The 144,179-nt window shown below is 45.5% G+C and overlaps 1 protein-coding gene and 1 non-coding gene across 3 annotated transcripts; one reads left to right on the top strand and one right to left on the bottom strand.

The window, feature by feature from the left end:
• Nucleotides 1–29,011: 29,011 nt before the first annotated feature.
• LOC118621718 (prolyl endopeptidase) lies at nt 29,012–136,438 on the bottom strand. Of its 2 annotated transcripts, XM_036249077.1 has the most exons (15): nt 136,203–136,438; nt 130,881–130,955; nt 113,946–114,079; nt 112,727–112,857; nt 109,887–110,096; nt 105,778–105,899; nt 89,767–89,872; nt 79,992–80,183; nt 75,968–76,165; nt 70,309–70,412; nt 39,436–39,572; nt 38,232–38,326; nt 34,936–35,067; nt 33,018–33,174; nt 29,012–29,746 (listed from the first exon to the last, which is right to left on the bottom strand). In XM_036249077.1, exons 1-15 carry the CDS (start codon nt 136,245–136,247, stop codon nt 29,452–29,454), a joined length of 2,133 nt encoding a protein of 710 aa, XP_036104970.1. In that variant the 5' UTR covers nt 136,248–136,438; the 3' UTR covers nt 29,012–29,451. The 2 variants fall into 2 exon arrangements, with proteins under 2 accessions (XP_036104970.1, XP_036104971.1); XM_036249078.1 differs by lacking the exons at nt 130,881–130,955; nt 136,203–136,438 and adding an exon at nt 129,413–129,473.
• A 4,806-nt stretch (nt 136,439–141,244) lies between these two features.
• LOC118622156 lies at nt 141,245–141,408 on the top strand. Its single transcript, XR_004957970.1, has one exon. It is a non-coding gene; the product is annotated as a U1 spliceosomal RNA (small nuclear RNA).
• Nucleotides 141,409–144,179: the final 2,771 nt, after the last annotated feature.

The raw sequence follows: 144,179 nt of genomic DNA, 5'->3' as shown, positions 1-144,179 counted from the left end.
TGAGGGGCCGGGGTCGTGTGTGAGGGGCCGGGGTATGTGTGAGGGGCCGGGGTCATGTGTGAGGGGCCGGGGTCGTGTGTGAGGGGCCGGGGTATGTGTGAGGGGCCGGGGTATGTGTGAGGGGCCGGGGTATGTGTGAGGGGCCGGGGTCGTGTGTGAGGGGCCGGGGTCGTGTGTGAGGGGCCGGGGTCGTGTGTGAGGGGCCGGGGTATGTGTGAGGGGCCGGGGTCATGTGTGAGGGGCCGGGGTCGTGTGTGAGGGGCCGGGGTATGTGTGAGGGGCCGGGGTATGTGTGAGGGGCCGGGGTCGTGTGTGAGGGGCCGGGGTCATGTGTGAGGGGCCGGGGTATGTGTGAGGGGCCGGGGTCATGTGTGAGGGGCCGGGGTCGTGTGTGAGGGGCCGGGGTATGTGTGAGGGGCCGGGGTATGTGTGAGGGGCCGGGGTCATGTGTGAGGGGCCGGGGGTGATGCGTGAGGGGCCGGGGGTATGTGTGAGCGGCCGGGGATGTATGAGGGGCCGGGGTACCTCTCCCTGGCCTTTTAGAGTTGATGCTGAGAAATATGAATCCTTTTGCCCAGTCTCGCGACAGGAATTGGGATGCCTAAATCAAATACATCTCAGTCAGGTACGCCTTAGTGGTTATTATCTGTGGTTGCTAGTGATCCGGAACGAATCTTAATGCCTCTGTTGCCAGCGGTTGTTTCTGTTGGAAATCTCTGTTCTCAGTCCTAAATTGTTGTTGCAAGTTGTCTGTGGATGCTGAAACAAGGGATAGACTGGAACTGTCCTGTGGAGATTGTGTGTGGGAGAAAGGTTGAGCAGTAGTGAACTGTTCGTGAGTAACAGAGAGATGATACTGAAGAGAAATTGCTGCCTGGTATTAGTAAGTAAATGTCTTTGGTCAGAATGTTCTTTTTAAAAATTTTACTATTTTTTTGTAGCAGGACAATCTATTGATGTACTATTTTCTGCTTCATTCATACTGTTCTAGAAGGTGCAAAGAATAGTTAAGACCTCTGATACTGTAATATAATAAAAAATATATATTTGGTCTTTGCCCTCAATTTTCACATAGAGCTCTTTTTTTACTTTTTTTCTTTATTGATTTTCAAGAAAGAGGAAGTGAGAGGGAAAGAGAGAGAGAAACATCAATGAGAGAGAACATCGATTGGCCACCTCCTGCATGCCCCCCACTAGGGATCGGGCCCACAACTTGGGCATGTGCCCTGACTGGGAATCAAACTGGGGACCTCTTGGTGCATGGGTCCACGCTCAACCACTGAGCCACAGGGTCAGGCTCACACAAAGCTCTTAAAAACCTTGGAATTTCATGACAGGGATGACAGGAGCATCTTTTGTTATTTAAAATTAACTCCTTTCAACCATTTATGCTAATGGTGACTTCTGGAGGGTGGAGGCTGGTTGTCAGAGAAGCCCACCATTTAATCAGAGGAGGGGAATGGTCAGCTGACCTCTGGGGCGGGTGGAGGGGGCAGCAGGGATCACTTAATCACCAATTCCAAAGATTTCACCAGCCATGCCTAGGTAACAAAGCCTGCACGAACACCCAAAATGATGGAGTTTGGAGACCTTCCAGGTCAGTGAGTGTATTTGTGTGCCAAGGAGCCAACACACCCCAACTCCAGAGGGACAGAGCTCCTGCACCCAGGACCCTCCAGATAGTAAGCAAAGTGTTTCCCTGAATCCTGTGAGCCATTATAGCAAATTACCAGACCTAAGGATGAGGGAGTGGGGACCCCTAGTCTTTTAAAAATATTTTTATTGATATTTTAGGGAGAGGGCGAGAGAGACAGAAACATTGGTGGGAGAAGCATCAATATTGATTGTCTGCCTCCCACATGCCCCCCACTAGGGATCCAGCCTGAAACCCAGACATGTGCCCTGACTGGGAATCGAACCAGTGACCTCTTGGTGCATGGGTGGACGCTCAACCACTGAGCCACACCAACTGGTCAAGGGAACCCCTAATTTGTAGGCAGGTTGGTCAGAAGCACATGAGCCTCGAGACAGGCATCTGAAGTGGAGGTAGTCTTGTGAGACTGAGCCCTTAGCCTGTGGAGTCTGATGCTGACTCCAGGTAGTTGGTGTCAGTTTTGAATTACACTTTAGGACACCCAGTTGGTGTTTAGAGTGTTGAAGAACTGATTGATGTAGGTACGAAAATCCCTAAACATTTGCTGTCAGAAGTGTTGTGTGTAGAGAAAGTTTTTTCTTTTATTCCCCTTTCTTCTTCCTCTGCTTTCTTTTTTTTAAATTAAAAAAATATGTTTTCATTGATTTTAGAGAGAGCTAGAAAGGGAACAGGAGAGAGAGAGAGAAACATCCATGAGAGAGAAACATTGATTGGTGACCTTCTGCACACCCCCTGACCAGGAATTGAACCGGCGACTTCTTGGTGCATGGGACCACATTCCACCAACTGAGACACACTGGCTGGGCTCCCTCTGCTTTCTTAACACACACACACCCTCAAACTCCACACATCAGGTATTAGATCTTGGCTCTTGCACTCTGAGATCCATAGCTTCTAGAAGGAAGTAACAGTTGTCAGAGACTGGGTACCAAACTCTAAGGAGCAAAGATTTCAGCTAATTGTTTGACAGGGAGAGGGAGGGGCTGAGATGGACTCTCTAGAGCAGTGGTTCTCAACCTTCCTAGTGCCGCCGCCCTTTAATCCAGCTCCTCATGTTGTATGTGGGCGCATCTTCATGTGGGCGGACTCGCCTGGAGATGGCAGAGGAGCAATGTCTGGGTTCCTACAACCATCAGAAATATGTGTTTCCGATGGTCTTAGGTGACCCCTGTGAAAGGGTCGTTTGACCCCCAAAGGGGTTGCGACCCACAGGTGGAGAACCGCTGCTCTAGAACCTGCGTTATCCTGGAGTTGTCTGGACCTCGGTACCCAGGAGGGGGAGTGTCTACATGTCAGCTTGGGGACACAGGCAGGACATGGAGAGGGACACCACTGGAGAGAGCTTGGGCCTCAGGAGAGAATCAGAGGTAAAATAGCAGCAGCCACAGACTGAGAACTTTGTGCAGGGCTCTTCCACAATTTTTTGAGAGCAACGAACCTCAAAAATGACAACAGCATATATCAGCCTCCGTGAATGAGGGCTGTGGAGCAGACTGGGTCTGATGAGAAGAGTAGGGGAAAGTTACGGCGTCTGCATGGGGAGAATGGCGACCATGACTCACAGGGCTCAGCTCATAGTGTACTCGTGGTGATGATTTACTACAGCCAAAGGATACCAAGCACAAACAGCAGAGAGAAGAAAATGCAGGGGGCAGATCCAGGGAGACCAGGTGGAGCCCCACGGGGCGTCCTCCCAGTGGTGAGAGGTGACAGCACGCATGGCATGTGCAGCCTGAGAAGCTCATTAGGGACCCCGTGCCCAGGGTGCGTATCGGGGTCACCCTCTGCCTAGCAGATGCCCAAATTCCATACTCCCAGAAGGAAAGTGTGTGTTCATCATAACCAACATAGCTTGTACGAATGGTTTGGGGACAGTGAACCACGCTTAGTCGTTAAGGGTGATAAGAACCCTTCCAAAATCTAAGTTCCCAGACACCCCCCAAGGGCCAACGTTGTAAGCAGGCCTTTCGAAAGAGCATCAGATCTGCTAATGTTAGCTCTTTGCTGCATGGCCTGGTTTGGGATTCTGTTTAGGTTGGGCCAGTTGCTGGAAGAACCTTGGCGCTATTTTCACTCCCCTTCCGAATGTTTGGGTAGCATTAGTGGTTTTGACTGGCCCTCTGTCTCTCAGTTGTACCCTGGGGATTTTTAATTTATGGAGGTGACTGAGTGGCAACACAAGAGGCAACGGCCATTAAAAGAGGAATTTATTACTGACAGAAGGGGTGGGATGGGGGAAGGAGGCCACTCGGGGCCACGCGGGGAAGTGCGGGGTTTGTTCGGGAGGCAGAAGGATCCGAAAGAAAGCACCGCCCAGAGCCTTTGCTGTTTCCTGCGGGAAAGGCCGGGCAGGAAGGATGAGCTGGTATGACTAATGTCAGTGGGCTCCGGGCTCCCGGCGTGGGCTCCGGTTTTCTGGTACTTGGCCCTGGGTAGATTTAGGGCAGGGGAAACATTTAGGGCTTGGTGAGTGGGAGGTAGATAAAGGAGGTGGTTGGGGATATGGACTTGGAATTGGTTGGCATGTGTATGAAAATACTTGTAGGTGAGTGTTTGTTATCTCTAGGACTTAGCTAGCCCTAACAGGGACTTCTTTCTCCGGCAGCAAGGCCCCCACATGTCAAAACATTATACAATTAAAAACATGATTACTACAAGTAGGGACTTGTACAACTTGCACAACTTGCACAACTCTCTGGCCGTTTACAGTTAGCGCCATCCCTCTCCATCGATCAGGGTTCCACACATAGGTAGATCTACTCTCAGACACCAAGAACATTATTGGTACGGTTAGTGACAACTGGGACTTCTCATAGACTATTAAGGGAAATGAGTTATGAGCATTCAAGGAAATGTTCATTGAACATTTGCAACATTTAAGGAAATGTTCATTTGAGAAAATGAATGGAAAGAGGGATTCCAACTAGGTGGAAAGATCTGTTTTAGGAGAGTGGATAGATCATATGTAAATATTGGTTTACATGAACCAGAGTAGAGTCTGAAATAAATCCAGTTGAATTCGGGCTTTTTAAATTATGAGGCTTTTTAAAAAATGTATATTCCACGTTCAATCGATCAATCACAAAATGGCTCTTGGTTCCATTTCTGCTGCTACCGTCCTCATCCAGGCCACCGTCAGCCCTCACCCACATTATTGCAACAGATTTCACATCAGTTAAAGATGGACTCTGGCTATGAGGGTATTGTTCACAAACGTACTCTTTTCTTGGACTAGGACTGTTCAGACACAAAGGGTACTTAAGACCACAAATAAATTATGCAATCAACTGGATGTAAAATCTCTTTCGCAGCATAATCACAACAAGGATTTTCTATTGCATCTCTTTCCTAACACTACTGATCTCCCCACCTTTGTGATTAAGGTGATTAATTGTGAATAAATGCTAGCCTACTCCTCATTTCCCCCGAAAGATTGCTCCTAGTTCTAATGTGGCTTCACCAGGACAGGCATGGGTCCTCCCTTTTTTCTTTCCACGTTTGCAATGCTACAAGGGGTGCTGCTGAAGACGGGCTTGGTGTGACCTTGCCATCTCCCACCTTTAATAAACCCGAGGGAATCTGAGATTGCAGGGAGCAGCAGGCAGCCATAACCTGACCCTTGCCTGGCCCCTCACAAAGCTGAATACTGTGGCAAGCATTAAATATTCAGCAATCTATTGCCAGTTTAAAACAAACAGAGGTGCTCTTTTCAGACCGTCTAGTGGGTCTGCATTACAACTGAAGAATGCCTTTCCTGCCTCATTAAACATTTAGTCTGCTGCTTGGCGTGGTGCAGCTGCCCGGCATCGGGACAGCGGGTAGACTGCAGCAGTGCAGAGCCGGTGATGCAGGAAAACTTATCAGATCTCACTGCGGACCTGAGCGAAGATGACGGGGGAGGGGTGCGAGGTCAGGAAGACAGCGGCGTGCTCTGTTCCCAGGACCTGGGCACGTGTGTTATGGAATGAGTGTCAGAGCTATCCAATATCTATGATGTTTGACAAAAGCATGATTGCCATTTATTTCAGTCTTGAAAGGCATTCTCTCCTGCTGTGTAGTCTTGGTGAAATCATGAGAGATTTCCCAGAGCTTAGCGAAAACCTTTCATACATTTACGCTAATATTCATACTAATAGAGATTTAAGAGACACCGAAAGTGTAAGCGCTCTGGTACCTTCATCTTGTTTCTTTGCATTTGGAGCTGTTGGGGCCTCGTGAATTTTACCATCATTTCCCCATTGTTATTTTGTCACGTTAGTTGTTTCAAGAGACCGTCTATGATTGTGGTTGTCAAATGCTGCTTTCGTAGCATTCAATGTCCCCAAGGCAGTGCCGGGCGCGTTAGGAAGTCAAAGAGTCTGTGTTCCCATTGAACTAATGTAAAGAAAACAAGAGTGGTAACTGCTGTATATTTGTCAAATGCTTTAAAATTGTGCTCGCAAATTTTTTTTTTAATTCAGACAACTGCATTTCTTCTCCCACCCTTAAAACCAATGAAAAGTTGAGATTAAGTTTGAATTCATTTTAAATATAAGGTCTCAAATTATTATTGTTTTTCTTTCACATTCTCTCCTTTCTATCAACCTTTTCCTGCATTGTAGCTTCTTCCTCATGAGCCCATAGAACCCACTTGTAAAAATCTTTGTGCATAAATCACACGCTGCTCCATTTGCTGCTCCAACTCTGGCGTAGAGGCTTTTTTATTGCTTTTAATGTAGCTTGTCATAGAAGATATTTCTCTGCTGTGGCCTAATTCTTCTGCTTCCTGCGGATTCTTAGATACCACTTAGTAAAGAAATTTTCAAGCTGAGTCTGATCTCGGAGATTGTCTGAACTAACTTTCTTATTTTATAAATGTGAATCTGAGGCCTAGACAGGTGACATGCGCTTCCTGAGGATTGTTTCACGTCCTCCTCAATTTTCTATCCCCTGAGATAAGCTTGTCCTGTTTGCCCTGGCCAGTGTGGCTCAGTTGGCTGGGCATCACCCCATACACTGAAATGTTGCTGTTTGGATTCTCGGTCAGGGTTCATGCCCAGGTTGTGGGCTTGATCCATGGTAGTGGGTGTTCACACCAATGTTTCTCTTTCTCTCTCCCTCTCTCTCTAAAATCTTAAAAAAAAAAAGATTTTCCTATTTGTTCTCAGACCCTTGGCCTTTATGATGCTTCACTTATCATGACTCTTCCGTATGCCTGTCTGGGTTGAACATATCTTTCTCCTCCTCCATGGTATCTCTCCAGCTCCATCACTCTGTGTAGGGGTAGAGGTATTGACTCTTGACAGCCATATCTTGTCATCTTCTGCCTTAGACAAATTTATTAAATCGAGAACACATTATACGTAAACAGTATCCCACTTGCTCTGATTGTAGCAGCAAGTAACACTTTCTGAGTCTTTGTCCTCATATCAGGCTGGCCACAAAGCTTTCTGTCCATCAGATCTCCATACGTGCTCCTGTGAGCCACATATAACACACAGAACACTGACACCAAGAGGTGCTTAGTTTAAGTTTATTGCTTCCTTCGGTTAATGTCTAAAGATGTCATTTAGATTTTATTCTCTCTATTTAATTTTTTTTTTGTCACTGATTAAAAAAAAAGTATTCTATCTATATTGAAAGTATGTGGCAAAAATTTTCACTGGCCAAGTCCCTGTGCACTGAAGCTGTACACACAGGTACTGGGCCAGTGAAAATTTTTGCTTTCTAGACTCTTCAGATTCTCTAGGTTGTCAGAGCCAAGGGAAAACCAGAACACCAGCTTATCTATTTGCACAGAGACATAAAATAACTGGAATCAGCCCTGGCCAGTGTTACTCAGTGGTTAGAGTGTCGGCCCTTGGACAGAAGGGTCATGGGTTCGATTCCCAGTTAAGAGCACTTACCTGGGTGGTAGGTTCCGTCTCTGGCCCCAGTCAGGGCTCATGCAGGGGAGGCAACCAATTGATGTGTCTCTCTCATGTCGATGTTTCTCTCTCTGCCCCCCCCCCTTCTGCTCTCTCTAAAAAAAAAATAAAAAAAAATCAGTGGAAAAAATATCCTTGGGTTAGGATTAATAAAAATTAAAAATTAAAAAATAACTGGAATCAGCGTCCCTTTCCCTGGACAGGGCTGGATAACCCTTATATACCTGGGCCCTTGACTCATTCATCTCTTTCCAGACTTTGGGCTGGACGACAGTCTCCTCAGCAGATTGCTCCCTGCTGTCAGATCACGGTACAATGGCGTGACGTGCACTGGCCACATTCCGGGCCGAGCTGTACCCTGGTCACCGTGAGAGAGCTCTGCCAGCTCCCAGGCACATGACGTGAAATAAGAGACCCTGAGGCGTTTATTTTAGTGGATCTATTTTAAATATTTCCATGTTCCTATCAACATTTTCCCAATGAGTATCTGGGTTGCTTAGTCTAAATTTTGCTTGATTTCTCCCATTGGATTTATTAGCTTCTCTCCAAAGGTGACTGTCTGATTCTTTTTTCTCATCTGCTTTCTTAAAGGGTTTATCAAATACCCAAGAACTTCTGGACGCAATATAACGTCAGTGGTCCCGGTTCTGAGCAGTCTCCCTGTTTGCTTTCACAGCGAACGCTGGCCAGCTCTCCCTGCTCATCATGCTGCCTTTGCTCTCTGCAGACCCCTCTCTGCCTTCCGTCTGGATGAAATTTCTGGGAGTCAAGAGCGTGGGTCTCACATTTCACAGCATGATAGCAACCTTAGCCTCCACTTATCTGGTTTCCAAAGCACATGTCCACGCTCAATCAGCAGCTTAGCGCACCGTGGAGAACGGCAGCAGACCTGTGCCAGCCCATAGGCTATTCCTGGCTCCTGTCTACCACTCGGCTTCGAACAAAGCGTGGCATGGAGGCGTGCCGTTCCGATGGAGGCCTTGCGACCCCTCTGACCTCCTCTGCGCGGTCAGAGACCAACAGACTTGAACCAGGATGGCTTGGTTCAAGGTGGTCATTAGGAGAATTCAGTCTCATGAGGCCACTCTGCCCTGGCTGTAGAACGACTATTGGGCATTTTCTAGCACATGACTCAGTGTCGCCTGTGTGGGACCACATGGGAGATGAGCCTTTGCTTCCATAGCATTTCATTTCCCATTGTTCCACAGCTATTGACGGAGTTGCTCATCTCCCCTGTCTGCTCTCTCACTAGATTGTCAATTCCCGGCTTGCAGACCCTGACTTACTCATCTCTACCTTACCTCCAGCTGTGTGCCCTAGACGGAGCCGCATAAAGTGTCTGTGTAAGGAATTTCACAAAGATTTCACAGAACTGTGCTTGAGAGTGCGGGGAATCTGTTATGGGTGGTGATGACCATTGGGTAGCAAGTGACCGCTGAGCAGCGGTGCAAGGTTTGAGTCCCTGCAGTGCCTGCAGCTCTCATGCATTGTCTTTTGAGAGTATTTAAGGAAAGGAGACTGCGAGCTGGATCTGGTCATCGTAGGGTTAAAAGGCAGAGTCAATGTGGTACAGAAAAAAGCCACCTGGCTGGCTCCATCTCCTACTATCCCCTTTCTCTCCGTGTTTTCTCCAGGTTCCCAGTGTAAGCTCATCTTTTTAGGGGAATGTTCAGCCCCGTTCAGTCAGGACAGAGGAAATGTGTAGCAGAGAAACTGTTACAGGAAGAGGTTTTCTTTGGAATATATGAAAGTACGGGTGGATCTGCATTTCCTGACCAGAAAGATCTGGCTTGCCTTGAGGGAGGATTAGGAGTACCATCGCAGGAATGCAAAAAAAAAGGACTCAATATCTGGCCTCTGACATCTAGAGTAGGACTTCTGGGTCTTCAGAAAAGCGTTGGTTTTGAAGGCAAGCTTTGTAGAGAGAATTTCTTTAGCACCTATCAGAGCCATTCGGTGAACCACAGTAAAAAGCAGGGACAGAGAGCCCAGCAGGTGTGGCTCAGGGGTTGAGCTGTCCCATGCACCAAGAGGTCTCCAGTTCAATTCCTGATCAGGGCACATGCCCAGGCTGGGGGCCAAATCCCCAGTGGGGGGCATGCAGGAGGTCACCAATCGATGTTCTCTCTCATCAATGTTTTTCTCTCTCTCCCTCTCTAAAAATAATTAATAAAGAAAAAAATAATAATAAAAATAAAAGGCAGGGACAGAGAGAAATCAGCGTGTGACAGGGCAGGTGGCATTTGTGAAAGGGGAGGGCAAATGGGGGAGCTGAGTGAGCCACATGTGTCCTAACCACCCCTCTTTGGGACGATGTCCCACAGTCAAGGTAAACAGGTGGAGACAAAGCAAAGGACTTTGCCTGCACCATCCAGGGTCGGCACATCTAGCATGGTGCTTCCTGGAAGGAGAAGTTGGCTTGACAGGTGGGCCGGAGGCAGTTCCCGGCTCTCCACAGCCTGCAGGAGGGGTGCAGGAAGCCAGAGGTCCTCTGTTCACCCAGAATCTCTGACTTTCTTCCATGGGCCACTTAAGGACCTCTGGCTTCCTGCACCCCTCCTGCAGCCTCCTGAGGTCAGGAGGAGAAGCAACAGAGTGAGGGAAAGGGGCCAGCATGCTGGAGGCAGGTAGTGGATAACAGAATGCAGTGGGCAGTGCACGGGCCTAATGAGCATCCACAGTCACCAGGGTAAGTCACAGAGCAGACCTCTACTGAGTGGAGAGGCCTGGACCCTAGAGAGAAGGTGGAAAGAGAGACCAGCTAGAGGAGAAACTGTCCTTAATCAGGGAAGACATTTGGTTATTGAACCCATGAGTTATGTAAGAGCTCTTTGAGTTAAATAGTATTTTTATTTTGTCCCTAAGGAAGCCGCAGCTCCCAAGTTGAGGTAATTTACCCAAGTCCATCCGGGGTCTAGCAGACTCAGGGCTAAATTCAGCATCCAGCCCAGCAGTTCGTCCAGGTGCTTAACATCACTTTTCTGCTCCTTTGAAGCTTTTTATGTTTTCTGGTTTCTACTTTTAGATATCTTGTTTAATTTTGAAAGATGCTCATAATTCTTCCAAGATCCATACTCCAAACAAATAAAATGCTGTGTGGTTTGGCACTGTGGTGATGACTCAGTCAATCACCTTTTAATAAAAATGCGGTAGCAATCTCAAATGAAAAGCTCCGCACAGATTAAAAGTAGTGATTGAAGAAACCCCTGCCTGGTTCTCCCGGTTGGTTTTATGATTCACTCATTTGGAGCTTCTTGGATTTACATTTTGGACTCCAAAGTGAACAGGAAGTAGTTGAACACAACAGAATATCAAAATTCCAAATGCATCACACTTTCCGTATTGCTTTGTTTTGCGTATGGTTGGAGAATGTGACAAAGATCATTCTGGGTGAGTATATTTTCCTCATTAGTTACCCAAAACAGAAAGTACTACCCAAAGAAACTTCATGCCTTAATCAAGATTTTGTCATAAGTTACATCCCCAAGTTTTTCTTGGGGGTTAAAAAATACATACATTTGTTATGAGAAAAAAACTACCAAGGAAGAGGTGGCGCCGGCGTCAGTGCTCGGCCTGAGAAGGGGCATCCGCGCCCCATGCGGTTGACTCTGAGCAGAGGAGCCTGGGACCAGGTGGCCAGCCTGTGACAGGCCAGTGCACACTGACTTGGGGTCCCCCCTCCTCGCTCTGCCAGCATTGCTCAGGTAAGTTCAACTGCAAACCCAGAGTGGAGGGGGGTGCATGTAGAACAAAATCTAATTAAATGCCACTTCTCTCATTTTGTTGGGAGACAAACTGTGTTCACATTAGATACTCAAATCTCATTGGTGTAATATGTATGTTGTTTATAAATCCCAGGCGAAGCATTACTGTGGGAATTGGGCTGAGACTTAAGTAAGTCTGATGTAGGGGTTTTAGAATGTCTCGACCCCCCCACCCCAAAGTATAGTAAACTTGACATAAATAATTGCTTGCTTGAGTCTTTGAAATTGCTTAATTTTTTAATTTAAATTAGAAACTATTGGCAATGACTGAAAAGCATATTTAGTACTGGGACTGACTGTCTTTCAAACCGTGGGCGCCAGTGCGGTGTGCAGGGTTTGTGGGGTTTCCTGTGCTCCACAGCCAGGCACTGTCCCACCCGGGTTTTAAAATATGGGGACCAGAGCTTGGTAAACAGCTTTGCTGGACACTGCAGGGGTTGGGATCTTTAAAATAGGATAATAAGACTGCACATCTTGATTCCAAAAGGATTATGTCCACACCACTAGGGAGATAAATTTAATGCATCTTAGGAAATAAAAGGATCACCTTTCTTAAGAAAAATTATAACAATCTTATAATATGAGCAAATTCAACAGAAGTTAGAATATGCCAGGGTTTCTTATTTAGCTGATTTTTTTTTTTTATTTAATGCAATTTTCAATACATTTAGGTACATTTAATAATTCTGACAGGATTGCAACATCATTACAGAAATTTGAAAACTAGAGAAAATTTTTCTCATCGCTCCCCCTAAGAACTAATATTTTGGCGTGTCTAATCAGTGATTCCTCGGCTGACCCTCAAGACTGAGTCACCTAGGAAGCTTGCTAGAGTACAATTCCCAGGTTCCTCCTCTGAGTCAGAATCTGGGTAGGAGCCTGTGGATTTATATTTTTTAACAAGCTTCCCAGTTGATTTTGACTTGCAGCTGGGAGATTAAGTTGCTCAGCTACGCAGGGGATTGTTTTATCACCAGTTGGTCTGGAGGGCCCATTCCAGGCTGTGCTGCATAGATCACCTGCCCAAGGGCAGTGGGAAGCCACTCAAGGCTCACGTTGGGAGGTGACCTCATTTTATTTGCTTTTTGAAGCTCACTCTGGGGTTAGTGAGGAGATAGAATTGGAGAAGAGCAAGACTTGGAGTCAGTGAGACAAATTACGAAACATAGTGAGGCTGGAGAGAAGTGGGCACAGCCGGGGCATATTTAGAAGATGGAATTGGTAAAATCTGGTGATGACTATATTTTAGAGGGAAATAGCACCACTCCTTCTAGGCTTAGGGAACAGGTAAGGACTCTCTGTTGAGAGAGGATGCACAAGAACCTTACTTGTACATATCTTTTATTGTAATTTGCTTCCAATATGTCTTCAACAGATGGCATTTAAAGATGTATTTTGATTTTGGCAAAATATAACTATCATTAAATTACAAGGTGATCTCCAAGAAGGAGAAGTAGTAACTTTACAGTAGTAGAAAAATCAGGCAGATACCACCTTAAGCAAATGATCCAAATTAATGTCAGCAGAAATAAGGCATACCCATACCACGGACCCCTGATATCATGTACCGAGAAGGGCACAACATTGCAGTGGGGATATTCTTGCCAAAAATAAAAAATAAAAATAAAAAATGCATAAGCTCATTCTAGTTATGAGGAAACAGCAAACAAACCAAAAAACTGAGGGACATTCTGCAAAATGACTTGGCCACTCCTCTTCCAAGGTGTCAAGGTCATGGAAAGGCAAGGAAAAGCAGAGGCTCTGTGACGGACTGAAGGAACTAAGGAGACATCACTGACGACTAAATACAATGCGGGACCTGGGGTAGAAAAATACATTTAGTGAGAAAACTGACTCCATGTAAATGAGCTGTGTAGGTTAGTTAATAGTGCTACATCGGTGCAAGTTTCCAGGTTTTGATAATTGTACTATGACTGTGGAAAATGTTAACATTAGGGAAATCAATGTAAAGGGCATATGGATTCTCTCTGTACTATTTTAGCAACTTTTATGTACATCTAAACTACAGAGTTAAAAAATTACAGGCAACATTTATTTTTGCAACAATTTTTTAAAACATCAGTGAAAGACACTTTTTCTAAAGGATATACAAGCTTCTGGGATTTAAAAAAAAAAAAAAAAAGCAGAAGTGCTTGAAACAATGTGGCCAATATCTGTGTGAATTCCTTCTGGTTCCAGTGTGTCTTCCTTCTTCACTGGTTTGGACTGATTCAGGAGTCAACCTGTGTTTCCACCACCTTGATCATTGCTCTCAGCTGAAGCTCTTGACATTGTGGGATTGCTGGGGGTAAACTGCGTGCCACGTGAGGCCACGTAACACATGAGGCCACGTAACAGCATTCCTGGGTGGAGACGCAGAGGAGTGAGAGGCAGGCAAACTCTGTCTGCAGTACCTGTTCCTAATTTCCCTTCTGGAACCATCCCTCCCCTGAACCTGCCTCCTTCCTCTGACCATTCTCTCCCTCACCACGTAAACCTGAAACCCACTTCACCCACGGGTTACTCTGCACAGCCTTGCTATTCACTCGGAAATAGCAAGATCCACTCAGAAGTTCAGGTTTAACAAACGACAAAGCCCCTTCCGGTCATCCCCCCTCTCAAAACCTGTTCACACTTGACAACCACCCCGGGTGAATTAGAGGGAACTGTCCGCTGAGGCAAGACCACAGCGGTGGCAGAGCTGGGGTGTTCCCGTTGTTCCTGGACTCAGGTACGCGCAGCTTCTGGGGGCTGAGCCTGCAGAGAACAGGCGCTCGGGAAAGGCCAGCTGCGGAGCCACCGTCTGAGTGTCCTGGGGAGTCATGCGGCCGTATCCACGTTAATGTCACCGTTTCCCCCAGATTTCAGGGGTGTGGCATTCGATGCTGACCTTGTTTTCAGGTTAACCTCAGTTTGATTCCCTCTTTAGAATGGCTGGCAGCACTTGCCTCTGATACTCACCAAAACCTTTAATGTACTTCGGAAATAGAGAACGGCGTAATATTTTCATTGCCAACTAAATGTACATAATTTTCAAAACCATATGACCAGTAAGGTCATCTGTGTACCATTCCTAAGGTTATTTGGCATTAATGGCTCTCATACATGGCCACCAAGACATTTTCTCTGGAACAGTAGAGAAAGTAGCTTTCATAGTCGGTTCCGGTGTTAAGGGGACCTGCCTGCCCCTCAGCCTGCCTTCCGCCGCTTCCATAGGTGGCTCTGGAGACCCTGAGCTCCTGAGCAGGGAGAGGCCCATGAGGTGGGTTCAGGACATTATTCGCAGGATATGGTATCAACAGTCTGGTGTATAGGAGCAGACTCAGCAGAGGGACAGCTGTGCTCCCAGAGGTGAACTGTGACAAGAATCGCTGCTCAAAATAGTCCTCTACCTCTTTGACTGAACCTGGTTTAAAAAAAAAAAAAAAAAAAGCTTAATCTCAATTGCTTTCTGTCACCTGGCTTGTCTGCTTGACATGGCATCTCTCCAGGTGGCGTTTCCTGGATGGTGCACATCAGAGATTTATTTGCTCCCTTTCCTTTTTCTTTTACTACCAGAGTTTATTTGGACAACTTTATTGAAGTATAATTTACATACCATAAAACTCACCCATATCAAGTGTGCATTTCCTTGTAAATTTCCTGGGTTGTGCAACCATTACTGTAATCCAGTTTTAGAACATTTCCTCACCCTCGTCAGACCTCTAATTAGTTCAGCCTCGTGTCTCCTCCCCACTCCAGGCTACCCCTTATCTACGTTCTCTCTTTATGGATTTGCCTTTTCCGGACATTTAATACCAGTGCAATCAAGCAGTATGTGGTCGTCTGTTTCTGGTTTCTTTCACTTAGAGTGATGTTTCTGAGGTCCATCCATAGGTTGCAAGGTAGTTTGAGGTTGTAGGCCAGAGTTATTTTTGTGATGGTGGGTTTCTGCTGCCCCAACCCCAAATTCCTTAAAGGTGTTAAGACCACCTGCTCTTTAAATGGTCCCCCTGCTTCTGTCCATGTCCCCCTACAGTTTTCCACATGGCTATTGAATTCAGTGTTCCCCATGGTTATCGGGTCGGACCCTGTTCTTTGCCTGCTCAGCACCTCGAGTAGCCTCAGCGGTGCTGCCCTGCCCTCTCCAGTGTGTCTCACATGTTCAGGTCTTTATTCAAATGCTCTTTCCTTAAAGAGGCCCTCTCTCACCTCCTTGACTAGAGTAGCACCTCTTGTCATGGACCGGTCACTAGCCCTGCTCCATGTTTCTGCAGTTTATTAATTCCCAAAATTATATTTTCTGTTTATTATCTTTAAAGGTATTTTTTTGGAGGTAGATAACATTTTCAATATTTTTTGCTAATGAATACACAGTGGCAAATGAAAGGAAAAGAAAACATGCTTTTTTTTTGCCTATTCCCATTTTGCACACATAAGGTTAGCCCCCCCCCCTCCATTCCCACCCTTTTGGCACCCATCCGCTTGTTCTCTGTACCTGTGTGTCTGTTTCTGTTTTGTTTTTTCATTTGTTTTGTTTTTTAGATTCCACATATAAGTGAAATTATATAGGACTTGTTTTTCTATGTCTGCCTTATTTCACTTAGCATAATACCTTCTAGGTCCATCCATGTTGTCACAATGGCAAGATTTCACTGTTTTTTATTGCTGAGTAATATTCCATTGTGTCTGTCAAGCATAAGTGACATCTTCTTGATCCATTCACCTACTGATGAACATCTAGGCTTACATGTCTTGGCTATTACCAGTAGTGCTACAATGAACATAGAGTGCATCTATCTTTTTGAATTTATGTTTTTGTTTTCTTTGGATAAATACCCAGAAGTGGAATTGCTAAATTTTATGGCAGTTCTATTTTTAATATTTTGAGGAACCGCCATACTGTTTTCCACAGTGGCTGAACTAATTCACAATCCCACCAACAATGTATGAAGGTTCCCTTTTTCTCCACATCCTCACCAGCATATGTTATGTTGATTTATTTATGATAGCCATTCTGACAGGTGTGAGATAGCCTCTAATGGTTTATTTTGCATTTCCCTGATGATTAGTGACGGTTGAGCACGTTTTTTTTTTTTTTATCCTCACCTGAGGACATTTTTGCATTTATCTTCAGATAGAGCGGGAAGGAGAGAGGGAGGAAGAGAGAGAGAAAGAAACATCCACATGAGAGAGACACATTGAGTGGTTGCCACCCTCATAACCCCAACCAGGGCAGGGACAAACTGCAACCAAGGCACATGCCCTTAGCAGGAACCGAACCTGGGACTCTCGGTCCGCAGGCCGACACTCTAACCACTGAGCAAAATCCGCCAGGGCTTGAGCACTTTTTTATACGTCTGTTGGCCACCTGTATGTCCTCTTTGAAGAAATATCTATTCAGATCATTTGCCCAATTTTAAATTGGATTGTTTATTTTTTGAGTGTTAAGCTACATGAGTTCCTTATGTATTTTGGATATTAACCACTTATTGGAAGTATCCTTTGCTAATATCTCCTCTCATTCAGTATGTTGTCTCTTTGTTTTGATGATAGTTTTCTTTGCTGCACAAAACATTTTTTTATTTGATATAGTCCTATTTGTTATTTTTTCTTTTGTTTCCCTGTCTGAGGAGAAATGTCAAAAACAGATGTTGCTAAGAGCAGTGTCAAAGAACTTACTGCTATATTCCAGGAGCTCCATGGTTTCCGGTCTTACATTTAAGTCTTTAATCCATTTTGAGTTTATTTTTGTATGTAGTGTAAGAAAATGGTTCAGTGTCAGTTTTTTTTGCATGTACCTGTCCAGTTTTCACAACACTTACTGAAGAAACTATCTTTACCCCATTGTGTATATCCTTGCGTCTTTTGTTATAGATTAGTTAACTGTTTAAGTGTGGGCTTGTTTCTGGGCTCTCTATTCATTGATCTGTTCCTATGCCAGTAACATACTGTTTGATTATCGTGTCTTTGTAGTATAGTATAATTTGATATGGGGGAGTATGAGACCTCCCACTTTGTTCTTTCTCAAAATATCTTGGGCTATGTGGGTCTTTTGTGGTTCCATACGTATTGTAGGATTAGTTCTATTTCTGAGAATGCTCCTGGTATGTTAATAGAGATTACATTGAATATGTATATTGCTTTGGGTAGTATGAATATTTTAACAATATTAATCCTTCCAACCCATGAGCAAGGTATATCCTTCCACTTGTAAATTCTTTTTTATTTATTTATTTATTTATTTATTTATTTATTTATTTATTTATTTATTTTTTATCCTCACCCGAGGACATTTTTCCATTTTTTATTCAGGTAGAGTGGGAGGGAGAGAGAGGAACAGAGAGAGAGAGAGAAACATCGATGTGAAAGGAACACATCGAGTGGCTACCACCCGCACAACCGACCAGGGCCGGGGACAAACTGCAACCGAGGTACATGCCCTTAGCGGGAACCGAACCCGGGTCTCTCAGGACCGCAGGCCGACGCTCTAACCGCTGAGCCAAACCGGCCAGGGCTCCACTTGTAAATTCTTAAATTTCTTTCTTCAATGTTCTCTAGTTTTCAGAGTACATACAGGTCTTTCACTTCTTCAGCTAAATTTATTTCTAGATATTTTACTTTATGATGCAATTAAAAATGGAATTCTTGCCTGGCTAGTGTGGCTCAGTGGACTGAGTGTTGTCCCATGGACTGAGAGGTCCTGGTTCGATTCACTGTCAAGGCACATGCCCAGGTTTTGAGTTCGATCCCCAGTGGGGGACATGCAAGAGACAGCCAATGAATGTTTCTCTCTCACATTGATGTTTCTATCTCTCCCTTTCTCTCTCTCTCTAAAACAAAACAAAACAAAACAAAATCATTAAAAACATATTTTTTTTTTTAAAAAAGGATTCTTTTCTTAATTTCTCCTATTAATTGTCCATTATTGGTGTAGCAGGGGTGGGGAAACTTTTTCTGCCAAGGGCCATTTGGATATTTATAACATTATTCTTGGGCTATATAAAATCATCAATTTAAAAATTAGACTGCTATATTTGGTCAGGCTAATTTGATGAGGCATGTGATCTTAGCTGGTATTGATTTCTCGGGCATAATATAGCCCATGGTCCGATGTTCCCCACCCCTGGCAGAAACACGGCCAATTTCTGTATATTGATTCTGTATCCTGAAACTTGACTGAATTCCTTTATTTGTTCTAATAGATTTTTAGTGGAATCTTTAGGATTTTTTTTCCCCTCACCCGAGGACATTTTTGCATTTATCTTCAGATAGAGTGGGAGGGAGAGAGAGAGAAAGCGAGAGAGAGAAACATCAATGTGAGAGAGACACATCAAGTGGTCACCACCCACATGACCCCAACTGGGGCCGGGGACAAACTACAACAAAGGCATGTGCCCTTAGCAGGAACCGAACCCAGGACTCTGGTCCGCAGGCCGACGCTCTAACTGCTGAGCCAAACCAGCCAGTGCTGAATTTTTTATATAAATAGTATCATGTCATCTGCAAATAAAGATTTTATTTTTTCCTTTCCAATTTGGATGTCTTTTTCTTTTTCTTCTTTTTTTTTTAAATCCTTACCCAAGGATACATTTTTCCATTTTTATCTTCAGATAGAGTCAGGGGGAGAGACAGACAGAGAGAGAGAAACATCGACGTGAGAGAGACACATTGATTGGTTGCCTCCCAAATGACCCCAACCAGGGCCAGGGACAAAGCAGAACTAACATACATGCCCTTGACCAGGTATCGAACCTGCAACTCTGATCCGCATGCTGACGTTCATCACTGAGCCAAACCAGCCAGGGCGGATGTCTTTTTCTTCTTCTGTTTACTATGGCTAGGACTTCCAATACTATGTTGAATAGATGTGATGATAATGGACATCCTTGTCTTGCTCCTGATCTTAGAGAAAAACCTTTCAGCTTTTCACAATTGAGTATGATGTTAGCTGTGGCCTGCCATATATGACCTTTATTATGTTGAAGTATGTTCCTTCTATACCCACTTTAATGAGACGTTTTATCATAAGAGGGTGCTGAATTTTGTCAATTTCTTTTTCTACATCTATTGAGATAATCGTATGATTTTTATGCTTTTGTTGATGTACTGTATCATGTTGCTTAATCTACAAATATTGAACCATTATTGCATCCTTGGAATAAATCTCACTTGATTATCAAGTATAATTCATTTAATCTGTTGTTGAATTCAATTTGCTAATATTTTGTTCAGGATTTTTGCATCTATGTTCATCAGGCATATTCACCTGTAATTTCCTCTTCTTGTAGTGTCTTTGTCTGGTTTTGGTATCAAAGTAATGCTGGCCTTTTTTTTTTTGTCCTCACTCGAGGACATTTTTCCATTTTTTGTTCACATAGAGTGGGAGGGGGAGAGAGAGAGAGAAACATCGATGTGAAAAGGACACATCGAGTGGCTGCCACCCACACGAACCAACTAGGGCCGGGGACAAACTGCAACCGAGGTACATGCCCTTAGCGGGAACCGAACCCGGGTCTCTCTAGACCTCAGGCCGACACTCTAACCACTGAGCCAAACCGGCCAGGGCAGTGCTGGCCTAATAGAATGAATTTGGACACGTTCCCTCCTCTTCTATTTTTTTGGAGTACTTTGAGAAGTTCAGTGTTAAATTGTCCCTGAATGTTTGGTAGAATTCACCTAGAAGCTGTCTGGTCCTAGACTTGACTTTATTGGGAGTTTTTGATTACTGATTCAAATGTATTACTAGTTATCTTCTGTTGATGTTTTGTCTTTTCCTGAATTAGTCTTCGATATTGTTTTCCAGAAATTTATCCATTTCTTTTAAGGTTGTCCAATTTGTTGGCATATAATTTTAGCATTCTAACATGATGCTCTGTATTTCTGTGGAGTTTGTTGTAACTTTTCTTTCACTTCTGATTTTATTTGAGATTTTTCTCCTTTTATACTTGGAGTGGCTATAGATTTAACAATATTTTTATCTTTTCTCCAAGAACCAGCTCAGTTTTATTGTTTCTTTCTCCCACTGTTTGTTTTGGTTTCTATTTCACCTTGGGCATTGTTTGTTCTTTTTTTTTTAGTTCCTTTAAGTGCAAGGTTAGATTGCTTATTTGAGATTTTTCTTGTTTCTTGAGGTAGGCCTGTATCGCTATGAAGTCTCTTACAACTGCTTTAGCTGTGTTTCATAGATTTTGGAACATTGTGTTTCCATTTTCATTTGTTTCAAGATACATTTTATTTCCTCTTTGAATTCTTCAGTAACCTATTCACTGTTCAGTAGCATGTTGTTTAGCCCCCACGTGTTTGTGTTTTTTTCCAGTATTTTTTTTAACAATACGTTTTTATGGATTTTTTAGAGACAGAGGGAGTGAGAGAGAGAGAAGCATCAGCGTGAGAGAGAGAAACATTGATTGGCTGCCCCCACCCCACCCCTGCACGCCGCCTGGGATCAAACCCGAAGCCCAGGCATGTGCCCTGACTGGGAATTGAACTGGGACCTCTCAGTCCATGGGATGACGCTCAATCCACTGAGCCACACGGGCTGGGCTCCAGTTTTCTTTTTGTAGTGGATTTCTGGTTTCATATCTTTGTGGTCAGAAAAGATGCTTGATATGATTTCAATCTCATTAAATTTATTGTGACTTGTTTTGTGGCCTAACGTTATCAATTCTGAAGCATGTTCTATGTGCACTTGGGAAGAATGTGTATTCTGCCGTTTGTGGATGGAACGTACTGTAAATATCCATTAAATGACACATTAGAACAGATGGCCTTAAGGCCTATTTTTCCTTATTGACATTTTGTCTGGGTGATCTATACCTTAATGTAAGTGGGGTGTTAAGGTCGCTAACTGTTTATGTGTAACTGTCAATCTCTCCCTTCATGTCTCTTCATATTTGCTTTATGTATTTAGGTGCTCTATGTTGGGTGTTATGTCCTCCCGTTAGAGTGACCTCTATCATTATGTAATGCCCTTCTTTTTCTCTTGTCACAGTCTTTGTTTTCAATCTGTTTTGTCTAATATAAGTATTGCTGTCCCACCTTTCTTTTTGTTTCCTGTTGTACGAAATATTTTTTTGTATATCTTTAGTTTTAGTCTCCATGTTTCTTTAGCTCTGTAGTGAGTTTCTGGTGGGCAGCAGTATAGATGGAGCTTGTTTTTCTAAAGCATTCAGCCACCTGTGTCTTTCGAGTGGATTATTTCATTCATTTATATTTAAAGTAATTATTGATAGGTATATGCTTATTGCCACTCTGTTCATTGTTTTCTGGTTGTTTTTGTAGAACTTCTCTGTTTCTTTCATTTTCTCTTGTTCTCTGTCCTTGGGATTTGGTTACTTTTTTTAGTGTTATGTTTGAATTCCTTTCTCTTTATTTTTTGTGTGTATCTACTATAGGTTTTTGGTTTGTGGTTACCCTGAGATTCTTATATAATTTTCCACGTAAATGGCAGTTTATTTTAAGTTGGTGGTCAATTAAGTTTAAGTGCATTCTAAAAGTATTACATTTTTACTCCACCCCTTCCATGTTTTATATTTTTGATGTTATACTTTACATCTTTTTTTGTGTGTGTATACCTTATTATTATAGATATAGGTGATTTTACTACGTTATCTTTTAACCTTCATACTAGTTTTATAAGTGGTTAATCCACTACTTTTACTAGATGCTTGCCTTTACCAGTGAGGTTTTTCTTGCACATATATATATATATATATATATATATATATATAATTTCTAGTTTTGTCCTTTTCTTTTCCACTTACAGAAGTCATTTTAGTCTGGCCAGTGTGGCTCAGTGGTTGAGCATTGACCCATGTACCAAGAGGTCACCGGTTTAATTCCCGGTCAGGACACACGCCCAGGTTGTGGGCCCGATCCCTAGTGGGGAGCATGCAGGAGGCGGCCAGTTAGTGTTCTCTCTCATCAATGTCTCTATCTCTCTCCCTCTCATTTCCTCTCTCTCTAAAAATCAGTAAAGGGAAAAAAAAAGTCATTTTAGCCCTGGCCAGTTTGGCTCAGTGGTTACAGCATTGGCCTGCAGACTGAGGGGTTGTGGGTGTGATTCCTGGTCAGGGGCACATACATGGGTTGCAGGTTTGGCCCCAGCCCCTACTGGGGCCATGCAGAAGGCAACCAATCAATGTGTCTCTCTTGCATCGATGTGATGTTTCTCTCTCTCTCTCCTTCCCTTCCACTCTATCTAAAGAAATCAATGGAAAAATATCCTTGGGTGAGGATTAATTAAAAATAAAGGAAGTCACTTTAGCACTTGTTAGTGGTGATGAACTCCTTTAGCTTTTGCTTGTCTGGGAAACTCTCTCTCTTTCAATTCTGAATGATAACCTTGTGGGTCAGAGGACTCCTGGTGGCAGGTTTTTTCCTTTCATTACTTTGAATATATCAAGCTACTCCCTTCTGGCCTGCAAAGTTCTGCTGAAAAGTCAGCTAATAATCTTGTAGGAGTTCTTAGTGCATGGCTAGTTGTTTTTTCTTGCAACTTTAAAGATTCTCTCTGTTTTTAACTTTTGATGTTCTAATTATGATGTGTATTGGTGTGGGTCTCTTTGAGTTAATCTTCTTTGGGAATTTCTGTGCTTCCTGGTCTTAGATGTCTGTTTCCTTTGCCAGGTTAGGGAAGTTTTCAGTCATTATTTCTTCAAATAGGTTTCTGTCCCTTTCTCTCCCTCTTCTCCTTCTGGGATCCCTATAATGTGAATGTTAGTATGTTTGAAGTTGTCCCAGAGGTCCTTTAAACTCTCATTTAAAGAAAGGTTTTTGTTTTTATTTCTTCTCTTTGCTGTCCTGATTGGATGATTTCTACTACCTTGTCATCCACATTGCTGATCTGTTTTTTTGCACCATTTAATCTGCTCTTGATTTCCGTGTGTGTGTGTGTGTGTGTGTGTAATTTCAATTATTGTATTCTTTAGTTCTGATTGGGTTTAAAAAATATTGCCTAATTCTTTGTTGAAGTTCTCACTGTGTTCATCTATACTTCTCCTGAATTTGATGAGCATCCTATGACCATTACTTTAAATTTTTTATGTGGTAGACTGCTGAACTATGTTTTTTTTTTTTCTGGGTTTTTGTCTTGTCCTTTCATTTAGAACATATTCCTAATTTTGAGTAAGACTCTGTTTGTTTTTATGTATTAGGCAGATCAGCTACATATCATAGTATTAAAGAGTGGCCCATAGAAGGTGTCCTATGGGGCCGATCTTGTCTGTGCTGTGACCCTCTGATAACCAGGGCTAGGCATTTTAGGGGTGTCTTCTGTGTGGGCTGAATGCACCTTCCAGTTATGGTTGGGCCATGGCAGTTACGGGTGCCCTGTAGGATGGGGCTGGCCTCTGGCCCAACTGTGAGGCCCAGCCCCAACTGCTGGTGGGCCTGGCTGCTCCCTGGCTGTGAGGCCCATCTGTGGTGGCTACAAGCATGTTGGTGTGTGGGGCAGAGCCCCGCCGCGGCACAGCTGGCTGAAGGGATTTGGCTGTGACTGCTCCTAGCATGCTGGTATGCAGGGCAGGTCTCCTGGCCTCTACTGTTGTGAGTGTGTTCATGTGCAGGAGGTAGTCCTTCAGTCACTTTGGGGTTGCTTTATGTTTATTTAAAAAAAAACCTTTTTTTCTTTATTGATTTTTAGAGAGAGAGGAAGGGAGAGGGGGAGAGAGAAACATCGATGAGAGAGAACATCGACTGGCTGCCTCCTACATGCCCCTCACTGGGGATCGGGGCCACAACCTGGGCATGTGCCCTGACTGGGAATTGAACTGGTGATCTCTTGGTGCACGGGTCAATGCTCAAACACTGAGCCATACTGACCGGGCACTTTCGGGGTGCTTTAATGTCATCTGCCAGGTGCAGGGGTACACGGTGCTGCTGTGGAGGCTTGTTGGTGCTGCTTGCGGGGTGCTGGAAGTGTGTGTGGGGGCAGGTGTACTGCTTTGAAGGGTGGTTGGGCTGAGTAGTCCTCAGGGAAAAGAGCAGGTTAATGGTGATCGTCAGACCTGGTGCCCAGCAGATGCCAGTGGAAGGAGAGCAAACACAGCAAAGAAAGAACGGTGCCTGCCACTGTCTGTGTCCCCAGAGAGAGCCCCAGCAAATCTCTCTGGCACATATTTAAAATCAGTCAGCATATCTCCTTCATGTATGCATGGGCGCCTTCCACACTGCCGTCTGCGCTGTGACTCAGTGAGTGAGTTTGTGCACGGAGCCCTTAAGGATTCTTGGTTTTCCACAGCACCTCCACTCTCCAGGATGTAAGCCTTGCTGGTTCTCCCAACCGGATATTATGGGGGCTCCTCTTCCTTGTGCAGGTGTCCTGGGCAGGAGAGTCCATGGGTCTCAGACGTCTTGCTCTTTGTGGCGGTGGTGGGGTGGGCGGTGGTGCTGAGGTGGTGATTTCCCTCCTGGTTACTAGACGCTGTACTGCTGCCGCTATACCCTCAGTGTGGCTTTTCCTCTGTATCCTCCACTGCAGAGAAGCTGTTCTGTGAGTGTTCGGGTTGTTCGGAGAGAGAGTTGGTTTCCCTCTCTATATACTTATAGTCTTAGTGTGCATGAGAGAAGGTGAGCTCAGGGTCAGCCTACTGCACCCCCTTGATTACCCTCCCCCACCAGCCCCCCTCTTTGTTGAAGTTCTTTCTTTGTTCATCCATCTGTCTCCCCAGCTTGGTGAGTTTCTTTATGACTATTATTTTGAACTCCTTATTAGGTAAATCACTTATTTCCATTTTATTAAGAGATTTTTCTGGGGTTTTATCTTGTTGTTGGTTTTTTTTTTTTTTTCCATTTGGAAAATAATCCTGTTTCTTTCCTCCTCCTCCTCCTTCTGACTCTGTGTTGGATTCTATGCATTTGGTAAAACAGCCACCTCTCTTGGCCTTGACGTGTGGCCTCCTATGGGAAATGCACCTTATTGTTCTACCCTGCCTATGTCTTGGTTGTCTCCCAAACCTTTGTGATGGCCCAGGCAGCCGACTTTATTCTTAGTGGCTCGCAGTCCTTAAGGGTGTACCCAGACCTGTCCCGAAGGGAGGATCTCAGCCAGCGCCTAAATACAAGCTGATCGAAAACCACACCTGCAGGCAGCAGCTTTTAAGTGTGTGAATAGTCCTCTTTCAGGGGAAGACTGGGAGACGGCATTTCTGCCTGCTCCCTCTGTGCTTGCCCTGGGGTAACCGCCAGCTGAGGACTGTTTCTCTGTGAGCACAAGCCCTGCTAGCTCCTAGAGCCGGGCTCCCTCCCAATGCTGGGGCGCCTGGCACATACAAGGTTCTGTCCCGGGAGACCCTCAGCCTGGAGCGGGGCGGAGGGAGCGCAAAGGAGGCTCCCGCTGGCCTCTGGTCTTGGGCGAGGTTTTCAGCAGGCCTCCAGAGGGGTGTTAGAGTAGAAGCCTGCCCCTCACTCCGAAGCTTTGACAAGACAGTAGGCATCTGTCACAGCAAGACTGGAAGCTGCCTCTCTGCTGAGCCCGGATGGGTAGCCAGGCGAGTCTGTGGGCCCTTTAAGAACTATTTCTTGGGTGACTCAAATGGGTGAAGGTGATCAAATGCACTATTTCCAGTTATAAATAAGTTCTGAGGATGTAATGTGCAGCATGGTGACTATGGAGTTAATAATACTGTATTGTGCATTTGAAAGTTGCTAAGAGAACACTTTAAAAAACTATTAATTTTCTATATTGTTACAGTTTTTTATCTTTCAAATTAAATATGTGGTCAGACTGCAAAAAACAAAGCGAAACTGTTTCTCAGTTCGCCGTATAGCCTTGTGGGTCTCAGGGATGCAAGCCCCACTGACCTAAAGCTTGGAGGCGGGAGCTTCCTGCCGACTGTGGGTGACTGTGCCGGGTGGGGTCATGGGAGCCGTGTCCCAGCCTCTCCTTTTGCGACGTGGTTTCATTTGTCCAGTGGGGAGTCGTTCATCTAGTTTTTGGGTTTCTTTCGGAGGCCGTTCCGTATGCAGCGGTAGGTTTGGTGTGTCCTTAGGAGAGGGGAGTTCAGGATCCTCCTCTGTCACCACCTGGAACCAGAGCCCTGTTTGTCTTGCTCTCCCACTAGTGGGCAAAAACTGAGCCAAAGGTCTTCAGGGTCCGGCCAGGCTTCCTGCCCTGCCTCCCACTCCCTGGCTGGGAACTCGGTCCTTCACCAGACGGGCACAGGGTAGCAATGGTTCCTAAGGATGCTGGAGGACAAACACACCCGTACACAGTGCTCAGAGCAGGGTGGGACGGGGCCTCAGCAACGTGACTTCCCGTGTCTCCCCGCCCTGCAGTGTCAGCGCCAGGAAGGCAGGCGTTTGCTCTCTGCACCCCAGCCCCGAGCCTACGAACGGATGTGGCATATGTCGAAATGCTCCTTCGCTGGCCTCGGTCCTCGGCCCGCTGGCCTGACCACCCCCTTCTAGTCCGACATGTGCTTTCTACAGCCCCGTCTCAGCTTTCCCACCGTCCTCAGCTCATCCCGAGTCTTTGTAACCCTGCCGGGTACTGGCTATGTGGTCTGCCTGGGGAACGCCCCAAGCCTGGCAAAATGGTCTGGTAAATAGGAGAAATTGGTGACAGGCTTTCTTAGCTGACATTTAAACTTTTAAACTGGCAGCACCATTTGTGTGTAACTGCCTAAGATTTTGTGGGACTAGCTGCAACGTGTCACGGCGTTCCAGGGGTGTCCACGTGGTCAGCAGTGCCTTGACCGTGCTGAGGTGCCGAATGCTCAGCAGCATGTTCGGCGAGGCCCACGCCGAGGCAGTCAGACCCCCGCGTAACCGGTGCAGCTCTTTCCCCAACACCACGGGGCACTGTAAGGCAGAGCAGAGGGCAGAGCGCGGGCGCAGACGAAGGGCACATCGAATAGGAGAGACCTGAGATCTGGGAAGGAGTCCATCCTCAAGTCTTCATTCCAATCATTAAAGCTTTAAAAAGCTACCCTGTTTTTGGGTTCAGTTGTCCTGCTAAAATCTAGGAATGAAAAGTAGCTTAGGAAAGAGAACTCACAATTGGCAGCTAACTAACTACATGCTAGGCACTTCTAAGTGTATTACTGTGTTTATTCCTCATAACCACCAGTTACTGAGTGCTGGATTTGGGTTGGAAGCTGGGCCTCTGCACAGTTTCTGCTGTCCAGGAGACTTCAGTGGGAAGTATGGCTCCACTCCGTGCAAGCTCGAAAATGCTCTGGACTCTTGGGGTGGTGAACACACAATATACAGATGATGTATTACAGAATTGTAGACCTGAAACCTATATAATTTTATGAACCAATGTCACCCCAATAAATTTTAAAAAAAGGTACAAAAAAGAAAAATGCTCTGGAGTGCATATAACTCAGTTGCCTGCACCTGAAATGACTCAGCTGGTTTAGGCTGCTTTTCATTTACCTAAGCAAATGCATTTCATTTTTCTGCCGTGCTGGTCACAGGCACAGGGCACTGAGCGGGTGTCAGCGTCTCTCCAGGCAGACGTGTCAGCCTCTGCTCGCTTGGCTGGCTGTAGGCACAGCTTCCCTCCAGGGGTTCTGGCGAATTGTACGCTCCATGACAGCTGCATTATCTACAGTGCTTATTTATACAAACAGCACTAGAAAACATGATTCTAGAAGAAAAACCATACCAGGTGGCTACCTTTCAGCTGTGCTTGGGACAGTGGTATGCTTGGCAGAGGTGTCTGATTTTAGACCACAATTCAAGAGGCAGAGAGAACTCTGAAGAAAAGCACAAAGAAAATAGAATTTACTGGAAAAGTACAAGTTATTGGAATATTGGAATGATGAAGCAATCTTCTAAGTTAAAAAAAATGATTTTAGAGAAACATCGATTTTGTTGTTCCACTTATGTATGCATTCATTGGTTGATACCTGTATGTGCCCTGATCAGGGACTGAACCTGCAACCTTGGCGTATTGGGATGACGCCCTAACTAACTGTGCTACCCGGCCAGGGCCTCTGAAGGTTTTTTTTAAGAGATTAAGATACTTCATACAAAATAATTATTTTCATTATGTCTGATGAAACGAGACAAAGAAGAAACTGTTTTCTCTCATAAGTTAGATCGGTGTTTCCCAAACTGATGCCCAAAGGAACAATGTTTCATGAGATGGTAAAACAAATGCCTTAAATTTTTTTATAGACAATAGTTTGAAAAACGGTGGATCCTCCTCTTAAGGATTCAAGGTGGTGGTGGGGGATCCAAACCCATTAAAAAAATATACATATATATGACTACTTTTATTTCCAGAAAGTGATCTATGGGGGAGAACAGCTTGGGAAATGCTGAAATTTCTGACTAAGACAAGGTTGGATAACTGTATCTGTTTGGATAGTTCACTCATGTGGTCTCTTAGTTGTCTATCCTAGCACTCTGATTTCATTATACTTTGTAACCAAATTGGTAGACAAATAGGTGCGTGATCTTTTGTTTCTGGTCCACTGGTTTTCCAAGGGAGGCATCCAAACCAAAAGAGCACCAGATTCTAGCCGACGGAGTAATTTGTAAGAAGCCACCTGTTAGCTTCAGCACCCATAAACACGGAGCCGGAATGGATGCACTCAACTTACTTCCAGTGCTCACGTTCTAGGCCTTCATTGTTTGGGAATTACTTGGTGTGGAAAAGTGACTGCTCATTCCCGTAGAAAAGCGACAGGACCTAGAATGTATTCCTGGAGCTGCCCCGCAACACAAAGGAACCAGAAACCAAGCCTCCCATTCTTAAATAACATTTATTGTTGTTGCAAAGAAGTCTTTCATGAGGACAGTTCCCACATTTATTTAGAGATATACTGGTTATGATTATAGAAGCAAATCTCACTGAGGTGTTATATACGAAGTATGCCTGACTACGACTCTGGATTCAGATGTCTAATAGTAACAATGTGTTGGCTGCCATTTAGTTATTTATCCAAACATGCCTTTTTATTTAAACATGTGCCTGCACAGTGTGGAGGGGGAAAAACAAAAACCGCCAAGGGCTTGCTAAAAAGAAGCAGCCTAAAAAAGATAAAATTATTCCCGCAGCAGCTCTGTTCAACTGCAGTCTGTGAGCGCAGGAAGAGTCCACGTGGGGAGTACTGCGCCCGGTGGTTTCTCGGTGGTAACGGTGTGAAAGCCCTTGAGGTTTTCTGCGGCTGTCGGGGGGAAGGAAATCCCACTATGGAATCCAGTCGATGTTCAGGCACCGTGCTATGAATGCAAACATGTCTGAGACTTCTTCTATCACCTTGGCTGTGGGCTTCCCGGCTCCGTGGCCCGCCTTAGTGTCCACGTGGATAAGCAGCGGGTTGCTTTGCTTTCGGCTGCGGCCCACGATGTACTGGAGGGTGGCAATGAACTTCAGGGAGTGGAGCGGGACCACGCGGTCATCGTGGTCGGCGGTGAGGAGAAGCATGGACGGGTACTGGATCTCGTCTGCCTCCGGTAACTTCACGTTATGTAATGGAGAGTACCTGAAAGGCAAAGGCACTTTCATGACGCTAAATGTCAAAGGCAGAGTTGTTTGATTTTTTTAGAGAAAGGAGGGGGAGAGAGATAGAAACATCAACTGGCCCCCTCCTGCACGCCCCCTACTGGGGATCGAGCCCACAACCCGGGCACGTGCCTGACCGGAATCAAACTGGGACCTCTCGGTCCATGGGATGTTGCTCAGTCCACTGAGCCACCCTGGGCAGGGCTTCCCCGCCCCCGATTCTTATTTTTTCACTGCTACCAAGTGGACTGATTGTCCTTTTACTTTTTTTCTTTTTCATTTAATCCTCACCAGAGGTTATGTTTTTATTGACTTTTAGAGAGAGAAACATCAATCAGTTGCCTCCCATAGATGCCCCGACTGCGGATTAAACCTGCAACCTGCATATGACCTGACCAGGAATTGAACCCGAAGCCTTTTGGTGTGTGGGATGATGCTCCAACCAACTGAGCCATCTGGCCAGGCCCGACTGTCTTTTTAAATCACACTGTGGATGTAAGAGGCGCAAGCTTTTGTTTTGTTGAAGAACTTAAAATCAGCTTTCTGCCCATTTAATATCTCTAAGACCTTTATTCCAGGTTCAGCTCGCAGTCTCAGGAAGATCGCAAGTCTTCTCTGGGTCTACTTTGCTGTCTGCGTGCCTGGGGCAGGCTGCTGGCGACCTGCTGCTCCAGCAGAAAGACACTGGCGTTGGCCAGTGTGAGAGCCCACGGAGGAGAAGGCAGCTTCTGAAGCACAAGGTAAGTTGCCAGTTACGTTAACAAAAAGCGTTTAGAATAAAAGCACAGTTGAATTAAACAGTGACTGATAATAGTTAAGTGAGGGAAATCTCTGGATCGTTTTTCTTTATATTTTATTCAACATGAGTGTCATGTTTTCAAAGGGTTCAGCATTAATGAATATAATCAACTATTTTAGTCGAGTTTTGGATGGTAGTTGAAAATGGTAAAATTTCTACTCAGTTAACCAAGTCAAGGCTAAATGTTCTGGGGTTTAGTCTCCCAATCGATGAGATGGGGTGGGTGGCAATGGACCAGTTTTCTGCTCTCATTTCAGAGTATTTTTGAATTTGCCCCAGTCCTCCAGATGATAGTCAGCTCCATGGGGAAACAGGTTTGGAAAACTCTGCCTATTAATGTTACACCCTCCCCCAACCAAGATCCACATGCCACATTCATACATTAAAGGTTCTAAGAAGTTCTGTAGAAAAAAACCGATTGGGTTTTATTTATCCAGCTTGTCTTCGGGGGCCCGTGTTGACATCCCAGATGGTACTTCAAGGGACCCGAGGTCTGCAGGGCTTGAGCAGTTCCTTATAAGGCCCCTCTGGCTCCCGTGTGTGGGGCTGAGCTCTGCTCATTTGGGAGCAGCCGGTAAGAGGAACTGCAGGCCTGTGAGTGCTGATTGAACAGTAATAAACAGTAATACAAGAGTAAACTGTTTTTCACACTCACAACTGTTCACCTACTTTTGCCTACCCCGCATATCACAGACATTGTAAGAGAAAAAATATTCAGAACTTTTTTGCTTTCAAATGAATTTTGGAAGTATCAGGTTCTATCACAGATTTTGTTGTCTTCGATATCCAATTAACTCAGTTGAGTTTAAATGGTACTTATCCCCGCAAAATGTGTATTTTATCTTGGTTAATCGAAACTGTGGCTTCTTCCAATATCCAGCTTTTACCAGTGTGTGTCAATGAGGCTATTTGTGCAATTAAAAATCACAGCTTTGCAAAGGCAGTCCCCTGCCCCTATCAAAGAACTGGATTTAATAGTTTAAAAGTGTCCAAGTTTAGCTGAATTTCTAGCTGGAGAGAGCTAGCCATAAAAAGCATATAAAATGAACAAAAAAACTTGATAAATTTATAACTGACTGAGAAGACTGAGAAGCAGGCTTCTTCTTATTCCAAGGGCAATTCCTAAATAATGCGGATAATCCCTGAACCCCTACATGTGGGAAGTAGAGACAGTGAAGAGCCAACAGTCTTGAGAATCGAAGTATCTGCCACGTGGCTGAGGGACAGGCAGAGGGGAGCCGGTCAGCATCCCCACAGCACGACCGGGAGCTTCAAACTCGTGCACGTACGTGAGCGCAGAGCAAGTGCAACTGCGTGTGCACACACTCCTCTCTATTGCCTCATTTCTTAATTTAAAAGAGGAAATCCCACCTATATTGATGTCAGGTATAATGACGCCTTGTGAAATAGTGGTTCTGACTGAGGTACCACAAATGCAGTGGCTTTTTAAAATAACACTGATTTCTTATCTCACAGGTCTGGAAGTGAGAATTCTGCTGGCTCAGCGGGGTTCTCTGCTCTGAATCTCTCCAGACTAAAATCAAGGGGTCAGCTGGCTGGGCTCTCATCGGGGAATTTTGGAAAACACTCTTTCCAGACCCATGTAGGTTGTTGGCAGAACCCAGCTGCGTTAGCCACAGGCCTGAGGTCCCATGTCCTCGATGGCGTTGTTCTCAGGTGCTCAGGCCCCTCCTTTCACCTTCAACCAGCGACAGTGGGTCAAGTCCTTCTGATGCTTCCTCTCTGGGCCCCCCTTCCCGCCGCATCCCTGACTCTAGCCGGAGAAAGCGTTCTGCCTTTAAGGGCCATGTCTTTACGGACTGGGCCCACTTGGATAATCCAGAATAACCTCCTTATTTTAATGTCAGATGGTCAGTAACCTTAATTTAATCTGCAAAGTCCCTTCACAGTAGTACCTAGATTAGTCTGTAGAAGGAGATGGGAATCTTCGGCGCGGGGGTGGGGGGTGGTCTGCACATTTAGAACTCTGCCTTTCACCTCTGACTGTTTGTTTTTGTTAAAGATCAAAACAAGGCAGACAGACAGGTATTTCCATCACTTCCCTTTTTATTTTTTTTAATCCTCACCAGAGGACATTTTTTTCCATTTTTTGTTCAGACAGAGTGGGAGGGAGAGAGAGAGAAACATGGACGTGAAAGGGACACATCGAGTGGCTGCCACCCGCACGACCAACCAGGGCCGGGGACAAACTACAACTGAGGTACGTGCCCTTAGCGGGAACTGAACCCGGGTCTCTCCGGACCGCAGGCCAACGCTCTAACTGCTAAGCCAAACCGGCCAGGGCCACTTCCCTTACTTTTTGCAATAAATTTTATGCAAATATGAGACATGGAGGAGAGCAAGGAGTCAAACACCGTAATTCTGAACAGTCTTGACATCAAAAGGATCAAATCATTAGCAACATACATGTGAATATGAATTAAAACCTTACTTGATAAGCCATTCAAAATGGTGTTCGCTGTCTGAGCACCCGTAATCAGTGGTCCAGGCATGACCAATGGTGTATTTATGGAACTTCAGCATGTCCATTACTCCAACTTGGGCAATAACACAACCAAAGAGGTCAGGGCGCTGATTGGCACAAGCAGCTAAAAACCAAGATAGAAAGAAAGGGAAGGCAGTCTATCATTAAACACTGAAATAACCAAAGCAAAACAACACTTAAGATGCTTTCAGAACCTTGGTTGCCTTTTTTCTTAGAACACAGGAAGAAAGCATCATAAATCACTTACCTAATGGTCCTCAAGATTTCCCATCCTTTTAATATATCCGAGGGTGGAATATTCTCATCAGTAATAGAGATTTACTCCCCAAAGTGAATCTCAATGGGGGAGGGTTATTTGAAAAACTCAAGGGCTTTCTGAAAAACCTGTGTCCCCTCCTCCCATCCCTACTCGCTTTCACAGGTGATGAGGGAGGTTAAGAAACTGGTTTGGAATCTCAAATCAAGCCTGTGATACTGCGATATACTGTTTTAGTCTTTGTCCCTGGCACAGAACTCCTGAGTGCCTTTTGTAATTCACAACTAGCCCCTTTCAACCATACCTGAGTTTATGCTAGAGAGAGGACTCTTGGCGGACACTTAGATAGCTTTAGAATGAGGGCCTCCTCGAAGTGGCTAGACCCCTCCGAGCCCAGGCTGACTCAGGTGCACCAGGTGCACCGACCCCTCCGAGCCCCGGGTGGCTCAGGTGCACCAGGTGCACCGACCCCTCCGAGCCCACACTGGTCTCAAACTAGAACGACAGCTCCAGGAAGGCAGAGGTGTTCTCTGTGTTGTTCATAAGAATCTTATCAATATACTTTTGAAATTTAAAACCAATTATTTTGGACGTATAGATTTTACCTCCAAAGGAAATTTTTCTTTAAGACTGTATTCTCCTGGGGTAAAGAGTAAGGACAGGAATTCAGGTTCTGACAATGACTCAGTATATTTACAAGACAGGGAAACTGAATGCTGCTACCTGACCGCCCTCCTCCCAAACCGTTCAGGATTGAAAACCCTAAACTGTCACGTGTGTACAATGGCCCCTCATATCCTAATGACACTGGATGGAAGACCCAGCAAGCAAAGTACAGGTCCACCAAAAATGTTCATTACAATGTTTGTGCTACTGAGAGAGAAAATGCAACTAAAATTTCATTAGACTACCAAAAATTAGGTACTTGAGGGCAGTGCCACAGAGGCTGAGAGAACAGAAGCTAAACCCACAGTGCGGCCCCAGCCCTTTTAACGTATTGCACTGGGCAGGCCCCTCAGCCTCTCGGTGCCCCCGTCTGTCCTCCTCCATAGGGGGGACAGTACCAGTGCCCATCCCCCAGGCAGCGTGCATATCAAGGGCTCAGCCTGGCACACTGGGTAAGCATTACTTAGGGAACTATTTTATTACTGTTATGCTATGGCTCCATTTTTGTATGAACCTCATTCTCTTCATGACTTTTCTCTCCATACCCACAGCATTTAACATCATGGGGTGTAGTTATTCAACACATGTTTAGTGATGAGCACATATTGCAAGTACTGAGGAACACAATCGGAGGGGTTATCAGGCTCAGAACTGTGCTGTCTGAACCCTAGAAACCTGTGTGTGGGGAAAGGGTCCCGTCCGGTTGGAGAGTGAACTGCAGCCCGGCCCAGAAGAGCTCAGCAGGGAGGCCAAAGAGCTTTTTCAGGCTGTCACGAGTCACGTCTGTGGAAAGTGGGTTCAGCTGGGCCTTTGGGCCCAGGTGGGTTTTGCTTTCTTGGTACCACTGCTTCCATCCTTGAGCCAAAGTAAATCAAGAGACAATGTATCTGAAAACCCCAAGAGTGTTAATTAGTAAGCACAGGGAATGAATTCAGTTCTCACCTACTAAGAGGCCTCCATTTGAACCTCCATTGATAGTCAGCCTCTTGGGAGACGTGTACCCTTCCTTGATGAGATACTCAGCAGCACACTGGAAGTCATCGAAGCAGTTCTGCTTGTTGGCCAAGATACCACCTACAATGGGCCAAAGACAGAGTTCGTTAACAGCACAAAACATTAGAAAACACAACAGTTTAACCTAAAGGGAATGCAAATGACAAGAGGGCACAGTTTCAACTACTGCTCAAGTTAATTTAAACACAATGGGCTAACACTGCATTGAGAAAAGTGCCTCAGTTTAAACTTTGTTGTGTGTTGTGAAATCCATCATCAGTTCCTCAGCTGCTAATCCATCTGGTGGATTTGTGTTTTTTCTATGAACTCCTAGAACTTCAGAGGCAAATGCCCCACAGGGAAGAGACAGAGGGTCTGTTAGGTCAGTGAGCCACGAGAATGAAGGAGCCTGTACTCTGCGGAAGCTGCACGGAGAGCTGACAAAGACGGGGCAGAGTTCAGTCCCGAGTTCCAGCCAGCACACCGCAGGCCCGTGCAGACTCCGTCCCTGGGAAGACGGGGCGCGTGCAGAGGCACCCGCCTCACCCCTCTGCAGGAGTTTAAAACGGGTAAGTATTGCAAATAAGCATTCAGTGCAGAGGCTCCTCAAGTCTTGAATGAAGAGGGTCCCAAACACCTCCCCAGGGAAGCTGGGCTTTCTCATCTAGAAGTCATTCTGATGTATAAAACCACACAAAGCAATTCCTTCAAGAGAGGAACATCTGTAAGGTCTTGGAATATGGAAAAGGAAAAGCCAGACGGCCAAGGAATGCCCTCGGAAGGACAGACGTCTAAAATAACTGCCTGTGAAGTGAGTGAAGCAAGGCAGGAGGATCTAATTAGATATCTGAGATTAACCACATCTGCAGGAATTCGATTAAAGATGCAGCAGTGTTACTAAAGAGACTTTTTCATATCAAAGCAAATGTTATTAAGATTTTAATAAGAAATTATCAATGAATTAGAATAGCTAGGATGACAGTTTCCAGGAATAATATCATTTTGAGTATATCACTGTATTTTTTGAAGAGCATTAAATGAACAGAATGGAACTGAGCTTTATCAATGTTCGGCATGCTCGGGTCTAATTGGAAGGGGTCCGCTTCTGGTCCTGTCGCCGCCTAAATTTGGAGAAAGTTTATGAATCAGTCTAAACATGGTCAACTGTTAGCCTCACTCAAGCTCCCCAAGGCTTCTGGATAATAAATGCATTCTAATGAACAGAGATGAGAAAGAAAGTGGGGACCAGACCCAGGGCACTCTGCCCTGCCAGAGCATGGTGGCCCTGATGACCGGAGGGTCTTACGAGAAGAGTCTGGGTTCTTGTGGAGAGCACAGGAGTCTGTGCAGGTGTGTGTGTGTTTGGGTACATACCACAAAATTTCAATGAGGAAATCAGGAGACTTAAGGCTTCCAGACATAGCGTATGGATTTGGGATGTAAATCAAACCTATGGTATATAGATTCTATTCTTATTTATTCTCCTTTTATCAGTCATCTCTTTCACAATTTCACAATATGGTTTTAGCGTCACTTCTAATGTCAGGTCAAAGTTAAAATTACAAAATGAATTCTATGCTGTTTCAAATACAATTATGACTGATAGTCTTTGGAGGTGATGTGGCAGAAGTGGACCTGAGAGGGCCGGCCTGAGCCCGTGTGTCCATCGGGAACTCTTGCTAAGAGGCCCAAATAGTGTGTTGTCTGCTGTCAGCCCTTGGGATGCATGCTGGATGCGCAGGGGTCGGGCCTGGGCCTTTCCTACATCTTGACACCTAACAGATGCTTATAAAAATCTTTTTAAAGATCTACCATCATCTCTGCCGTTTTTTTTTATCCTCACTCAAGGACATTTTTTGTTCAGAGAGAGAGAGAGAGAAACATCGACGTGAAAGGGACACATCGAGTGGCTGCCACCCGCACGACCAACCAGGGCCGGGGACAAACTGCAACCAAGATATGTGCTCTTAGTGGGAACTGAACCCGGGTCTCTCTGGACCGCAGGCTGATGCTCTAACCGCTGAGCCAAACTGGCCAGGGCTGCCGGTTTGACTTTATACAGAAAACCAGAGCCACCGGCCTCAGGTTCAGGAAGGTGGAGAAGAACACTGGAGGAAGGGTGGCCTCTGACACCCTGCTGTGGGCGACGAGCCCTCCTGCCTGAGCTGCGGACCAGCCCGAGCACGAGTGGCTGCCTCTGCCCCAGTGGGCCGGCCTCTCACAAATGATGGCTGATGAGAGAGCGGGCAACACGGAGCTGGTGGAGTGAAGGTGCACAACCCCCTCCACAGGACACAGGGATACGGCAAGTGAAAAACATCATCTTCAGGCTACTGGTTCGTCTATGAATTCCAGATACACAAAAGCTTGGGAGAGGGCGTGTGCTCCATATATAAAGAAAAGGAAGAGGCAGGGCTCTAAAAATAAAAATTATTCTTTAAAAAGGTTGTGACCATCTGGGATAAAAGTGAGCACAAAGGCAATACCCTCAACCGATGAGACGCTTCGGGAGGCCAGAGAATGGAGACGGACTCGTCCGTACCAGACAGGGACGATGGCCTAGCTCCTGTGCCGTGTCTGAAGCCTGAGTGGCAGTCACAGTGGCAGAGCTAGCAGGATGCTGTTTCTCAGTGATGTCGGGAAAATTGCAGAAAACAAGCAAAAGGATGCCCACACTGGGAACAGGAAAGCTCTACTTTAGGTGGCTCTTCTAAGGGAAAATGACTCGCTTTGAAGTCTGTTTTGAGACAGTCAAATGATGCTGAACAGTAAAAGCCAGGCTAACAGGAGACAGAACAAATACAAAACAGCGCCCCAGACTCACTCCTGCCAGTGACAGACACAAATCTACCCAGTGCACTGCCAACAAGGCAAACAATTCTGAGTATGTCCAGAGCGAATGCTTCGGAAAAATAGGTGCTTCATTAAACAGAGCACAAAAGAAAAGAAAATGTGGAAGGACCAAGTGTCAGGGAGGTGGAGGGAAAGGGGTAAGTGGGGGAAGGAGACTGCACTCGGGCAGCGAGCACAATACAACCCACAGATGCTGAGCCGCAGACTGTCCACATCAAACCGCTCATTTCCCCGACCAATTAAACAGCTTTAAGATAACTTCACTTTTTAAAGGGGGAGTGATGCCTGCAACGTGTCTGAAAATATCCATAGTTTTCATTTGTTTAGTCAAATGCTTTTCCTGCTCCTACGCCCCTCACAGCTCTGTGCCGTGTCTGTGTCTGAGACCTCACCTTTGTGCCACATCTCTCCGTATTCACCGCCTCCTCTGATGTTGGCCACGGCGAGGACGCCACCCATGTGTCTCACAAAGATGAGCCTGGACACACTGAGAAACAGTGAAATGGTTAACCTTCCGGTACCTGCCTGGCAAGGACCATGTTATTTCCCTCCATCTCAAATACTACTACTACTAATGATAATAATAATAATGTATCCCCGAACACACTCCATGTGTAATATCATCTAAATTGGAGCCCATTATTTTTAAATCACTGGATTAAAGTAAAAATAAAAATAACTTCTGATTAATGTTTAACAGCAAAGCTCACACGTCACGAGCATTCAATATATCTCACCTGACTATACTGGTAAATAGTTTCACTGTACAAAGGGAACAGAAAGTTCTTAATGCACACAGAGAACAAATGAGGCCCTCATGTATACGGAATCTCTTTTTTAACAACGACCGTGGCAAACAGAACCCTGCCAGCCAGGTGACACAGGCCTGGGAATGGTCCGGGCCTTAGCAGCACCCAATCATGCCCCTGCTACGTTTCCCCAGGATCTCTCCCCATACTGCTCAGATGGGAAAAGACGAGAAAGGTGGATCAGATTGCACGGGGGGCATTATTTAGAAGTCGGCTTTAAACTGATCTTGCTGGCAGGAGTCTCCTTGCTTTTATTAAAAATGCTCAAAGTAAATTCCATTTTATACTAGGATTGGGATGTTAAAATTAAGTTTGCAAATAACTGACAGAAGACATTTATCTAAACAATAGCAAAAGTATACATTTAGATTTTTCTCCCTGAACCTAAGTCATTGGGAAATAATCACAGAAACAGTGTAGGACAGTTTAAAATGGATGAAGTAATGGAACAGAAAACACATTTGTGGCGGAATGTTAAGACAGTGTTTTAAGACTTCCGCTGCTGCAAAGTCACTCCTCCCGAAGAGAACACCGAGGGCGCAGGGTGGTGGCAAGGGCCAAACGGCCCATTCTACTGAAGACACGAGATCAGCCTGCAACAACCCTGAAATTCCTGGCCGAAAATGCACGTGAACACACAATCCTGCCCCTCCGTGAAAACGACGAGCAAGAAATATACGGCTAAATATGTTAGAAAAACATGATTTAACAGACTAGGCTGTGGTTTCTTTCCATGGGAGAGAGGAGAGCAAACATAAGCCGCAGTGCCAGAGTGCTCAGCGCTTACCTGTAGTTGGGTGTGATCGATATGTTGAAGCCACCATAGCCATATAAGAAGGCAGGATGAGAGCCATCCAATTTTATGCCCTTTTTATGCACGATGAACATTGGGATCTTTGTGCCATCCTTGCTAGGGTAGAAAATCTAGAACACAAGAGAGCAGAACAGTCAGACTTAGCCCTACTGAGTCAGCACTTACATGCTTTTCCACGGGGAACACGCACAGGTATAATTTTCTCTTCAAGGTGCAGAGCAGCAGAGCGGAAACCCAGCAGCAGAAAGGGTATCTGACGACGGAGCACTTTCGGTTTCCGCGGAGACAGCGTGGAGCAGCGAAAGCACACGGGTCTGAACACAGGGAGAATGTGAATTCCTGCTCCACCGCTGTCCGGCCAGGTGGCCTGGGCATAGCGCTCATCCTCCCTCGGCCTCAGCCCTTCGCCCTCGATGCGGCCTTCACGAGGCACACAGAAAACACTTGTCTTCCGTTCCCAGCACCGAAACGGTCAGATCTGGCCATCCTGCCAAACAATTCAATCTAGGGAGATTTCTTTTCTGGAAAACAAATTTCACATTCAACTTCCTCTCTAAATGTTAAGATACTCGACTTGCCCTCATTTTTCTATGTACAACTATTTTTGATGTTAGCAACAACAAAACATATATTAGCTTAGAAAGTAGATGAGGAACAACACAAATCCTATTATTTCAGGCGAAAGACATTTATCAATTTAGGTTCATAAAACCTTCTCAAATCTGAGCAACCTCAGGCAAGTTCAGTCAACATTTCTATCTTCATTACTTTTTGGATAAAAGGATAAGAAAGAGAATATTAAATGCTATTCAAAAGATAAGCCACAGGATAAGAGATAAGCCACCAAAAGCTGATAATGGCTTTTTTGGACAGAAAATGTGTAGATGGCTTTCTCTTTGGGCAAACATGGTTTCTTGACCCCAAATGACATTTGGAAAGTACTCAGCTTAAAATGTCTTGCTGACCTTCCATGTTACAAACAAGGCCGTAAGCCTTTACACATAGTGTGACTTGCAGCCATATATTAGCCAAAGCTTTGAGGTAGCAGTTCTATTGTAGAAAGATGCTACAAAGTGCTTGGAAAGAAACAGTGGGGGAGGAGATGCAGATTTGGGCCACAACATGTGCCTGCAAGTCTGGCAAGAAACCTGCCAAGAACAGTAGTAGAAAAAGCATTCTTTTGTGACTTGGAGAGAAATACTGAGAAAAAGATACATCTGACAGTTTAGGAGTCATGGCGAATACTCTGCAGAGTTCAACATTATCAAAGGAGCAGTTGTATTTAGAGTTAATTTAGTGGCAGTTAGCAGCCTCTAATCAAGTATAACTATGTGGGTGGTACAAGTAAATGCAGAGTAAGAAGAACACGTGTCAAGTGACTGGCTGGGGCTAACGAGCTAAAATCGAGGGCCTTTGGGAGAATCTGGAGCACCCAAGTCACATCATGATCTTCAGTGACTTTAATCAATGAAACTGATGACCTGCCGGTCCTGACCTTCCACAGGTGTACATGCCTCAATGTCAAGACCTTTGCTTCTACCCCCCCATCCACTTGCTCACTCACATATTTGCTCTAAATCCCTGGCACTGCACTAAGCTCTGAAGACAACGGTGGACGGGACCTGGAGAACTGGCTCTCACAAGTCTACCTTAACTGAGTCAGCTGTTCAAAACCCAGTGTCCCCTCCGGCCACCCCCGACCTCCCACCTATCCTGAGAGCCTGCCCTGGCACCAACCCCTCTCCATCCAGCTCACTCCCCACAGGCAGCACCCTCCTCTGTCCCCAGTCAGCAGCCCCGATGCACCGATCGTCCCCCTAAGCTAACTCTCAGACCTCCTGTTCCGAGTGCTCCGTCTTGCCGCTTTGTGACAATGGGGCTTCCTTCTCTGGCACCACTTTTCCTGCTACCACCTGCGGGATCTGCAACGCCCGCAAGTGGGTCTGCACTGTCCCATCTGGCTGAACAGCAAGGGCATCCTTCCAGAACCCCAACCAAAGCACCACGTCCCCGTTGTGCCCGAGGCTGTAAAGCTACGTCCAAGCTTTGAGTTGGCGGAGTTCTCATGTTAAAGTAACATTGTGGCCCTGGCCAGTTTGGCTCAGTGGTTAGAGTGTCGGCCTGAGGACCAGAGAGTTCTGGGTTCGGTTCCCGCTAAGGGCACGTACCTCGGTTGTAGTTTGTCCCCGGCCCCGGTTGGGGTCATGTAGGTGGCAACCACTTGATGTGTCCCTCTCGCGTTGATGTTTCTCTCTCCCTCTCTCTTCCTCCCTCCCTCACTCACTCCTGCTCTATCTGGAGATAAATGCAAAAATGTCCTCGGGTGAGGGTTAAATAAATAAATAAATACACTGTGAACACGGTCCATAAGTGAAAGGGCCCTGTGAAGGTGGTTACGATGAAATCATCTTCAATACTCCTTACAAGAAGGCTATTTCAGTCCTGAAATAAATATATACACCTCACATATGCCTGCATATATATTTTATCAACTCTTCCTGTGCAGGCGCACACACACGCAGCAGCATCCTTTGCCATCCCCATTCGTGGAATTTTCAGATCTTCGGAAACAGACACTGGGAACAGCCCCCGCCATTTTCCGGCACGCACTTTCTACTTCCTTCACTGAAACTGGCTTCCTCCTGACGCCACTGCCTGAACGCTTTCTTTAAGAGGCTTTGGGTCATTTTCTTCCCCACGGCCCTGGATCTGCTCAGTTAGGAGGACACGCTCGTCAGCGCCTCGTCTCCGTGTGGTGCCACACCGGAGAGCTGCAAGCGGAACCCAGGCCCGGTTCCGGAACCCCACGGGCTGGTCCTCCTCTGTGGCGAACGTGTTCAACACGCAGCTCCCCAGCCTGCCTTCCAGAGATTCTGACTCCACAGGTCGGGGTGGGCTCCAAACTGCAGATTTAGTATGCCCCCTAGCTACTCTGACGTGGGTGAATCTCGGCGCAAACAACTAGGCAGGCCGTTTGCTTTTATCACTCCCTCTGTTCTCGTCAATTAACATAAACTAAAACCCAGTTATTTTCCCACAGTCCTCGACAACTTCAATACGAGACTCGATAATTCTCTTTCTCCAGCTCTCCTGTGATTTTCTTCAGTGACTTTATCAATTAAATTGATGACCTGTCCAGCATCCTGACCTTCTGCAGGATTAAATGCCTCAATGTCAAGCCCTTTGCTTCCGTCCCACCATTCAAATATTTGCTGAGTCCATGATGTGCCAGGCACTGCATTGATCACTGGAGACATAAACATGAACAAGCCCTGGATGGCTCCTTCCTTCACAGGACTTAACGTCTACACAAATAGACCAACAGGCCCTACCAACACCTATCGCCTTAGCTTTACCTCGGCCCTTGGAACTTCAAACTCCTGCCAGGAACTCTGACATCCCCCTGTGACTACAATTTGTTCTCTCACCACCTCCTTCCCCTCCTTATTTCTGGAGTATCTGATATATATATATATATATTTTTTTTAAATCCTCACCCTAGGACATTTTTTACATTTATCTTCAGATAGAGCAAGAGGGAGAGAAGGGGGGAGAGAGAAAGAAACATCAATGTGAAAGAGACACAATGACTGGTTGCCACCCACACAACCCCAACCAGGGCCGGGGACAAACTGCAACCAAGGTACATGCCCCTAGCAGGAACCAAACCTGGGACTCTCCAGTCCCCGGGCCGACGCTCTACCCGCTGAGCTACGCTGGCCAGGACTGCTTTTTTTTTAAAACTCTTACTATGACATTCAGTCCCTTTTACTGTCTGGCTGTTGGCTTCCCTTGGGCTTCCTTGCACAGCCTGGGACCCTTGGCCGGCCCTTTAAGTGTTAGTAATGCCTAAATACCTCTAATTCTCACCTAACCCACTGGATTCCTTCTCTCTGGGCTACTGGGCACTCAGGAAATGCCAACTCACTTGATGACAAATTGATAATACTTGAACTCATGGGCTTTGAACTTATGCCTTATATTGCCCCTCCCCCAAATGAATTCCGTATGCTTTTTCCTTGTTTTTATTTGCTTCTTGTGCGTTTTCAAAATATCTTATATCTTTTTTTGTTCCTATATCAATTCCAGAGTAGTTGTTTCCAATGTTTTCCATTTTCTTCCATTCCCAACACCACCCATTTACATCCGCTACTCTTTGTATCTGGTCACCTGCTACGAGCTCTTAAAAAAAAAAAACTCCTGCCAATTTCATTCACCATCTACAACCTCAGAGAAAGAAGGTCACCGCCTTGATTCCATGCCTCCCAACTCCACCACCACCTCACTCTTCAATGACAACTTCCTTTCTGTATTCTCTTCCTATCCTTGGCATGCAAACTGGCTCACATTTCTCCTATCCTACATAACCAAACAAAAAACCAAACCCCTTTGTATTGCCCTGCCTGCCCCTCAAGCTAAATTTCCATCTTTCCCTTCCTTGCTGGTCCAACATCGCCACAGTAACCGACGCCCACAACTCACACTTTGTTACCCTGTTCACTCGTCCCCACGCTCTTCCGAAGGGCGTCAATGAACATGTGTCTTTCTTCTAGTCCCTCCGTCCCAACATCCACCCAGTGGTGGTGTACACCATTCCCAGCCTTTTCCTAAGTTTACAGAGACACATCTATGTGTAATTATTCACATACAATTATATGTGATTATTATATATGGTTATTATATGGCAACACACAGAATCAGGCTAATATTGGGCTACAACTTAACACTTAGCAAGACATCATGGAAGTCTTTCCAGGTTAAAGCACTCAGATTTATCCCATTAAAAAAACGGCTGCCCTGGCCAGAGAGTCCTGGGTTCGGCTCCCGCCTGCGGACCAGAGTTCTGGGTTCGGCTCCCGCTAGGGGCACGTATCAAAAAAAAAAAAAAAAAAAAAAAAATTGCTGCCTAGTATTTCATTGTAGAGATGTATACACATTTATTTAACCATTTGTTCACTGACAGATATTCAGACTATTCTTTTTTGGTTATCAATGATGGAATACATCCTTTTAAGATAAATACTGTATACGCATGCTTTCTGTAGAATATATTCTTAGACATAAGATTGCTAGATCAAAGTGTATGTGCATTTAAAAATTCACTAGATTTTGAAAAATATGTCTCTAAAAATGGTATATCAACTTAAGCTCCTAGTGACAATGATTAACTAAGCATCCATGTCTTATCAGCAGTGGATATTAAAATGGATTTTAATTTTTGCTAGTCTAGTAGGCAAACAGTACCATCTCATTATTGCTTTAAGATTCAGCTTTTTAATTAGTAAACATTTTCATCTATTTATTAGTCATTTCATAGCTCCTCCTCAGAGAATAAACTATGCCTATCCTTTTATTGTGTTACTGTTTATTGAAACTCTTTTTACATGAAGGATATTAACCGTTTTTTTCTGTCATGTTTTATTTATATTTCTTTCCAGTCTATAACCTATTTTTTAACTTTCTTTGTGGTATCTTGAATAAAGATACCACATATATATAGGAATCCCTCACCCCAAGTTATAAAAATATTTGTCTATATTTTCATTTTGAATTTTTACATTTATATTTTTAACCCAAATGGCCAACTTTACACACCATTTACTGAAGAATTCTTCTCACCCCACTGTTCAGAAATGCCATTTCTGAACTGATTTCTTCCCATCTGGCAATGGCTTCTTTGGCTTCCTGGGTAGAGTATTTCTCTGGTTCTCTCTTAATTCCTCTCATTCTTTTTCAACCTTCCTAATCGATCCATTACTGGCTCTTCTTCCTCTTGCCAAATGCTACTGTTCTGCAGTTTTCTCTAGTTGGTCTTCTCTTTTCTCTCTGCAAATCCCCCTTGTCACCTCACAGAGTGCCAACAAACTCCTGTGCTAAGGACTTCCATGTCCGCCTCTGCCGGCCCGTGACCTCTCCCTGGCATGTGCTCCTCTTTCGCACCCGCTTAGTTCACTCTCTCCTCGGCCACCCAGTTGCCAGCTGAGTCATATTTGTGCCAGGGACCCCCTGCCAGGCAGGCCCTCATTCAGTCATCTCAGTTCTCACGATCAGGACCCACTCCCACATTTGGCAAATCTGCTCAGAACGCTCTACTCCATTAGCCTCAAACCAACTGGTCTCCGACTCCTCTGATTTGCTCGAGTGGAGTTGTGGTAGGAAAAGCAGAACCTTAAACTACCATCAGTAGCATACAAGAGTTATAATGAAATTTTTGTATATACACGGTCCCTGACTTACAGTAGTTTTATAGTTTTCTGACTGTATGATGGTGTGAAAGTGACATGTTCAGTAGAAACTGTATTTTGAATGCTGCTCTTTTCCCGGGCTAGATATATGTGGCGCTGTGCTCTCGTGACGCTGGGCAGCGGCAGTGAGCCAGCTCCGTCTGCCACACACCCAGACGGTAAACAACGCTACAGTGTCGTATTGAATGCACCTTCAACTTATTGGGATGTACGCCCATTGTAAGTCAAGGAGCATCTGTGTATGTAATACAACAGCCATCACTGCTGGGTGAGTAGACAAGGGTAGACAATTGCCAGAGCTTAAATCCATGTGTTATTTTTCCATTTGCAATAGCTTATTTCTACCACAATACTCAGGTTCAAGTTAAAAAAGCAAAAGCACTGTTTTCCCCCCCTTTTTTCCTCTTACTTGTTACCAAATAAGACAGCTGGCAATATACATCGATTCTTTTTGAGTGCCCACTGTAGGCCCACCCTTGAACTGGATGACAAAGCTCTCATGGGATCCTTAGCAGACGGGAGCAAAGAGCTCACATGGGATCTAACAGGCGCCCACTAGAGTAACAGAAAGTAGGTCCGCCATGCAGGCTCCTGACACGAAGCTGGCGGGCCCTGCCTCCCCCTCCTTGCTGTCAGCCGCAGAGCAAACGGGGGTGCGATAGATCCAGGTCAACAAGGAGCCGTGATACCAGTGTCAGCCACAGGGTCTGCCCCTGGCACGCCTTGCACCCCGACAGACAGCAACCACCAGAGTCCGACAGACCCCTTGCAAGGACCTGTGTGATCTCGTAAGAGGAACTGCTTTAGCATGTTTCAATATGAAACCTTCATCAGGGACACTACAGATAAAAAATAACATCACAACAGTGATTCAAAGCCACAGTTAATTCTAAACATGAGTGAGCCAGCCAAAGGTTGATTAAACATTGAAAAGAAAGCTTCTTTCCTTAAATTTTGTTTCCTTCCCCTTTAAAAAAAATTCTTCACTGTGGAGACTCTCACAGCAGCACAACACTACTCCACATGAAACATCAAGAACATGAAGCACGAGGCTCGGGGACCGCAGCCGCTGAGAAGCCCTCCTGGCTCTCGGTCGAGGACAGCAGCAGGTATCTCCCGAGCAGTAAAGGGGAGCTGGCGTCAGGTCGTTCTCAGCCCTGGCGAGTCAAGATGACGATTCCAAATTCTGGGGATTTAAAATGCTTCAGATGTGGAGATGGTCACTATAGGGCCTCATCTAGCCGGTCACCTCTCTTATTTTTACAAACGACAAACCTAAAATCCACAGGAGTTAAGAAACTTGCCAACGTAACCCTTATGTAATATTACCACTCAGGTCTCCCAAGTCCCTGGTCCAGAATTTTTTCTATTGTACCACAAAGTAATTCACTTCAAGTATAACTTCCTTGTAAATATCTTTATTGGGAGTAATTATGCAAATTTTTGAAAACGTTAGACCCTTTGGCATAGATTTAATATATTCTAAACACCCCCTCCCCGCACCACCATGATTAATGATCTCTGTGGAATCCAGGAGGCAAATATTCTGCCGGAAATACTACGCTTTCTTTGCCTGTTTTTGTTACCCTCTTGAAAAGAAGGTTCACTCAAGCACGTCAAAAGCCATTTTCCAGATAAAGGGGTTATTATTTATTTATTTTTAAGCCAAATGGGCTTGCTTGGAAAGATGATCCTTCTCCACACAATATCAGTCAATGTTACCATTTTTTTTTTTATCCTCACTCGAGGACACTTTTCCATTTTTTGTTCAGATAGAGCGGGAGGGAGAGAGAGGAAGAGAGAGAAAGAGAAACATCGATGTGAAGGGACACATCGAGTGGCTGCCACCCGCACGACCAACCAGGGCCGGGGACAAACTGCAACCGAGGTACATGCCCTTAGCGGGAACTGAACCCGGGTCTCTCTGTACCGCAGGCCGACGCTCCAACTGCTGAGCCAAACCGGCCAGGGCAATGTTACCATTTTGAAGACAGATTATTAAAATAAGAATCCTACCATAGCCCATCATGCTGCTCTACTAAAAAAACTGTTTCAATAGTATTTTTTTGGCTTAATGGACAGAATTCATTTCACAAATAAAACAAAAAATACTTGTGAGAACCATAAAGAAAGCATCCCCAAATTTCTAAGCCATTAAAGTTAAAGCAGCTTCTACTTTTGTACATTAAAAACCATATTCTAAAGAAGGATTCCTTAGCAGATAAGAGCTCACAGATCTTTGGACTGAAACGCTTTAAATGAAAAAAACTACTGAGGGAAAGAGAAAAGGTTTGTGTTTATACGAAGTGCACAGCCTACGATGTCAGCAGTGACCCACCCTTATTCGCAAGCGTGCCTTTCCTGAGACATCACCGAACAGAAGGTGGTCGTGGTCTGAAGAGTGCTCCGGCCCAGGCGGCCAGTCACGAACACTGTCCAGTCCCCACATCTGAACACGGCTTCAAACGGAAATAAAAAATCTGCCTTTAAAGGACAAGGAGGAGCAAGTAAACCCAGCAAATCAAGGGAACATTACTGTTCTTCAAAAAATGGCATCCCTGATGAAAGGATCGGCTCTCTCGACTGGAATGATTACTTTTTTTGAGAGGAAGACGTTTAGTAACAAAATCAATCTTGTTAAGACACTCAACGATGTGTCCTAAGCTCCTGAGGGCAGTCTACACTCTGGAGTCAGATCTGGTTCAGACCTGGTGCTCTCTGAGGCCAACGCCAGGCCCGCGTTCTCTCCAGAACCGGACGTGATCCTCCACCAGGGCGGACGGCAAGGAGCAGGCCCTGGGGAGAGAAGGTCTGGCGATAGCAACTCCTGCCTAATTTTAGAGCCTGACAGGTATAAAGGAGAATGTTCATACAAGGGCGTTGAGCTTCCCTTTTTATCAGCACTGACAGAGGCCACTTATGTGGCCTGTGCTAAGTGAGGCAAATACATCTGACAAGAAGCAGAGCTGCTGAGAAATCCCGGGTCAGCGCAAGCGGGGAACAAGGGGGCCCCTGCTCCCCCCACCTTGCACAGGTCCTGCGTGAAGCTCTTCCCGGGGCTGGGCAGGCACGGCAGAGCTCTGCCCTGGCTTGGGTTAAAAATACTAGGCTGGCATTAGGAAGTCGTAACCCTATCAATTTTCCAGGCATTTCAGTCTAGAGGAGTGGGGAGGAGCTTAAGAGTCACCTTTAGGTGGAAAATTTCCGTTCCGTTTTGGTTTACTTTTTAAAGGATGGCTGGAGATTTCCATAAAACTGGGGATTTATTAATCCCCATAGGGCACCTCAATAACAGCAAAGTCAGTCTATTAAAAATCTAATGTCTGGTACATTTCTTCAGTACTCACAACGTGCTGAGTCTGCAGGAATGCATCAGCTCTCTAAGGCTTGGCCACCTGTCCTTTTGAATGACACACCCATTCCCAGTGCCAGAGCGAGAGTGGAAGGTCCCTGACACGAGAAAGGAGGAGAGGCAGAGGCACAGCTGGGGCTGGGCTTGGCATTTTGATGGGTTTACCTTAGAGGTGTTCAGGTGTTTTAAGGGAGAAGGGCATTCGGGGCTATGATGAATAAAGGCATTTAGGACTTTCTTTTTTTAATCCTCACCCGAGGACATTTTTGCATTTATCTTCATATAGAGCAGGAGGGAGAGAGAGAGAAACATTGATGTGAGAGAGACACATCGACTGGCTGCCTCCCACACGACCCCAACCGGGGCTGGGGACAAACTGCAACCGAGGTACCTGCCCTTAGCGGGAACCAAACCCGGGTCTCTCTGGTCCGTGGGCCACGCTCTAACTGCTGAGCCAAACCGGCCAGGGCAAATTTAGGACTTAACTGCAGAATACAGAAGCTGTCCTCAGTTCCACTGCTCGGATTTCTCTGTGGTCAATGCAAACGCTTCATCAGACATTTCACTGCAGAGTCCCCAGAAAGCAGCACTGTTTTTGTGACAGGCACGTGTCTCAGGAGCGCTTGCGGGTGCATCATTGCCCTGTAATAAGGCTCACTACAATGGGATTTAAATCGCATGTGGTATGCACATTTGTTTGTTTTGCTCTTAATGAAAACAGCAGGATAAATCAATCATTGGGAGTTATGAGCTCTGCACTGTTTGCATTCAATAAACATTTACTGAATGAATAAATGAGATACAATCTCACACACCCTCTTCTCCTCACCTGGCAATGGGGCAGCCCTGCCATCCAACAGGCCTCCTGTTTCCAATCTGGGCACCTATTACCAGATTACTCTCCCAGGGAGCTTCCTTTTAATCTAGGCCACTCCTTGATTGAAAATATGCGGCCCTGGCTGGTATGGCTCAGTGGTTAGAAGGATTTCGGGTTTGATTCCCCATTGAGAGCACACACCTGGGTTGCAGGTTCGATCCTCTGCTCTGGTCGGGGGTCATACGGGAGGCAACCAATCAACATGTCTCTCTTACATCAATGTTTCTTCCCACCTTTCCCTTCTACTCTCCCTAAAAGCAATGGAAAAGATATCGTTGGGTGAGGATTAACAACAACAACAACAACAACAACAACAACAACATGCAACACCTCCCCATTCTGTAGAAAACGGACTCCACATTTAGACCAGCAATGGAAACTCTCCACTCTCTGCCTTCAACCTTTGTAAATCCCTCTCAACCTCAACTGTCCTCTCCACGGAGATGCCCCTTTCCACCTCCAGACGGACAGCCCACTCCCCACGTTGCGTGCCTTCAGACGAAAGCATGACCACAACAATCCCCTGGCTTCCAGGCATTCGCTTGCTTGGCCCCCTGCTGGTTCCCAATGCTGTTGTCCCCAGAGCTCCATCTCAGGCAGCTTCTGGCTTTGTGCGGCGGACCCTAGTAAGGAGCAGGGCTTGACAACAGCACGACTGGCAGCTCTTTGCATGTGGGAGCCCCTCTGTCAGGAAGTCCTTCCTTCCCTGAAAACGTCAACATAACTAAAAATACAGAAAACAAAAGTTAGCCAAGGCTCTGGAGACAGAGCCCAATGAACCTGAATTCCTGTATAAGCTAGCTATCAACTGAAATGTTCACACATTTTTTTTTTGTTATCCTCACCTGAGGACATTTTTACATTTATCTTCAGATAGAGGGGGAGGGACAGTGGGAGGAAGAGAGAGAAACATCATGTGAGAGAGACACATCGACTGGTCGCCACCCACAGACCGGTGGGGGCTGGGAACAAACTGCAACTGAGGTGCACGCCCTTAGCGGGAACCGAAGCCGGTCTCTCCGGTCCACGGGCTGACGCTCTAACCACTAAGCCAAACCGGCCAGGGCAAATGTCCACACATTTAAAAACAAATATTAAAATACCTGCCAGTTAGTTTCTACATCTTTCACAAGAGAGTTTTCCTCCATCCTTTATTTAGGTCAAAATACATGTTATTTATTTTACTTGATTAATTTAAAAACAGTTACATAATTCTTACCATGTGCAAAGCACTATTCTAAGGGCTTTATAAATATTCCCTCATTTTAATCCACATATGAGGTCTTTCCACGAATACCCCATTTTTTCAGAGGAGGAGGTCAATCTGACCCAGAGAAGTTACTAGTCCACATCATATATCTCCTAAGTGATGGACTCAGGATGTGAACCTGGGCTGTCTGACTCTGGACTCCAGGTTCTTAGCCACCATAAATGAGGGATCTGAAAATCCCCTGTCCTCTCCTCCAGGGGCACCTCCTGGACCCTCCATGGCAGGTTGTGCCCTCACGTGTCCCCTGCTGGGGCTGTGCGTCTATTTACCCCTGTACCTTGAACGGTACCCGGAAGACAGCACGCACTTGAAAACAAAAGCTAGATCTGTGCGTGAATGATGCTCAAACTGGACCCTGTGCTCCAAATCATGCAGCAAAAGGGTGTTTCAAAGGGCAGTTCATTTAAAAACAAAATTCCATACTAGTAGCAGCTGAGAGGTTGGCGTCAAAATGATGATAAGCTGAAAAGTAATAAAATACAAATTAATTCTGGTTGAGGGACTTGAGAGGCTACATAGCAGGGATAAGGTTACAACTTTCCAATTTATTATTAATGAAAAATATTTACTATCTGACGCCTGCCTTACACGCAGCTGTTCATCTGTTTCAGCAACGCCACCGCGGAGGAGCTCTGTGCTCCTGAGCCGTTCAGCTGTGCTCATTCACTGCATGAGGCTGTACCTGCATCGTAAACCGGCCGAGGACGCGCGCGATGCATTTCAAATCCTCATTAACTCAAAACTACAGCAGACCGCTTATTTATTTTATTGCTTTCAAAAAATAACATCAATCACCAAAACGCCGAAAAGACGAACTCCGGGCAGAGTGTTCAATAACAGGACAGAAAAGAAGCGCGGAGCTTTACAGATCTGTGGCTGGCAGTTGCGCATCCTTAAGCGGGGGGCTCGAGAGAGACAGATGTCGGAGCGAAGGGAGAGCAGCGTGCCAGCGAGCAGTGAGGCGGCGGGGGGGACGCACACGCCGATCATGCAGACATGGTCCTGCACCGAGGGCAGCCTGACCGCAGCCCGGGAAGCAGGACGCGGCCCTACTGTTCAGTTCCCATTGGAAACAGGGGCTGCGAAACCCTGCGAGAAGCTCACGCATACAGTTTTATCACAGAAAAACGGATGGTCGGAATACTGATAAGGTGAATTTGGAAGTAAAATCTGAGGCACAAAGACTCTGACGCCAGTCTCTGTTGGACACATCCAATGCTGCTAATACACTCTGATCCACTTCAGACACCACAAACGCAAATCATCCAAACACAGCCCTCAGGTGAGTCAGAGGCAAGAAAGAAACCCATCAAAAAAGACTGAGTTGCTTAATCATCAAGAAGACAGCTCACAGGCACCACAGTGCCTTTTACGACCCCCACTGGGACACGCGGGGCCAGGAGAGGACGCAGGCCGGCGAAGGCAGCGCCAAGAAGCGGTCAATTAGAGGAGGCAGAACCAGAGGCTCAGAGGAGCATCGCGAGCAGCCTGCAGGAGGCAACTCACCAGGGAAGAAAAGAGGAAGGGGAAACATGAAGGAAATCACGAAGTTCAGAAACCTAGCTTCAAAGGTACAAGCAGAAATTCTTCTGCGATTTACAGTCCCAACTTGGCTGTATGAAGTGCTTTCTATCTGTGCAGCAGAATAACAGCAGCAAAAATGTCATCGGCGAAACCGCAGGTTTTTTCTTTTGGTGGCTATGAAGAGCCCCCTCCACCCCTCATTTCCCCAAGCACTATCATGATGGAAAGATCTCGTCTATTCACTTTAAAATGTGAATAATATATGTTTAATCACACACACCTTTTTATTATCACCAGTAATCAAAGTGGCATTAAGACAGTAAGAAAACCAGTATCTAAGAAACAGGAAAGTTTCAGGTGAAGAACCAAGTCACGGTCAGGGAAGATCTGGAGGAGAACGCCACGCTGCCCTGACGACAGATGGCGTCCTGGGTGGGGGGCGGGGAACAGGGACGACTAGGAGGCGTCAGGATCTGCCTGCAGAGAAGCTGGCTGCAAAGCCCACATACCCAGCACAAACACTTTCACTTGGTGAATTTCGCCTACTATCTCTTACCTAGTAATTGTCGCACAGCCCCAGCCTGGGGAGAAGACCCCTCACTCCTAGAGGCAGAAGGGCCTCCTGCTCTCCCACCTCTGCTCCAGTCCATGGCTACTGGACTTCCACGGGCTGCGCTCAGAAGCTCCCGGCCCACGGCCCACGGCCCACGGCCCACGGCCCACCCCGACACTGCCAGCCGCACGCATGACTTCTCTGAAACACCATATGCCGACCTCCTGGAAACCTCTCCCCTGGCTCCCAGGATGCAAGCTGCCCCCCCTCCCCCCCCTCATACTACCTGTTAGTGCTTCCCTGAGATACACACTCCTTTTGGATTTTCAAGCCAAGCCCACTGATTCATCAACCGGCACCCTTCCAGCCCTCACAATTCTCCCTGACTCCTGACCCTGATTCTCTGAGCCCCTGGGTAGATACCAGTATATTTGGCAAAGGCCCTTTCAGGGGCTCCCCCTTGTAGAGGGGATAAAACCCCACCCCATTTGAGTGCATTTCAGACCCTCAGGGTTTGGACCTGGCTCCTTTTCCTGCCTCTGGGTTCTAGCCATGGTGCCAATTCCTCTGCTTCTGCACCAGCTCCCCTCCCCCAAGTCCTCCTCCCGACTGCCCAGAGCGCCCGCCCAGGCAGCCAGGTTCCCAGGAGCAGTCTTGGATGCTCCTCTGGGTTCCCAAAGAACCGCCGGTCAACTTCCCAACAGTTTTTCCTGCCATCAAACTGCTAAAAACGTTCGATTACATCCCATTTCCCCTAGGAAATGTGACCTTCCGTACACTCCCAGGACTGCCAGATCCCAGGGCGGTAGCTTAATAACTGTCTGTGAAATATGACACAGACGTATTTACTTACGCTATCTCCTCACTTGAAAACTGCACTGTATTTGAGTTGGGATTCGTCAGTGTAACTACCATTGTCTGAAGCGCCCATGGAGGCCCAGGGCTCCAGAGCCGGACTGACTGGCAGCATGGAAGACAGTACATGAGACACAAATAGTGAAGAAGACAAGCACCGTGCACACAAATCAATACAAATACTGAGAAGTGAAGAAGGAAAATTAAATCCGTGAAATAAGCTGCTCTGGAAAAGTGTTAGAAAAGCTAAAAGCCAAAGGGAGAAAATGAAAACGTCCCAAGTCTTGAAAAAAAAAAAAAATCCAAAGTAATGATCACAAACTTTCATAAAACATGAGGGATGGGTTAATTGAATTTACATGTTAGCAGAATTACTTGTTTTATAGGTCAACTTGTCCAAAAGGTTCTCAAACATCTGTAAGCAGGCAGCAATGCAAATAAATGTGTGCTAGGAAAATATAAATTTTTTTTTTATTTTGATGCTCTAAGAGGGAAGAGCAGTATTATTTCCTGCTTTGGTCATTGACTATGACCCAACATTCTCCTGAGGACTAGATCACACAAAACATTCCACCGAAGTACAGATGAAAGTCAACACCCGTTTTCTGATAATACTGTTTGTTGTGAACGGACAGGACCAACTACCATGAGAGAGGAGAGGCGGATGGCCCGACACCAACTTTACAGACAGGAAATGGATCCTATGTATAGGTTTCTGGCCACCACAACTAGACAGTTTCAGAATGTATCATCTATCACGGCCTCTCACTCAAGTACTTACACATACCTACTCTGTGCTCTGGGGACACAAGCATGCGCAAAACCACTTTCTAAAGAGCATAAACAAATGAAAAGGCAAGGTCAGCTGGTGATGGGGAAACCATGAAGCTGGGTGTGGTGGGAGGGGCAGACCGCTGTCTTACACAGCATGGAGAGGGAGGGGATTCTGATGGCGCGTGAGAGGAAGTGAAGGGCGGGGTGAACACTACAGGCTGGGGTGGGGGGCGCGGGGGCTGTGGGGAGTGCATGCTCACTTGCAAGCAAAGCAAGGAAGCCCGTCTGCCTGTAGGTGAGTGGACGAGGGGAGGGGGGCAGGGGCCGACTGTGGGGCGCATGGGCATTACTCAAAGCTGGTCAAACCAGCAGACGAACATAATCATAAGGGACATGCTATTTATTAAGAAGCCAGTTTATCCTATGAAATAATAGCAAACAGTCACTTCCTTTTGACAACTGATCTCAGAACTGGCTGCCCTGTCTGCTAACACTGACCCCAGCTGGGAAGCCTGCCCGCTAAGGTATCACGAAGAACACAAATCATTCACCCAAACTGACACCAGCACCAACCCTCAGTGCTGTGGGGGTCGCATGTTTACAGGAGACTAGCTCGGCGACGTCACCCAGGTGAGTTCTCTGGATCACACGCACATGTTCCCACTGACGAAACAGCAGCCCTGACAGGCCCTGTGGCGGGGGGCCAGTTTCATCTCTGCCACACGCCGGCCCCGCGCCGGCCCCGCGCCGGCCGCGGAAATGGAGAATGAAGACAGGGCCAGCGCCTGCGGTACCGTGACGCAGCCCAGGGGCCCGGTGGCCGGCAAGCCCAAGCCCTGCCTGGCGCTGCCTCCCTACTTCCAGCACCACCCTGCCTTTCTTTCAGGCCCTCGGCATCTGAGAACCTGTGGGCCCCAAGCCAAGTTCCTGGGTCACGTGTCCCGGGGGACTCACGGAGGCCCCAAAGCTATGGGCAGAATTCCAAAGAGCCCAGTGGGAGGCAGGCCTGTGAGGTCAGCCTGCAGTTATCAGCTGCTGGGCAGAAGCCTGACTGGCAAGGTCTATGTTCAGTAAAGAAGGAAAACAAACATTAGTTTAAAAAAGTGTGTTGACAAACTCTTCTATAACACTGAGTCTGCCAGAGGAAATAATAAGGTCCTTGGAGGAGAAAGGAGACTGACTATTCAAAGGTTTTATAGAGCTGCTTGTATTTTTAAAGAAAATGCCAGAAAAACAGAAAGCTTGACAGTAATGAACTGGATTTCTATTGGCAGAATTTTGTGCGCTGTGGTGGAAGGATTGGGCCAGGTACAAGGCCACCCCTCCGGCGCCTCCCCTGCCTGCTCCAGGGGGCCCGGGCGGCAGCAGGGTGAGTGCCCCCGCGCTGTGCTCCATGCACGGGGAGGATGGCCATCCCCGGTCCACTCAGGAGCTGCTCTGTCCTCCAGGCATGGTGTTGACGACAGTATGTGACTGGGATGGGACGTGATGCTTCAGACAAAAGGTCTGCGGGCGCCACGGACATAAAATGCTCTCTGTGCCACAGGACAGGCGAAGCCCGGGTGGGGAGGCGCCTCAGGCAAGGCCTAGAGGGAGCCCCATCTGTGGTCCAGCCAACAGCACCCGGGAATCGAGTGTGCGGTCTCTGACTTTAAGCCCCCGGGATGCGGCGGTGCGTGTTAAGTGTGAGGGCCTCGCCTGTCCTGAGTGACACAGCAACCAGGAAGAAACAGAAAATTCGAATGCTCAACATTCGAGTGTCTTCCCACGCCTGAACTGAGTGCGCAACAAAAACGTACATATTTCAGAATTTTAAAACTACTTTTGGATTTATACTTGAACTCAAAAATTGTTAGGAAAAATAATCGGTAAGAAGACAGAGAATCCAGGGCCTGAGAGATCCCACGGAGAAGACGCAAGGAGCTCGTACTTGGAGTCGCAGCTCCGGGGCCCTAGGCACTCGCACCCGTGTCCTCTTCCCTGGAAGGGAGGCCAGTGCCTCCACCAGGGCCGGGACCCCGCACCTTCTCAAGGAACTCAGCTTCGAGGGTGGATCCCTTCCTACTAGAACCAACCCATCAACACACCAAAATAACCTGTTTTCTCCCACTAATAAGACACGCCGCTGGCCTCACGCACCCCTCGGCCCTGTGCCGTCCCGCTTCTGCGAAGACCGTCTGTGCACCAGGTTCTCCACTTCCCGCTCCCCAGACCTCCTCCCTGAGCCGGAACCCGCTGCCACGAAAGCCGTGGAAGGCTCGTTTGTAAAATGTTTTATGAAATTAAAGACTGATTCTTTGGGTTGATCCGTCTTAGCACAGCTGTACACGTTATCCTTCGGAGAGAAAACAACACATCTCACGTCCTCTGGAGGGGGCAAGGTGTCAACCACAGCCGTCGAGGGTCAGAGCTGTGCAGTTAACCTACCGGAGATTACTTTCTGACTTACAAATATTTTTAAAGTTTTAAAATATAAGGCTTTCAGAGTGTAGCATGAATAAAAGATGGTTGTAACTAGACAAACAATGCGATACGGTAACGTCTGAAAGCTAGCTCATCCCACAGCCCTCGGTCCCTCGCCCACAGGAAGCCTGTACCGAGCACCTGCCCGCCTCCCCCTTCTCCACATGCCCTGTTCAGCTGCCACCTGCCTTTACTGCCCACTGACAGTGCTCTGGTCAAGGTCACCAACAACTCCACTTGGTCAAATCCCAACTCCTTTCCCTCCGTCTCTGTCCCACCACCCGGGTGCCGCCTGCCACCCCCTCCTTGACTACCTTGGCTCCCGGTCCACCCGGCCCTCCGTCTGGTTTCCCTCACACCTCTCAGCTGCTTCTCGGGCTCCTGTGCTGGTTCGTCCTCCTCCCACTGACCCCTGGACGTGGGCTCCTCAGGGCTCACTCCTGAGCCCCCGGCACGCTACATGCTCCTCCTCGTGATCCTGTCTCTGGCCCTGGATTCAACAACACGCTCACGCTGAAGAGCCCACGTGTATGCACCGGAGCTCTCCTACGACTGTAAGACTCAGATACCCAACTCCACATGTGACGTGGCCAACTGGACGACGATTCGGCAGGCACCACAAACCGGACGTGTCCAAAACTCTCTTCCTCCCAGACCTACTGCCAACAACCTGACACGGTGCAGGCTGCTCAGATCTGAAATCTCAGTCACCCTTGGTGCAGCCCTGTCCTTCTCCATCCACATCAATCCCTCAGCATGTCCTGTGCACCCTCCTTTCCAGGCATAATCCAAACACACACCAGCCCACGTCCACAGTCTCCACGTCAGTCCAGGCTAACTTACTTCTCACTGTCTACTGCTAAAGATGTCTATCACTCTGTGTCCTACCTGCCCTTCCATCTATTCGCCGCACAATGGAAGATGGCTTTCTTAATTTTTAAAAATATTTTTAAACTATTTTTTTTTTTTAGAGAAAGAGGAAGGGAAAGAGAAATAGAGAGAAACATCGATTGGCTGCCTCCTGTATGCCCCCCACTGGGGATCGAGCCAGCAGCCTGGGCATGTGCCCTGACCAGGAATTGAACCGGGACCTCTCAGTCCATGGGAGACGATGCTCGATCCGCTGAGCCACACTGGCTGGGCAGAAGGATGGTTTTCTTAAATCAGAGCATGTAACTTCCTAGTAACACCCTGCAGGGACTCTGCACCTGGGCTCCCTAACAAGACCACGAAGGCCACGAGGCCACAGGCTCTGCCCTGCCTGACGCCTGTGCCCATCCTGTCCTCGCTCACCATGACCCAGACTTCGCTCAGGTCCTCTCTGAGCCAAGTGCTTTGTTCTAACTTTCTGGGCTCCTTTCCCCTCATTTTCACGCGGTTAGTTCCCTCTTTGCTTTACATTTCCACTTCCATGAACATTCAAGGAAACTTTCATGGACCACTCAGTCCTTTATTTCATTTACAGCCTTTCAGGCAACTTAATTTCTATTTATTTTCTGTTCACTTGTCTTTGCCTGCATATCCCCTAGGGACACAGACCACGTCTCTCTAGGTCACTGCTACATTCCAGTGTTTAGCACAATGCTTGGCACAGAGTACATTCTTAACAGAGACACAGAGCAGACGAAGCAAGTCGTTTTCCCCATCCCACCTCCGTCCGCCACGCTGAGAGAAACCTCAGAAGGCAGGAGAGACCTGCTGGCACGGTAGGGGGCCTGGCGGTGCAGCCTTCGGGACCTCAGCCGGGCGGCTCCAGCAATGCCCCGCGCTTTGTCCTTCCTCCCTGCGCATTCTGAGCAACGGTCCAAAGTTGGCACCGCCGGCACAGTCCCATCTGCAGTTCTGAAACCAACACACCAGGCAAAGTTCAGCGTATTCGTATGTTCTCTAATCTCTTCCAAATGTTTAACATGTGTGCACATTAGTTATATGCACAGGAAACGACGGCTGAACGAGACAGACATTGTGCAAAACATGGAAAACGTCAGGGTCCAGATGCAGGCAGCACATACACAATGACTTTTACTTGCACCCCTAATGGATCTGCTAGAGACTCAATTTCAGAGTTACCCACTACCCTAATCAGAGTCAAAGAGCAGATTCTCTGCTGATGCCTGTTAATATCCGCAACTCCTCACACACACACGCATGTCCACACACGCAGCTGGGGGCAGGAGGACAGAAGGCAGTATCTACAACCCAGCTCAGCAGAACTGACCGGCAGCTGGTTCTCATCTCGTAAGAATTAACATGAGCTGCATTTATCGATGCAGCTGGAGAAGATTCCCACTTCCTTCTTTAGGACATTAACCAAGGTCAACGACAAGGCTTTCTCTACAGCCTCCATAAAGCCGCAGTGTTTACATCAATTTCCCCATGAAGACCCAGAACTTCCCACACTTCAGCGACTTGACTGCTGAATGTGACCACCTGATCGCAGAGGCGGGCACAAGCTCCTGGGGCAGGTGGCAGTGGGCTCAGGAGCATCACATAACCACGGACAGGGGCTGGAGAGACCGCTCTGCCGCCCTGTGACCGGGCAACTCACCTACCCTCCCTGCACGGTGGGCTCTCCGCCTGGAAAATGAAGACCCTGAGAGTCTTATCTCAAAGGGTGGCTCTTCTCTGAAGAAACGAGGTGATGCACAGGCTGGCATACTCTGTACACACCCACGCTACATTTCCAAGTAACAGCTAGACAGCCCCCTTCCCTGTCTTCTGCTCCAGACTGAGTTCCCAAGGGCGGGAATGAGAAGAAGAAAGAAGGAAGGAAGGAGGAAGAGGAGGAGGAAGGAGGAAGAAGGAAGCAGCAGCAGCAGCAGAAGCAGAGAGGCTTGTACACAGGAGATGGGACCTGGCTGAGAGTGGAGCACAGGAAACAAGCAGAGCGAGATGGAACAGGAGGGAGGGCCAGGCAGAGGTGAGCCTGGACGGCGCTGAGCACGTGGGGTGGGGTCTCGGGCCAGTGAGGATGGATGAGGGAGGGCATCAAGGGCTGGGCAGCAGAGCCCTGACCACTTTGGTTCAGCTGTTGGAGCGCCCGCCCATGGACCAAAGGGTCTTGGGTTCAATTCCTGGCCAAGGGCACATACGTGGGTTGCAGGTTTGATCCCCAGCCCTGGTTGGGGTTGTGCTGGAGGCAATCAGTCAATGTCTCTCTCTCACATCGATGTTTCTCCCTCTCTCTTCCTTCCATTCTATCTAAAAATCAATGGAAAAATATCCTTGGGTGAGGATTCACCAAAAATAAGAGAGAGAGCTGGACAGAGGAGCCCATACTCGGCACCGACAAGGACCAGGAGCTTGTGTGTGACCCTTTTTAGTCCCGTCAGGATGCCTTCTACTTCACAATATCTTACCATGTTCACCCCTATTACATTTCTAATCTGCCTCTTACATTTAGGCAGCCCTGGGAGTAAACAGAAAAATCCAGTCTACTTTCCTAAACCCAGGTGGAAATGGAAAATGTCCCTCCCTCCTTTAGACCAATGACGTGGGGTCAGGCACAGCTCCGCCTCCGGGAGGTGATGAAATACCGGAGGGCTCGGTGTTCTCGCTCACCCCACCTTCCAAGGCCATCGTGTAGCTCCCGGCAACGGGACAGCAGAAAGGAAACCGTGTAGCAGATGGAGACCCCACAGTAAGCTCCTACGGTCTCTTCTTACCTTTTGGCCTGAAAGAGCAGGAAGCCAAAGGACACCTGTCTAGTTGGCGACCTACAGAAGACGTACCCGAGGTTTAGGGCTGAGGCCATCACAGTGAAGCAGGAGAAAGATGACCCCCAACTCTCTCCTGCTGAGCCTACTCAATGCACAGAAAATCCAAACTATTATCAGATTCCCTTTCTAGACATCCCCCTCATCCTATTAATTCTTCATCTAACTTCACCTATTAAAAAGGCAAAAATAGCCCGGCCAGTGTGGCTCAGTGGCTGAGCATTGACCCATGCACCAAGAGGTCACTGATTCCCGGTCAGGGCACATGCCCAGGTTGTGGGCCCGATCCCCAGCGGGGGGCATGCAGGAGGCGGCCAATCGATGTTCTCTCTCATCGATGTTTCTATCTCCCTCTCCCTTCCTCTCTCTCTAAAATAAATAATAGAAAAAAAATTAAAACAGGAAGACAAAAATTCAGACACTGGAATGGATATGCTCCAAGAGAAGGCAGGTCAGACGCCTGCTTTGGGCACAGACATGCCTCACGGGGCGCGCGGCACAAGCAGCAGCGGGCCTGGGCCAGCGCTTCCGGAGACACCTGCGAACACCCCTCTGCACCTGAGTTAGGGGCCGGCTGTGCCGGCACAGCGTCGACGCCAACCTGGGTAAGCCCCTGAGGTCCAGCAGAAATGAAACGAAAAAAGCAAAAACACAAATATTTACATTTTATTTTACTTCTGAGCATACTTTAAATGGAATTTGAAGTATGAGCAACATTTAAGACTTAAATAAAGCTCCTCAGATTAAATATAAATGCATGTTATGTGTGCATAAAACGTATATGATATAAATAAATGGAAAAGGCAATGAGAATCTCCATCAGAATGAAGTAAGGAGACTAGAAGCAAACACTAAAATGAATTTACAGCCCCCTCCTGTCTCCCCTTTCACACAGAGGGTATTATTTTTATTGTTTAATAGGTTCCATAACAGTCTACAAAGTAGTCACTAGGTACATGATGTAGAATACTTTTAAAGGTAAGGAATCTTAAGGATTTAGAGGCCTGTTAGTCTAATTTGTTTATTTTAGAGGTGGGGGGAAAAATCCCCACACCAAAAAAAAACCGATTGAGCTATAGAGAATGCAAATAACTCATCCTGGTAACAAAATGTGCAGGGTTTGCACAGCGCTGGAGTTCTACATTCTTGTCTGGTCTCTGTCAATTATTAATGGTGTGATCACTGTTAAAACACATCAATATTTTTTTTTTTAATCCTCACTTGAGGACACTTCTTTTGCATTTATCTTCAGATAGAGTGAGAGGGAAAGAGGAGGGAAGACAGAGAGAAACATCAATGTAAGAGAGACACATCGACTAGTCGCCACCCACATGACCCCAACTAGGGCCGGGGACAAACTGCAACTGAGGTACGTGCTCTTAGTAGGAACCAAACTCGGGTCTCTCAGGTCCACGGGCTGATCCTCTAATCGCTGAGCCGGCCAAGGCAAAACACATCACATTTTTAATTTCCATGTTTGTAAAACGAAAGGGCTCAGCTAGATGAACCCTAATGTCTATGCAATTGGAAGGCATATAACTTTGTCCAGAGCTCAAAACCGTATCGGCAGAAAAATATACACTGAGGAAAAGCAAGAGAGCAGCTATGAAATTAGGGACCTGGCCACCTCCCAGAAGGCCGAAGCACAGCATGCTTCCACTCCAAAGAGCAGGCCCCTCGGGGTGGCCTGGGTCCGCAGCCTCTGCAGGGAAGTCGAGGAGGGTGCTTTGGAGTTGGTTATCCCAGGCAAGAAGGCTCCCGTACGTACGAAACAACTGAACAGCCACCTGGACATGGGCGCACCTAGCTCCTCATTCTGCCAGAGATGACCCCCAGAGTTCGTCTGGTTTTTAATGCTCGCCTCCCATCACACTTCAGCTAATGTCAAGACAAGAGTTCAGGATTGAGGCATACTCCTGTTCTAGAAGCAGTATGAAATGTCTCTTCACAGGAGGAGAAGCTCTTTTCAAAGGTGCTTCTCTCTTTGCAGTGTGTGATTTATCCTGTTCACAATGACAAGATTTGAAAATTCAACTTTTTCAGAGTCTTTGTTTTTCCAACCTGGATCCTGACATTTGGGTACCTGGCCACCAGGAGGCGGTTGGTTTTGTTGGACTTAGGGTCCACATCAAACAGTTTTAACAGAAGGCCTGTTTGGCCTTGTGCGGCAGACTGTTAGTTGTCCCCCAATATCCATTCCCTCCATTTCCATGATAATAAGGGCAAAATTTTAAGCTGGATACAGTCTTTGTAGATATACATCTCTAAGCCACCTCCTAGCACTAGGGGTGGCCACATTTGTTTTCGCAAAAAAAGGTGAATAAACGTCTCTCCTTTAGAGCCATGGTTATTCTCACTTGTCTCCTGTTGCTCACAGCTGAATGTAATCTGTGTAACACACCTTCAGATTCAGATTCAGTTTTAAAAACAAATAATTATTATTAAATGGCAAAAGATAAGTGCCATCAGCCCACATACCATTCATAGGTGATACTACGCTATTAATTCAGTTCTAATAAGCAGGAAGTGACGTTCTACTTTGGAAAAAGTAAGATAATGAAATATAACATCCCCCCCCACAACATAGTTTTCCAGCAAGCAGCTGGAGCTGGCTGTTGGCTGAGTAACCTGAAATCCACCCACCTCCACATCGGCAAAGCTCCCCACCCTGCCACTTTCAAGGGCCTCAAATGCCAAGACCAATGTAAACAACATTCACACCTCTAAACTCGGTATCATCTGTAGACATCTAAATATTAAACACCTTGTATACATTCCAGTGACTACAGGCGTCACTGTGGCACTGAGCGGCTGCAGAGCCTGCTCCCTGAGAGTGATGGCCTCTATCACATTTTTAAAAGTACAATAAACCTAGACTGCCTTCCAGACGTCAACCTACACGTGCAAATCCAGTCAACACCTATTCCGAGCAACATCTTGGCAAAGCAAGCTGAGCCCATTCCTGTGACGCGAGTCACTGCCAAGTCCCCCAGGAGGCCGGCCAACGGGCTGCTTCTCCCGGCCAGTTCCCGTGCTAGGTCACCAGAGACGTTCAGCAGTTTTCCTGGCCCCATCTCACTGCAGGCCCCATGCGTAGTTTAAACAGGACCCATTTCCGCAGAGGGAGTGCAGAGACGCTCAGAGGAAGGTGGGCACCGGCATGGGTCAGCCTGAGTGTCCATCCGCCTTGCCACGGGCCAGGCCCACAGGAGGCTCAGGGATTCTCCCCAGACCTATCGTGGGGATCGGTGGCTCAGTTCTCAAGGCCACCTTTGATTTTTGCTGAAAGTGGGTTACATGTTCTCAGGTTGCTGCAAAGTAATGTCCTTTTTTAAACCACAGAGGACTTACTACAGTGATATGGAAACTGCAGCATCTACAGACTTGGATCCCACAACTCAATCTTTATTATAAGACAGCAAGAAAGCAAAGACTCCTTCTTATCAGTTACAGTCAAACTATCCTAACAGCTGCCATCTAACAGGGAAAGAAACACGAGCCCTCTACACACGAACACCGTGCTGCATCTGGAAGGCCTGCGCGAGCCGCAAGGGCAGGGATGAAGGGGCGCACGTCAGCGAAGCGCACCTCCAAAATCACACACGTACTCAGGCCGTCCACGGTCAAGAACTGACAATATTTAAAGCAGTCTTCTCTCTGCAAGCAGGGCAGGCCCTCAACAAGTTCTTTGTAAAAATGTTTCCCCACTCACTCTTCACGAACACGTTCCGAAGGTTTCTGAGAACAGTGTCCTAGAAAACAGCCACTAGCTCAGGAGTCAGCTCACCGAGGACGTGGTTGAGTCAACACTCAGAGGCTGCAGGAGCCTCTTCTCAGCCCAGAAGTTCATGCGCATCGAACACGAGTTCCTGCTCTGAGAACAGTTCTCTGAGTGGCAGAGTCTGCGCACCAGCGACTGCACTCCTCAGCAAGACTAGAAAAATCGCAGTTAAGTGAAAGGAAAAAATTCCCCCTCCTTCCACCCCAAGGCATGGTAAACCCAAAGAATCATCTAGTTGCGACTTTCTGTTCAGCTACACAGCAAACCACCTAGGGGATGCTCCTGATGTTCGAGTACGTATCCCTGTAGGTAAACATCACAAGTAAAATTCATACAAGGTGTAAGAGAACAGGAATCGAGATTAAAATTCGATGTTACATGCTTATAATTCTCATTATCTTTAAACTATATTGATTTAACCTTGTTTCTGCCCCATAAAATTGGCTCTTCCTTCTGAAAAACTGTCTTCTATAAAATATGGAAACTGTTGTTCATGGAGTTTAGTCACAGTACACTCAGTTTACCATTCTTTTCATGTCTATAAATTCTGTTTCATTTTGGGAGGAGAGAAGCCAATCTCTCAGCTGGCTGAACAAAAATGAGATACTGAACCCCAGTCAGTTTGGCTCAGCAGTTGGAGTACTGGACCACGGACCAGAGAGACCTGGGTTCGATTCCCACTAAGGGCAGGTACCTCGGTTGCAGTTTGTCTCCAGCCCTGGTTGGCAACCAGTCAATGTGTCTCTCTCACATGGATGTTTCTCTCTTTCTCTCTCTCTTCCTCCCTCTCTATCTGAAGATATATGCAAAAATGTCCTTGGGTGAGGATTAAAAAAAAAGAGTCCCGGGTTTGATTCTGGTCAAGGGCACGTACCTCGGTTGTGGTTAGATCCCAGGCCTTGGTCGTGGTCATGTGGGAGGCAACCAAGCAATGTGTCTCTCTCACATCGATGTCTCTCTCTCTCTCTCTCTCTCTGTCCCTCCCTACAACTCTATCTGAAAATCAGTAGAAAAATATCTGTGGGTGAGGACTAAAAAAAAAAAAGATACCGAGAAACCAAAAAGTGCACTGTTGCTACACTCCATTCCTTCATCATGCCACGTCCAACCGTGGCGCAAACACTGCTCCATCCACAGATGGTGGCCAAGGGCGAGCCCGCTGCATGGGACACGAGGGCAGTCTTGAACCTACTGGGAAACTGTGCAGTTATGCTGCCACAGGAAGGCGGAGGCAGTCTCTGAGTGCAGGGTGCTGGGAACATTGTTCAGGGGTGCTGGGGGGACGAGGAACTCCAAAAGCACCCAGAGCCCGCCCAGCGTCCCTCTGTTGGGAAGGCTGCCTCCTCGCGGCCGGCAGGGCTCCAACTCTGCGGACTGCAGCCGGACCTCTGCCTCCGTCACCGGTCCCATCTCGGGGGCGTCTGACCCTTCTGCAGCCTGACCTCTGCCTCCGTCACTGGTCCCATCTCGGGGGCGTCTGACCCTTCAGATCTCGGTCTCGACTTCCCAGTCTGACGATACATTTCCAAAGTTAATTTATGTAAATTAATATAAACTTCCTGTGTCTGAACTTTCTCTACATTCAAAAAGTACCACCTGCCATTGAATGTCATGTCATAAATATTTGCTGACGGACTAAATTTCAACTAACATTTCCCTGTTTTTTCCCTTTTGTTTAAAATGAAACATATTACTGACTGTAAATGTAGACAGATTTCTCAGGAAAATCACCTATTACCACACCTGTTTAATAAGTGTAATTTCTAATGTTCAGTGTTTCAACTTCTTTTTAAAGACATGGGCACAGAGGTTCTGATCAAAATTATGTGGTCATATCATTCACAATAAAAGGAGACAGAAAAGACTAGTCCACTGTAGATCTGATAAACCTGTTAAAACTAAATTCCTAATGTACCGCAGACTGGAAGAACAACGAACAATTTTCCAGGGTCTGATTTCAAAATTATATTTGATATAGATCAATTTTCTCCCTACAGCTGCAGTCAGGAATGGAGAAAGGCTATAACGAGAGCAGCCCTGTTCTGCGTCTGTCAGCAAAATATGACACCCTGTCCTTCACCCCTGCCCCAGTCCAGATGCTCGGTCCCGAGTGAACGGAGATCACACCCAGAACAGCCCCCTGTGGTTTCTGCAGCTGCGTGTTTCTCTGACCCTCCCTCTCTCCTGGGGCTCAGTCTACCTCCCGGCTACACTGCCAGGCAGATGTGCACGGCCGTGACCGCCACCAACCGCACTGGCCACCCACACAGCAGAATCTGTGCCGCAGTCTTTGCTTCAGCACGACAATGGTGCCTCACAGACTGGAGCAGGCACGACGAACAGCCTGGGGATCGTCTTTCACAGTTACATCCGTGGAATCAAAAGCCGTACTACCCTGAAGTGACTGGAAACAGAAAGGGAGCAGCTCCTTTCAGAACACGGCGGCTCCTTTCCCGCGGCGTGGGGATGCTTTCCAGGCACGCACAGATCCCCCCGGAGGGCGACCCCCGGCCGCAGCGTGAGGACATCTGGCACACTCAGTTTCTCGCACGGGCTCTGCCGCACACCTGAATCTCGGCCGCTACAGACGGGCGCGGAGCGAACAAGCGTACGGTGCTGTGCATGCAAGGGCACCTTCCCACTGGGAGAATCCACCCCAATGAGGGCACAACAGACACAAGCCTCCTGCAGGCGCCACGCCGAGGCTCTGCCCTGCCCGCAGACAGCTGTTTCCTGGAGGCGGAGACAAGGACAGTGCAGTGAGAGCTGGGAGCCGACGTGCTCTGTCCAGCGGCCATCTCTCCGGTGTCCGCTCTGAACCCTTTCCCCCGCTGCAGCAGGGCAGACGGAAGGTTGTCAGCATCTGTGCAGCTCCATGTCAGGGAAGTTCGCCCTGTGGATGTCAGGCGCACAGGATTCAGGGGGTCTGCCAACGACACATGCAACTGGCATCGCTGAAGCACGTTCCCTCCTGTTTATTCTGGAAATTTCAGGCTGCTGTGTCCACGGGGAAGAGATTTCTACTCCACAGAAGCACCTGCTCAGCAGTAGTTTCACCTCTTCATTTGTAATGGAAAACAATCCACAATAGATGGTAACCAGTCTGTGTGTCACCTGGAAAGAACACCAGTGCTACCGGAACACAGCAAACGGCTTTCCGACAGGAGGCCACTCCAGCCACCCTCACTGCGGAGTTCTGTCCTGGTAAAGCTGTCTCCCGGACGCGGCCACTGTTCCAGGCCCCTTTCCCGCCCCAACTCCAAAGGGAATTACACACAGGGGCAGTGTGTGTTGTGGGAAGATAGAAAAGGGAATTTTGTTTGCTTATTTTTAAATACAGACCTGAGGGGCTGAGTAGTCGATATGAGAAGGAGAAGACAGGGTGTCTCTTGTAGGCAACTCTGCCCAATTCTGGGGCAGCCAAGGCTGCACCCTTGATGGCAGAAGAGGGGATGGTCACTGTTCCTGAGCATCCCTGATATTATCGACCTCCAAGGCAGTGATGTGTGCACACACACATACACACACAGTGAGATGGAGAGACACCCCCCCACACGCACACACAGACAGCGAGACAGAGAGACACCCCCCCGCACACACACGCACACACACGCGCACAGACAGTGAGACAGAGAGACACCCCCCACACGCACACGTGCACACACACACACAGACAGTGAGACAGAGAGACACCCCGACACACACACGTGCACACACACACAGACAGTGAGACAGAGAGACAACACCCCCCCACACACACACACACAGCCTGGGGATGCCCAGGCAAAGACTAGAAATAGGCAATGAGATGGCCAACTGTTACAGTTGATAGGATCGACTTTTCTACACATGGAGAAAAGGAAAAACAGCAAAGAATGACAGCCTGAAAGTGATTTTAAAAGTCTAATACAGGACCAGACTGAATGAATGAATCATGTAAGCATCAGACAGGCTGGTGGCCCCACAGGATCCTGCTCCAGGCAATGGCTCACCTTGGAAATGAAAGAAGAAACAAGCCAAAGCAGATATGGAAGCCTAAAGGTCTGCTGTATTTATTGCCAATACTGCTTGAAAAAAAATGACTATATTCCATGTACAAGACACTTAATATCCACCATCTCACACAATCCTGCAGGAATCCTGCAAAGCAGTCACTGCCTCTGTTTTGCAGCTGGAGAAATGGCGGCAGAAAGGTTCAGTGGCTCGGCCGACGTCACCCAGTGAGTATGTGCGGATGTCAGGCCTCACAGAACTTCATGACAGAGGCCCTGTGCATCTCCTGAGGACATTCTGCTTTTATAAATACTATTTATTTGGACCAGGGATCGGCACACTTTTTCTTAGAGGGTACATGCTAAGTATTTCAGGCTTTGTGGGCCACACAGTCTGTCCCATCCACCCAGTTAAATCACAAAAGCAGCCACAGACACTCAGTAGACACATGGGCACGGACCTGAATTTCTCCAGTAAAACTGGAGGCCACTCTGCCAATTCCCCATACAGCTCAGGGGTTGGCAAGCTGAAGAGCTGGGCCAGGTCCGGCCCAGTGTCGGTTTCTGTAAACAACGCTTTATTTTTTCTTTAATCTAGATCTAGCCCATCATCTAGACTTTTTCTAGACAGTGAGAGGAATTCACTGAGCTAAAATAATGCCCCTGTTTCACAGGAACATTCTTGGGAGCATCCAGGGCTCTGTGTTCTAATTTCCCTTTATTCCTTAATCCTTGCTCTGCGGTCCGTGTGGCCCAGCCCTCCAGGCGGGGGAGCCCTGACAAACACCTGGTGCCCGAGAGGTGACCTCTCACCGCAAAGGAGCAGAGACATTCTGCGTCATCGACCGATAAGTGATTCAGTTTCTAGGAGACTCAGTACCTTTGGGGAGCTGAACAGATAAAAATGGAGATTCTTACCTTGAAAAGATGGTGACCAGAGACTGAGCTTGTGGTACGATGACAATTAATTAGTTAGTTAATTCATTCATTCTACTATTTTATGGAGTGCCCACTACTCTGTACCAGGCAGAAATACATACGAACTTCAGACTGAAGAGACCGACTCACAGCACTTGAGTAAATACCTTTCATAGAGCAAATCTACACTGTTGTTATGGCAACCACAAGACTTGAGCTAGAACACAGCCCACTGTCAAGCAAACGGACTAACAGAGACAAACTGCATTGCTTTGATAGCTGCTGAAGTGAGGTCCCCCGGACAAGGGGCTCGGGCTTCTTGTCAAGAGTTGCAGCTACGGGAGAACTTGCAGGCCCCGGGAAGGCGGGGACTGTGCCTGGTTCAATGCCCAGAAAGAGGAGCTCCAAGGCCTGTGGTCCGCATCACGGGGGATCACCTCCACAGCTCCTGACCAGCTTCGGTGTGCATGGCCCAGCCAGGCAGACGTCCTAGCTCACGTCAGCCAGAGCAAACACCCCTCCGTACCTGGACTGTCTGGTAATCGGAAGCGTCGATTCCTTTCACAGTCACCTCTCGGAAGACTCTGGGCTCCAGCTCCTCTTTGGTGAGATCGCAGTGGTAAATGACGCCTAGAAGGAAGCGGAAGTCTCGGGTTAGTCCACGAAGGCACCAGGCACCGCGGTAAGGCCCACAGAGCACTCAGGCACCATGAGGAGCGAGAGGAGCACCAGGGAGCCAGAGAAGAGGAAAGGCTAACTGTGCAGGGAGCCATCCACGCACTGCTTTTCAGTTTTTGATTATCCCAGTAATTGCGCACAACACACGCTGATAAATAGGCACCAGGACTCTCAGCTTATTTAATCACTGCGTAAAATTTCATTTCCTGCATTTAATGTTAACATTTAACAACCAGATCGAAGAAACAATAAATAGGCCGTGTCCTACTGTTTGGAAACAACAACGCTGCTGTGGTTTATCACACAGAATTAGTCATCCAGAGTAGCTGGTGTGGAGACAACCCTCCCACGAAATACTTTCAACCCAGCTGTCAAGTACACGAAAAATCAATGTGGTGATCCCCACACTTGCTCGAAGACCAGAAACCAAACGGTGCTCCCACGGGACACATTCTCACCGACTGATCTTGTATTAAAACGGCGGCTGGCTTTCTTTTCAACTCGCCTGTGGAAGTACTTCACTAACCTCGAGAAACCACTCTCTGCCCCCCACTGGCAGAGTAGTGCACTGAGATTCCTTAACAGCACGACGGTTAATCCTCACGGTTGTTCTCTCAAGGATCATGCTCCCAGACACATTATTTTAAGGCTCTATCATAGGGTGTACAATTAACACCGACATTGGGGAGGCATGTCACATGACTGCAGTACTGGCTTTCTTCTTAAACAGTGTAACTTAGGTACTTCCCAACTCCATCCCGGGCATACACTGAATTTCCCTAGATGAATGGCATCTGGAGGGCAAAGGTTACCTTCAGATATATGTGAATTTCTGAAAAGCTTCTTGACCAGTACCTGCCCTCCTTTCACAAAATACAAAAAAAACCCCAACTAAAAATCGAGATGACAGACCAAGCATGTGCCATCTGAACACCTGACTCACTGGCACCCCTGCTACCTCTGGTACAGTGACTGATGAAGGACCTGGGAGCCGGGTTCCCAGTGCCGACAGCTACTGGGTCCGTGAGCTCAGACAAGTCACCCAAGTACCAGAACGCAAACTCCCTAGTGAAAGACAGTGCATAGGAAACACACTCGAAATGCCTGTTCATCTAGAAAAGGAACTAAGACATCAAATCTTCCCACAGCAGAATGAAGTAAGTATGCTGTAGGGCTGGCTATGGCCTGACCTCTGTTCTGTCTTCCAGGAGGAGACTGCATGACCCCGAGGGTACCACTGCTTAACATATTTGATCAATACTTTCTATGTACAGATCCATCTGGGTTAGCCATTCACACATTCACATTGTAATGTGAATCCTTATAATGTAATGGTGCTTGGTGTCCTGTCTTATTTGGCTCCTTAGGGACAGAGGAAGGTGGGGGTCTGGAGAAATCCTAGAATCATGAACCAGAGAGGATGGTTTAGGTGATCTCCAGGAAATCCATTTCAAAATTTAAGGGTGAAAGAGAGATCTGGATTATGGGTGTCCTTTAGGTGTCTGGACTTGAGGAGAAGGTCTCTGATGAAAACAAGTACTTTAGTAAGGTTACTCTGGCAACAGGAAAGAGGCAGGATGATCAGCTGAGGTAGTCCTGTTATAATCCAAAATAAATGTAAGGAGATACAATAAATGGAAGTCAGCAGAAGCGAAAACTCTGAGAAACTGTGAAAGAAGAATCAGAAGGATATGAAAAGGTGGAAAGGCAAAAGAACTTGGCAAAAGATGTCCCACATAGACACTGTTATGATTATAGGTTGGATTTTAAGGGTTTTAAAAGGAAATGAACCAACTAAAACAAGTCTCTTAAAAATGTTTTGTGCTCCTTGGTATTTACCCAAAGGAGCTGAAAACATGTTCGTCTCCATGAAAACCTACTCATGGGTGTGCAGCAGCTTCACTCCTGATTGCCAGAGCTCAGAAACCGCCAACATGTCCTTAGCAGATGAACGTGTAAGCAGACCACGCTGTGCCCACACAGTGGAATACTATTCGGTGCTAAAAGGTAATGAGCTCTCAAGACATGAAAAGATAGGAAGCAACCTTAAATGCATATTGCTAAGTGAAAGAAGCCAATTTGGAAAAGCTACATACTGTATGATTTCCAACTATATGACATTCTGGAAAAGGCAAAACTACGGAGACAGTAAAAAATAAATCCGTGGTTGCCAGGGGTTGGGAGATGGGGTAGGGTGAAGAAGCAGAGCACAGAGGATCTTTAGGGCAATGAAAATACTCTGCAGCACACTATACTGATGGATACAGGTCATTATATACTTATCCAAACCCATAGAAGGTGTAACACCAAGAGTGAATCCTAAGGAAAATCATGGACTTCCGGTGATAATGTGTCCGTGCAGGTTCATCAGTTGTAAGAAATGTAATACTCTGGAGGGGATAATGTTTATAGTGGGAGAGACTACGCATGTGTGGGAACAAGGGTTACATGGGAAATCCCTGTACCTTGCCCTTAATTTTGCTGTGAACCTAAATGTGCTCTGAAAGTGTTATTTTTTGCCTGTCCTAGTCTGGGAAAGTTCTTCAATTTCTCTTTGCTGTTTCCCAGAGCCATGCACCTGGGGCTGCTGTACTGTATTATTACAACGTGCAAGGCTGTCTGGAGCTACCCTTAGACAACCTCTGAGGTTCCACAAGTACAGAATTAATCGGCCACCAGGAATAAGAGCCCTGTGCTCCAAACTGCCCTGGTGCCTGTTTTCTCCCATGTGGCTCAGTGTACAAAAGTCTGAGGTGGCTTGGGCTCAAGGCGCATCTTCGCTATGTACCTCCATGGGGACCAGTCGGCTGCGGCGTGCACCTGCCAGCTGTATCCCATGTCCACAGCAGCTGGAGCTGCAGCTGTTTTTGGCTCTGGGGCTTTCCTCATAATATCGTATTTCTGTTGTTTACTGCAGCAGGGGATCGCTAACCTTTAGACACCAGAGCAAGACAGCGTTTAAGGTGACGTGTGTGTATGGATGTGCACATACACATGCTGGCAATTCTTTCTTTTAAGAGATCTAGTTTAAATATCTGATGACCATGTTTATATTTGGACCAAAAGGCCTGAGGTCTGGAAGTCCTGTTCTCTGGTTTTTACGTATCAAATCTCGTCAAGGAGAGAAAAAACAAAGCTGGAGGCAAAGGAAGAACAGAAAAAGGAGAAGAAAGCACTACAGTAGCAAATTAAGGCTTGTTCAGAAGCTGCCTGACGGCACAGAACGAAGAACATACTTCTCTTTTCAACCTTCACAGCCACACTCACGGGTAACATTTCCCTGCCTGGCACACAAGCCACCCTTTCCACAGGGACAACGAGTCCTTTCTTCCCCAAGTAATGATGAGTTTGTTCCTGAAATAATGGCCACATGTGGTCACTGGAGGAGGTGTACAGACCTTCGGTGACTGGCTCTTAACAAGAGCAGGTGAGTCATCCTCTACTCTGTTCTTCTCAGCCCTTCGTGCGTTGAAACTGTTTAAGCTACGAGATTTTCCAGTGTGAAACTCAGAACCAGTGTAACCCGAGCAAACAAACTGGGACCTTACAGCAGTGGACTGAGAATGGCCATCTGGAGGAAACTGGTTTGTCCTGGTTCCTGTGCACTGGCTGCCGCTGTACCCCAGTCCCTGGGGAAGCAGGGTGAGGCGTGGGCCACCAGATGTGGAGGTGGAGACCATCAGTCCCTGACTCCTGGCCTGGTTTCCACAGCCTTGTGGGCACGTTTGCTAGCCCCCGAGGTCCTCTGAAAGGCACGTGGGAGAGAAAAGCTTGCCAGGGGTTTCGGGTGTGCCGTCAGAGCTACTTACAGAACATCACTCTTTTGGTTTTAATATCCCTGAGAGCGACCTGTCAGACGATGAATGGGATTTCGATGAATGGCTGGCTCTGTGACTGAGACGCGAACAACAAGTGGATGCGGCATCACTGCCACCGGCCAGACACCAGGAGGGCGGAGCCATGTGGGCACCTGCCTGGCTCCCCCACACCTGCTCTATTTGCCAAGGACCGAGGACAGAACTGGGTAGGACCAGAGGGCTACAGAGGAGCTTGAAAAGCAGAAAGGAAATGCGCATTTTTTTCAGCTTGGTCGAATGCAAACTACCAACTGAACCAGGCTCCTGGGACAAATCAGTACGTGTATGGCTTCAGCTATAACAAAAACAGTGCAGTCAAGTGGAGAAGCAAAAAAATAAAATAAAGTAAAATGAGTGTGACCAACTTTAAAAAGAGTTAAAAAGAGACCTATAGTTACTTTGGGGAAAATTAACCCATATCATGACACGTAAAACTACAACTGATAAGCACTTTTTTCTTTTTCTTAGAACCAAAGAAGTTTTTTTCCCCATATGATGCAAGACTATATTTTTAGAATTAGAGTGAAACCTCGGTTCTCGAACTTAATTCGTTCAGGAAGGCTGTTCGAAAACCGAAGTTTTTCCCATTAGAAACAATGTAAACGTAATTAATCCTTTCCACACCCAAAGTAATTCCCTGCTATAACCTTTCTTATATATAGTACATGTCTAACATACTGCTTAATGTATAAACACTTTATAAACAAAAAGGAAATAAAATATAAACAAAAATTTAACAAAAATAAAATGTACAGTAAAAGATGAAAATTTAATAATAATAAGCAGTGACAAAAGCAAAAAACCACGAAAATATCCACAGCACGATTTCCTGTGCTGTTAACGGTGGTAAACTGACTCACTCATACCGTTTCCCTCGCCTGTCACCCGAGAGCCTGGTGACACACGGGTGTTAGCATGGAAGGGCTGTTGGGCTGAGAAGGTGAATTGTTTGGGATAGAAGATGTTCAAAAACAAAATTACTTTTAATTCAGTTTAGCAACCGCAGAACTTATTCTCAGTTTGTTCTAGGAACTGATTTTAAGGTCAGATGTGACTACAGATTTTTTTTAATTTTATCCTCACGCGAGGACATTTTTGCATTTATCTTCAGACAGGGGGGGGGAGAGAGAAACATCGATGTGAGAGAGACACATTGAGTGGTTGCCACCCACAGACCCCAACCAGGGCCGGGGACAAACTGCAACCAAGGTGCATGCCCCTAGCGGGAACCGAACCTGGGACTCTCCAGTCTACGGGCTGGCGCTCTAACCGCTGAACTAAACCGGCCAGGGCGTGACGACAGATTTTTATTTTAAGCTTTGGTTATCTGCACTGTGGGTGCCCTGCTACACCCAGACCAGGGCTGAATCTAAGGTTCTCCCTGTTCACACGCACTTTTTCCATCCACCCCGAACGACAGGTGGTCCTGTGCCCAGAACAGACTTGGGATGTAAGATCAGTGACAGTGTGGTTTAGGCGGGCATCTCCCCTTGTTCAGAGCATCTGCGTTGGTGTTTTATTCCCATTCCGTGACTCGGCTGTAACACAGCACATGAGATTTTCAGTGTCACACCCTCGTATTCCCATGGCCCCCAAGACACCCAAACGTCAGTCTGATTTTTATAAGAACCGCACTGGTGAAAGACTCACCTGGGGATAAAAAGGAAGTAAACTGATAAAAGATCTCGGTGTCCTTCTTCTGACCGCTGTACCCCACGATGCTGCCGACCTCCAGCGGGAAGGTCTTCAGGAGCGCGCCCGTGGCCAGGTCGTGAAGCTGCAGGGTGTTCTTCACATCGTGGAGGTAGCACAGCACCAGAAAGTTGGACCTGACGCAAGCCACCCATTCTGCAAGGCAAGCACAGAGGAAGCCTCAGGCGGTGTGGAAAGGAGAGCGGAGCAGGCGACGGCACTGCAGTCCTGGAGCTCCGCCGCGCGGTGCAGCACGGCCCCGCAAAGTGACGCCCCCACTGCTTCTAACGGGTCACCCCGTTTCCAGCGCGTTCCTTTGACAGATGCTTGTCACTGTTACGTCTAGAGGAAACAAGATGTTCTCCACCTTGGGCCAGGGGTTTTTGATTATCTAGATAATACAAGCACTATAAATAACCCTGCCTATCTATTTTGTGCTCAGTACCATTTTACAGTAAATATAAGGAAGAAAACAAGTGATCCGTTTCCATCGGGGTTATTTAGTTGACAAAAATGTATCAAGCCCTCGGTATGTTCCAGGTCCCCTGCAAGGTGCCAGGGGACAAGCAGGGAGATGATGACACTTCTGCCCTTAAGATGCCATCGTAGAAAAACACAAGTAGTCATGAGCAAACGGAGGCCAGCGACTGGCTGGCTGCAGACTCGGCAAAGCGAGAGCCTTTCAGACAGTGCTGAACTGAGTCTGAGCACAGGGCTGTGGACATGGGGGTGCCTGGGGTGTGCCCATGGGGATGAGGTGGCAGGAAGACAGGCGACTCAAGGTTCAAAGGCCAGAGCTCGGAATGAGGACAGAGAAAAGGAATAAGAAGGAGCAGATGAGGGCACAGCAGGGAGGGAGGGAAGGAGACTGGTAAAGAGAACAAGGGGGACCTGCTTTTCAGAAGAGAAAGTTTGCTCGGTTGAAGGGGGTGGCAATGGCGGCCTGACGGGGCTCTGTGAGCTGGGCAGGAGGGGACTTCGGTTCTGACCGGGCTGCACCGAGGAGCTTTATTCAGACGAGGGGGATGTAAACAGAGATGCCTTCGAAGAAGAATACAGAGCAGTGGAGGTGCACTGGGGGTGGAGGGGAGACCAGAAGCACACTCCTGTATAAGCCAGTCCCACCAGGTGCGATCAAGTCTGGAGATGCAGGAAAATACACAAAAGGCATTTTCCCAGAAGAATCCCCAGGGCTTGGTGAATGCGGGGAAATGAAAGGTCAGGTAGAGAGAGTCCTCCTCACTCCCAGGGCTGCAACTTCAGCCACGGGGTGGGGTGTCCTGGGGCAGAGCAGGAGTGCCGGGGGGGGGGGGGGGGGGCGGGTAGGAGGGAGGGGGGGGCGGCGGCACAGCACAGCCATTTCCTCTGGACAGATCAGCCTGAGGTACGGCCAGGCCGTCCGGAGGGAGAAAGGCTGTGGGAACCGAAGCAAGGACAGGGCTGCACGTAACAGCTCAAACGTGTGGATGACAAGCCTTTCTTGGGGTTCCTGGTGGGAAGTTTGGCTGGGGGATCCTGGATCCTGCTCCCTTTTGAAACCTATGAAACTAGTCGTTCACGCTTGTAACATTATCAGTTCTCAGCACAAGCCAGTCATCGTCAGGGGGAGCTCTGTGGACCACAGAAGTTTTATCAGGTTAGGTTGTTTTCCACAGAAAACTCCCTCCAGGCAAGACATAAGGAGCTCACACAGCTAAGTCATGCGCTCCTTCTCCAATGCGGTATTTTTTTTTTTTTTTAAGTACCTCAATCAAGTAATATATTTCATGTGGCCGTACTGTTTTAAAAAAAGCATGGGGGAAAAACAGAAGTGAATTACTCTATCGAAGGAGCATCTATTAACCACGAGCACATCAGAATTATACAACAGACAACGTGAAGGGAAAAAGGACAAGGTGATTTGCAGATTGCCATTAATAAAAACTTGACTTTATAGCTGCAGTTTATGACTCATCTCTAGTTTTCATTCTCCACAGGGCATTCTGTGCTAATGATATACAGCAAATTCAACTGTGCTTCTCTGGGAATTGATGAGTTCTAGGGAATATTGAAGGTTGCCCCTTTCCAGCCTAAAGAGCTTATACCCTTCCAGAAGGAAGGTTATAAAAATATATCACCCCTCAAATCTCAAAGCAGTGATTTGCATTTCATTAGACCTACAAGCAAAATCGGATGTCCCCTTAAGGTACAGTCAAACCACTTCTTCTGTGTGGCTTTAAAAGGCAGGAAGTCACATGCCTTGGGAAACAGTACTGTCTTTGAGAGCTCCCTAGTCAAGAATCACTGCTCCAACTGACCTGCACCTGGAAAACACCCAGGACACCCTATATGACATGCTACCAAAATCCCACATGGACCTGCCAACATATGAGGCTAATGCACACAGCACTTCAGAAACACCCACTAAATGCCCGGCCGTTACCACCTACAGGGGACATTCTCCCTCAATTTGGAGAGAAGCCATCAGGCTACCAAAGCCACTCCACACCCAATTCCTCACATGAAGGTGTTAAAGGAGATGGCCGAAAATCCGTTTCTGGACTCATGGATCACTCATCCAAATACAAGTGAGGGCACAGAGTGAGCGGAAGGCCCGGAGACAAGTGAAGGGACTTCTTTGCAAAGGGCCCTGTCATGGGGACAGCCAGCTTGAGAGACGGTGCTGGTGCCCAGTCCACCCCGGAAGCTAAGGGGACGGTGGCTGGGACACCGAGAAGGCAGGAGCAACGTGGACTAAGCACTTCGGGGGAAGAGCACAGACGGGCTGCTGCCGGGAAGGTGCGGATGGCTGCTGGAGGCAAGAGAAGCATGCGATTGTCTTGGGTCCTGTCCAACATAACTTCCTGCGGGTGTGGAGGCCGCAGTACAGAAGAGGGGGGCGGGGCGCAGCCAGATGCTCAGAGGGAGGGGAGAATCTCAAGCAAAGACCTAGAGCAGTGCTTCCTCTCGGGCCAAGGTACATGCAGCGGGGGGCCCGAAGGAGTGCCCACGGGCAGCTCTCCCTGGGACAGTCAGCACAGCCATCCGCCCACCTTTCCCCTCCACCCACTGTGGGAGGCCAGGTGTAAGCATCCGCCAGGCACAGAGCACACCCTCCTTTCCCAGGACGTGAACCTGGATCGGACGGACTCCGGCAGCTGTGCTTTCGGCTCTCTGACAACCTCACGTAAGGACCGTTTTATCTCTGCAGATCCCCAAAGGATTTATTTTCCTACTTAAATACCTTACCCCTTCCCGTCTGGGATGGCCCTAGCTTGTATCCCCACTGAACCCATCAGCAGAAGTTCACCTCCACTCATAAACTCTTCATTAGCTTGAAGATAAGGGGACTCTCTTTTTGTGTAAAAACCCATAGCAAAATTAGTGAGTCGTATTCTAATCCAATCCAGCTTCGGGCAATAAATAATTGATAAGCAGCACACCATTTTGGGAAGATCACAGAGGAACGAGTAAGAGGAAAGCTCAGGGCACTCTGAGCAGGGCTGATACGGAGGCCAACGACCTCAGTGCACGCAGCAGCCTCCACCGTGGGTTTCATTAAATCTGACAATGGTCCACCCTCTTTTCTAATAAGACGACTGTAAATCCATCCTACGGTCTACAACAGGTACAATACAAACAACCAAAGGTATTCAAAAGTGAAAAGCTAAGGCATTTGAATCCAAATGGTTTAAAAAATTAAATGTAAGTGATTATTATCAGACAAAAACTATGCAAAGGCAACTGAGTTTTGAAAAAGTACCATCGTTGGTAGTCTGGGTTCATACCATCACAATTATTATGAAGACCCTGCATAGCAGTGTAGTAACTACAAGGATGTCATACAGTGAACACTTGACTACACTGTTCAGACACTTCACGCCCAGGGATTAGAGGCTGAAGGTTCTTTGCCTTGTCATCGGTCACCAGAGAATGAGGTGCGCCAATTTACCGACGTGCTCACCAAACACAAAAGCACAGCTTTCAAGCCGCAGAGCCTTACCTAAGACATCCTTCTTGTGCTCAGGTACAAGCACTTTCCACCTGGACTCCTCGGGGTCCGTGAAGTCGATGTTGATCAGGCGATAGTTGGGAGAATGGCGATTTGTCTTGAACGTGAACACCGTCCCTTCGTTCGTCACGTAGTCATACTCTCCTTCAAAGTTGTCGATCAGCTTTACCCACTTCAGGATCCCTGGGGAGAGACCAAGCACGTCACCTCGCCACGGGTGAAACGGTGTGGTGTGTGTGCAGGGAAGGGCAGGCAGACCCTTCCGTCTTCACAGCGAGAAGTGGATACCATATTTGAAGATCGAAGGTGTGACAAAGAGCGAGGACAAGTCTGGGTAAATTTTAAGGTTTTGAAAACTGTGAAGGAGTTTGTTTTTCCTGAAAAGCCTGGTGCTGAAGGAGTGAAGGGCCTCTCGTTTCAGCCCAGCACCCCACGGAATCTGGGGAACCCTCTTCGACCTGAGCGTGTTCCCACACCTGAGCACTGCCCTCTGCCACGTCTTCACCACTTCCCTCCGGGTCACGCCAGGGCTCCCAACTGGGGTGAGCCATCCCAGGGACATCTGGAAAGTCTGCAGACTTGGCTGTCACCACTTGGAAGGGGAGAAGGGGGCTACTAGTAGAGTCTGGTGGGGGAAGGCCAGAGACACTGCTGAACGCGCTTCGGCTCACAGAGCGGCCCTGGTCCGCAGCACTAGCCTCCTGCGTCTTCCCGCCGCCACCCCGGATCTGCTCAATGGAGCGGCCACCGCAATGTTGTAACATCTAGAATCGGTCCATGTTGGTGCCCTTAATAACTTCCTCATTCCTCTCTGAATAAAATCCAAATTCCTTTTTATGGTCTCCCTGCCTTGCATGTTCCGGTCCCTGCCCACTTGGCCAACCTCAGCTTGTTCCAACTTGCGCTGCACACCCGCCCTCCAGCAACCCTGGCCTTTGTGAGGCTGCTTCAAACATCTTCCACCTTGCTACAGGGTGCCTCCTGGGCCTGGCCACTCCCCACAGCTGGGCCCCTCTAATCGGTGCCCAGACCATTTCTTCACAGCACTTCTCTCAAGATAGGTACTTTTTTTGCTTGTTTATAATTCAACTTTTCTATTCACTATTTAACGCTCAGCACCTAAACAGAGTGACAGGTACTTCAAAGGTGCAAAATAAAAATGGTGCTGAATGAAAGAAGGAACACTTTTCTGTCCTTTAGTGCTAAGAACCGGCCTGGAGATGGTCATCACTAACAAAATCTTAAATGTGGCTCACTATTATCATCATTTAAATGGCTCACTAAATGCCACTTTTCCCCCCCTTTATCAATTTTACAGAGAGAAGTGAGAGGGAGAGAGAGAAACATCGATGAGAAAGAACATCGATTGGCCGCCTCCTGCATGCCCCCCCACTGGGGATCAAGCCCACAACCTGGGCATGTGACCTGAGTGGGAATCGAACCAGTGACCTGTGGGTGCATGGATCGATGTTCAACCACAGAGCCACAATGGCTGGACCTAAATGCCATTTTCAATATTAGAAGAAAAAAAAAAAAAAAAAACCCCACTGGGAGGACACCTGCTTCACAATGTATCAGACATGGATGTTCAGAGTATATCTCCAAAGTTTTATGAACAAAATGTTCTATGACTTGTAAACTACGGAACGGCAATGCCAGATCTTAGCTATTCCCCAATATCTCCTAGCTTCAATTTCACAGCAAAACTGCTATATTAGTTTGGATGGTTCATTTATATTCCTTGAATCTTTCAAGGTGGTTTTACATGATCTCATTCATCTCTATAGCAAAATATCTTTACATAATTGGTTGTTGAATTAAATTTATCAAAAAAATATAATCCCATGGTAAAAAGAAAGTGAGTTTTTGGTCAGACACAACTGAATTAAAACTCCAGCTCCAACAATATTTAGTAGTGTGACCTTGAGCAATCTCTTTATCCCTTGATAAACTTCATTTTCTCAACTGTGAACTAGACATGGTAAGTAGATTATATTATTATAAAGTGACTACTAATACCTACTCCACAACAAAACCTCAACAAAATAAACAACTGAAATTAAAACTAATAATAAGATGAGCAGTTTTAAAATAATCTATAGCTTTCCTACATGTTAGCAAAAACTAGTTACAAAATATGGTGGGTGGGGGGTTCATTTACAATAGAATCAAACTTAATAAAATATTTAGGAGGGCACTTAACATGAAATGTAGAATTTATACAAAGAAAGCTCTGAAATTTTTCTAAGGAATCTTAAAAATAGCACCAAACAAGCAAAACCTGAAAAACTGGAAACCCTAATCCCTAGATGGGAAGACAGTATTTCAAAAGTGCAAATAATCCCAGAGAAAAACTACAAACTTAACACAATTCCAATGAAAATCCAAATGAGATTTGAAAGGAATCTGACGACCTCATTCTAAAGTTTACCTGGAAGAATAAACACACAGGATGATTGATGCCTTTTTGATAAGGCAGCAGGAGGAGTTTCTTGCCTACGATGCTCTAAACAAGCCCCTTCTCTCCTGGAGGTAGTCACCATCCTGAATTTCACGGTAACCTTACTTTCCTTTGTTCTTTTTCTGACTTAATGTGCAACCGTAAACACTATAGTCCAATCTCACCTTGTTTTTGAACTTCATATATAATGAAACATACAACATGTATTCTCTTGTATCTGACTTCACTTGATAGCATGTTTATGAGATCTTCACTCTCTGGTTGTTACTGACTTATGACTAAATCCTACTGTGCTCAAAGAACATACTCTGTCTGCTTTCAATCATTCAAAACTAGTTCAGAAACACTTCATGGCCTAATTTTTTATTTTTAAATGTTCCTGTATGTGACTAAAAAGAACATGTATTTTGCATCCTTTGGGTGTGGTATACTAAACGTCCATTAAGTCATTTGTTAAACGTATTGTTCAAATCTATATATTTACTGATTTAGGGGGTCATTTTTTTTTCTATCTGTTCCAAGAAAGATCTGTTTAAATGTTTCTCTATGGTTGTAGAATTATCAATTTTTATGTGGATTTTTATTAATGTTTACTCTGTGTAATTTTAAATCATGTTGTCACATATACACAAAGACAGAATTATATTTAAATAAAACTGAATTGAACCTTTTATGACGAGTTTTATCTCTAGTAATGCTGTTTAACTGTAAAGTCTATTTAAATACTAAGACAGCCAGATCACTTCCACAATAACTTAGGCCAGCTGTTCTCTACAGAATGGCTGATCCCAATGATGTAGCTTATCACTCCTGAAACACTGGCTCTTTTCCATGCCTCATGTTTTCCTCCTCTTGGTAGCCTACATTCTAGATAATTTTTTACATCTACATTCTATTTTATTAGCTCTCTCTTTAGCTGTGTCTCGTCTTTACCTGAATAACTGAATTTTTCAATGTTAAAAACCATAACTTTATCTGTAGAAGTTCTACTTAGTCCTCTTCCAAATCTGTTTGTTCATTTTTTAACAGTATCATGTCTCTTGCTTTGCCGCCAAGCTTCTCGTTTATCTTTTTTGTAAAAGCATCACATTGTTTATTTATTTATTTTTAAACCCTCACCCAAGGATATTTTCCCATTTATTTTCAGACAGAGTTTGAGGAAGGGAGGAGGGAGAGGGTAGAGAGAGAGGGGAATATTGATGTGAGAGAGACATATCGACTGGTTGCCTCCTGCATGACTTCGACCAGGCCGGGGACCGAACCCAACTGAGGCATGTGCCCTTGACAGAAATTGAACCCGTGATTCTTTGGTCTGCGGGCTGATGCTCTAACCACTGAGCATCAGGCCAAAGCTGACTGTTTATGTCTAAAAGTGTATGTACCGCCTTGGCCAGTTTGGCTCAGTGGTTAGAGCGTCAGCCTGCGATCCAGAGAAGCCCGGGTTCGGTTCCCGCTAAGGGCATGTGCCTCGGTTGCAGTTGGTCCCCGGCCCTGGTTGGGTCGTGTGGGTGGCAGTCACTCGATGTGTCCCTTTCACGGCGATGTTTCTCTCTCTCTCCCTCCCGCTCTATCTGAATAAAAAAGTGGAAAAATGTCCTCGGGTAAGGATAAAAAAATTAATAAAAGTGTATGTACCGTACTAGTTTTACATCAGGAATCTGATCATTCCCCACCAGTATTTCTGTTGGCTCTGCTTCTCACGCTGGTGAATTTCTTCCCTGGCTTTGTGATTTCTGACTGTAACCTGGTTTCCCTTCAAACATTACCTGTAGGACTTCTCAGAAACCTGAGCAGAAGTGGCCGCTTCCACAGAAAATTTGCATTTGCCTTCTGTTTGCCTCCTGGGAGGCAACCAAACTGAGAGAGCTTTAATTAAATTACTGGTATGAGGATCTTCTGGACCGCAAAGGGACAAACAAGACAAACTGCACTCATGTGAAGGTCAGCCTTTCTAATTTGGGGAGAATTGACATCCTACCTACTCCTCCCCTTCACTAGGGCCAAGGTAAAGACAGGCAGGTTTTCTTCCTATAACCTCCCTCCCTCTCACCTCCGGCTCTACCTCTGGTAGGTTTCTCTCCCCGTCACCCTGACACTGAGGGTAGCTCTCATTAGACTCTCCACCATGGAGAGCCAGAGGCTTTACTCCCAGCACCCTTGCCGCTAGGGGCCACGGGAGGGGCCACGGGAGGGACGCGCAGCCTCCGTGGCCCAGCAGAAACACTGAGGCACAAACCAGGATTCCTACTTTCATTTGGCCTTTGGCCTCCATGGTTTTTCTTCTTTTGTGCCAACTTAGCAATATACTTAGAAAGTTTTTACAACATTTTAGTTGTTTCATTTGGGAGGCTATTTAGAATATATAATCTGACAAACTCCCTCAAACAGAATCCATCCAATTTTCATAAAAGGTTGAGCTCTGCACTCAAGTCACAATTTTATTTTCAATGACAAACTGCTAATCTTAAAAGCAGGTGACCACTCAAAGGTAATCTGTACCTTAGTTTACATAAAATAATGTTTTAAAAGGAAAAACCGAAAAAGTATTCCTTAGAAGAATACGTAACAAGTTAGCTGGCATTGCAAAATTTGTAGACAATCAGAAAGGTGTATTTATTCATAATAAGAATGATAAAACATAAATTTCTGGACTGTGACTTTTGTAGACATAGAATCTTGGTTCAGGGAAATGTCAGATTCCTTAAATGTTCCCCTGACAATAGAACACTTTGCAATGTGAAACTTTTATTCCTCAAAGTAACCATCTTAGGGTTTCTGCCTGAAAAGGTCTAGTGGCCATGGTGGTGGTATGCATTATGACCCTACCCGGCTCTGCAAAAAGTCACTGAAATATCCACCCAAGGCAAAACACAGCAGAGACGGCCTTCAGTACTGCTGTATAACCAGGTGAGCCTTGTTTTAAATAATCAAGCTCCACTGAACACAAAGAAACAGAAAAGTTTGTGGTCTTATCTCCCACCAAATTCTGAAGTCATAAACGACTTCCTTCACCTTGGTCATAAATGATACTCTAAGCCGTGAATCCCTTCAGATGAGGGAAAGTGGCTGGATTTGTCCAAATCCAGCCATAAATTCGAAGAGCAGCTGAGAGTACCAGTCCTCCCAGGGCGGCACGTTTAAAACGGGAGCTCACGAAATCCTTCTGCTTTCCTGAAGCCCTTGCCCCGCAGGGCTTTGGACATGACACAATTCGAGAGAAATGACCTTTCAGATGAACAATGGCCTAATTCAGTTTTGCTATGCCCAAGTTAGAGTGTTATTGATTTAAACAGAAAGTAGAAAAATTACTTTTAAAGAGACATGGCTTAACTCCCGAACCATCTGAACTCACCTGTTCTGAGGTTTTTGTTCACTCTGAAGCCAACAGAATTCAGTTCCTAAACTTCTCTACACTGAAGTGAAAACTACTTTTTATAAACCTGCTTCTTGGTGGGATGATTTGTTTACTGGGTGAAGATTAGCTCAAAGTCAGTCATCTCTGGCTTTTCCTGGAGTGAAGTCATTACTTTTACTGCTTTCTTTGAAAATCAACGGTTTTAACTACGTCTCACAGAAAATGTTTTGTATGCTCTCTAATAAGAGGAGCTAAAAAGTGTTTTTATACTTTATGAAACACTAAGGGCCTGACATGTAACAAAGATAAATGCAAAGTTCAGGCCCTGCTCCGAGAGGGAGGGGACCAGAAGGCCGCTGGCCCAGGGTCTGCCGGCCTTCCACCTCACCTGCCACAATGACGGTCAGCACATGGCTGGGGTTCAACTGACAAGGGTCTGCATCCTTCAATGGCCTTAGGGGAGCTAATCGGCTTCACCAACCTCAGCTTCCTCAGAATAATAAAACGTGCTCCTCAGAGATGCTGAGAAGACAAAGAATCATCTACCTTTGCAGCTCGGAATCTCCATATGGTTTTCCATGAGCTCACTGTGGTGGTCTTTTCGACCTGTCAACTTGGCTAGGCTAAAGTCCACAGTTCATCAGTCAAACACGAACCTAGGTGTTCCTGGGAAGGTATTTCGGAGATGTGACTAAAGACCATGATCAGCTGACTTTAAGTAAGATGATCCTACATAGTCTGAGTGTATATGATTCAATCAGGTGGAAAGTCTAGCAAAGCGGAGAATTCCCTGAAGAAATTCTACTTGTGAACGCAGCTTCAGCCTTTGCCCGAGTTCCAGCCTGCCCCACCGACAGCCTGCCCTACCGACGGCCTGTTCTACCGATGGTCTGCCCCACCGACGGTCTGCCCTACCGACGGCCTGCCCTACCGATGGTCTGCCCCACCGACAGCCTGCCCCACCGACGGCCTGTTCTACCGATGGTCTGCCCCACCGACCGCCTGCCCTACCGACGGTCTGCCCCGCCCCACCGACAGCCTGCCCCACCGACGGCCTGCTCTACTGATGGTCTGCCCCACCAACGGCCTGCTCTACCGACGGCCTGCTCTACCGACGGTCTGCCCCACCGACGGCTTGCCGACGGCTTGCCCTACCGACGGTCTGCCCCGCCCCACCGACGGTCTGCCCCGCCCCACCGACAGCCTGCCCCACCAACGGCCTGCTCTACCGATGGTCTGCCCCACCGACGGCCTGCCCCACCGACGGCCTGCCCCAACGACGGCCTGCCCTACCGATGGCCTGGCCTGCCCCGCCCCACCGACGGTCTACCCCGCCCCACCGACAGCCTGCCCCACCAACGGCCTGCTCTACCGATGGTCTGCCCCACCGACGGCCTGCCCCACCGACGGCCTGCCCCACCGACGGCCTACCCCACCGACGGCCTGCCCTACCGATGGCCTGCCCTTCTGAGTTAAGACTCACCTAGCCAGCCCCATAATCATGTCAGCCCATTCCTTACAATGAATCTCATAATATGCATCACCTACTGGTCCTGCTTAAGTTAAACCGTGATACCTTCACAAACCATCAATATCTCACAAACACAAGATACCTAAGAGTGACTTTAACAAAAAATACATGTTTCCTATATAAGATTGAGAGATCTAATCCCAAATGAATGTGAAGATTTACACACAGTCCTAGTCAAACATACAGCTGAATTTTTGTTCAGCTCATGACAGAATAATCTTAAAGTTCCTCTGGAAGAATAAAAAAAGGGGAGGGGACAATTTGGAAATAATAATTGCTAAAATGTAAGGAGTCTTTACTCTGCACTGGGCTGCAAAAGGAAAAACCCACCTAGGAAGCAGAGAAGACCATGGTCAAGTGACTCAAAGATCAAGTTGGGAAGGCAGGCCGGGACCTGGCTCACTCTATCAGTAGGATCTTCCAACCTGAATGCACTGCAGCCATGTAGAGCCTCTTCGATGCGCCCCTATTTCTTCTTCATGTTCACTCACGGCTGCACTGTCCAGAATGTTGTTCACGAGGGCCTGGTGCTGCTCTGCACTCTCTCTTCTGGAACCCCAATCTGCAGGGACCACACCCTCTCCTCTAATTCCCCCTAACGCTTGCACTGATAAACTGGGGGATTAAAAAGTATCTAAGGTGAAATAAAATAAGGACCAAGAGGTCAGGAAAAAATACAGAAACAGGATTTCCTCGAGTTCCTGCTGGCACCAATCAGTTTCCTTCAAAGTATCACCATCTATTATTAGAGTGGGCAGGGCAATAGCAGGTCAGCATACAGACATGCAGGTAAAATTTCTTCTCTGTATTGGGAGTGAATGAGGCAATTTGTTGTTGTTGTTGTTTTTTAATCCTTACCTGAGGATATATTTTTATTGATTTTGAGAGACAGAGAGAAACATTGATGTGAAAAAGAAACATTGATGGGTTGCCTCCCACATGGTCCCTGACTGCGAACTGAACTCACAATCTTGTGGTGTAAGGGACAACACTCAAACCAACTGAGCCACCCAGCCAGGCCAATTGGGTTTTTAATTAGTTAATGTATATTGTTTAATAATAATTAAGACTAAGAATTTAAATACATAAAAATGAAGTAATAAGCAGAAAATGAAACCAGAATATACAGTGAAAGAACACTGTGATGAGCACTGAAGAGGAACCGGAGAAGGGCAAAGTCCTTTGGGCCATCTCAGAGTCGCACAGGGGTACTGTACAGGACGCAGCGCACTAAAAGCTGCGACTGTTTCCTTCAGATCCCAGCCTCAGGGGTTTGCACAGTTCTGTGTACACTACACTTGCAACTCCAATGAACAACTCTAGAAGGTGCTCTGCTTCTCTCAGAGAATGTGAAAACTGATGCAGCTGATTCAGTTTTTTCTTTTTTTAACCCTCACCTGAGGATACTTTTCCATTTATCTTCAGATAGAGTGGGGGGGGGGGGGAGAAAGGGATAGAAACATCGACGTGAGAGAGACACATTGACTGGTTTCCAACCCGAGCCGGGGACGAACCACAACCGAGGTACGTGCCCTTGACTAGAATAAAAGTTGTTGACCTCATCCTGCTGTATGTGTGAACAGTGCCCTGAAGTATCTCAGAAGGTCAGAATGTGGATCTTCCCCGAGAAGTTTAAAAATGATGCTATGCCCACTCAGCGATAAAAAATTTATATAATCTTATTATAATGTACCCTATAGTAGATATCAATAATAAGGTGATCTAATAACTAGTACACTCAATACTGTAGTTTGAAAATCTGTGTCACCAGATCGAAAACGTACTTATTTCACCTCGGCCAGAACATGGTGTCATGAGTGTGCTGTCCCACCTGGGCCAGGGCGTTTGGCGTTTTCGGCACAGTACACCGTGCAGCTGGAAAGCTCGGATGCCTGATGGGGGAGTTGCTGCGACACAGACGCTGGACGGGAACATTCACAGTGAGCTGCCTCCAGAACGTGACCAGCTGGTCCTGCGGTCACTGTCATCCACAGAACGCTTCAGGAAGGAACACCAGGCTGCTACTGTGCATGTGGCCCAGAACTGAGCAGCTGCCTTACAGATTACCTGCGCACCTGGTTAATTCTCACTGTCCCCTCGCTTGCCTGTGACAGTTTGCTCCACACAGCTTCTGCTCCTTAACACTCTTCATCTGCAGGACTCACAGGACATTCTCACACGTGTGCAAAAAATATGGTTAACCTCAATCTACAGAGAAAATGCTCCACTCAACAGATAACTTCATTCAGTTTTTCTTCATTTCATGGAATAATACAGGAAGGAAAAAAACAACAACATATGAACTAAGATGATGTGGTTAAATGGAAGAAGGCTCCTTGGGAAATCAATTAGGAGACAAAATAATTGTTTTTTAATGAAGCATTCTGGAGTACTTGTTTGTAGCTGGAAGATAGCTTACCAGTGATGCCATTGGATTCCTGCTGCAGGTCACAGTACCAGAGCCGGTTTACTGGGTCACATCCCTCCCTTATCGATAGCAAGACATAGCGACCATCATCAGACAACTAGGAAGGAAATACAAACCATGCAGGGGCTGATTAGAGTGTGTTTTTTGTGAGAGTACTGTTAAATATTAAGTAAAAAATAAAGGTTAAACTCAAATGCAGTAAATTTACCACAAACTTATGAATGAATAAAAAGGTTGTCTGGAAAAAAAAAGATGAACAACCATTTTAACTTATTTCACTCTTAATCACAGTTTAACAAAACATATGAAATATTTAATTAGAAAATATCAATAGATGTAACTCAATGTCACAATGACTCAATGTGATTTTTATTTAAACTCAGCATATTCCTTAACTGAAAATACATGTAATGTCATTTTCTTTCTTTTTTTTTATCCTCACCCGAGGACATTTTCCCATTTTTTTGTTCAGGTAGAGTGGGAGGGAGAGAGAGGAACAGAGAGAGAGAGAAACATTGATGTGAAAGGAACACATCGAGTGGCTGCCACCCGCACGACCAACCAGGGCCGGGGACAAACTGCAACCGAGGTACGCGCCCTTAGCGGGAACCGAACCCGGGTCTCTCAGGACCGCAGGTCGACGCTCTAACCGCTGAGCAAAACCGGCCAGGGCGTAATCTGTCATTTTCAATACTAATATCCTTGACTTGGAAGTTTCGTCACAGGCTACATACTTTAAAAGTTGTTCTAAATGAGCAAAAGTTAGCAAAATGGGCATGGATGCAAAGAAGTTCATTTGTGGTTCACAGCAACAATTTCCACAGAACAACTCTTCATGCAAAGGCCTGTGCTTCTGTGAATTTCTTTCATGGTATTAAACAGGAGAATCTTAAATAGCTAAAATAATCTTGATTAAAAAACTAATGCAACAAACATTACAGTTTTGAGTTGTTAAAATGTAAGTGGTATCAAACTATATATATATATATATCTCCTTTTACCACTATTTTCATTGAACACAATTTTTTTAAAAAATTTTTCTTTATTGATTTGAGAGAGAGAGGAAGAGGGAGAGAAACACTGATGAGAGAGAACATGGATTGGCTGCCTCCTCCATGCCCCCTACTGGGGACTGGGCCCACAACCTGGGCATGTGCCCTGACGGGGAATCAAACCGGTGACCTCTTGGTGCATGGGTCAACGCTCAACCTCTGAGCCCCACTGGCTGGGTACAATTTTTAAAATTAATCCATGTTGAAATATGTACATTTATTCCATTTCACTGCTGTATAGTATTCCAATCTAAGAATATACCACAGCTAATTGACCCATTTGTCCACCAATAAACATTTAGATGGTTTCCAGGTTTTTCCCATCACAAGCAACACTTCAGAAAAATTATTGAATATGTTTATTTGTGGGCTTACATAAGTGTTTCTATATAACTAGAAGTAAAATTGCTCAGTGGCAGGATATGCACAACTTCAACTTCATTAGATATTGCCATATTAAGTGCTGTATCAAATGATCCTCTTACATTTCAGCAGTGTTTAACAGTTCTTATTTCTCCACATCCTACTGTGATGGCTAACTCAATGTCTCAATGAGGCCATAGCACCGAGAAATTTGGATGTTTCTGTGAAGGTATTCTTTTAGATGAGATTAACATTTAAATTGGTGGACTCTGAGTAAAGGTGATTACCCTCCATAATGTGAGTGAATCTCATCCAATCAGTCGAAGGCCTTAAGAGAGAGAGACTGGCTTGCAAAAGCAGGAAGCATTCTTCCAGCAGACGGACTCCGACGGAACCTTTTCCCTGGGTTCCAGCCTAAGCCTATCCTGCAGACTTCAGGCTTGTTCGGCCTCCACCATCACGCCAGCCAATTTATAACAAAATAAACCTTTCTCTCTATACATACACAGATTCTGTTGGTTCTATTTCTCTGGAGAACGCTAACACATTGACCAACAACTGTCATTTGTTCACTTAATAACAATTTCCTAAGCAGCCATTATGTTCAAGTCATTTTCTAGGTGTTAAAGATGTTATCAGTCAACAAACAAGAAGGAAAAAAGTCACAATCTAGTGGAGGAGACTAACACATACAGAATTATGTAGTATATTATAAAATGAGAGATGTCAAGGAGAACATGAGCAGGTCTAGGTAAGGGAGGCAGAATGTGGGGGAAGGGACTGTAGTTTCAATATGGCAGTCACGGTGCGCCTCATGAAGGAGGTGTCTTTCCATGTCTTCCGACTTGCATTATTTCAGATGAGAAGTCATTTCTTATATTTTTCTACCTATATGTACCGTGTTTTCTTCTCAGGCTGCTTTAAAGATTTTCTCATTATCTTTGGTTTTCTGCAAATTGATTATAATGGGTTTTGCTATAGTGGCCTACTTGAGATTTGCTGAGTGTCTTGGATCTGTGGGTGTGGGTGTATCTAACAAATTCATACCATTTTTGGCAATTTCTCCCTCATATACTTATTTTTTGTGTGTCCTTTATCCCCAAGCCTTCAAATATATAATGCTGAATCAGTTAGCACTCTCCCATAGGTCAATGAGACTATGTTCATTTTTGTTTCAATTGTTTTCTTTTTATAGTATCTAAATGGCTATTAAGCCCATACAGAGAATTTTTCAATTCAGAGGCCTTCATTCCTTTGGTGAGCCCTTCCCTGGGGCTCCAGCAACCTGGCTCACACTGGTTGCCCCGCCGTGGTGACTCCCTGAGGCCCCGCCCTGCCCCATCCAACTTTCAGGCCCACCCAAGCTGTTGCCAGTTGCTTAACCATAGGATTGGCCTGTCTTGGATCCTGCTTCAGGTTTTCCTAAATTCTTTCAAACAAACAGCATCTGGTCTCACCTAGCCCCGTACCTCTCATTAAGTAATATATAGAAATAAACACAGGGAGGCAGCCAAAATGAGAAGACAAAGAAACAGGTCCCAAATGAAAGAACAGAAAAATCTCCAAGAAAAGAACTAAGCAAAATGGAGATAAGCAACCTAACAAATGCTGAGTTCAAAATACTGCTTATAAGGATGCTCAGTGAACTTACTGAGAACCTCAGTGAACTTAGTGAGGGCCTCAAGAGCATAAAAAAGGATCAGTCAGAAATAAAGGATGCACAGTCAGAAATGAAGGAGGCACTAACTGAAATAAAGAATAATTAACACAGATTCAATAGTAGAGTAGGTAAAGCCAAGAAGCAAACCATCGATTTGGAATATAAGGAAGCAAAACACACACAATCAGAACAGAAAAAAGAATCCAAAAAAATGAGCATAGTGTAAGGAGCCTCTGGGACAACTTCAAGCGTGCCAAGAAGAGAGAGAACAAGAAATCAAAAACCTGTTTGAAACAATAATGCCAGAAAACTTCCCTAATGTGGTGAAGGAAACAGACATACAAGTTCAGGAAGCACAGAGAGTCTCAAACAAGATGAACCCCAAGAGGCCCACACCAAGACACATCACCATCAAAATGCAAAAGGTTCAAGACAAAGAAAGAATCTTAAAAGCAGCAAGAGAAAAGCAGCTGGTTACCTACAAGGACGTTCCCATAAGACTGTCAGCTGATTACTCAAAAGAAACTTTGCAGGCCAGAAGGGAGTGGCAATAAATATTCAGAGTGATGAAAAGCAAGAACCTACAACCAAGATTACTCCATCCTGCAAAGCTGTCATTTAGAATTGATGACCAGATAAAGAGGTTCCCAGACAAGAAAAAGTTAAAGGAGTTCATCACCACCAAACGTTTATTATATGAAATGTTGAAGGGTGTTTTTGAAGAAAAAGATAAAATATATGAACAAACAAAATGGCAATGAATACATACCTATCGACAACTGAATCTACAAACAAAATGAACAGGCAGACAGAAACATTCTCATAGATACAGAGAACATTTTGTTCGTTGCCAGATGGGGGAGGGGTTGGGGAAATGGGTGAAAAAGGTGAAGGGATTAAGAAGTACAAATTGGTTGTTAGACTGACAAACCTCAAAGGGAAGGGGGTTGGGGGGTGGGAAGAAATAAACCAAAGGACTTATATGCATAACCAATGGACACAGACAACAGAGTGGGAAAAGGCAGGAGAGGGTGGGAGTGGGGAGGAGGGGGTCAATGGGGGAAAAATGAGGAACACCTGTAATACATTCAACAATAAAAAAGAAAAGAAGATTCTAGAAAGTCCTGATTAATGTAGCTGCTCTTTCCTGGCACCATTTTCCCTGAGTTCTGAAACAGTCTCCTGTCCCAAAAATGAGTCATATTTTGTTATACGAGTTTTTGTCACAAATTACACTTAATACCAAATGACTCAGGTGTGTTCTCTTCACCCTTTTCTTGGCTCTTTATAGTCTTTTCAAAGATTGCCAAACAGTTACGGAAAACCTCACATACATTTGATTTACATTAATTTTTCTTCTCCATTCTCATCCTCATTGTATTTCCAAATTACCTCTATGTTTTACGTGGGTCTCTCACAAATGAACATATGACTTAAGTTTTAAAGATCTAACCTAAAAATCCATACTATTCTTGTTTTCATTAACTGTTATTGTTGATATACTACTGGCTTCCACATTCTTACTTCTGAATCTTCTGTTTACCTTGCTTTTTCTTTGTCCTTCCTTCTTTGTTATGTATTAATTTCTTTATAAACTTTCCCCTTTCTTTGCTTCAGAAGTTATATATTCTATCTCTAGTCCTTTATACCTTTTCCTTAAGTTTTTCATATACATAGTTAATAAACCAATGTCTAAAATTTTAGTTCCACCCTATTTTTAAACCATCTGTATTAAAAATATCAGCAATGTCACAATTATAACTTTATTACATATAATGAAAAGCAGCCTCATTAATAACTTCATACTTGTGTTCTTTGTCTTTAAGAGACAGAGGGAATCTTTAGAGCTAAGTGCTTGGGGTCATGCTACATCTATCATAAATGACGGCTGATTCAGCTGTAGTGACTCATCCAACAGAAAGTTAAAGCAGCATAAGTCACTGCCAAAACCACACCAAACTTTCGATGACAGCTGCTCCAGGCACATCTAATAAGTTTTTCTCAGCATTTCTGGCTACACTAAACAACAGTTTATATTTAATCTAAGGCAGGAGGTCCTGAGGTGCATTGTTGCTGGAATGCCAGTGAAGCAAACTTTTTTTACTGACGTCCTTCATCACAACCTAGAGGTGCTCCATAGCCACCGAGCAGACTTGCTGAACTGAGACAGCTCTGGATTTTCAAATGCTTGAGGTCTCAAATTTCAAAATCATTTCTGTAAGTCACTGTGGCCCCAAAATATGCAGATTAGAAATACACTTTCTCGCACTATACTTTAATCAATAACAGTACATAGCGAGCCATGGTCTCACATTCAGACTGCATTTCAAGGCAATTAAAGAAAATGAATTTTGTAAATCATTGAAAAGACAAAAATCATATGGATAAAAAGACCCCTATTATCTATTTATTTAGAGAATTAAAAGTAAAAGTGAAAAGAATTAAGAATTAACAGAATTAAAGTAAGGACTTTCTGAAATCAAGATACAGGGAAAGAGAAGAGCAGGAAAGCGCGGCCCCGCCAGTCCTCAGGAACAGCACACACTGCAGTTCGCAGAACGGTGTTGGAAGGGGGCGCCCAATAACAGCAGCTACCGTACTCACTCGCACGCATCAACAGGTAAAGCATGAAGTATCAGACTTTACACCTACATTAAAGAAGCCACATTAATTCACTAAGAATTTTTAATTGTGCATATTGTGACAGACGTCCTTCAGAGTATTTTCTACTGTACTGCCAGGTCCACACGTGCTGGTCACACACACACACACACACAGCTGACATGACTCAGCATCTTCAACACTGTACTTTACAAACCCGGGAGCCACAAGGCCACAGAATTCAGAGAGAAGCAGTATCCAGAGCACGCTCAGGGAAACCTGCCCCAAATGATATGTTTCCATGAAATGTCCAGTCAATGCCTCATGTAGGGGTAACAGTGACGCACTCCGACCAGAGTCTTGAGTCCAGAGGCTTATTTTCACAAAAGGTCATCATCAATTTATCTGAGGCTTTTAAAAATATCGATCTACAGAAATAAGTGTGAAATAGAATTAATATGTTGATAATTGCAGTTTCCCTGGTGGGTAGGATTTTTGTATTTTACAGGAAATCTGTATTACTATTTATTATTAATAGCATTATAAAAACTTTGAAGTCGATGAATTAGGCTATTCTCAGTCTCCATACTATATAATAAGAACAGCTGGGCTTTCTAAAGGACCTGAATAAGCTAGCTTCTCTTCATACATCTCTTATTAAGAGAAAATTAACAGAAAATCACTTATTGACGTTAGTTCTAAACTCCCAATCATTTATCCACAAAGTTATCTGTCTTTCAAAGTGACAGGACATATAACCTATATATATATATAATACGTGGACTTTCATCAACCACATTATCATTTTCAAAGAAAAACTCATGCCCGACTGGCGTGGCTCAGTGGTTGAGCATCGACCCATCCACTAAGAGGTCACCGGTTTGATTCCTGGTCAGGACACATGCCCAGGGTTGTGGGTCTAATCCCCAGCGGGGGGCATTCAGGAGGTGGCCAATCAATGTTCTCTCTCATTGATGTTTCTGTCTCTCTCTCCCTCTCCTTCCTCTCTCTAAAATCAATAAAGAAAAAAAAAAAAGAAAGAAAAACTGATGCTAGAGCTACTAAACTGCATAGTCACAGAGTCTCATGTTAAAAACCAAATCTTCATGGACATGAAGTTTCTTTAATATTTTTTTTTATTCTCACCTGAGCACTTTTTTCCATTTATCTTTAGACCGATTAGGAGGGCGGGAGAGAGACAGAAACATCAGTGAGAGAGAGACACATCAGCTGGCTGCCTCCCACGTCACACCACCCTGACCAGGGCCAGGGACGAACTGCAACCGAGGTACGTGCCCTTGGCCAGAATTGAACCCAGGTCTCATTGGTCCATGGGCTGACGCTCTAACCCCCGAGCCAAACCAGCCAGGGCAATATATGTAGTTTTAACTTAGAATCCAACAAGCAGAGGGTGGAGAAAGCTTTTCCATAATTTGAATCTATATGCATTTTTTTCAAACTAAGGAAAGTACTTTCTTTATTATGATAAGACTTGTGTGTAGACTATAAATATACTAAAAAGCAGTGAGACTTAAAATTGCCCAGGAAATTAACAAAAGGAGTGAAAATGGATTTTAATAGCTCTGAGAGTTAATCATGTTCCTCTCAGAGCAGGAAAGTTTATCAATTTTATTTCAGAGATGCTTTTGAATTCCTTTTATAATCGTTGTTAATCATAATGTCCCTTTAATATTAAGTATGTCTGCAAAACTTAGGAAAACTTAAATGTCAAACTAATCACCTACAATGATGGCTTTTCTTTTATGGGACTGTAATAAAAATAAGAGATAATATCAGTAACAGAAGTACAGGGCAGTCATAACCATATGTGATGTGCGTTAATAAACATTTCTAACAAGTAGTCATTAAGCAAATTACCCAGCCTTCCTAATACAGGACAGAATTACAGCAATGGGGGGAAAGAAACCAGCCCCACACTGCGTGGTGTGTTGCCGGGTATGCCAGAAACAGACATGACAGAATATTCTGGGAACAGATAACTCATTTCATTCGAAGTAAATAATGTAGGTCTAGGCATGACACAGTCACTGTTTCTAATCCACCTGATTGTTTTCCTGGCAGTTAAGCTTGGTTATTCAAGAATCTACTGTGTGTTTTCTTTTCTCCCTGACCGAGCAACACAGGGGTCAGGTGGGCAAAGTGGCCAGCAAGTCCTACCTCCCTATCACAAAACCCAACACAGAGCAGCACCGCCTTCTAGCTTTACTCACACCCAGGTCTTTAGTTTGGCTTCCTGACTTTTCTGCCTTCCCAAGCATGCTGCTGAGATTTTCTTGCATGCTACCCAGCATGATGCATTTTATCACTTCATGCAGTGCTGATGAAAAAGAGGACACAGACCACGAGCCTCGGGCACACAGAGTCCAGTTAGAAATCCACCCTGGAACTAATATAAAGTCAACCACTCAGCCAGTCCTGTGATTAACAAAGGGCATCAGTCTCCAGGAGCCAGTGGAAAGTGCAGGACTCCCCAGGACAGCACAAGGACTGAGGGTCACCAGTAAGAACACCTGCTGCCAGCCTCGGCTCAATTACTGAAGTTAAGGTCAAGAGGACAATGGTGTCTTTAAAATGACACACAACCCAAACATGGGGGAAATTCTGTTGTAAACTGCCCCCCAGACTCTTTGTACTATATAAAAATACTGAAATAGAATAGGTTACTATGACAAAAACATCTTCCATGAGGGCCAGAGCTTTGCTCTTTGCTCCTGAGCATCACCGGGTCCTAGCACAGCAGTGGACACAAAGCAAGGGCTTACTAGGTATTTGGGGAATAAAGGCACGAACTGTGCTGACCAGGAAGAGGGCTGCTGCACAATTACTATTCCAAGTCAAAAGCATCTAATGAGTTCTGCCAATGTGCTCAGTGGTTAGAGCATCAGCCAGTGCACCAAAGGGTCTCAGGTTCAATTCCTGGTCAAGGGCATGACCTGGGCTGCAGGTTTGATCCCTGGTCCCAGTTGGGGTGTGAGCAGGAGACAACTAATCGATGTGTCTCTCTCATATCGATGTCTCTCTCTCTCCCTCCCTCCTAATCTCTCTAAAAAATAATAATTAAATAAATATAAAGCAATGGAAAAAAATATCCTCAGGTGAGGATTAACAACACAACAACAACACACACACACACACACACACACACACACACACACTACCCAATGAGGAAGGGACAGGTGATGCAGAGTTTCTGGAGGAGCATCAGGACTGGCAGTGAAGGTAGGCGGACCCCAGGCCCAGAGTCTTGCGTGTATGAACCTCACCAGGGAATGGGGGAGAGGAAGAAATTAACACTCATGAGTGCCTATAGTGAGTCAAGCAACAGGCAACAATTTTAAATGTTAACATACACATAATATATATAAACATGTATACAAATATGTATATATTAACTCTAAGGGCCACAAGTGAACCCGTAAAATAGCTTATGGAGAGACATGAATATTAGGAATTAGGATAACCTCTGTACAAAAAAAAAAAAACCTTTCTTTTCCCTTCAAGAATAAAGTATTCTAGAATTAGGTTCTCAAACTACGATTCAGCTGGACAATCACAGAGAGGCTGGGTATTTTCTCAAGGGACTTGATACATTTTCGGAATCTGCATTCTCGAGCACCCTCTGCTGGGCAAAGTGCCTCAAACAGCTTGATTTCTTTTCCCCCCAAATGCTCTACAAATTCTTTTTTAAAAATGTTTTTATTGATTTTTTAGAGAGGGAGGAAGGGAGAGATAGAAACATCGATATGAGAGAGGACCATCGATCGGCTGCTTCCTGCACACCCCCTACTGGGGATCAAGCCCACAACCCCAGCATATGCCCTGACCAGGAATCGAACCAGGACCTCTCAGTCCATGGGACGATGCTCAATCCACTGAGCCACACCAGCCGGGCTCTACAAATCGTTTTAAATAAAGAGCTTTTCTTCTCTGTCCAAGAGAACCTTCTAAAACGACAATTTCTATCCTTCCGCAATCATTGCCCTGTAACAAAAGCCTCACGGTCTGTGTTAGATAATAATTGATGTCACTGTTCTTTCCAAGCCAAATGCTAGATGTCTGCTGTGTGTTACCCCAGGGGCATGAGGGTGCTGCTGGGAGGGCCTGAGAGCACGGGGCTGGCACTGCCTGCACTTCCAGGATGGAGCAACCCATGGATGTGGCTTCCCCTGCATCAAAAATCACCAAGGTAGCTGGCCTCCAGGCATCTGAAAGGTCCCTGCTGAAAAAGGATGGGGGAGGGGCAGGAGGCGGCAGAGAGGTTCATACTCAAGGGAATCCTGCTGGGAGCAGAAGCTTTGAGGGACAAATGCAATGATGCAGAAAGGTCAGCCAGAGGGTTTATAACCCACAGCAGGGAAAAAGCACAGAGGCTCCCAGAATTGAGGGGATCTCACTACAAAAGGATGCCCAAGGGAGCTGATGCACTGTGAGCAGCCAGGAGAGATCAACTAACAGCTCCTGATGAGCAACAATCCTGCTCACTTCTCTGCCTCCTCCTCCCCGCACGATGCTGCCGACAAAGAACCAAGATGAAGACTCGAGGGGAGGTAAATGTGGACCTTGCCACTGCTCAGAATGGCCCCATGTGTGGAACGTCATATCCAAGTTCCAGTCTCAACCCCCCTTTTCCTCCTGCCCCTTGACGTTCATACCCCTTGCCTCCCAATCCCCAATCCACCACTGCTACGCCCACGCCATTACAGACTAGTGTGCATTTTCTAGTGTTATATAAATGGAATCAGACACTGCATTCTTTTTTTTCTGGCTTCTTTCACTAAGCATAAACCATTATTTTGAGATTCATCTACATGTTGTTAGGTATATCGATAGTTCGCTCCTTCTCATTGCCGAGTACTATTCCATAGCAGAGATACACCACAATTTGTTCATTCACGTACGGTTAGTGGATATCTGGGTTATGTCCAGTTTGGGGCTATCATGAATAAGGCTGTGTAACTCTTCGTGTCCAAGTCTTTGTACGGAAAAACAAACAAGAGGAAGGATTAAACAGTCCCTACACTATCTGTTCCCCAAACCTAAGCTGGGGAGAGCGAAGAAGCATGTCACCTGGAGTTGGTATTTTGTTTTGGACTGTAACGGGCCTTTAGTAACAGACTTAATACCCAAGTGTCCAGAAGGCTATGGGCTCTGCCAGGCGGGAGGTGGTTATCCTGGGAGAGATGCTGTCATAGGCAACAGTGGGAAAAGTAAGGCTGCTTCCTGATTGTTTATAGCCTGGTTCAAGGCAAGAAAGACCTGTCCAGTGCGGGAAAGCAGAGGAGACATCTGTAAAGGAGAAGCTGAGCCATGAGGAGACAGCTTCTAGGACACAAAGGGAAGTCCTCCTTGAATCTGGGGTGCAACAGCCAAAGGGGAGGACGGCAGAAAGCCAGAGAAATTCATACACACACCCTCGGCCACCCACCCAAGTGCACCTCAAATGCCCGCACCCCCAGTGCCCAACACTCCTCGTCCACTGCCCTCAGATCCAGCAGCTCCATTCTCACCAGGGAGCCTGCTTCAGGGTCTGTGAGACGTGGTGATAGATCCTCCCATCACAGACCTTCGGAGCTGAGACAGAGATGACTGGCAGAGATGAAGTGATTTGCCCAAGGCCACACAGACAGACTAGAATAAAGTTCTCCTGATTTCTGCTCCAGTATACCACCATCGCTCTCCATGCAGAGACACTGCTAAATTCATGAAATACTAGATTCAAATGATGACCCTAAAAGCAACTGCATGAAAAATAAAAGCAACAACTGTAACACATGCATATGGTGCATGGTTATGCGAAGGACGACTGCTTTTCCCTAAGGTGTGGGTCACTAAATAAAGGCTGTTCGTAAACTGCTTCATTTCCAGCGAACGCCCTGAGTGCTCACCTGTGCACCAGTCACGGGTGATTCTGGTTTAGATAGTCGGCCCCCTGGGCTTTATCACACTTCCTTGCCAGGTACAAGAAACCCCCACATCAATACTGTTTTTCATGATCTAGATTATTCTGACCTGGAACTGAACTTCTATTTAGGATGGGCCTAAGTCTTCGGAAGGCTTATACCAGCAGAACTATAGTTTTCATGTTGAAGTGACAGTGCACCTCTTAGCAGCAAGAAGGTCCTCTCAGCTCAGAAAGATCACACACAGGGGAAGGAGAGATGAGGACACTACCTTCACCAGCTAGACCTGCCCAACCAATCCTGGCAACTGGCAGGGTGACATCTGTAATAATACAACCCAGGCTGCTGGAATAGAGCTTAAGGGGAGTCTCCGGCCAGGCTGTGTTTACTAAGCCCACTAGTTTTCTTTGCATTATTCACTGAGGAGGGTCCTGATCCAATAGACATTCCTCAGGCCTCACTTTGTCCCTTTAGCTTTTTTTTTTTAACAACTTCATTGATTACTTCTGTTCAGTTTAGATGTATCTCTTCACTTAATGTCGTTCTTTAAACAGTCATTGCTGCTGTTTTGTGTAACCTCTTCCTTCTGACCAGAGACACAGAGTGCGCAGGGGTTAAGCTGACTAAGGGCCCGACACACCCCGCAGGCACGTCCAGCCAGGGACTTGCAGGTGAACCACCCAGCGGGTATCCCATTTTGTCCTGGCAATGGAATGACTGCGCTTCCCAAGGGGGTGGTAAAGAGTATATCAGACAAGTTATATGGAGTGAGTATATCAGACAAGTTATATCGAGGGAACATCTACTGAATGAATGGTAGAAGAATCGCCTGAACTATTTATTTATGTATTTATTTTTATCCTCACCCGAGGACACGCTCCCATTTTTTTTGTTTAGATATAGTGAGAGGGAGAGAAAGGAAGAGAGAAATATCGAGGTGAAAGGGACACACCGAGTGGCTGCCACCCACACGACCCAACCAGGGCCAGGGACAAACTGCAACCGAGGCACGTGCCCTTAGCGGGAACCGAACCTGGGTCTCTCTGGACCACAGCCCAATGCTCTAACTGCTGAGCCAAACCGGCCAGGGCACCTGAACTATTTAAATCTGCTTTTCTTCTCAGTTGTCTAGCTAGCAGAATGGAATATACAGATGTTGAACATATATATGATGTATCACCCCTGTATTTTTAAAAACTGCTCCTCATAGCAGTATTATTCATAGTAATGCTACAGAAGCACCTCAAGTGTCCATTGATGAATGAATAAACAAAAAGTGGTATATACATTGATAAAATATTATTCAACTTTAAAAAGAGTTCAATTCCTGGTCCTTTCTGGGGTCATGAGGGAGGCAACCAATCCTGTGTCTCTCTCATATCAGTGTTTTTTCTCTAATCCCCCCCCCCCCATCTAAAAATTAATGGGAAAATACCCTCGGTTAAGGATTAACAAAAGAGTAATTAAAAAGGAGGGAATTCTGACATATGCTATGACATGGACAAACCCTGACATTATGCCAAGTGAAACCGTCAGACACAAGAGAGCAAGTCCTCTATGATGACATTTACGTGAGGTGCCTGGAGTAACCAAATACATGGAGGCAGAACGTAGAATGGTTATCAGGGACCGGGGAGGAGAGATGGGGATTTACTGCCTAATGGGAACAGTTTCAGTTCTGCAAGGTGAAGAATGTTCTGGACGTGAACAGTGCTGGTGATTGTACAACACTGTAAATGTACTTATTGCCACTCCACACATAAAATGAAAACACTATTAAATTTTATATTATGCATATTTTACTGTGATGTTTAAAAAAGTACTGAACAGCCCTGGCCGGCATTGCCCAGTGGTTAGAGCATCAGCCCACAGACCAAGGAGTCACAGGTTCGATTCTGGTCAAGTGCATGTATCTCGGTTGAAGTTTGGTCCCTGGCCCTGGTCAGGGTTGTGTAGGAGGCAACCAGTCGATGTGTGTCTCTCACATCAATGTTTCTCTCTCTCTCTCCTCCTTCTGAAAATAAATGAAAATAAATGAAAAAAAAATTATTTGTCTGAAAATAAATGAAAAAAATATCCTCGAATGAGGATTAAAAAAAAAAAATTTACTGAACAAAAACTAGTTGTTTCAACCAAGTGCTAACAAAGAGATCTGAGTAACCAGAGTTGCACATGTTCCACCATTAAGCTTTTCTTTTAGATCAATTTACTTAAATACACTGATATTTAGTATTTCTGTTATTGTATCAACCAAAGAATTTTACTTTGATTAAAATAGGTCTGGTGCAATGAAACTGGCCTTGAAGCAAAAAATTTCCCAGAAGGGCATGTTTTTGATTTATGATGAATCCAGAGGTAATAAAATTTGATTACTAAAATATGTTATTTTAGGTTTTTCCCATCAACGCCCTCTCACCACCCCCAAAAAAGGTAAAGAGAAACACACGAGCTAATGTTTTTAGGGTTTTTTGGTACCATATTTTATCTCCCTAATTACTTCACGCAGATGAAAGTAAAAACGTACATTATTTTATAAATAAACACATATTATCCATAGTAAGCAAAAGCCTTAGGTATGAGGAAAAGCTGAGCTGAAAACTTAGTAGAAACATACACAAATGGAGTCAGAAAAGCCATTAAAAAGAAATACGTGAGAATTATGTAGGAAAGAAAAAGCATAAAAAGAGGTACAGTTTTAGGTACTAAAACATAAGACCTGTATTGGAAATTAACCCCTTATTTGAACATAACAGTCTGAGGAATGGGGTAGTCCCAGAGATGCGGAAGCGGGGTACAGACTGACAATCCCCTAAAGAGGGGGGTGGTGGGGGAGAGATAAACCACAGAGCTTATATGCATGTGTACATGAACAGTGGACATGGACAACAAACTGGGGAAAGGGCAGGGAGAGAGGGGGAGGGTGGAATCAGTGGGGGAAAAAGGAGAAACATCTGTAACAAAAATTAATTAATAAAAAAAAACAAAAAAAATAAGACCTGTAAATTCATTTTTTAACACACTGTATTAAAGCCTGGGAAAGTTTTTCTGTAAAGGGTCAGAGGGAAACTATTTCAAGCTGTGTGGGCCACGTTGCCCCTGTGGCAACGTCTGACCTCTGCTGTTAGAGCTCCAATGCAGCCACAGACAATGTCAACAATGGGCGTGGCTGTTCCAATAAAACTTTATTTACAAACACTGGCAACAGTGTGCCAAGCCTTGGTCTAGAGAAACAAAATAAATGAATAAAAGGACAATTTGAAATAAGGTATATTAACACACATGAGCTAAAATACCACGGATTCCTGTTCCACGCCGCAATGAACCGTGAGCAGGAGTTCAAATGAAAAATGTCCCTTTCTCACCAGTTCTAAACGTCTCCCAAAGAAGAGCTAAGTGGCTCAATGAGCTAAAAAGTTTCTAGTGGATTCCTCATTCCCACTAAAACAATGGAATGACAGCCTACCTATATAGAAACATTCAGAATGCTTTTCTTCCTTTAAAAAATATATTTCTTAGTACCCAGAAGTGAACTTACAAGAGTAAATTCTTACTCTAAGCACCTCTTAAGTTTTTCCAGTTGATTATCACGACACAGAAGAAAATCTAGGCCAGTAACTTCAAAGACGCATCACTTCAACAGAAGTTGGTTCTCGTCAAGATCCCCAAGGAATTTATGAGCTATCTATCTATAAGATGGGAAGATATCTAAAGGGTGCATTTTTAGTGTAAAAACAAGTAAACAATATACACAAAGAGCACAACTGTGTAAAACAGAAAAACACACTCTCTACAGTCTCCCTTGTGTATAAAAGGGAAATTTTTGGAAGGATACTCTTTCCTCACCTCTTAGAAACAGGATTCCAAGTTTCACAGTGTTCATGCTTTACTTTGTTATTCTGTGCTTTTATACTTTTTACCATAAGCACATATCACTTTTAGTGTTAAGATATTTTTACTAAAAAAATTTTTTTTAAATCCTCACCTGAGGACATCTTTGCATTTATCTTCAGACAGAGCAGGAGGGAGAGAGGGGGAGGAAGAGAGAGACACATGGAGTGGCTGCCACCTACGTGACCCCAACCAGGGCCGGGGACGAATTGCAACTGTGGTACATGCTCTTAGTGGGGACCGAACCCAGGTCTCTCTGGTCTGCGGGCCGACGCTCCAAACACTGAGCCTAACCGGCCAGGGCAGTGTTAAGATTTTTATGTTGCGATTGCAACTAAAAGGCTTGTCATCACCTTCATTATTAAGAGTCATTCTGAAGGCCAGATTTTTTTAACAAAAAGACTGTTCCCTCAAAGGACTTCTATCATTCATAAAGGTCACCACAAAACAAGGATATTTACATACACAGTCCATGGGACATGGTCGTTTTGGGTAAAATTTCACCATAGTACAATACCTCAGCTCCACCCATCCACTTAGGCTCATCAGGAAACTCAGCACACAAAATATCTTCTGACTGATCTGTCCCCAAGACATGGTAGCAGAGCTTCTGGTGGAGATTGCTGGATGTCTCTGTGCCTGAAGGAGTTAAAAATGTATACTGAAATGCAGTTTGCGATTTTAAGAGAATCTATTCCACCCACACTCTACTATGCTAGAAACAAAGTCATGTACCTGGTTGCAGGATATAAGGTTATTACATGAAAGTTAATTGCTTTTATATACCAGCAATGAACAAATGGACTTTCAAACTAAAAACACAATACCATTTACATTAGTATCCCCAAGTGGAATACTTATGTATAAATCTAATAAAATATGTACACGATCAATAGGAGGAAAACTATAAAACTCTGATGAAAGAAATCAAAGAAGTAAATAAATGGAAATATAGTCCATGTTCATAAGTCAGGAAGACTCAATATTGTGAAAATGTCAGTTCTTCCAAACTTGATCTATAGATTCAATCAAATCCCAGTCAAAGACGCAGCAAGTTCTTTTGTGGACAAACTGATTCTAAAGTTTATGTGGAGAGGCAAAAAACAAAAACAAAAAACCCCCACAACCCCAAATAGTCAACACAATAATGAAGGAAGAGAACAAAGCTGAAGAACTGACACAACCTGACTTCAAGACTTTCTTATAAGTAATTAAGATATTGGTGATATTGGCAAAAACAGGCAAAGAGATCAATGGGTCAGAGTCGACAGCCCAGAAATAGGCCCACATGATACAGTCAACTGATCTTTGTTGAAGGAGCAAAGCCTATAATAGAGAAAAGACCATTTTTTTTCAACAGTGCTGGAACTGAACACCCCCATATGAAACAATCCAGACAGAGACTATACACACGGCACAAACATTGACTCACAGTGGATCACAGCCCTAATTATAAATGCAAAACTAAAAAATTTCTAGAAGACAACCTAAGAGAAAACCAAGATGACCTTGGGTTTGGTGGTGACTTTTCAGATACCACACCAAAGACACAATTCATGAAAGAAAGAGCTGATAAGCTGAACTTCATTAAAATTAAAACCGTCACTCTGTGAAAGATATTATCAAGGAAAGGAAAAGACAAAGTCACCAACTGGGAGAAAATATTTGCAAAAGACATATCTGATAAAAGACTGTTATCCAAAATACACAAAGAACTCTTAAAACTCAACAATAAGGAAACAAATCACCTGACTGAAAAATGGGCCAAAGACTTAACAGACACCTCATCAAAGAAGATGTACAGTAGAGATAGCAAATAAGAATACGAAAAGGTGTTCTATATCACACGTCACCAAGAAAATGCGAAGTGAGACGACCAGATACCACTACACCACTATCAGAACGCCCCAAATCCACTGACTATGCCAAATGCCGTGAGGATGTGGAGCAACAGGAACTCCCGCTCGTTGCATTGTGGTGGGAATGCCAAATGGCACAGCCACTTTGGAAGACACTCGGCATTTCTTACAAAGCTAAACAGACTTCTACCGTATGATGCAGTACCTTCGCACTCCTTGGTATTTACCCAAAGGAGCTGAAAACTTTTTTATGTCCATGCAAAAAGCTGCATACAAATGTTTATAACAGCTTTATTCATAATTGCCAAAACTTGGAAGCAACCAAGATGTTTTTCGGTAAGTGAATGCATAAATAAATCATGGTACATCCAAACAAGAGAATCATTATTCAGGGCTGAAAAGGAATAAGCTATCAAGCTATGAAAAGACATGGAGCAACCTTAAAAGCATATTACTAAGTGAAAGAAGCCAATCTGAAAAGGCTACATAGTCTATGATTCCAACTATATGGCATTCTGGAAAAGGCAAAACTATAGAGACAGTAAGAGGAGCAGTGGTTGCCAGGGTTTAGGATGGAGGGAGGATCAACAGGTGAAACCACTCTGTATAATCCTACAGGGGTGGATTCAGATCATCACACACTTGTGTGAACCCATGCAACGTATAACATAAACTGAAGTGCAATGTAGACTGCTGACTGCGGTGATAATGATGTGTCAAGGGTGGCCTGTCAACTGTGCCACTCTGGCAGGGATGTTGATAATGGGGGAGGCTGTGCATGTGTGGGGGCAGGGGATGTTCGGGAAATCTCTGTGCCTTCTGCTTATTTTGCTGTGAACCTAAAACTGCTCTAAAAGCTAATTAAAAAAAAAAAAAAAGTTAAAAATCAGTTGGGTATTATCCTGGAAATAATTCACACATAGCTGATGATTTCTGAGGCAGGTATAACACTGAACTGTTTTTATTTCATTCTGAACTGTTTTTATTTCATTCTGAAAGTGTGCCAAGCTTTCAGAACAATGAAGAAAACAGAAGTAAAATAATACCACAACACACAGTGCAATATACAGACCTTGTATCCTAGAAGCGCACACTTGAAACCTGTATGATCCTATTAACCAATGTCACCCCAATAAATTTAATGAAAACAAACAAATAAAACACCTTCGAGTACTTGGTGGTTTCCCAGGAACACTGGTAAGAAGTGCACGGTCAGTATTAGCATTCACTGTAAGGGCCTCCATCACTCAACCGGAGAGGCTGCTGAGGTCCCTGGACAGGAGGGCAACAAAGGACAGCGGGGAGGCGCTGGCTGTCTTGGTTCCGTCACATTTACTGTTTCTGCCACTGACAGCTGAGGGTTAACTAAACTCTTTCACGTTTTTCACAAGTTCGCTTAATAACATTATTCTCTAACAAGACGTGGCCAGTTACATACGTCTTTACTCTCCCAGAACTTGGAAACAGCCAGTGTTTCCGAACCCACTGGCCCTCTCAGCACAGGCAGCTCCTTCTGTGCACAGAGCAGAGGTCTTTCCTTAGCCAGCATCCTTGATTAAAACACTCTCAGCTCCTCTCGTAGCTCACCGGTGAATTCAGAGAGAGGTAATTCGGTAGTCTAGCCAGAGGCCGCCGACGGTAAACACGGCCAAAAGAGATGAAAAGTGTTACAGCCTTATTCCCCATTCAACTGGGGGGACAGAAGGGAAAGCACAGCTACAGATGACGATAACAGGAAGTCACGATAAGGGGACAACCTGTGCGGTGGACAGCACTGGGCTTCCGCCAGCCCCAGGCCCTGAAACAAGTAACCGAGACTCCGCATCCCAGCTCCAAATCTCTAACAAGGGGATCGTCAAACCCACCTGTGAAGACCAGCCATGTTCCCTAGGTGGAAATATGGACTGGGGCAAAGACAATGTTGACAGCCTACACCAGCAAGGTATAAGGTACAGGGTCCGTCCTGCTTGGGAAGACGAGGAGTGAGGGGGAAAGGAAAGAGGAACCAGTAAGCACAGTAGAATCTTAATGCAACTGAAGAGGAGAATGGGTGTGTATGGGACATTAACAAGAAGAAAAGTGTCAAGGTAAATGCGATCAACAGGGGACTTGTAACTTCTGATCAGGGGAAGATATAGGATTATTGCAGTAGGAAAACTGTATAATAACTCAACACTAGTAAATAAGTTGGTTTTATTTAAAAAAAAAAAAAATCCAGCTTCTCCATGATCCCCTTGGGAGATAAAACACATTTGTGCAAGACTGACTGTAATAATGGCCTCAATTTTTCAGTATCCTGTATCTGCTTGAAGAGAGGCTGGCAAACAGGATGTAGGGATCTATCTGGTAACAGGACAGCAGCCAGCCCAGGCATCCAAGGTTGTACCTTTGAGCTCCGCCTCTTGGAATCCTGACAAGCTGCTATGCAAACGAGTCTGCTGGAGGATGAGAGACCACATGGAGCAGAGCAGAGGCCCCAGACATGTGGAAGAGTGAAGCCAAGATCAGCTAACTGGCCTGCAGCTGGCCACAGATATAGGATTGAACTCAGCTAAGCCCAAAAGAACTGCCCTGCCAACCCACAGACTCAAGCAAAGTAAACGGTCACTATTCCAAGCCACTGAGGTTTGGGGTGATCTGTTACACAACAAAGCTACTGATACAATGTCCTTTGAGGAATCTTGGCTCCAGACCAAACAACCTCTGTTAGGGTTTAGCTTCTCTTAGTTATGTGAGTCACATTCTATTCCTCTGAAGTCTTACTTACCATCACTTTTTCCATCTTGCTGGGGGTAAGAGTTGTAGAACATTCCCTTCCCATCATGGGTCCAGGCCATACAGCTGAATTTGACTCTTTCAAGCACATCTGGAAGCTCTTTGGCACCATCAACTTTCATAAACTTGATGGTCACCCAGTCTGAGCCACTGGCACTCAGACCATAGGCAAAATATTCGCCATCTTCACTGAATGCATAGCCTATGAAACACAGGAGAAAGCAAACAGGATGGAGACACAATTCCCAGCCCTGCTCACTGGCCTCTGTGCTGTCTGGCAACACTTTCGTTCATACACCCAGGCAGAATGTACTAGTGAGGAACTCTGAGGGCCGAGCCCACATCTTACAGACATTTATTTGCTTTATGACCTTGGACAAGTCTTCATCTCTTCATCTAGAAAATAAAGTATTGACCCTGGCCAGTGTGGCTCAGTGGTTGGAGCGTCAGCCTGCGGACTAGAGTCGCGGGCTCGATTCCGGTCAAGGGCACATACCTTGGTTGCAGTTCAGTCCCCAGCCCTGGTTGGGGTCATGGGGAAGGCAACCAATTGATGTTTCTTTCTCACCCCCCATACCTCTCTGTCTGAAAAAATATTTTTTAAATCCTCAGGTGAGGATTTAAAAAAATAATAACATAAAATAAAGTATTGGATTATATAACCACTAAGATAATTTCATTTTTAAATTTCTATAATTCATTAGGCAGTTCAGTTAAAAGCAGAGCTCATCTCGGACTTTCAGCACATTTTATTTATACTCTAAAGGGAACGAGGGAGGAAAAGAGTAAGGAAACTGCCTTTGGAGTAATGACTCAATCAGGACACACACCATGTAACCAAACTAAATTGGAGCCATTAGGTAATTTTTGGAATGGATTCCAAACTACGTGAGATCACTCTTTACAATTGCATTGCTGGCACTGGAGGGTGATCGTCCATACCATCCAACCACCACAAACCCAGGTAAACACGCCTGAGGGTTTGCAATGAAGATCTCACACAGTGCACATTCCACAAGTGACCATGCAAAGTAAGAAAAGCAACTCCATCTACGGACTACTCCTCCATGTCCAATTCTTTAAGGCTGTGATAGACAGAACATTGCAATAGCTATGGATGTTTCCTGACATGTATTTACACATTTATAGTAGCTTTAATCATTATGAAATACATACAGCATTTGGTACCATACACTTACACCAGAGATTTCCTCTTATGTTGTTTGCTGAACTTTATGGGGGAGGCTGTGTGAAAATTATCCTAAGAAACCCAGCTATTTTCAGAGGTGTTCTACTATTTTACATGAAACCTCTACTAATAGGAAATATGTTTAAAATTTCAAAAGCCTATTTATTAACCACTTATACTTGCTATAAAATATCCAGGTTCATATGTTTGTAATTGCAGAAAAGAATCTAGAAGATGATGGGAAGAAAGTATTCACTTTCCACTCTGTGTAACAGTGTAGTGCTTGAATTATTTATATATAATTAGAAAATTTTCAAAAACATTTTGATTTAAAATATATACTTTAAAAATGTATATACTATCAAAAAATCTGAATGTTTAGCCATACTATAACTTCCCTATAACATCACTGGCAAAGCCTGAAGCCAGGTCCCATGTCTGATTTTCCTTTTTATCCATCAAGACCTGTACACAGCAAGAATTCCATTAAAAAGTTACTAGAACAAATCATCAAAGCGAGAGTTGAGACCCTGTTACAATGAAGTCTTTCTGGATGAGTTGCAAGACAGACCTTTGTTAAAACGAAATAAATTTCTATACAGGGTATATTATGGCACAGAACCAGTGTATTAAGTTCAAATTCATGGAAGAAAACTCTTACAAACTGGCTGGTATCTTACTTTCAATATTATTTAGTAAAGGATCATCATTTACACACCCAGCCTATTTGGGGAGTGGAGGAGACGAATCCATTAAACGACTGAGTGCATTTACAAAAGGGTCTTTGCACGGATCTGTTTAACTCCCACCAAAGTGATTATTAGACTTCAGTGTTCCAACTGCTCAATTCTGTAGGACTGAACCTACACCTGTGCTTTTTTCATAAAAGAGGAGATGCTCCAGAAGATGAGCCAACTTCACTAAAAATATCTATAATGCTACCAAGATGTGGTTCTCAGAGCATACAATTATTAACCATAGAAGAGCCAACTTCCTGATCCTAGAACTAGGGCTATGGCACAAACCCGGCCTGTGGAGTAGGTTACCTTCAGGGCAGGGTTACTTAGGAGACATACAGCAACTGCAGGCTAGACTGACTGACTCAGTTTTTAAACTTGCCTCTTCAGTGGGCAGGGTACCAAGCTGTCCAATTTTTACAACATTGCATTTTTTTTACTTTTAATCCTAACATATTGACAATTATCTAAATTTTAAAACTCGTAGTCAGTTCCCCTCTCCCAAGGAAAGGGATCTCGTAAATATTCCTTCCTACTTTATAGCTACAGTTTAAACATTCTTTGTATAGCTCACATTTCTCATAGATGAGGATTCTTTTCTTCTAACCAGTCAGTTCTCAGGGATGTCAGAGGACATGCTGATGCTACTTCAGGATCCAGAAGCCCTAGAAGCTAATTTGGGTGCTGTGAGAAGTACTCCACAGCTCCGCTTCATGCCATCAGAACACGTGACTACTCGTGTGTTCTACACACTGTGCAAAAATTAGCTTTCCTGACGTTGGGTGTGCATCTGTTCTGCAATATGGTCCGCGCTCTGTGTGCTATTTCCGAGGTGAGGGCACTAGACCAACACGGAGCTTCACGTGAGGGCCTGGGACTCCCACGGGCCTGGTTGTGAGCACTTACCTCTAAGAGCCACCGTGCCATCGTCTGAGAGTACATTGGGGTCTAGAAACACTCTGGCTTCACCCTCTAAGGAATCCTGTACATATAATACTCGTTGGTTCTGCAAACCTGTATTATAAAAATAGAAATACCTGGGGGACAGAGACAGTCTTTATTTAGTTGTGAAGCTTTCTATTTGTAGAGTAAAACCAAATGCCCATAAGCAAAAAGAAAGCACACACACACACAAAGGTACAACTGCAAACGAGCCATGCCAGGGACACGGGGACTAGGCTGTAGGTTCAACCACCTCCCTGTGCCTAGAGTTGGTTATCTGAATTGCTTTAGGTATCCAAATTCTGCACCTGAGCTAAACAGAGGAAAATACTTTTATTTGCTAAACAAAAGGCTGCTAGGTAGGGGTTGGGAAACCATTTCTGTAACGGGCAAGACTGCAAATATTTCAGGCTTTGTGGGCCATACATCTCTGCTGCTACTACACAGCTTGGAGGCTGTACAAAAGCAGCCATAGATAATACATAAAGGAATGGACATGACTGTGTGCCATTTAAATCTTACTTATGAAAACAGGTGGTCAGCAGGTTTTGGCATGCAGATTGCACTTTGCTGATCCTTGGGCAGGGAGATGGGGGCATCTATGAAATTCTAAAGTAAATTTCTGATGGTGCTTCCAAAGAGGCTTAAAAAACCAACAAAAGACTATGTTTAAGTGAGTGTAAAAAAAAAAAAAAGAGGAAAAGAAGAGGTGAATTATTAGGTTCTACACCTTGGACAATTTTCATTTTTGGATAGAAGAAATGCATATAGTAAAATCTTTTCAAGTAGTATAAGCCAAAGATGATTAATCTTGATGGCAAACAAATCTCCACTGTTGTCTATGAATCATCCCATCTCACCAATTACTAACTATAAGAAAATAATTTTTTCTTACACTCTAGATTTCTTCCTAGGGCATATCTATACTAAATTTCTTTTTCTTTTTTTAGTGATTATGTTCATGTTTTTTAAAATTTATTTTTAATTCTAGTTAACATGTACTAAATTTTTTAATCCTTATTTTAAGAATCTGGAGAGTAGACTAAAAAATATTATTCTCATATTTAAGTATAGAAATGAATCAATTTTATAATGAATTTGATATTTAGAAACGGTTTTAAAATTTAAGAATGCATTCAATTAGAAAAGTGAAATACAATAAAATGAAAGCTACTTCACATACCGTTTTCCTTTCTTGAAATGGCAACTATACTTGGGGTAGTCGTACAGCTCAGTCATTCTCTCCTTGTATAGACCTCTGATAGGACACTGCTCAAGAAATGGCACAGTAATCTTATTCTGGGCCTCCACAAAAGCCTGCAGAAAACATTTAAATGGTTGGAGAAAGTCAGATATAAAATTTAACACGAGAAATGTTATACTTTCATATGTATCAGAGAGATACAGCAATTCCACTTCCGGGAATATATCCAAAGAAAACAAAAACACTATGTTGAAGAGATACCTGTAGCCCCATGTTCAAAGCATTATTTATAATGCCACAATATGGAAACGGCCTACGTGTCCACTGATGGGTGAATGGATAAAGGAAATGTGATATATATGTATATACAATGGAATATTACTCAGCCACAGAAAGGAGGAAATCCTGCCATTTGTGACAACATGGATGGACCTTGAGGCATTATACTAAGTGAAGTAAGTCAGCAGAGAAAGACAATTACTGTATGATCTCACGCACACAAACTTTTTTCCTTTATATCTATATTAGATGATAGATGTAAACTAAACTTAATGCGGTAATCATTTCACAATATATGTAAGAAAAATAATTGCGCTGTATACATTATACTTATACAGTGCTATATGTCAGTTATATCTCAATAAAATTGGAGGGAAAAAAGACTAAAAATTGTATCAGTGAAAGCACACTTTCTCTTAATAAATAATAATTAATACTTATGTATTAGGCAAGTATTAACTCGTTTGGAACTCATAATCGAAGCTTCTTTAGTTAGCCCACCTTCACGAGTAGGAAAACGGAGTCTCAGAGTTACAACGCTGCCCAGCATCGCGCAGCTAGGAAACAGCCGAGATGGCTCCTAGGACCTATGCTCTGAGCACACACTGTGCTGCTGCTCGGATCACACGGTCAGTAGCCCCCCTCACACTGTGCAAGGCCCGGGGCTGCTCAGTCAGCAGCTCGTAATCCCCAAGCAATGTCAGCGTTAAAGAAATAAAGTTCAATTTTGTTTTTCACTTACTATCTTTCTAAGACCTACTACCTTGTCAACTTCACTAAAATGTGAAGCTAAAGAATATTTTTTAAGATCGGAAAATAACTGGCATTCAATAAGAATATCTATACTAAATGGTTTATATGTAGAGCAAACAGCGGTCTGCAGGAAGTCAGGAGAACTGACCACAAAGGCAGGGAAGGGCAGTCTTTTACAAGAGATCAGTTGTCCCCAAGCATACCCTGTTTATAACTAAGCTGTTAGAAAGTAGCTCTTGGTTTATAGTTACAAAATTGATACATAGTGGCAAAGCCACTCAAGGGACGCATTTTGGAGATCACTAAATGTGTGCAGGAGCATTACTGGATTTCATGGGGGAAGGAAAGCCATGCCTACATGACAGACAATGCAATGGAGATAGGCGGTACTACAGTCACTGATCAAGCTCTGAATTACTTTACTCCAGTCACTGTAACCATGACAGGCTGACTCCATGTCTGATACTGGGATGTGGAGACAAAGCAGACCCAACCAGGGGAGAAGGCGAGTAGCCTGGGCCTCCTAAGATTTCAATCCACTTAGGCTAGACAGGACAGGCACCTTGGGGTGCTGGAGCATCAACAGGGATTTGGAAGGAACCGAGGGTGCTTCAGCACTGATCCTGGCATTGTGGATGGAGGGGCAACAAGTCAAAGATCAGCTTCCTGTCATCATGGAGCTAAAATTTACTCGCGGAGATAAAACTCAAGCTATAGGGTTACAGAGAGCAGCTAGTCCTAAGGACACGTTTTGGGTCATTGTGGAGAGACGCTGCTACTCAGAGTAGCATCCACAATCTATGCTGGTCCTGGACGACCTGCTACCAGCCCAGGATGAGACGAGCAAAGGAGAGGAGTGCCGTAAGCAATCTGACCTTGCCGAGATGTCTTTGTTACATTTCAAAAAAATATCAATCCACATGGTTTGGAAATTTCAAAGTCAGTGATTCACCACAGACCCTGGAAAGCACGGGGAATAGGACACTTACTTCAGGGAAGGTAACCAGGGAAATTCTTCGAGCAGGTTCTGAACCGAGCAGGTCTGACAGGCGAGAGGGAGCAGCCATACACAGAGGGGAAGGACTTGCCAGGCCTGGGACCCTGCAAGTACAGGGCCCTTGGGGGGAGGGGAGTGGTGTGAACAAGAATAAACCAGTGAGGGTGGGAATGAGTGAGAGCCAGCGAGACCCAGGCAGGAGCCGGATAATGGGGCACCTGCTGGGCAGTTAAGTTTGAATGTTCATTCTAAGTGCAAGCAAGCTATGATTAGTGAGGGAGGTAGTTATGTCATCTGCTTTGCTTTGAGTGAAGAATAAACTGTAGGGGAGCAAAACTGAAAAACAGGGAGGTCAGTTAGGAAGCTGGGGAAGAAGTCAAGGAGAGAAGAGGCCACAGGGCATGGCTGGCCTCTCAAAGGAGCGGGAGTGGCCACTGTAACGGGAATGAGACAGAGAAAACAGGCACAGTGCACGTTATCGTGTAGGTTTGATGGCTACTTCCCACCAGGACATTCTAGCTACTTCGGGCTCACACCCTGAGACCCCAGCGCAATGAGGGTCTTTGCTGGCCCTTCCCCTTCCTCTGATTTGCATTTGGATGAGTCTGCATCTAGGCCGCAAAACAGCCTGGTGCTAGGAGGACCCCGGGGGGGGGGGGGGGGGGGGGGGGGGGCGCGGCGGTCCAAGAGTCATCGATCGCTGTTTGTTTTCCTTGGAAAGGTGAAAGTGTGTTCTCTGACTGTCTCCATTTTGCTGTGATTCTTCTGCATGTCTCACGGTACAATCACAGCTGCTGCAACAGAATCCAACTCGGTCTACAGCAGACACACTGGCTCTTCTCGTTTACAACATTCATAAAACCGTCACGCCAGGCAGAACAATGCTGCCAAATAGCTAAATAATTCTAGGATTATTATATCTAATTTTGTCACCTCCTGCCCACAAGTAGTCAACTACTTTAAATAGAGCAGTATTTAAAGGCTGTGCCCTTCCAAGTCAAACACCCAGATGCAAAAGCAAACAGTGTTCAAGTTCCTTCAAGTCTGAAGTCCTTTCACAATGGACATCTTTCTCAGTTAAGCAAATCCTTCTCAGGAAGGTAGTGGGAAACTTTCTGTAAAGGGGCTTTGTGAAATTCAGGGTTCCACAGGGTGCCAATAAAATTTCTGGCATTTTAACCAGGTAAATACCTTCTTGCTCATTCGTGGGTTTAATAGTCTGGTTTCTTGGCCTAAAACTTGGAAGAAATGTTGGGGAAAGGGAGGAAAGGTGTCAGGATAAAGGGAGAAACCGGAGGATTGCACGACGATGAAGAAGCAGAATGAGAACCCAATCCCTTGTCCCTCGGGTGTGTCAGTCTCCATGGTCACACTCCACAGTGGTATTAAAATAACTGGAACCTGAAAGCCCACTAACAACACCTGCAGCAAAGCCTCTAAGAGTTTAGATTTTATAGCTATGGATGAATCCGAACGCATTTTCCTAAGAACAGCTGCTCAAAACAAATCCTGTTCACGTAGCATTAGAAAGCTTCAAAGCAAAGGAACGTTTCGGTTATGGAAGATGAAACATTCCGGAGATCTGTGTAGAATGTTGTGCCTGTAGTTCACACCACTGTACTGTACACATGAAACTTTAAAAAAAATCTTTTTTTTCCTTTATTGATTTTAGAGTGAAAGGGAGAGAGGTAGAAACATTGATGAGAGAGAACATCGACTGGCCACCTCCTGCATGCCCCCCCACTGAGGATCGGGCCCACAACCTGGGCATGTGCCCTGACCAGGAACTGAATCAGCGACCTCTTTGTACATAGGTCAACACTCAACCACGGAGCCACACGGCTGGACTGTACACATAAAACTTTAAGAGGGCAGGCCTCATGTAATTTAATTCTTACCACTGAAGAAAAGAAAAAAAAAGCAAAGCCTGGCAGAGGGTCGCTCGGTGTGAAAGCTGGCGATTCCTTTACCCCCACTGTCTTCAGGAAGAAAATTTTCAAGTTGTCCTCACATATCCTGTATTTTAATCCACAAAAATACCTCAAGTCCTTTTGCAAGTAAAATTCTTACATATATGAATAAAAATTATGCATACTCATTAAGTACATACACACAAAAAACAGCATGATTATGTAACTTGGGATTAACAAGATGAATTCAGAATAAAAGTAAGTGCTACAGGAGAACACATGAAGGGGAAGCTACTCCCAGGTTTGGGCGGGGCGGGGGGTGGGGTGGGGCAGAGACAGTCAAGATGCCCAGGAGGGAGCCCCAGGCAGACCAACTGGGTATCAACCTCCAGTCTTCCCAGATACCAATGGAAACTAGGAGTGGTGCTATCTGTATCCCACTGCTGCAAGTTACAAAGACGTGTGTGCGTGAATGGGTAGGATGACCTTGTTTAAGCAATCAGGGGGCTCTGGAGAAAGAGTGACGAGCCTGTCACAGCATGGCCTGGCAGACCACCAGGATCCCAGCAACCCCTGAAGGGCTGCACTCATCCTGGTGGCCAGAGGGGAAATACATTTGGATCCCCTCCACTACAAGTTGAGCAGAATCTGGAATGACTTTCCAAGGGCGGGGATAAACCCCATAGAAAAGAAGTCAAAGGTGGCAAAGCTCATCCCTGAGGCTGCAGGACCCTGGGCCAGGGCACCTGAAGAGTCACATGGGAAACTAGATGCAGGTCATTCCAAACAGAAAATGAGATCCAACTGCTTCAGGAAACACACCTAGAAATGAGGACTGTAAACGGAATAATGCACATTCTAAGACTAATATGAGGACTCTGTACTTAAACAGAAAAATGTGCCCCTTGTTTCCTAGCACTCACTGGATCTTATAAAAGTCAGCAGTGCGCCAGACAGCAAAGGAATCCTTAAAGCCCAAGAAGCACTGTGACCACAATGTGATGAACCACAACTAAGTGAGGTGCCTTTCCCTTCCTGGCCTCACGCCCCTCCAGCGCATTCCCAAAGAGAAACGCCGAGTTCAATCCGTGAGATCCTGAAATCCACTGGACTTGTCTCTTATCATTAAAACCCCAGGGCGGGTCCATTTCTTCTCCTCAGGAACATCTGTTCTCAGGTAAGGAAAGCTCCCCACGAGCTTGTAGCTGCACATGCTTAGCAGACCAGGTGACTTTCCACCTTCTTGCCTGTCCCCATCTAAGCAAACCAGTTCCCTCACTGGGGCTGGTCACTGTCAACCAGAAGGGGGCAGAAATCCACACTTTGACCTGAGATTCAACCATGTTCTCACACCTCGTCATTAGCAGAGAGCTCATTCTAAGCTGACACTTGAACCCCATCTAGCTCCGTTCTCCGGTGTACATGCCACTGACCACAAACCTGGTAAGGAGAGAGATGATGTGCACACCAAATCCAAACCTAACTAAAAACCTGATCATAAAGAAGTTAAACTCACACACATCCTCTCCTGAATAATTCTTTTATCAATGAGGGGATCCAAATTAGAACAAGAATATTTAAAATAACAAGAAAAGACCACTAAGAATTAAAGTGCATGGGGTGTGTTACAAACATTTGGAGTTGAAATCTGGTTTTATTTGGTACCTTTGGGAAGTCCCATGGATAGAGTGTCACCTCTGCTGGCCATCAGAGCATCCGCACCCCTCCCCTAGACCTGGACTGATCCAGGGTCGCAGGATATCCATGCAGGATGAGGCTTGTGGTCGGTCTAGAGGCTTGTTATCATGGCTCCCACACACATGGGGTTCAGGACTGAGTGTGCCAGGCACTGAAGGACAGTGACCACACTGTGATTGGTACATCAGGCCTTGGTGAGGTGCTCAGTTTCCACAAAAAAAAAGTCCGGGTCTAGAAAGTGACAGTCATGCCTTAGAAAGTTTGGGGTTTACTCTTGCACACAATCAGATTTTATCATTTCTGGGTACTGGTAACTTGCACCACCATCTGTCATAATGTCCCTGATACCTCTGTCTGTATTCTATGCTAACCCCTTTCTACATCTTTTATAGAAGTAAACCCTGCTCATTTTCATAAGCAGAGTCTCTCCTCAGTTCCTATCTATAGACAACAGTCAGTCAAGTAGTTGTGAACCCAGGCAAGGTGACCAGTCCTTTGCAGGGACAGAGCTGAACAGTGGGAGACAGACGTTCCGTCACCTTAGGGCGTTTGGGGCCATAAGGACCGTGTGGAACCTAAAGAGGCCCATCTTTCCCCACAGCCACACAGGAGGCCGCTGGAAAACAAGCATCAGAGAAAAGCAGATGACCTGAGACAAAGAGAGACAGGTGTCCAGAAACATCCTGTGCACTCTTGGATCAGGCTGTACCCAAAGGCACACACTGCCTGGTCATCAATTACGTGAGCCACTCAGCTCTTTCCAATGAGCGAGCGTGAACTGGGGTTCAGGTGCCACGCACCAGAGGCCTGACCAACACGGCTCTTTCAGGAGTCCTGCAGCTTGCTGAGCCAAGTGAGGCTGGTGGGACGTGAGCAGGCTGGCCGAGGAGGAATCAACCAGAAGTTTGCCCAAGGGCCGGCTGGGGAAGCCTGAAAGGGTGCTTTATCAGTAATGATGATATTAAACTAAATGTTCAAACAAAAAGTTTTGAAGTAACAAAAGAAAAAAAAGCTAGAGAAGGAGTACAACTTAAAGTTTTAGAAATGCTGTTTTTTAAAAAAAAAAAAAGAAGAAAACAGTCTACCAAAGCCCTGGCTAAAGAAATCAAGAAGGGGGGGGCGGGGTTACAGATAATTCAAAATTAGAAACAATAAAGAAAATATAAGCATAGACAGGGGGAGTAAAGTATCTTATAATTAAGGAATACTACACATAACCCCATGCTAGTACATTTTAAAATCCTAATGATACAGACCATTTTCTAGTAAATACAAATGACTAAACTGATCCAAAATGAAAGAAGATCTGAACAGAGCAATAACCATGAGAGAAAGTGGAGGAAAAGAACCCAAAATTGCAAAGATTTCTTCCCAGACAGCTCTACAGATGAGGTCTTTCAATTATTAAGCAGAAAATTATCATGTTATTTGAACTGTTCAACAATAAATGCAATGGCAAGCGTTCAGTAAGCACTTACTTGTGTCCACCACTGTGCTGCATCGTTCAAAAACACTATCACTTAATTTGGACCACAACCATACACAGTTTTCTCCAAATTATAAAACAGAAAACTGAAACCTAGAGAGGTTAAACAACATGACCAATGTCACTCATCTAGTAAAATTGTAGAGCTAAGATTCAAACCTGTCTTTCTACCCCTAAAACTGCTCATTTAATGCTATACACTACTGCCTTCCCACGAATAAACAGATTCCACAATCTCTTTGGGTTCTCATTAGTTGTTAGGGTGAATGGGTAGAAAGGAAATTCTGAAAGCAGAGAGATAATTTAGGAAGCTACTGAACATCTGGCTCAGTGGCAATGCATGCCCGAACAGGGACAATGTCAGTGGAGACAAAAACAAAGAGAAGGGTGCAAGATTTTACGGAGTCAGAACTGGCACCCCAAAGAATCTTGTGTATGAGTTAATAGAGATCTGATTCAAACAGAGCATCATACGCTATTATCTACAAGAGTCCCAGACGTCTCTATTATGAGATAAGCTTTGGTTTTCCCCGAGAAAAGTTAAAACCACAAACACCGTCCCCCAGATTTACAAAGATGCTGTAAACAACAGTGAGGCGTCTACTAAAACTTCAGCTCCTTGAAAGTGGGCCTCATAATAATCAAAGGTGTTATTACCTTTCCCTAATCATGTCTAAGCATTCTCTAGGGCAGTTTTCCCAAGCTTTCTGGATCTTAAGAATTACCTGGTGAGGTGCCTGGGAGCCAGAGATTCCTACTGAAATCAGATGCTCCAGAAGTAGAGCTTGGGAATGTTTAACAGGTGGCAGGTGACTTTTAGGACTGAGTGCTTACTCCTCTGGACATGGGTGTGTGTGTGTGTGTGTGTGTGTGTGTGTGTGTGTGTGTGGTGTGTGAGAGAGAGAGAGAGAGAATGCATTGTAGATGCCTAAGTATGGAGGGAAAACATAAAAGGAAAAAGCCTGGGAGAAGTCAGAGTTATCTTAGTGCTTTAATTGTTAGTGCTTCCCAAACTGTAGGTTATTGAAACCAAAGGTGAGCAACTGCCTACAGGAAAAATATCAGTGTTAAATGTACACCAGCACTTCAGCATTAAATCAATGGCTTAGGGTCTGCTTTTCTAAAATGATGAACATACAAGGCCAGATACCTAGTTTCTAGTCAAGATGCGGTTCTGCCTCCTTTCAGCACCGACCGCTCGCAGCCTGAAGGTTAAGTGGCTCGCCCATCTCCAGTCTCTGGTCCTCCTAAGCTAGAATGTCATTCCATGTTGGCATGGGCCGCCCTGTCTTGTTCATGACAGTGTATCCCCTCCTTCCTGCCCCCCTCCTATTTAACCTAATTTAACCTAATTCTCAGTACAGTGGGCACACAGATAAACTCAGGACAGGGGACGAAAGGGAAGGAAGAAGCACATATGGAAAAGGAAGGGAGAATAAAACCAGCGTGCCTGAGGCATGTGGGGTGGCCAGCATCCATTCTCCTTCCCCAGTGTCCATACTTCTTAGTGGACGGTAACCCCAGTAGTTGTCCTACTGGACAGAACACAAGGAGGGTCCCTGGTGCTTCTACCAAAGCTTTTCTTCTTGCTGGCAGCACAGCCAAGGAGTGAGCAGCCATCTGGAGCTGGGCCAATCAACACTCCCTCTCCCGGGACACAGTCACTTGAACAAGTGACAGAAAGCTGAATAACGAGATCACTCATGCTGGTGGAAAGTGGAAATTCCTGCCCTGGAGACCTAGAACTACCTGGTTCCTGCCTCTCCAGGCTCGGCCCCTGCAGTCCGTCACAGGAGCTGACCTCGAAGGCTTGCCGTAAATTCCCTATGCGCCTAATGTGGCCAGTCTCTTCTACTTGCATCAAAAGTCTTGCTGCAGAAGGCAAGAAAAGGAGATAGGAAAAGAAAGAAGCAAGCAGTGCTTAGAAAAAGTTGGCCCAGTATCAGTCACACCTTCACACTTTTGACAACTACCCCATCCACAGATCAAAAGAAAACTGTTCCCTAGATACGTATTTCAACTACAGATTTACGAGAAGTCTGTTTACAAACTGTAATAACGCTAAATATTTTCATTGGAGCTGGTGAGACATTTAAGACCTCAGAAGTCTTGGAGATTGAGATAGTATGTGGTAATACATTAATCTAAAGCATCTCCTGTGGCCACTAGAGAAAGGATGACGCAGTCGTAATTCTTAATCCAGGCCCTTACATGAAACATTAATGGGCGTCTCACAGCTTCGCCAGTGGGGATCAGAAGGCAGCAATTAAAAGCAGCACTACACACAGCTTTCAGGTCCTCTTGGCCTAGTTTAGTTGCCGTGCCTGGGAACAACGAAACGATGCTCAGAAGTCACAGTTCCATTTTTAAAAAAAAAATCAATGCTCAGAATGTTGTCTTAAAAAAAACCCCACCACCCAGAATTCAAAAGGAAAATCCTGCTTAATTTCATGGATGAAAATTCAGAGTCTTTTAAGTTCAACATTCTGATGTAGAGTCTGAAGGTCTACATCCCAGGACATTTAAGCAGGAGTCCCCAAGCTGTACTACTTGTTTACACAAACCATCACTGGGTATAGAAAAGGAATTTTTACACGCATGTGCTCAGCTGGGTGTCATTAAAATCTTGGAGCAAGTGAAGTATGATTATATTCCTTGTACAGATGTTAAGAAAAGCATCCAGGTAAGGTTGCTTACTATGCCCACAGAACAAGAGCATGAAGTCCCGAGGACGACGACTGTATGTTCTGACTTCTAGTCCTATCTGGCAAATACTCTTTCTTCACCCTGCCTCCTAACAGAAGACATCACAAATGCCTGCAAAGTTCCCAGGGTGAAGGAACCATTCACACAATGGATATTCAGTTTGTCCTTAAGTCTTCAGAGAACACCATACACCAAGCCAGTCCTTCCTACTTTGAGTGAACGTGTTCCTCAGCCCCACAGCAGGCTTTGCCGGCTGTCTCTGGCTTGGAGACACTGAGCTAGAATTCCACGGTCCTAAAGCCCTCGGAGCAAGCTTTCTCCTGTTGGCTCTGCAGCCTGACAGCGCAGTGGCCTCATGGGACATGCAACTGGACAAACGGATCCCTGCTCCCCCTCGTTCCTGCTCATGCTGGCTCTGTTCCACGCTAAGGGATGCACTGCACAGGAGATCTAGGCCACCTGGTGCCAGAACAGGGCAGAAACTCCTTACGCTACACACTTTTTGAATTGACCTTAAAGAATGAAAACAAAGAAACAAACCAAAAAACAGATTTCATAAAAGGCAAGAAGGTATATGAAGGCAAGTGCTGACCTCCCTAAACACTGACCTCCATGACAGTAAAAAACCTACACAGAAATCCTAGGCTACCTAAAGATTCTAGAGATGACCAGAAGTCCTTTAAGATTTAAATCTTTCCTGCTGAGCCGTGGCCGGTTTGGCTCAGCGGTTAGAGCGTCGGCCCTCGGACCAGAGAGTTCTGGATTCGGTTCCCAAGTAACTCGGTTGCGGTTCGTCCCCGGCCCCAATGGGGTGGTGTGGGTGGCAGCCAGTGGATGTGTCTCTCTCACATCGATGTTTCTCTCTCTCTCTTCTCCCCCCACCCACTCTATCTGAAGATAAATGCAAAAATGTCCTTGGGTGAGGATATAAATAAATAAACAAAGAAACAAATCTTTCCCACCAAGGAAGGAAACAGTGCAGGGACAAGGGAAGAGGAAAGGTAACACTTCCCGGTTTCTTACCCTTCAAGACAAAGATTTCTCCTCTCGCCTTTCCCTGGCCAGCTATCCGCAGGGGTACTGGCCCCCCTACCTATTCAGCCACAGTGGAATCTGGGAAGGGAGAGCAAATAATGTTCTAGAAAGAAGACCTATGTTGTGTATTCCTTTGCTCCTCTCTGGAACAAATGGTAATTTTATTCTTTTAGAAAGAACGAATATAAACAAAAACAAATGTTTTTGTTTTGAGTTGATTCCTACTAGAGTTCTTCTCTCATGACTCACAAAGGGAATGGAGCTGCCGATACTCTCACTTTTCCCAGGGCAGTTCTCAGGCCGGAAAAAAATTTCAAAATGAGTCATTCCACAGATGCGAACATTTTACATTTGTTTCCCTCCTGTACCAAAGCCCCAGAACAGCTCCTGTGAAAGCCAGACTCGATAATCAGTTAGAATTAAGGCAGCGAGCCTCTGAAAAGTATACATTCTTCCTTTCTCCGGGTATCTCTGCTTCGGTAATAAATTCTGGAATATTCAACTATGAAACTGAAACCACGAAAGATGGTAAGATAGGGAGACTCAAGAGGTAGCAGCAGGTTGCTTCCAGCTGGACCTTGGGGCTGCAAAACCAAGCCCGGTGATGCAGAGAACTCATCAGCGGCGGGAAGGACGGCAGATGGCGCAGTGTGGACCGACTGCTACAATGGCGGAGAGGCCGCGCACACACACCCTCGGCCAGCACCCTCAAGCCACCTGCCCGACTGCCACCTCCGCCGACAAGCAAAGCAAGCCACTCCAGGGGCCTGAGAGTCGGCAGAGGTCCTCTTGCAGGTGTAGACAAGTCTCCACGATTCCCCGGGACCTGGGGTCCATCTGCGCAGGGAAGAACGTAGGGTGATTTTAAAGTCTCTGGATGTGGCCACTGGGCCACTGCTGATCACGAAGAGAACAGTTTACGTGGATGAAAGATGTTACTGGGAGCAATGACAGAGGAAGAAGGGTTCCAGCAAGTCGAGGGGCACACAGAGTGGCTGTGGATAGGCAGAGGAAGAGGGAGATGGCGCCAGGTAGATCTAAAATAAGATCTGGACAGGGTACACCTGAGTGGCCTGGAGACTGACTGAGGGGACAGACTGCAAACAGCTAAGGCAGAGTGTGGGGGCTGGGTTCACTTATCTGTTTGCCATGGGAAACTGGAGGAAATGTAGGAAGTTGGAGATTAGGAAGTCAACCATGTGCCTGCTAATTTCATGGATGGGAGATGGGGACAGTCTTGTTATTAGTAGAATGGAGGTTCAAATTACCTCAGTGTCAAAATATTGGGGTACAACAGGGCCCTACAAACTTCCTCCTACAATCTGCAGAGGACAAGCTGGAAATAGCTGTTGAATGGGAAGTATGGGTTAACTGCCTGCCCGCTGAGTCCTGCCTATCATCTTCGAATCATTTCACTGACTGCAGACTCCCTCTCTGGCGTCTCATGGTGCAACTTCCACGCTGCACCAGTGAAGTTTCTCTACAGTTCAGACACTTCAAGAGTGTGTAACACTTAGTAAACATCTGAAGTGCTTCGACCCAGAGCTCTCCCTTTATCTTTCTATTGTTGTTTTTCAGTTTGCACTTCCACATAGTTTCTCCGAGAATCGTCTTCACAAGGATAGTTTCTAAAGTTCTCATCATTTGAAGCACTGCGATCTTGTATCCTTCTCCCACTTCATATTTTACCAAAAGCACTTTTTCACCTTAGTGAGCAATCTGCAGAGCCTAACATTTTAATAGATGCATATACTATTTCATCAAGCAGATTCACATATTCTGCTCAAACACTATACTATAAACAATGCCCCAAACTGGCTCTTTTCTAGACTTCAATATATCTGACGTAACATCACTCTCCTGGTAGACTTGAAATCTCTTCTTCATTCTCAAGTATTTGATTTTTGCTCTTGCTATCAGACAGATTTAATTTTTCATTATTGATGGTGTATATGAGTGCTACTGATGTTGTATTGACTTTGTACACATTCACTCTATTGAACTCATTAGTTCCACTGTTTCCAGTTACTGCCCTTAGGTTTTCTAGATATTATCATTAATTGCAGATTATATGATTGTACCTTATTTTCTCCTGTCAAATTTTGGTTAATTTATTATTGCATGGGTCAAAGCTTTGCAAACATATAAAACCAGTAGTGACAGACATTCACATCTACTGTCTGAGTTGTTGTCTTGACTGAGATGTCATCTTGTCAAAGCACTACTATTCTAACTTATAGTTTTAGGTTTTCTTTAAGTTCTTTTTAATATTTATTAGAATAATTATACAGCTTTAATCTAGTAATACTAAACTATTCTTCAATCCCTATGATAAACTTTTTTCTTTTTTTTTTTTATCTGCTAACATTTATTTATATTCTTCACATGTATATTCACAAGGCTGGCCCATATCTTCACTGTCCAATGCAGTAACCGCTCACCTACCAAGCACCTGTGGCTGGTCTGATTGGTATGTGCTGTACGTGCAAAACACACGGCAGGTTTCAAAAACTTAGTTTGAAAAAAGGAGTGTAAAATATCATAATACTTTTATTAATTACATGTTGAGGTGTTAACATTTTGAGTATATAGTTGACCCTTCAACAACACGAGTTTGAACTATGTGGGTCCACGTATACGTGAATTTTTTCCAATAAATATACAGTCAGCCTAGCCCTCTGTATCCCAGGGTTTTGCATTCCTGGATTCAAACCACCACAGACTGAAAACAGTATTATCAAATCTACAGTTTGAAATCTGCAGGTTGGGGGGGTGGGGCACTGTCATACTAGATCCAATCTCCTGGGATCAAAAGTTATTAATGGATTTTGAACTGCTCAGGGGTTGGTGCCAGTAGCTCTTGCAATGTTCAAGGGTCAACTGTACTATACAAAATAATATACATTATTACAATTATTTCTACTTGTTTTATTTTTTCAAATGTGGCTACAAGAAAAATTTTAATTATGTAAGTGGCTTGCATTATATATCTACTGAGCAGTGTGGGTCTACTCTTTCCTCTTTACAAAGCATCTCTGATAAATTTTCATATCAAGGTTGAATTTACATCAAAGAATCAATTAAGTTGTATAGGATCTTCTACAATCTGGAACATTTGCTATAAAATGTGCTTACATGAGCTTTGACAGCTTGAAAGGATTCATCTAGATTCAACTCCCCCACCTTTGTTTTTCAGAAGTGTCTAAGTTACTAGTCTGCTATTTATCCTTTTGTAAAGAATAAAGTCTTAAATGCCAGGCACTGTCAGAATTGGATTACTTGTATTAAATATGAGATTAAATCTAAGAACTACTGATAGCATTTCAGATCTTTGTGGAAAGAGCTACCAGTGTTCCTCACTTCCTAAGTGGGTTTTATTGAAAATGCACCAAGCTGTTTTGGAAGCAATGTGAAGATTCCCCTCTTTACACTAAGGTATGCTAATGTACCTTTGCGTACACCTGAAAAACTAGGAGCAGAAAATGTTTGTGCTGCGCTGCTGCTCATTAGAAAAATATCCCCGACCTATTCAATCTGAGACCCAAATTCAACTCATCAGATCCCAGATGACATAGTAGCCTTTGCCAACAACAAACCTGCTGAGAGAAGAGTGAGGAAGGTGTGTGTGGAGGATGCTGAGGGAAGATAAGCTTGCACAGGCTCTGACACCTGAGGTAGCTGTCTGCACAGGGTGTGGGGGGTGAGCCCATGGTCCACGCAGGAGGTTCTACACAGTCCCACAGCAAGCACAGACAAAAACATACTTCTACAGCTTGTAGCCAAAAAATTATCACGCCCAGAATCTTTTTTTTTATTTTGTTATTTTTAAAACCTAAAATTGAAAACCACCAAAGCTACCAGGGAAGTGCCTGGCACATAGTAAACATCCGATTAATGTGTACCATGAAAATAACAGTGTATACTCATTAGTTCTGTCAAATGTTGACTGTAAAATCACAATCACCAAAGTCTCATCTACTAATAAGTGGCTTGTTAACCACAGGACCAGCTGTTATTAATTAAGGAATAGCAAAGTGTGCGTTCATTAACACATAAACCAAAATAGGCCATTCTGACATTGGTGAATCACTCAGTCACCATCAAAGACAGAAGAAATCCAGGTTGTACCTGATACCTCAAAATAATCATCATAGGGACTGTCCTTGGGGACAGTTTTCCAAGAGATGCACAGGAGTTTCAATCCCTTTGCTGGTGCTTTGCATCCATCACAGGTTATGCAGCTGCCTGTGATTCTCTATTTCCAAGCTCAATCCCTGTCTCAACTCAGCCACTGGGGGACGATCAGGTAGTCCGTGGCCGGTTCCAGGGGAGGAGGCAGTTCCACACCTGCTCCCTGCTCCTCCTAGCCTTCCCTGCAGGAGTAGAGCCTTTGCCTGCCCCTTAAGATACCCACCTGTTTCTCATTCGGCACTCTCTACCCACCCACCTCTATAACCCAACGCTTCATGTAAGAAAAATGAAAACCCAAATACCGATCATTCTCACCCAGGAAAGGGAGAGGAGGAGGATTATACACAAAAGTAAAAACCATTGCAAAGTCTCAACACGGTGCTGTGCTTACTTCAAGGACAAAGGGAAGACGTTGTAGGCGTCTGTCTTAGCAGCCACGTCTGAGCTCCTCCTGCATCTTGTGGTCCCCTGCCACCATTTACACCAGGAGAAGAGAAAACGCTAGAAAGAATATGTGAGAGTGGTAAAAAAGAAAGCAGGTGAGACAGCACGTGGGAATGAAGGAAGAAGAGATGGTGTGGGATTTACTCAAGTAGGAGCAACTCTTCCAGCCTCTGCTTTTTCCTCTTCCACAGATTACCTGCCCAGCTCGCCCCACTCCTCTCCAAGTCGAGCTCTTTCCCAAGGGTACACTGGGATCTGTAACCCCACTGGCCCGGAGCTACGGAAGGTGTGATGAGCAAGGGGGGAATCCCACTGCCAGGGGTCCACGTCAGGAATGAATACCTTCCTGGCAAATCTGACTTGCCTTGGAAATCTGAGCTCAGTTCTCCAGAGAACACTGCTACATACGGCGTCAAGGGACCACAAGTACCCGAGGTGCTAAGACAGGCTTTTTGGAGGCTGGCCTGCAAAACCACCCAGCGTGCAAAAAAAGAAAAAGAAAAAAGTAAAATGGCCAATGTACTCGGAGATTCTAGAGAAGTGCACATAAACTTCTGGAATAGTGAGAATATTAGAAACTATAAACATATTCTTATATTACTAAGTAAAATGTAAATATGGTTGTAAATAAGAGTCAAAGAACTTGAAGTGGTTTGAGAAACACTATTCCCTCACCCAGGCACTTAATTTACCACACCCAGTATATGTAAATGATGAGTCCTAAGTGACAAGTCCTGGGCACTCCAAAGAAGAAAAAGTACCTGTGAGATACAGCACTTGGAGGTAGCTTTACTAATGAAATGAGATTTCAACTCAAAATACTGTATGTTTCTCCAAAAGAATAGAAAAGCTTTATGTTTTTAGACAGAGCAGAAACTTCTTCCCTTTACCCCCTCACTTTTATAAAATGTAAAAACATACTTTTGTGAAAACATAGTGTGCTTATCATTTCATTCATTTTGTTGTTGTTGTTGCATTAAAATCAGTAAGTAATCTAAGATTTAGTTTTCAAGACCTGACATTTGTTCTATGTATAAGATTTTCTTTTCTTTGGGAAAAAATGCGTCAGGCAATTTTTTTCCCTTTCCATTATTTTCCTCTAGGTTTTCTTTTTTCTTTCTCTCTCTCTCTCTTTTTTTTTTGTAAAAATCAGTTTTCTTTCTAATATTTCATTTCAAATAGTTAGTTCACCAGTGTCACTACAAACCATAAACATTATTCAAAACAGTTACTTGATCTTCTCTGGGGGTAAAAATGCCTTCACCTTTCCCATGAATCATTTGACACAAAGTGGTAGCACTAACCACAGCAGGAAACACAGGAAGATACCAGGAAGAAACAGCCATGGTTACTGATGGCTACGGTTTGGTGCTAGCCACCGAGGTGCCGCCTCTTTAACTACAAGTCCCAATTACCTTCGTCTGCTCACTGTCTGGGTCTTCGAGCCAAGAGTAAGGGTCAGGAATTTTATGCCCATGATAATCCTGTACCTGCGAAAAACAAAACAAAAAAAATGTTATTAGATAATGAATGTCTAACCCCAATTAAATTAGTATTTTCTGAATGTGATGGAGAAACAGGAAAAGGACAGACAAAAATATCCCAATTGGCTCACTGGCAACTGTGTCTGCCCAAATTACCACATGAACCAGAGTTGGCAGGTTCTCAAAGGTATCAAGCCACCCTTCCTGAAAAGAATGTTGTAGCCAGAGAGGGAAGAAAGAGGCAAAGTCACAATAGGAAAAAGCTCTGTCTGTACAACACAAAGCAAGGGCCCGCTGCTGTGCTAAAGAAAATCAAAAACAGCGTTGTCGGGGCGCCGCACAGAATCGCACAATGCTGCGGATGAAAGGGCACGTCCACGTGCTTATTTTCCTGCTCTCACTAAGCTTGCTAATGATTAGAAAATCTCCTACAACATGTAATATGATCAGTTTTGCCTTTCAGTCCAAACTGCCAAAAAGAAAGTCACTCACGTGTAGGTATAATGACTGTAATTGACATCAGCTGACTCTAATTGAAAACGCTGACTTAAATACGATGAAAGAGTACATCTAAACTGATGCCTTTCTTCCTTTTTCTGTATTGTTATGGAATGCTTTCTTTCACTGTTTAGAAAAGGAAGCACAACTACCCCGATAGAAATAAAATTGCTTAGTGTAAGCAGGGCCTGCCTGAGGGGAGCTTCCATGGGGACCTGATCATCAGAACTATCTGGGAGATTCTGAAATGCCCAAATTCCTGGGCCTGGCTTCAGAGACTGACCGAGTCTTGCACAGCAACCTGGAGTCACCCCTTCTCGGCTGATAATGCCTAAAAAAAAATTTGCAAAGGTAAAAATTGTTCCAACACCTCTCCATCTCATACCATCATGATTGATCTAGATAATTGAAACCACATTGACAATGTCTTTCCAATCAAATCTCTGAACAAATCCAACATTCCGGTTAAGGTTTCTCATGTGAGATTGTCAAGAAGACTACCACTATGTCATATCTCAGATGAATTTTTTTTTCTTTATTGATTTTAGAGACAGGGAAGGAGAGGGAGAGAGAGAAACACTGATGAGAGAGAACACTGACTGGCCACCTCCTGCGTGCCCCCCCACCCCCCGGGGATTTGGCCCACAACCTGGGCATGTGCCCTGACCGGGAATCGAACCGGTGACCTCTTGGTGCATGAGTTGACACTCAACCACTGAGCCACACTGACTGGGCTTTTTTTCTTCTTCTTTATTTCAGATGAATTTTTAATCTGTCTCCTGTTCCCTGCTATCATACCAGAAGGCAGGGGCTATTCCCTAAGGAGAGCAAACACTTCCCTAAAGAAAAACCTGCTGTTTCTACTTCTGGCTGAAGGTCCAGTGTGGCCCAACCGAGAAGAATCTCCCTGAGCCTAAAACCCCAAGCTATCACCATCTGCATCTGTCCTGTTCCCGGAAGGGGGTGGGGATCTGGGGGAATGCACACCTGGAGGGATGGCCAGTTAACATGGAGCACTCCGGAACTGCTCTCACCAAACAACTGACAAATGCAAGGGACATAAAACCCGATAAAACCTTTTCTGATGAGTCTTCATAAAATTATCAATTTCCGGGGCGGGAGGGGGAGGGAGGGATCCACCAATTTTCAATCCTTTCCTAAAGCTTCTAAATTTTAGCTCTCACACTTGAATGCATGCTTTTTATCTTTTCTTCTCATCCTAGTCTTTTACATTTTACACACCTTCAAGTGGTTATACATTATGCTTAAAATAACAGCCTTCTTTTCCCTAACCATAGGAAATCAGATAAAGAATCCCATAAAGGCTCTTCCAAGTCAGCATGTTTAGTAGTGATGGCAGGAACAAGGTTGGGCAACATGCCCAGGGACTGAGTTCAGAACCAGAGCTGGAACTAAAAACAATCTGCCAACAGCTTTCCCCCAGATACTCCTCTCGGAGGGGACAGTGCGGGCACTTCAAAACTCAGACGTATCCAGCGACTTAACTTTTCATAAGGAAGTGGAAAAGATTAACTGGAAACCACGATAGCTTTATGACGAAAATGAAAGTGTTGCCAAGTGCCAGACCCAAAGCAATAAACCTTTACTGAATATCCACACTGTTGTGCCCAATGTTTTAAAGAAACCTTATAGGGAGCTAGTGGTATTCCTGTTTTACAGATTATGCAATGCAATTCAGAGAGGTAAGAGTAAAGGCCACACGTGTTGTTCACTCAGAGATCCCTGTAAGCTAACAGTGAGGACAAATTTTTCCTCATTTTCCCAGACGAGGAAACTGAAGCTTCCAGAGAACTAAAGCAATTGACAGAGGTTCATAAGGTAGAGCTGTGACGCTCTCCAAACCAACCCCAGAGCCTGCGCACTTAACCTCTTGCGAAAGAGCCAGTGCGGGTACAAACTGACAGGTGGACAGCTGGACCCTGACTCAGAACACAATGTGTCCCAAACCGTGCCTCCTTCTGAACGGTGTTTACCACTGAGGAAACAGCCTCATCTTCTCAGAACCAGCGTTACCCTCTAAACCAGACTGAGGTCAGTTATTGAGCAGACATTAGTAACCAGGATGAGAAACTCTCGAAGACAGTCCCAAAGACAATCCAGTAGCCAAGTACACCCCCCCTTTTTCTTTTACAAGACCATATCCTACAAATGGGGTGGTCGCAAGCCACATCCCCTGAATTCAAATTACGAAGTACCTAATCCTCTCATCTGATCGAAGTTTGCAACTCATTCCTCACCTCCCCGAGAGGCTCTAAAAAGAGAGCCCTAATAAGCCACTGCTACTACTCACATCTTGACAACTCACCTGTTGCCTTCAGGATCAAGTACAGACTCACAAACAGCAAGCAAAGCCCATGAAACCTGGCCCTACTTTTTTTTTCCTTTTCAAATCTCATCCAAGCTTATCCGCCCGATGGGTGCTCTGTTCACAATGGCCTTCCTGCAATCCTACAAACATGCAATTTCACGACTATCCAGCCCTTCCCAACTATGGCTTCATTTTAGTCATAGCACCAGGAATGGCCTTTCTACCTTATCCAACGGGTAAATCTCCAGGCTCAACTCACACGTCTTCTGCTCCTGTTGGAAATCAATCCCATCCTCCTGTGTTCCCCACTCACCCTACACACTCTTCTAACTCCTGTAGCAAGCCTGAATTTATCGACAGCGACACTCAGGGTTTGGGCAATGGCATTACCCAGGAAGTGCGATTACATGCTCCAACCCCAGTTCAGCAGGAGACTGCCCAGTATGTGGCTGAAAGATGTTCAAGTGAAAGAGACAGAGCTGCAGCAGTCTCTCGTATCTGCTGGACAGAAACAACCCCATCCTAGAAATCAAGGTTATAATTTGAGGAAATGCACAAGTCCAGCCTAGGGTTTAGTAACCAGGACTCTTGTCTTGGAAAAAAGAAATCCCTTACAGGCTATCAGCGTCCACAGGGCAAGGTCCAGGCTGAACCACAGCTACGCTCCCTTGGCCATGAGGCTTAGTGTTATCATGAGTTCTCTGGTGAGAAGGAACTGGAGAGTATTAAAATCCATGGTACTGCATATACACCCTTTGAAATTAATTATTCATAATCTGTATGATGTCTTCATAAAATCCTCACTTAACCCTTTCAAGAACTATTAAACATAAATAAGTGAATTATAGGACTCTGGTAGCACGAATAGGGAAAAACAAAGCAAGAAGTAACTCCCCAAACAAAACAAAAATCTGAAAGGGCACTTACCATGGCAGATAATGGGTAATTGTTTATATTTTTATCAATCCTGAAAACTCAAAGATCCTCAAGACCTGAACTGAGATATTCACATCTTCGCTTTACTCAAGTCTGGCACACTGCAGGGCTAGACTGTCATGTGAATGAATGAAAGATGATATTCTTACTGTAGAAGCAGTAAGCCCTGTGGTTAGTTTGCCAAGCCAGCGCTAATATTTCATATATAGAAAAGAAGACCTGTAACAGGTAAATGACCTGCCAAAGGGCATCCTGCTAGTGACTGACAAAACCAGAACTAGTATTTGGGTCTTCTGACTTGGTCTGTCCTCTTTCCATCCCAGCAGGATCACTTTATTCCCAAACACAAAGGAAATAACCTTTTGAACCACAGGAATAGGACTCCTTGGGCTGTTAGAGTAAATTTAATAAGCAAGCAGCTGAACAGACTGAGAAAACATGGTTACCATATGGCCACTGGTCAAAGAAACCATGAAGACTGCCAGTTGGAAGTCTTAATTTAAAACAGTATGTCCTTTACTCTAAAGCCGCAGTACCCTTTAACCTAAAGCAAGATGTGTTTTAAAATTTAAAGTACAATCTGGCATAAATCGGGTCCAAATAAGCAGAGAGAAAAAAAAATAGAACTATTATACAAAAATATTTTTATTTTGACTCTATTTTAAGTAATCTGAGAAATAGGGCTATTCCAAAGAGAATCATGCCTACAACATTTGGATTCACTCCGGTTAAGAAGCCAAGTTCATTTTTACATGCACATAAAAAGCTATTTGCCCACCAATTCCACCCACTGGGTCTCAACAGTTATCCTGAGTTCATCCACAGCTTAGGTTAATGGTGGCCAACTCCTCCATAAAGCAAAACTCAAACTCATCCTGAAAAAGGCCATTCCCTCTCGCCTCTAAGGCCTCCTCACACCCCTTCTCAACTCCTTTTCTGGTTTAGGAAAACTTGCATCAGCACTGCCACACTACCGGGGCACTGTTCGCCTTCAGAGTTACTGTCTGGTCTGCAACCCCAACGCCCAGCACCCGGCCTGGGGCAGGGCAGGCGCTCAGTACACGTTTTAAAATCGAATGAATGAACTTCAACTCGAAGAATTCTAAACGTAGAAGTTTAAGAAAGTTTGCTTGGTGCGTGAATTCCACATCACCTACATACAGACGCTCTTTCTCCTACCACCATATTTCCACGAGAGCCTCCTCCAGTCAACAAGCAGCCCCAGACTCGTCCTACCTGGGCGTGTGCCCTTGACCCCATTGATTTGAGGAAGCCGCCAAGCAGCGGCCAACCCCAGGCTCCGCCGCCAGCAGGCGGGGGGCGGCCACCACCGGAGACTCCGCGGCTCGGGAGGAGCCCCGCGCCCCCGGCCCGTTTCTCCAAACAAAGGCCGAGGGGGAGGGGAGGGACGCAGGGGGCGAGGGGGTGCGGGCGGCGGCGGGCGCGGCGCGCTGGGCGGCCAGCGGGTGGGGAGGGCGGTTGGGACTCACCGCGGTCTCGTCGCGGTACACGTCGGGGTACTGGAAGGACAGCATGGCCGGGGCGAGCAGGGGCAGCGTGGGGCGCGGGCTCCGGGAGCGGACGCGAGCGAGCTGGCCTGGCTGCGGGGCGAGGCTGGGGCGCGGGCAGGAGCCTGGCGGGCGGCGGCACACGAGGCGCTCTCGGCCGAGGCTGGCACGACTGGACCGGCAGCGCGGCGGCGAAGACGTGCGGAAAGCAGGAAGCAGCTGTCGCCGTGGCCCGGAGCCCCTCCCCGGCGGGCGGGCCCAGCGGCGGCGGCGGCAAGAGGGCGCGGGCGGCGCCGTGCGTGCGCCGGGCCGGGCGCACAGCTCCCTCTGCAGGAGCGCCGGGCGCGCCCGCGCCGCCGAGCACACGGGCCGCCGGGCTGGGGACGCGCCGCACCCGCGCAGACCGCTGGCCCGGGCCACCGCGCCGGACACACGCTGGGGAGGGACCCGCGCCCGCCGGGGACGCGCCCGACACGCCGGTCCGGCCACCGCGCAGGGACACGGCCGATTATGCCGGCGGGGGCCACCCCTCCTCCCGCTTCGCCATTGCCCGGCTCGCGGGACCTCCCTAAGGGAGCGAACAGCAGAGGTTGCTTTTGAATTGACTCCCCATCTTCCTGTTTGGGGGGCTGGGTAGGGCCGCAGAGACGTGGCCTCCCCCTAGCCGTGAGAGCAGAGGGCTTGAGGTGGCCTAATTTCCACTGCCTGCCACTCTGACTCTGGACAGGGAAGGGAAGGGGTAATGGATCGTGATGACCAAGGAGGAAACACATCTCCCAGAAGTTCAGCACCCCTGGTGGACATGGGGCGGTTTGACATCCGGATTATGGAGATGTGTTGAGATGTTGGTCGGACAATGGATGAGCCCTTATTTGAGATTTACCAGTTAAGAAGGAACCAAGGTGGGAGGGCTGGAAATCACCTAAGGTCTTTCGTTCATTCTAGTGGGTTCTTTTTTTCCTCCTCTGCTGATATGTTTGTTTAGTGAACACCTACTGTGGTCCCTGTGGGGAGGGGGTGGGGGTGGGTACTAGACTAAGATGCTTGACCTCACACCCAGGACAATTTAATAATTAACATTTCTTCATCCTTGGGCTAGTGATGATGTGTTCTTGCTTTCTGGCCTATCTGGAAGAAGCTTTATACCCTCAATCATCACAGCTGTGGTGTGTTCCTAATGTGTTTTGTACTCCTGGTTTCTTCAAAGTCCTGGGAGAAGGTCATAGATGTGACCAGAAAGTTCTTCACATCCTGAATTCCAAGTGCATATGGTAACTACTGTAAATTCCTGTCTTTTGTATTATTGTCTCAGTTCCCTGCCTCACCCATAACATAGTTCAGTGTTTCTGTTCATGGTGGGATGTTTTATAATAGTTTTTTGTGTATGTTCCCAGGACTCCCTCCTTGGGCAACCTGAGAATCCTCAGTGCTGGGGGAGCTCACCCTACTGATGCCAAAGTTAGTGCGGACAAACTCAGGGACATAGCACACTACAGCCCAGCATCCCCGATCCCACTCAGCTGGTCTAGGGGCTGCCTTCTGCCACTTTTGGAGTTCTTTAGGAGCAACCCGGAATACATGATCCAGCAGATCTCCTAATAAAAACAGTAACAGTAATAATAGTTAAATGCTTATTGAGTGCTTCTTAAATGCCAGGAAATTTTCTTATTTAACTTTGTGAGATAAAAACTAATATTATCCCACTTTTACAGTTGAGAAAACTGGGGCTGGCTTTTGCCCAGGACTTCACAAATAGACCCCCCTCCCCCCGCAAAAAAAAGGAAAGATAGAGCTAAAATTTAAACCCAGATCACTCTGATGCCAGCACTCATTCTTTCTTCTTAAATATGTTTTTATTGATTTTTTTTTTTTTTTTAGAGAGAAAGGAAGGGAGAGAGAGATAGAAACATCAATGTGAGAGAAAAACATTGATCAGCGGCCTCCTGTACACCCCCTGCTGGGGATTGAGCCAGCAGCCTGGGCATGTGCCCTGACCAGGAATAGAACTCAGTCCATGGGACAGTGCTCAATCCACTGGGCCACATTGGCCAGGCCCAGCACTCTTTCTAACACTCTGACCATCTCCCTCTACATAAGTAGGATCTCCCTCTGTGATCTACAAGGATACCAATTAATAGGTGGAACTTCCCTAGGACTTCACTTTAGTGGGACCTAAAGTAGAAATTATGGGAATGTGATATGCAAAGGACAAATCAAACCTCGGGTATCATCCTCTGTTTCTCTCCAGGCAGCTATCCTGGTGGCCAGCTACTCTGGGCCATAAAAACCAAAGGTTTGTACGTGGCTCAGACAGTGTATTAGGCTACCAGCAATATCTTGTCTGCGACTGCAATGAGGTGGGGTGGAGAGGAAGACAAGATAGCACTAGTCCCCTCCCCTTGCCCAGACAGATTGTACACTACTTATATTTGCCACATACTTGTTATGTAAACCTCTTAACAAAACACATTTTACAGAAGAGGAAAAGGAATCTCAGCAACTTTAAAGGAATTTGTCTGAAGTCATCACACAGCTAAGGTAGAGGCAAGATTCACATTCATCGGTTGACCTCAAAGCCCATGCCCTACCTTGTCCACAGAAAGTGAAGAAAAGGGAAGTATTTGAACCATCTCAGAAGTAAAAGTGCCACCTCCAGAATTAACACCCAAGCACCCTTTGACCTGTCACTGCACACTATTTCAGGGGAAGTATAGAAGTTAACACTGGGAGAACTCATGCTCTAACCTAGAATAACCCATTCCCACACACCTGGGTAGATGGAGGCTAAGAGAGACAGAAGGACCTCGAGGGAAGCCTGCAGTTTCTCTTTTATTGTCTGACATCAGGCTTTGTACTGAGTTAACCAGAGTCATGTTCCTACGGAGGCCGGCTAGTTATCACAGATAGCTTCTTAGCTGACTCAGCCCTAACCCAAGTTTTTGTCAAAGCATCACTTACAACCACATATAGTAATCCTAGAGGAAAGAATTCTTGTAAATGCACAGGGATGCTTAGTCAAGGGGCAAATGGGGGCTGACATCCATCTCACTCTCCACTTGCCACTCTGTTCACACTGGCACTGGCTGCATTCACCTGGAGGAAGGGCTGTCTTTATGTTCTCGCAAAGGTTGCTGGGAAGGGGCTGCATCTGCCCAGGGGAAGGATATTTCTTTAATTCACACGAGAGTGCCATCTTGTTAGCACCCCTTACAGACTGATGCCTTGCCCATCTGGTGTGGCTAAGTGGTTGAGCGTTGACCCATTCATCAAGAGGTCACCAGTTTGATTCCTGGTCAGGGAACATGCCCAGGTTGTGGGCCTGATCCCCAGTGTGGGGCATGCAGGAGGTGGCCAATCGATGTTCTCTCTCATCAATGTTTCCATCTCTCTCTCCCTCTCCCTTTCTGTCTAAAACCAAAAAAAAAAAAAAAAGACGGATGTCTTGGGTGCTGCCTGGATAATCCATCTTTTAATTTGACTCTGGTTTCCATGTAGCTAGCTAAACTACTAATTGGTGAATTCAGGCTTTTCTGACTACTTTCCCCCAAAGATTTATATTCCTTTTTCCAGTGTAACTTCTAATAAAAATTCTATATATTCTTGTAAATCAAATACCTGTACGGCATCCTGAAGTGTGAAACAGCCTAGAATAAGAGTGAGGTTCTCTTCCTGGCTCTGCCACTGATGGTTTCCTTGGCTTTGAATGAGTCCTTATATCATCAGTACTTTTATCTATAACATGAGAGAATTGGATCCATGGTTTCAGAGAATTCCACGATTCTGATTCTTAGTGAGAACTAAAGTGGGGATGTAGGAGCTTCAAAACTAACTCTGGAATTAAGAATGAAACTGCTCTGGAGGGTGTGATTTATGCCTTGTGAACAGATGGGGGTGAGTGTGGGCAGTGGTTGTCCACTGAAAGGGCGGGCTTCCTCTGTAGTTTCAAACCATCCATGAGGGCAGATTGGGTTCAGAGGCCATCACAGGGCCTATAGTCTGTACTAAATTATGGATCTGATCTTTTCAAGTGCTGTTTCCTTCGAATACCCTTTTCTTGATTTAGGCCTACAGTTAAAAGGATATATGAGGTGTGTGGAGTACAGCTGTGAAATCTAAGTCTCCACTTCCTCCTACCCTTCTCAACTCAATGCCTGACTGAACTAAATACTGGAATGAGTGGATAGAGCTGAATTCAATCCAGATGAGAATTTTGGGCAGAGAAAGTAGATGAGCAATGAATCTGGAGCATGTTTCTAGTTCAGTTCATGGGACTTATCTTTACCATTTCATTTTTTTTTTCTTTATTGATTTTAGAGAGAGAGGAAGGGAGAGAGAGATAGAAACATCGATGAGAGAGAACATCGATTGGCCGCCTCCTGCATGCCCCCCACTGGGGACTGGGCCCACAACCTGGGCATGTGCCCTCACCAGGAATCGAACCAGCAACATCTTGGTGCATGGGTTGATGCTCAACCAGTGAGCCACACCAGATAAAGATAGCTGGGCTATCTTTAGCATTTCTTTTTTTTTTTTTTTATCCTCACCCGAGGATATTTTTTTTTCCATTTTTTGTACAGATAGAGTGGGAGGGAGAGAGAGGAAGGGAGAGAGAGTGAGAAACATCGACGTGAAGGGACACATCGAGTGGCTGCCACCCGCACGACCAACCAGGGCCGGGGACAAACTGCAACCGAAGTACGTGCCCTTAGCGGGAACCGAACCTGGGTCTCTCCAGACCGCAGGCCGACGCTCTAACCGCTGAGCCAAACTGGCCAGGGCTATCTTTAGCATTTCTAATGAAGTTTTCCAGTTAGGAAAATTTCTAGATCTGAAGAGAGGAAACTCTCCCTACCCTAATATAAAATGAAACTGTATTTAACTAGAGAAAGATGAAAATGACCTATTCATCTGTTTTAAATTAAGAACTGAGAATTTAAAACTATTAAATAAATTTTATATGTTATTAAAAAATGTGTTAGAGAAAAATGTGTTAGTTTAAAATTATTGGCAATAAAAGTAGAGGAATACTTACTTGGCAGGGGAGATACCATGGTCGCGAAGGTGGTTTTCCCAGGGCGAAGCTTGTCCTTGGCGCTCCGGATATGCTGACCCCTGCGATTTCCCCAAATGTAGGACACGCAATTGCACAATTTGTGGTAGTGGGGGACTGCATTCACACTTTCCCCTGGGGAAGAAAAAAGTAGAGAGGAGAGTCAAGATTCAGAAGGAGAAGAGGGAAAGAAAATAAAACAGACAAGGCAAGTTGGAGAGACAGCACCCAGATTTGCTAATATCAAGACAAGCAGGAGAAGATAAAATGGAGACAGACAGTAAACACGTGAACACATGCAGACGATACGAGTTGAGCACACAGATAGTCTTTCATGGAACGGCGCCTCGTCTCATGGCCTTTAGAACACGAATGGTAACATTTTTAAGTTCTATTGGAACTTTTACAACTCTGGGATAATTAATGATGTGACCTCTTGGTGTTTTTCTTACTATTTTAAGCTAAGCAGATATCTGACCTGCACATTCACAGTTCTCCACTCTGCTCGTATCTCCAGTTTTCTCTGGAGTCACCGGGTAGCAACCGGACTATTTTCCCATTTACTGCCCCTTCCCTCTGCACGGGTATTGTCTTGAATTAGTAAATTCAAGTTCACTGTGCTGGTCTCATTTGACATTTATATTTTAACCATTTCACAAGAGATCACAGTGTAGTATTATAGCCTCTAATAAGTAATGTGTGCTGGGAAGCATCAGTCTTCAGTCCATTACCTTCTGCATTTTTAAAGATTCAGTCAAACCTAAAGAGCTTGGTGCCTAGTTGGTGTAGGGGTTGCCCCAACCCCTAGGACAACCTAAGGTCTCTAAGCCTTCTCTTGCTGATGGCTCAAATTCCATTGAAACGCAGCTGACAATTCCTAGCTCTATACAGGTCTTACCATTTTCTTGTTTTTGGGGGGGTGGGGGTGGGGAAGAGAAGAAAGAATCACTTGATTGCTTTATTATTTGTTTGTTTTTATGGTGGTGTTGTTTTTTTAATCCTCACCCAAGGATATTTTTCTATTATCTTCATATAGAGTGGGAGGGAGAAAGAGAGAGAAAGGGAGAGAGAGAGAGACATCGATGTGAAAGGGACACATTGACTGGTTGTCTCCCACATGACCCCGAGCAGGGCCAGGGAAGAATCACAACCAAGGTACATGCCTTTGGCTGGAATCGAACCTGAGACTTATTGGTCTGTGGACTGATGCTCTACCTCTGAGCCAAATTGGCCAGGGCTGTTTATTTGTTTTTATAGAAAAATACTACATATTTAGGCAAGAAGGCAGACTAGATAGGTCCCGCTAAATAAAGAATTGCTTCCCTGGCCGGTTTGGCTCAGCGGTTAGAGCATTGACCTGTGGTCCAGAGAGACCCGGTTCGGTTCCCACTAAGGGCACATACCTCAGTTGCAGTTTGTCCCCGGCCCTGGTTGGTCGTGCGGTGGCAGCCACTCGATGTGTTCCTTTCACATCGATGTTTCTCTCTCTCTCTCTTTCTCTCTCTCTTCCCCTCTCTCCCTTCCACTCTATCTGAACAAAAAAATGGAAAAAATGTCCTTGGGTGAGGATTAAAAAAGAAAGAAAGAAAGAATTGCTAATGTATTGCTAGGTTCTCAGGCACACCTCTCTCCCTCCCTCCACACAGTGAGCAGGAAAACAGGGAACAATGGGGTTGTCAGGATAAAGTTCTATGTAAATGGTACCCTCTAGATTTGTGCGTGTAGGTTCCCTGTACACACTCCAGAAAGATGCCCTGGAAACAAATGATTGTATCTGTGTTGTCTATCACAAGGGGCATCTGGGAAGGAGAGCATCCTAATGGGGGCCCAGGGATTTTCTGATTAAATAACCACAGTTTAACTCACAATCACAGAACGTGCAAGGAAATGATACTGGCTTTTAGTCTGTAGCATTCGTCAGCGTTTTCATACTTCTCTGATATCCTCTGTCCTGCAAAGAGCTGTGAGCCTGAAAACTATGTTTCCTAAATGCCCTTGTCAACTGGGTTCTTGCTAGGTCCTTTCAGTGGAAGGAAACAGATGAAAGGGGGAGGAGGAGAGGAACTATGTTTTTCCTCTGCCTGGTTTCTGGCAATGGCCGGCACCTGCAGATCACTGCAGACTGCAAGAGTGGCACAGTTGGATCCATGGTGGGGAACCTTGCATCCCCAAAGAGTCGGCAGCAAATTCAGAAATTTCAAAGGGACTGGGGACCTACAGACTCTTGCTTGCAGTCTCAGTGGGAGTGAAGCTGTGGGCTCCCTATGGAGTGATGGTAGTAGTAGGTGACAGTGGTATGGGTGCAGTATCTGCAGCTTTGTGCTCGTGGGGTCTGGATGACACCACTTAAGATTTTGTTCCTTCAACCTTAGGAGAAAGAGTGGCTTCTGACAGATACTTATCTTTAGGTAACATCACCTTCCCTTTTTTCTTTTTTTAAAATTTTTCTTTATTCTCACCCGAGGACATTTTTTGATATTTTGTTCAGATAGACTGGGAGGGAGAAAGAGAGAGAGAAAAACATCGATGTGAAAGGGACACATCGAGTGGCCGCCACCCACACGACCCAACCAGGGCCGGGGACAAACTGCAACCGAGGTACATGCCCTTAGCGGGAACCGAACCCAGGTCTCTCTGGACCGCAGGCCGACGCTCTAACCGCTGAGCCAAACCAGCCAGGGCCACCTTCTCTTTTTTAATCTTCACCCATCCCACATGCATAAAAAAAAAAAGGAAGGAAGAAAGAATTGCTAATGTATTGCTAGGTTCTCAGGGACACCTCTCTCCCTCCCTTCTTATATTAAATTCCTTCTCTTTAAAATTTTTACCATAGTTCTTTTTTTCTACCTAGACATTCTTTTAACCATGAATAAGAGTAAGACAAAAAAAACTAAGCAATATAAGTAGAC

This window comes from Molossus molossus, unplaced genomic scaffold, assembly GCF_014108415.1.
Source record: "Molossus molossus isolate mMolMol1 unplaced genomic scaffold, mMolMol1.p scaffold_m16_p_8, whole genome shotgun sequence".
NCBI lineage: Eukaryota > Metazoa > Chordata > Mammalia > Chiroptera > Molossidae > Molossus > Molossus molossus.
Note: the sequence above shows the minus strand (reverse complement) of the source record. Positions and strands in the feature narration are given on the sequence as shown.

Bases quoted from the DNA above. Each gene is read 5' to 3' on its own strand.
- LOC118621718 (XM_036249077.1), bottom strand. From the start codon at position 136,247: ATGCTGTCCTTCCAGTACCCCGACGTGTACCGCGACGAGACCGCG. The intron at 130,956-136,202 runs GTGAGTCCCAAC...TGTTTTTCGCAG, and splicing joins TGTACCGCGACGAGACCGCG to GTACAGGATTATCATGGGCA. The intron at 70,413-75,967 runs GTGAGTCTTTCA...GCTTCCTTCTAG, and splicing joins TACTTCCTTTTTATCCCCAG to GCGTCATTTACCACTGCGAT.